Below are 144,179 nucleotides of genomic sequence, written 5' to 3'. Positions count from 1 at the left end.
CAATATCCTTCCCCATGGAGTAACATCACAAACTTACTAATGATTCAGGTCAACTCTTAACAGATCTAGGACAATTTCGCCGTCTAGTGGGACTACTTAAATACGTTACTATCGCATGGCGCAACATTACTTATATTTTGCACATCTTGAGCCAGTTCATGCACAAACGACAAACACCTCACCTTGAAGCAACTCACCATGTTTTACGTTATTTAAAACACACACCCGTGCAAGGAATTTTACTTTCTTCCACTAACAACCTACAAGTATCTGCATTTTCTTATTCTAATTGGGCGAATTGCTTGAAGACCCAGCGCTCCACCACTGGATACATAACTTTTCTTGGCAACAGTCCTATATCATGGCGCACTAAGAAGCAAAAGTCCATATCTTGCTCTTCTGCAAAAGCAAAATACCGCTTCATGGCTATCACTGCTTGTGAGTTCACTTGGCTTAAGTATCTTCTTCTCTATTTGGGCATACGACACTCACAATCTCCTCTATTGTGATAACCAAGCAGCACTGCACATTTCAAAAAACCTCGTCTTCATGAAAGAACAAAACATATCAAGTTAGACTGCCACCTCGTTAGGGAGAAAATTCAAAATGGCCTTCTCAAAACAACCTATCTCTCCACTAAGAATCAACTTGCAGATATTTTCACCAAGGCTCGTGGATGGGACCAATTTCATTGTTGCACAAGCTGGGTGTATCCTTCTTCCACAATTCAGCTTCAAGGGAAGTATTGAAAATTTTGTACAGCTTACCTTTCTAGTTTGTAGAGACCTTCCTAGTTTGTAGAGATTGACTAGACCATATTTGTAAGTGTTGATTACCTTCTAGTTTATAGAGATTTTTTAATCACCATCCCTACAATCAAGGGTTATTGTTGTATATTATTATATATACCTCTATGTCAATAGAGAAACACACCAATTTCATATCTTTTTCTCCAATTATGAATGTTACCAAAATAAATAGTATTTTTGCCTATAGGCTTGCCACTGTCCTATTTTTTTGGACGGTGGCAAAAATTGAACTGCCATGGACATACTATATCCGTTGTGGTTCCGCCACAAATATAGTAGGTCCGTGGTTGATGTCCATTGTGGGGTAAAAATACTATTTACTTTACCTACGAGCGTTGGAAATTATATATATATATATATATATATATATATAAAGATTACACTTTTCAAAACCAATATCAGATTTTTAGGACATATGATACATCATGGCACCATTATTCCAATAGATAGATCTATAGCTTTTGCTGATAAATTTCCTAATAAGATTCTTGATAAAACTGAATTACAAAGGTTTTTAGGATGCCTCAATTATGTCAGTGATTTCTATCCTAACCTTGCTTTGGATTCTAAACCATTATATGATAGACTCAAGAAGAATCCTCCTCCTTGGTCTGACATTCATACTCAAGCAATAAAGGTAATAAAGAGTAAGGTAAAAACCCTTGAATGCCTTTCTCTTCCTCATCCCACTGCTTTCAAAATAATAGAATGAACTATCATAAAAGGGTAGTAAGAGTTGAAAACATCATTCATTATTTTTTGAAATTCTGATGGTGCATTTTTTAATCCAAAAGGCATTACATTTCATTCGTATTGTCCAAAGGGAACATTGAATGCAGTTTTGTATTTATCTTGTTCCTGGATCTGGATTTGCCAGTATCCTGATTTCATATCAAATTTTGAAAATATGCAAGCCTGAGCAACTCTGTCTAATAAATCTTTTTTATTCGGTATTGGATATCTAATCCATTGTAATACTTCTTAATCCTATCAATGGGGTTAAGACCAGAGAGTACTATGAAGCAATTCTAATGGAAACAGGATCCATCTCTGTTGTCCATTATTTCCAACAAAATACCAGAATCATAGCCTATTCAAAGGTACAAATAAAAAAGCTCCTTCCTTACACTGAGTGGGGTTCTAATCCCGCACATGGGAAGAAATTACAAAATTATGAATTTTCTTACAAATATTTCAAATACGCTGAGTACATAGAAGCTTGGCATAAATTTTTCTACTACCAAAACCCCAACAATACTCATAGCTGGTATTTACAGTTCCGGCTACCAATTTTCGAAAGATTCCCCACTTGGTTTCACAACTGGTTTTTTGTGTGGGGATCAACTGCTATGATTTTACCTCCTGCTTTCAAGGAGTTGCAGGAACAATTTATACAATACAATAATACCAATAATATAGTTGACACTCACCTTTACTTCATGGCTTTATACCAAATCCCTTGGATCATGAAATGGGATTATACCATCTCCCCTAATACTTCAAATGATTATACTTACATCCCTCGTTTGGGAAAGACCATCTCTGTCAAATGGTGGGATATCTTCCAAATGGATCTCACTCAAGCTACCCCAAAGAGAATACCTCCTGAATCACCTATATACCAGAAAGACCTAAATACTCCAAACACTTCATTTGACTTTCCTACTTATTTGAGAAACATGCTTCAAACCAACCCTCATGCTTCCAAGGACGAACTTGAAAAACAAATGAAAGAGATATTTGCTGAAGCAGGAAGAAAACCCACATCTTCCGACGAAACAGTTCAGTCCTCTCCACTACACACCAATAGGTATCTTCAGCTCAGTCAAAAGGATCCAGAAGAAACAGATCCAGACGAAACAGATCCAGAAGAAGACGATCCGGACGAGTTTAGCCAGAGACCATAATCATCACCTTGCAACAAGAAAGATAACATGGGTCCTACCACCAAAGAATGACACTCATTGTAATAAGGCCAAAAGAGCCGAAATAGTTTACTTTACTTTTTACTTTACCTTTATTTTACTTTTTACAGCATCCTCCTATGCTCATATTGTCCACTAGCACTCTTGTCATCTACCACCGAGCACTTTTGTCATATACCACCGACACCTCCTCTTGTCGTATTCGCAGACATCTGGGCCCCTCTCTTTTGTCCATATGCACCAAAGATTCCTTTCTCTTTGTCCACATATGCAATCCACATACTCTCTCTTTTCCTTTTTTGTCCTATGCAAAACAGTTGCCAGCTATCTTCTTTTATTACCAATGGCCGACAAGATCATTTGCTGGATTTGTCCTCTAGCCAGCTGCTTTCCTCCACCGACAAAGCTATCCACCTCACTTGTTGTCCTCTTCTAACCAAAGGAATCTCCTCCGACTCCTATAAGAAGGAAGTACCTCCTTCATTCAAAGCAGGGCCTCACTCCTCTCCTCTTCCAGAGCCAAACCCTTCCTTCAACCTACCCGAAGCCTTCAACCTACCCGAAGCCTTCAATCTACCTGAAGCCTCTCAACCTTACCTGAAGCCTCTCAACCTTACCTGAAGCCTTCAACCTTACCTGAAGTTTCTCAACCTTACCTGAAGCCTCTCAACCTTACCTGAAGCCTTCAACCTTACCTGAAGTCTCTCAACCTTACCTGAAGCCTTGACCAACCTCGCAACCTTTACCCGATAACCGCTGAGTCTCTCTCTCTGAAGTCCCTAAGTCTTTAACCAAACTCTGCTACCGACCTCAGACCTCAGATCACCTGTAACCTCAGACCACCTGTAACCTCAGACCATCTGTAACCTCAGACCACCTGAACCTCTGCTCTGCACCTGTACACCTGAACCTCTGCACCTCTGCTCTGCACCTGTACACCTGAACCTCTGCACCTCTGCTCTGCACCTGTACACCTCTGATCTACACCTGCATCCGAACTCTGCAACTATTCCCATTCACAGCTATCATTGCCCTCATAGCTGGACCAGGTTCTCTCTTTCCTCACTCTTAATGTGTGATTGCAATATCAATAATTTGCCTTCTTACTGTCCTCACCACTGGAAACTCTTTTCCAGTTACTGTATATGTACCCAGTAAGTCTTATGCTCCCTTTCTCGTTTATGCACTTCTAAGTTTTATTTCTTGCTTTCCTGTTTTTATTTCCTCTGTAATATTTCCTTGTAATCTTCCCTGTACATGATAATAAGATGCTAGTGTGATTTTCTAGAAAATCTTCTATGCAATTTAAAATTTTATTTAATATTAAAATAGGTAATATTAGTTATGCTCAGTGGATTGTAATTGACATATCGATAATTCCTTTCATAGGAATCATACTATTCTGCTTAAATTACTACAGAATTTTACAATCATTAATCCAATATAACAGCTTGCTGTTTACTTATTTATTATAACTCTGTTATCCGCAATAGTCGAATCTCCATAGACTTAAACCTAAAAGCAATCAATCAAAATAGATAAAACCTAATCAAAAGACAGTGCTGTAGATCCTGGCGCAAAGTGGTATCAGAGCCATACAGTGATACACTGTCTGACAAATTATAACAGTAAGAACTATTCCACAGTGGAACTGTGCAAACAGTTATAACTGTCGAATTTGTACAACTGTTCTTCTTACCTCATAAGTAAGATAAAGAGACATTTTACTATAAGAAATTAAGTGAGATTGACCACTAAGAAAGTTGGTCCGAGAGTTAAGACAAGAGACAAGTGAACGCCGATGCGAAAAGTACCGCCAAGGCCAGGAGAGCCGCTTAGGGAAAAAAGCTAAGGCCACTGAATGTCCAGATTGTCATTATCCGCAACCTACGGATGGCAAATCTCATAAGAAATCTTACTAGTAAAACTGTACCTTCATCTTCCAAACTTAGAGTCAAAAATAAAGAACAGATAATCATAAATGATATTGAGGAAAATATACAAAATTGGAATATTCCCAAGGTACCAATACATGATGTTTATAACAAAGGATCATTCAAACTTAAGATGGGTTATGCCATCAAGACTGTAGAAGAAAGTCTATCAGTCACACAAAATCAAGAAGACTTTCACCTACTCTCTAAAAAAGTAATAGAAAAACATAGAGAAAATAATTACAAATACCTACACATTGGTCTAATCCAAATAGCCGTGAAACCCTTAACCCGACCAGGGTTAAACACTTCTGTGCTTGTATGCCTAAGAGATACAAGACACAATATTTTCACAGACTCTCTACTAGGCATGGTAGAATCCAGCCTCTGTAGCGGGCCAATATATTTTAACTGTTTTCCTAATTTTTCTGTTTCTTTAACAGATCCCAATATCTTAGATATATTAACAATAAATCTTAAAACACATGGTTTTAATATGATCCATGGATCACAAAATCTTGCCATAGTCTATAGAATATACTATAAGGTTATGAATACATTAAGTCCCAATACTTTGAAACTTGATCAAAAAGATCAAACAATTTTGTTCCAAACAAATATAGAAAAATCTAATATAATAGTCCCAAAAACTATAAAATGGTCAGATATAATTCTACCTCAATCATAGGCATTACAAAATGCCAATCAGCCAAGAGAAATTCCTCAACAGTATATTCCCAATCATATCATAGAACATACAGATGGAAATGTAGAAATACAATTCCAAAATACAAATTCACAAACACAGGATGATATTGATATCAACAGAAAGAGAAATAATAAGCAAAAGATACCAAGTAGAAAATCAATTTCTCATACCCCAAATGTTATTATATTACCTTCTCCTCCAAGTCATATTCATCCATCTTCATCCAATAATCAAATAAGTTCAGATATACAATTTCAAGGAACACATAGAACCAGAGATAATATTGTAATCCCAACATATACATCATCTCATCCTACAACTTCTAATACTGAACCAAGTATAGAAGAATTACATGACTTTCAAGTTTGTACATTACAACTTGAAGAAGAAGATCCTACTCAATATTCAGAAGAATATATAGCATCCTATCTAGCCGCCAAGCTAGAAAGGAAACAAAGGAAAATCAATAAAGCTTTTATTAAAAAAGATTATTTATCAGAAGAAAATAAAAATATTAGAGAATGGTATTTGCAAAGGTTTCAACCACCTAGATTAATGGAATTTACTTTATTTAATGGTTTATAGTTTATTACTAATCTAGGAACTCCTCTTTCTTTTTCAGCATTTTTGTTAACATAAAAAGCTGCACAGCTCCAAGGTGAAGAACTTGGTCTAATGAGTTTTCTCTGTAGGAGTTCTGCTATTTCTTTTTTACACATTTCCAATAAAACAGTATTCATTTGTATTGGTCTAGCTTTCGTAGGGATTTGACTTTCAGTGAAAGTTGGTTCATATGGCAAACTGATACTATGTTTTTTCCTATCCCAAAAAGCATTAGGATGTTCGCTACATATTGAGGTTTCTATTTGCTTTTGTATTGATTGAATCTTTTGTTGGATTGAAGGCATTTGTAACTGCTCTTCAATTACTTTGTATTTAATTTCTTGTTTAAGAGTGCAAAGAAATTTTTCTTTGCTTTGTAATTGGCTTTTGACATTATTTAATTCTTTTAGTTTTGGTTTATGTATGAAATTGAACTGTATTGGAATATTTTGAATTGTTGATGAAATTCCTTTTTCATCAATAGTTAGACTATTTCGGCTCTTTTGGCCTTATTACAATGAGTGTCCTTCTTTGGTGGTAGGACCCATGTTATCTTTCTTGTTGCAAGGTGATGATTATGGTCTCTAGCTAAACTCGTCCGGATCGTCTTCTTCTGGATCTGTTTCGTCTGGATCTGTTTCTTCTGGATCCTTTTGACTGAGCTGAAGATACCTATTGGTGTGTAGTGGAGAGGACTGAACTGTTTCGTCGGAAGATGTGGGTTTTCTTCCTGCTTCAGCAAATATCTCTTTCATTTGTTTTTCAAGTTCGTCCTTGGAAGCATGAGGGTTGGTTTGAAGCATGTTTCTCAAATAAGTAGGAAAGTCAAATGAAGTGTTTGGAGTATTTAGGTCTTTCTGGTATATAGGTGATTCAGGAGGTATTCTCTTTGGGGTAGCTTTAGTGAGATTCATTTGGAGGATATCCCACCATTTGACAGAGATGGTCTTTCCCAAACGAGGGATGTAAGTATAATCATTTGAAGTATTAGTGGAGATGGTATAATCCCATTTCATGATCCAAGGGATTTGGTATAAAGCCATGAAGTAAAGGTGAGTGTCAACTGTATTATTGGTATTATTGTATTGTATAAATTGTTCCTGCAACTCCTTGAAAGCAAGAGGTAAAATCATAGCAGTTGATCCCCACACAAAAAACCAGTTTTGAAACCAAGTGGGGAATCTTTCGAAAATTGGTAGCCGGAACTGTAAATACCAGCTATGAGTATTGTTGGGGTTTTGGTAGTAGAAAAATTTATGCCAAGCTTCTATGTACTCAGCGTATTTGAAATATTTGTAAGAAAATTCAGAATTTTGTAATTTCTTCCCATGTGCGGGATTAGAACCTCACTCAGTGTAAGGAAGGAGCTTTTTTATTTGTACCTTTGAATAAGCTATGATTCTGGTATTTTGTTGGAAATAATGGACAACAGAGATGGATCCTGTTTCCATTAGAATTGCTTCATACCACTTTGCGCCAGGATCTACAGCACTGTCTTTTGATTAGGTTTTATCTATTTTGATTGATTGCTTTTAGGTTTAAGTCTATGGAGATTCGACTATTGCGGATAACAGAGTTATAATAAATAAGTAAACAGCAAGCTGTTATATTGGATTAATGATTGTAAAATTCTGTAGTAATTTAAGCAGAATAGTATGATTCCTATGAAAGGAATTATCGATATGTCAATTACAATCCACTGAGCATAACTAATATTACCTATTTTAATATTAAATAAAATTTTAAATTGCATAGAAGATTTTCTAGAAAATCACACTAGCATCTTATTATCATGTACAGGGAAGATTACAAGGAAATATTACAGAGGAAATAAAAACAGGAAAGCAAGAAATAAAACTTAGAAATGCATAAACGAGAAAGGGAGCATAAGACTTACTGGGTACATATACAGTAACTGGAAAAGAGTTTCCAGTGGTGAGGACAGTAAGAAGGCAAATTATTGATATTGCAATCACACATTAAGAGTGAGGAAAGAGAGAACCTGGTCCAGCTATGAGGGCAATGATAGCTGTGAATGGGAATAGTTGCAGAGTTCGGATGCAGGTGTAGATCAGAGGTGTACAGGTGCAGAGCAGAGGTGCAGAGGTTCAGGTGTACAGGTGTAGAGCAGAGGTGCAGAGGTTCAGGTGTACAGGTGCAGAGCAGAGGTTCAGGTGGTCTGAGGTTACAGATGGTCTGAGGTTACAGGTGGTCTGAGGTTACAGGTGATCTGAGGTCTGAGGTCGGTAGCAGAGTTTGGTTAAAGACTTAGGGACTTCAGAGAGAGAGACTCAGCGGTTATCGGGTAAAGGTTGCGAGGTTGGTCAAGGCTTCAGGTAAGGTTGAGAGACTTCAGGTAAGGTTGAAGGCTTCAGGTAAGGTTGAGAGGCTTCAGGTAAGGTTGAGAAACTTCAGGTAAGGTTGAAGGCTTCGGGTAGGTTGAAGGCTTCGGGTAGGTTGAAGGAAGGGTTTGGCTCTGGAATCAGAAATAGTACAATTGAAAGGAAGAATTCAAATATTAGAATTACAACAAATGTCTCAACAAGATTCTGAGACAGATGAAATAGAATTCAATGATTTGATCACAGATAACCCAATAGAAACTACTGGTCTCATAGAGACTAGTGAAATACCAACAGTACCAATTCCTTCAGTTAATTTAATAAATAAAATAATTTGTTCTTTTGTATCTACTTGTTGTTTGAGTATACCACCAAGTCCTTTATCGGAGGCATCACATTCTATTATTTTGAAAGCAGTGGGATGAGGAAGAGAAAGGCATTCAAGGGTTTTTACCTTACTCTTTATTACCTTTATTGCTTGAGTATGAATGTCAGACCAAGGAAGAGGATTCTTCTTGAGTCTATCATATAATGGTTTAGAATCCAAAGCAAGGTTAGGATAGAAATCACTGACATAATTGAGGCATCCTAAAAACCTTTGTAATTCAGTTTTATCAAGAATCTTATTAGGAAATTTATCAGCAAAAGCTATAGATCTATCTATTGGAATAATGGTGCCATGATGTATCATATGTCCCAAAAATCTGATATTGGTTTTGAAAAGTGTAATCTTTTTGGCAGAAACCACTAAGCCTGCTTGGCTAACAGCATGGATAAATGTATTTATGTGTTTAATGTGTTGATCGATTGATTCAGAGAATATTAAGACATCATCAATATAAACTATCATAAAAGGGTAGTAAGAGTTGAAAACATCATTCATTATTTTTTGAAATTCTGATGGTGCATTTTTTAATCCAAAAGGCATTACATTCCATTCGTATTGTCCAAAAGGAACATTGAATGCAGTTTTGTATTTATCTTGTTCCTGGATCTGGATTTGCCAGTATCCTGATTTCATATCAAATTTTGAAAATATGCAAGCCTGAGCAACTCTGTCTAATAAATCTTTTTTATTCGGTATTGGATATCTAATCCATTGTAATACTTTATTTAATGGTTTATAGTTTATTACTAATCTAGGAACTCCTCTTTCTTTTTCAGCATTTTTGTTAACATAAAAAGCTGCACAGCTCCAAGGTGAAGAACTTGGTCTAATGAGTTTTCTCTGTAGGAGTTCTGCTATTTCTTTTTTAAACATTTCCAATAAAACAGTAAGTGTCTATGGGACCAGTAGTTTCTATTGGGTTATCTGTGATCAAATCATTGAATTCTATTTCATCTGTCTCAGAATCTTGTTGAGACATTTGTTGTAATTCTAATATTTGAATTCTTCCTTTCAATTGTACTATTTCTGATTTTATTTCTTTGATCTCTTTTTTGAGATCAGATATTGTAGGTTCTTTTTGAGAAGTATGTTGATCGCTTACTCTTTTGATAATAGCAGAGAAATTATATGTGCAGAAGGCTTAGCTCTCTGTACTGATATGAAATTAAAAAGGCAAATAGATAAACAAAAGCTCACCAAGAAAAAAGAACTTGGAGACTTTTGTGAGCAATTTGGCTATTACCTAGATAGAAAGAATATGCCTGACTACGTCAAAAAGAAAAAGAAAAAATACAAAAAAGAGAAATATATTAAAACCAAAAAGAAGAATAAGGATAAGGAGTATTATAAAAAATCAAAAAGAAAATTAATCAATAAATTTTCTCCAAATACAAAGAAAAAGAGAAAACTCCCAGTATGCTATAAGTGTGGTAAAGTAGGACATTATAAACACCAATGTAAATTAAAAAAGAAAATAGATTCATTAAATCTAGATGATTCAATTAAAGCAAAATTAAAAAGTATAATATCATATGATTCTTCCTCCTCTACTTCTAGTAGTTCTTATACTGAAGAAATAGATAGTAATGATCTTGATTTCATAGGCTCAGATAATTCTTCTACCAATACTGAGACTACTACAGAATCATCAGAAGATTGTAGTTGTCCTTTACCTCAGCATAATGTTCACACACTCACACAGGAAGATAATTTTATACTAGACATTATAGATAAAATAACTGATCCTGAGGAAAAAAGAGCTATCATCACCCAATTTTTTTCCTATCCCAAAAAGCATTAGGATGTTCGCTACATATTGAGGTTTCTATTTGCTTTTGTATTGAATGAATCTTTTGTTGGATTGAAGGCATTTGTAACTGCTCTTCAATTACTTTGTATTTAATTTCTTGTTTAAGAGTGCAAAGAAATTTTTCTTTGCTTTGTAATTGGCTTTTGACATTATTTAATTCTTTTAGTTTTGGTTTATGTATGAAATTGAACTGTATTGGAATATTTTGAATTGTTGATGAAATTCCTTTTTCATCAATAGTTAGAGGATAAAGCAATGTTAGGAATGGAACTCCTAGAATTACTGATTGGCTTAATCCCTTAACCATGATAAATGGTGTATCAATACATTGGTGATTATTACATACAGAGGCATTGGATAATTTATATTTATTATTATTCCATTGTGTTTTTTGCGAAGTCTTTCTTTGACTTTTTCTGCAAATAGATATGGAAGACCAGCTATGAATTTTTCCTTCCAATGGTCTAGCTGGCAATCTTCACGTATTAAAAGCCTTGAAAAGAATACATCTTTATACCATTTATAATGAGAAAGGGTAGGACAGCGTAAATTAGATAGCAAGTCTTCTGATCTTGCTGCAAGTAATGAAGTACTGCCTACAAAATGTAAGGTGATTGTGTATATCAAGGTATTAACAGCATCACTTTCTGTATATATAACTTCCTGGTTTTGTTCATTTCTTCCAGTCCATTGTCTAGTATTGTTTAAAATCCTTTGTTTGGTGTCATCATCCACATAGAAATCCCACCATCCTCTTAACCATCCTGTGAATTCATTTACTATTGCTTTGGCAACTTCTTGATCATGGTTGCCTGCCATTTTATTTGCAGAGGCATACATAGTCATATGTCTCATGACATCTAGTATTTTTAATTCAGATAAACCATCTATCTGCCAATTGACTATAGATCTTCCAGAATAAGATACTGCCTGTTGTATTGAATCTTCTTCCATTTGAATGTCAACAGGAGTAGGTCTCTTATGATAGGGTAAGGCTGTTATGGGTTTCCAGTATTTCCCATAAGCTATTTTATTGATGGTATCCATTAGAGGTGTAGTATCCATAAATGCTTTTTCCTGATTTTGGATTGTATCCTCTATTATGGGTTCTTCCTCTGTGAGTATCATAGTTTCATGCTCAGGTATGACAGCTTTACCTTTGTCAGATGACTCAGGTATTTGAGAAGTGATAGTAGATGGAGGAATATGGATTTGAGGTGAAGGTACTCCTTTCAGATCTAGTTGGGATAGTTTGGAGATTAATTGATCCATAAGGGATTTGTTATTTTCTCCAATGTGGAATTTATTCTTATTTAACTCAGGAGGTGGTTTAAATAATACTGACTTAGGTATGGGAGATACCATAGGTAGTTCCTTGGATACTATTCTTTCTATTCTTTCAGTTTGCTTTCCAAGGGATTGTAGATATAGGTTTGTATAATTATTTTGTTCTACAATATGGGGTATATACTCTTGTTTTTTATTGATCTCTTTAGGTATAGCTTTATATGGTGTGGCCACTATATCGTAGAATGATGAAGAGTGTACAGGCTCATTTTTCTTTGGAATGCCTGCTTTAAGTATAATGCTTTTTTCCGGTGGATGGATACTAGCAGTTGTAGTTCCATCAGTACTTATATAGGTTTTTTCTTCTATGGTTTGAATTTTTTGAATTTTATCAAACGAGGGAATAGTAATATTCTTTTCTAAACATAGATCTTTTAGCCAATGAAAAAATCCTATATTTAAACTTTCTTTGTGTAAGAACTTATTATATTTTTTATGTAGTAATTCCATTAATCTAGGTGGTTGAAACCTTTGCAAATACCATTCTCTAATATTTTTATTTTCTTCTGATAAATAATCTTTTTTAATAAAAGCTTTATTGATTTTCCTTTGTTTCCTTTCTAGCTTGGCGGCTAGATAGGATGCTATATATTCTTCTGAATATTGAGTAGGATCTTCTTCTTCAAGTTGTAATGTACAAACTTGAAAGTCATGTAATTCTTCTATACTTGGTTCAGTATTAGAAGTTGTAGGATGAGATGATGTATATGTTGGGATTACAATATTATCTCTGGTTCTATGTGTTCCTTGAAATTGTATATCTGAACTTATTTGATTATTGGATGAAGATGGATGAATATGACTTGGAGGAGAAGGTAATATAATAACATTTGGGGTATGAGAAATTGATTTTCTACTTGGTATCTTTTGCTTATTATTTCTCTTTCTGTTGATATTAATATCATCCTGTGTTTGTGAATTTGTATTTTGGAATTGTATTTCTACATTTCCATCTGTATGTTCTATGATATGATTGGGAATATACTGTTGAGGAATTCTCTTGGCTGATTGGCATTTTGTAATGCCCATGATTGAGGTAGAATTATATCTGACCATTTTATAGTTTTTGGGACTATCATATTAGATTTTTCTATATTTGTTTGGAACAAAATTGTTTGATCTTTTTGATCAAGTTTCAAAGTATTGGGACTTAATGTATTCATAACCTTATAGTATATTCTATAGACTATGGCAAGATTTTGTGATCCATGGATCATATTAAAACCATGTGTTTTAAGATTTATTGTTAATATATCTAAGATATTGGGATCTGTTAAAGAAACAGAAAAATTAGGAAAACAGTTAAAATATATTGGCCCGCTACAGAGGCTGGATTCTACCATGCCTAGTAGAGAGTCTGTGAAAATATTGTGTCTTGTATCTCTTAGGCATACAAGCACAGAAGTGTTTAACCCTGGTCGGGTTAAGGGTTTCACGGCTATTTGGATTAGACCAATGTGTAGGTATTTGGAATTATTTTCTCTATGTTTTTCTATTACTTTTTTAGAGAGTAGGTGAAAGTCTTCTTGATTTTGTGTGACTGATAGACTTTCTTCTACAGTCTTGATGGCATAACCCATCTTAAGTTTGAATGATCCTTTGTTATAAACATCATGTATTGGTACCTTGGGAATATTCCAATTTTGTATATTTTCCTCAATATCATTTATGATTATCTGTTCTTTATTTTTGACTCTAAGTTTGGAAGATGAAGGTACAGTTTTACTAGTAAGATTTCTTATGAGATTTGCCATCCGTAGGTTGCGGATAATGACAATCTGGACATTCAGTGGCCTTAGCTTTTTTCTCTAAGCGGCTCTCCTGGCCTTGGCGGTACTTTTCGCATCGGCGTTCACTTGTCTCTTGTCTTAACTCTCGGACCAACTTTCTTAGTGGTCAATCTCACTTAATTTCTTATAGTAAAATGTCTCTTTATCTTACTTATGAGGTAAGAAGAACAGTTGTACAAATTCGACAGTTATAACTGTTTGCACAGTTCCACTGTGGAATAGTTCTTACTGTTATAATTTGTCAGACAGTGTATCACTGTATGGCTCTGATACCACTTTGCGCCAGGATCTACAGCACTGTCTTTTGATTAGGTTTTATCTATTTTGATTGATTGCTTTTAGGTTTAAGTCTATGGAGATTCGACTATTGCGGATAACAGAGTTATAATAAATAAGTAAACAGCAAGCTGTTATATTGGATTAATGATTGTAAAATTCTGTAGTAATTTAAGCAGAATAGTATGATTCCTATGAAAGGAATTATCGATATGTCAATTACAATCCACTGAGCATAACTAATATTACCTATTTTAATATTAAATAAAATTTTAAATTGCATAGAAGATTTTCTAGAAAATCACACTAGCATCTTATTATCATGTACAGGGAAGATTACAAGGAAATATTACAGAGGAAATAAAAACAGGAAAGCAAGAAATAAAACTTAGAAATGCATAAACGAGAAAGGGAGCATAAGACTTACTGGGTACATATACAGTAACTGGAAAAGAGTTTCCAGTGGTGAGGACAGTAAGAAGGCAAATTATTGATATTGCAATCACACATTAAGAGTGAGGAAAGAGAGAACCTGGTCCAGCTATGAGGGCAATGATAGCTGTGAATGGGAATAGTTGCAGAGTTCGGATGCAGGTGTAGATCAGAGGTGTACAGGTGCAGAGCAGAGGTGCAGAGGTTCAGGTGTACAGGTGCAGAGCAGAGGTGCAGAGGTTCAGGTGTACAGGTGCAGAGCAGAGGTTCAGGTGGTCTGAGGTTACAGATGGTCTGAGGTTACAGGTGGTCTGAGGTTACAGGTGATCTGAGGTCTGAGGTCGGTAGCAGAGTTTGGTTAAAGACTTAGGGACTTCAGAGAGAGAGACTCAGCGGTTATCGGGTAAAGGTTGCGAGGTTGGTCAAGGCTTCAGGTAAGGTTGAGAGACTTCAGGTAAGGTTGAAGGCTTCAGGTAAGGTTGAGAGGCTTCAGGTAAGGTTGAGAAACTTCAGGTAAGGTTGAAGGCTTCAGGTAAGGTTGAGAGGCTTCAGGTAAGGTTGAAGGCTTCGGGTAGGTTGAAGGCTTCGGGTAGGTTGAAGGAAGGGTTTGGCTCTGGAAGAGGAGAGGAGTGAGGCCCTGCTTTGAATGAAGGAGGTACTTCTTTCTTATAGGAGTCGGAGGAGATTCCTTTGGTTAGAAGAGGACAACAAGTGAGGTGGATAGCTTTGTCGGTGGAGGAAAGCAGCTGGCAAGAGGACAAATCCAGCAAATGATCTTGTCGGCCATTGGTAATAAAAGAAGATAGCTGGCAACTGTTTTGCATAGGACAAAAAAGGAAAAGAGAGAGCATATGTGGATTGCATATGTGGACAAAGAGAAAGGAATCTTTGGTGCATATGGACAAAAGAGAGGGGCCCAGATGTCTGCGAATACGACAAGAGGAGGTGTCGGTGGTATATGACAAAAGTGCTCGGTGGTAGATGACAAGAGTGCTAGTGGACAACATGAGCATAGGAGGATGCTGTAAAAAGTAAAATAAAGGTAAAGTAAAAAGTAAAGTAAACTATTTCGGCTCTTTTGGCCTTATTACAATGAGTGTCCTTCTTTGGTGGTAGGACCCATGTTATCTTTCTTGTTGCAAGGTGATGATTATGGTCTCTGGCTAAACTCGTCCGGATCGTCTTCTTCTGGATCTGTTTCGTCTGGATCTGTTTCTTCTGGATCCTTTTGACTGAGCTGAAGATACCTATTGGTGTGTAGTGGAGAGGACTGAACTGTTTCGTCGGAAGATGTGGGTTTTCTTCCTGCTTCAGCAAATATCTCTTTCATTTGTTTTTCAAGTTCGTCCTTGGAAGCATGAGGGTTGGTTTGAAGCATGTTTCTCAAATAAGTAGGAAAGTCAAATGAAGTGTTTGGAGTATTTAGGTCTTTCTGGTATATAGGTGATTCAGGAGGTATTCTCTTTGGGGTAGCTTTAGTGAGATCCATTTGGAAGATATCCCACCATTTGACAGAGATGGTCTTTCCCAAACGAGGGATGTAAGTATAATCATTTGAAGTATTAGGGGAGATGCTATAATCCCATTTCATGATCCAAGGGATTTGGTATAAAGCCATGAAGTAAAGGTGAGTGTCAACTGTATTATTGGTATTCTTGTATTGTATAAATTGTTCCTGCAACTCCTTGAAAGCAGGAGGTAAAATCATAGCAGTTGATCCCCACACAAAAAACCAGTTTTGAAACCAAGTGGGGAATCTTTCGAAAATTGGTAGCCGGAACTGTAAATACCAGCTATGAGTATTGTTGGGGTTTTGGTAGTAGAAAAATTTATGCCAAGCTTCTATGTACTCAGCGTATTTGAAATATTTGTAAGAAAATTCAGAATTTTGTAATTTCTTCCCATGTGCGGGATTAGAACCCCACTCAGTGTAAGGAAGGAGCTTTTTTATTTGTACCTTTGAATAGGCTATGATTCTGGTATTTTGTTGGAAATAATGGACAACAGAGATGGATCCTGTTTCCATTAGAATTGCTTCATAGTACTCTCTGGTCTTAACCCCATTGATAGGATTAAGATGATTTAATAGATATAATGGTGCGAGCTTGCTTGGGTCCATGTGAACCTGCTGATGCTCTATGGAAATATCTATTAGAAAGGCTCTTTCAATGTATTCAGATCTGGGAGTATTGGTAGGAAAAGTGGACTTGGATTGGGCAGGTGAAAAAGTAGGAGTTGAAGTACGAGCCTCTGGGTATGTTATTTGATGTACTGGTGATTGAGATGGTGAACGAATATTCAGGGGTAAGGGTTCCCCTTCATATGGGACTAAAGAATTCATGGGTTGTTTTCCCCGGCGAGTATTGCCTCGGGAGCCCATATTTAAGGATGAAAGATCCTTATCAGAGTGATCCTATTCTTTATACCATTTATAATGAGAAAGGGTAGGACAGCGTAAATTAGATAGCAAGTCTTCTGATCTTGCTGTAAGTAATGAAGTACTGCCTACAAAATGTAAGGTGATTGTGTATATCAAGGTATTAACAGCATCACTTTCTGTATATATAACTTCCTGGTTTTGTTCATTTCTTCCAGTCCATTGTCTAGTATTGTTTAAAATCCTTTGTTTGGTGTCATCATCCACATAGAAATCCCACCATCCTCTTAACCATCCTGTGAATCCATTTACTATTGCTTTGGCAACTTCTTGATCATGGTTGCCTGCCATTTTATTTGCAGAGGCATACATAGTCATATGTCTCATGACATCTAGTATTTTTAATTCAGATAAACCATCTATCTGCCAATTGACTATAGATCTTCCAGAATAAGATACTGCCTGTTGTATTGAATCTTCTTCCATTTGAATGTCAACAGGAGTAGGTCTCTTATGATAGGGTAAGGCTGTTATGGGTTTCCAGTATTTCCCATAAGCTATTTTATTGATGGTATCCATTAGAGGTGTAGTATCCATAAATGCTTTTTCCTGATTTTGGATTGTATCCTCTATTATGGGTTCTTCCTCTGTGAGCATCATAGTTTCATGCTCAGGTATGACAGCTTTACCTTTGTCAGATGACTCAGGTATTTGAGAAGTGATAGTAGATGGAGGAATATGGATTTGAGGTGAAGGTACTCCTTTCAGATCTAGTTGGGATAGTTTGGAGATTAATTGATCCATATGGGATTTGTTATTTTCTCCAATGTGGAATTTATTCTTATTTAACTCAGGAGGTGGTTTAAATAATACTGACTTAGGTATGGGAGATACCATAGGTAGTTCCTTGGATACTATTCTTTCTATTCTTTCAGTTTGCTTTCCAAGGGATTGTAGATATAGGTTTGTATAATTATTTTGTTCTACAATATGGGGTATATACTCTTGTTTTTTATTGATCTCTTTAGGTATAGCTTTATATGGTGTGGCCACTATATCGTAGAATGATGAAGAGTGTACAGGCTCATTTTTCTTTGGAATGCCTGCTTTAAGTATAATGCTTTTTTCCGGTGGATGGATACTAGCAGTTGTAGTTCCATCAGTACTTATATAGGTTTTTTCTTCTATGGTTTGAATTTTTTGAATTTTATCAAACGAGGGAATAGTAATATTCTTTTCTAAACATAGATCTTTTAGCCAATGAAAAAATCCTATATTTAATCTTTCTTTGTGTAAGAACTTATTATAATTTTTATATAGTAATTCCATTAATCTAGGTGGTTGAAACCTTTGCAAATACCATTCTCTAATATTTTTATTTTCTTCTGATAAATAATCTTTTTTAATAAAAGCTTTATTGATTTTCCTTTGTTTCCTTTCTAGCTTGGCGGCTAGATAGGATGCTATATATTCTTCTGAATATTGAGTAGGATCTTCTTCTTCAAGTTGTAATGTACAAACTTGAAAGTCATGTAATTCTTCTATACTTGGTTCAGTATTAGAAGTTGTAGGATGAGATGATGTATATGTTGGGATTACAATATTATCTCTGGTTCTATGTGTTCCTTGAAATTGTATATCTGAACGTATTTGATTATTGGATGAAGATGGATGAATATGACTTGGAGGAGAAGGTAATATAATAACATTTGGGGTATGAGAAATTGATTTTCTACTTGGTATCTTTTGCTTATTATTTCTCTTTCTGTTGATATCAATATCATCCTGTGTTTGTGAATTTGTATTTTGGAATTGTATTTCTACATTTCCATCTGTATGTTCTATGATATGATTGGGAATATACTGTTGAGGAATTTCTCTTGGCTGATTGGCATTTTGTAATGCCCATGATTGAGGTAGAATTATATCTGACCATTTTATAGTTTTTGGGACTATCATATTAGATTTTTCTATATTTGTTTGGAACAAAATTGTTTGATCTTTTTGATCAAGTTTCAAAGTATTGGGACTTAATGTATTCATAACCTTATAGTATATTCTATAGACTATGGCAAGATTTTGTGATCCATGGATCATATTAAAACCATGTGTTTTAAGATTTATTGTTAATATATCTAAGATATTGGGATCTGTTAAAGAAACAGAAAAATTAGGAAAACAGTTAAAATATATTGGCCCGCTACAGAGGCTGGATTCTACCATGCCTAGTAGAGAGTCTGTGAAAATATTGTGTCTTGTATCTCTTAGGCATACAAGCACAGAAGTGTTTAACCCTGGTCGGGTTAAGGGTTTCACGGCTATTTGGATTAGACCAATGTGTAGGTATTTGTAATTATTTTCTCTATGTTTTTCTATTACTTTTTTAGAGAGTAGGTGAAAGTCTTCTTGATTTTGTGTGACTGATAGACTTTCTTCTACAGTCTTGATGGCATAACCCATCTTAAGTTTGAATGATCCTTTGTTATAAACATCATGTATTGGTACCTTGGGAATATTCCAATTTTGTATATTTTCCTCAATATCATTTATGATTATCTGTTCTTTATTTTTGACTCTAAGTTTGGAAGATGAAGGTACAGTTTTACTAGTAAGATTTCTTATGAGATTTGCCATCCGTAGGTTGCGGATAATGACAATCTGGACATTCAGTGGCCTTAGCTTTTTTCCCTAAGCGGCTCTCCTGGCCTTGGCGGTACTTTTCGCATCGGCGTTCACTTGTCTCTTGTCTTAACTCTCGGACCAACTTTCTTAGTGGTCAATCTCACTTAATTTCTTATAGTAAAATGTCTCTTTATCTTACTTATGAGGTAAGAAGAACAGTTGTACAAATTCGACAGTTATAACAGTTTGCACAGTTCCACTGTGGAATAGTTCTTACTGTTATAATTTGTCAGACAGTGTATCACTGTATGGCTCTGATACCACTTTGCGCCAGGATCTACAGCACTGTCTTTTGATTAGGTTTTATCTATTTTTATTGATTGCTTTTAGGTTTAAGTCTATGGAGATTCGACTATTGCGGATAACAGAGTTATAATAAATAAGTAAACAGCAAGCTGTTATATTGGATTAATGATTGTAAAATTCTGTAGTAATTTAAGCAGAATAGTATGATTCCTATGAAAGGAATTATCGATATGTCAATTACAATCCACTAAGCATAACTAATATTACCTATTTTAATATTAAATAAAATTTTAAATTGCATAGAAGATTTTCTAGAAAATCACACTAGCATCTTATTATCATGTACATGGAAGATTACAAGGAAATATTACAGAGGAAATAAAAACAGGAAAGCAAGAAATAAAACTTAGAAATGCATAAACGAGAAAGGGAGCATAAGACTTATTGGGTACATATACAGTAACTGGAAAAGAGTTTCCAGTGGACAGTAAGAAGGCAAATTATTGATATTGCAATCACACATTAAGAGTGAGGAAAGAGAGAACCTGGTCCAGCTATGAGGGCAATGATAGCTGTGAATGGGAATAGTTGCAGAGTTCGGATGCAGGTGTAGATCAGAGGTGTACAGGTGCAGAGCAGAGGTGCAGAGGTTCAGGTGTACATGTGCAGAGCAGAGGTGCAGAGGTTCAGGTGTACAGGTGCAGAGCAGAGGTTCAGGTGGTCTGAGGTTACAGATGGTCTGAGGTTACAGGTGGTCTGAGGTTACAGGTGATCTGAGGTCTGAGGTCGGTAGCAGAGTTTGGTTAAAGACTTAGGGACTTCAGAGAGAGAGACTCAGCGGTTATCGGGTAAAGGTTGCGAGGTTGGTCAAGGCTTCAGGTAAGGTTGAGAGACTTCAGGTAAGGTTGAAGGCTTCAGGTAAGGTTGAGAGGCTTCAGGTAAGGTTGAGAAACTTCAGGTAAGGTTGAAGGCTTCAGGTAAGGTTGAGAGGCTTCAGGTAAGGTTGAGAGGCTTCAGGTAGATTGAAGGCTTCGGGTAGGTTGAAGGCTTCGGGTAGGTTGAAGGAAGGGTTTGGCTCTGGAAGAGGAGAGGAGTGAGGCCCTGCTTTGAATGAATGAGGTACTTCCTTCTTATAGGAGTCGGAGGAGATTCCTTTGGTTAGAAGAGGACAACAAGTGAGGTGGATAGCTTTGTCGGTGGAGGAAAGCAGCTGGCAAGAGGACAAATCCAGCAAATGATCTTGTCGGCCATTGGTAATAAAAGAAGATAGCTGGCAACTGTTTTGCATAGGACAAAAAAGGAAAAGAGAGAGCATATGTGGATTGCATATGTGGACAAAGAGAAAGGAATCTTTGGTGCATATGGACAAAAGAGAGGGGCCCAGATGTCTGCGAATACGACAAGAGGAGGTGTCGGTGGTATATGACAAAAGTGCTCGGTGGTAGATGACAAGAGTGCTAGTGGACAACATTAGCATAGGAGGATGCTGTAAAAAGTAAAATAAAGGTAAAGTAAAAAGTAAATTTAATAAATAAAATAATTGTACAAAAATGGTTTGTCCAAGTCAAAATCATTGTTGCTAAAAATTATAGTTTTGAAACATCAGCCCTTATAGATTCAGGAGCCGATCTCAATTGCATAAACGAAGGACTTGTACCTTCCAAATATTTTGACAAAACTACTCAAATATTAAATACAGCAGATGGTAGTAGGTTATTTATTAAATATAGATTATCCAATGCCTCTGTATGTAATAATCACCAATGTATTGATACACCATTTATCATGGTTAAGGGATTAAGCCAATCAGTAATTCTAGGAGTTCCATTCCTAACATTGCTTTATCCTCTAACTATTGATGAAAAAGGAATTTCATCAATAATTCAAAATATTCCAATACAGTTCAATTTCATACATAAACCAAAACTAAAAGAATTAAATAATGTCCAAAGCCAATTACAAGGCAAAGAAAAATTTCTTTGCACTCTTAAACAAGAAATTAAATACAAAGTAATTGAAGAGCAGTTACAAATGCCTTCAATCCAACAAAAGATTCAATCAATACAAAAGCAAATAGAAACCTCAATATGTAGCGAACATCCTAATGCTTTTTGGGATAGGAAAAAACATAGTATCAGTTTGCCATATGAACCAACTTTCACTGAAAGTCAAATCCCTACGAAAGCTAGACCAATACAAATGAATACTGTTTTATTGGAAATGTGTAAAAAAGAAATAGCAGAACTCCTACAGAGAAAACTCATTAGACCAAGTTCTTCACCTTGGAGCTGTGCAGCTTTTTATGTTAACAAAAATGCTGAAAAAGAAAGAGGAGTTCCTAGATTAGTAATAAACTATAAACCATTAAATAAAGTATAGATATCCAATACCGAATAAAAAAGATTTATTAGACAGAGTTGCTCAGGCTTGCATATTTTCAAAATTTGATATGAAATCAGGATACTGGCAAATCCAGATCCAGGAACAAGATAAATACAAAACTGCATTCAATGTTCCCTTTGGACAATACGAATGAAATGTAATGCCTTTTGGATTAAAAAATGCACCATCAGAATTTCAAAAAATAATGAATGATGTTTTCAACTCTTACTACCCTTTTATGATAGTTTATATTGATGATGTCTTAATATTCTCTGAATCAATCGATCAACACATTAAACACATAAATACATTTATCCATGCTGTTAGCCAAGCAGGCTTAGTGGTTTCTGCCAAAAAGATTACACTTTTCAAAACCAATATCAGATTTTTAGGACATATGATACATCATGGCACCATTATTCCAATAGATAGATCTATAGCTTTTGCTGATAAATTTCCTAATAAGATTCTTGATAAAACTGAATTACAAAGGTTTTTAGGATGCCTCAATTATGTCAGTGATTTCTATCCTAACCTTGCTTTGGATTCTAAACCATTATATGATAGACTCAAGAAGAATCCTCCTCCTTGGTCTGACATTCATACTCAAGCAATAAAGGTAATAAAGAGTAAGGTAAAAACCCTTGAATGCCTTTCTCTTCCTCATCCCACTGCTTTCAAAATAATAGAATGTGATGCCTCCGATAAAGGACTTGGTGGTATACTCAAACAACAAGTAGATACAAAAGAACAATTACTACGATATACTTCAAAGGCTTGGAATTCTACCCAATTAAATTACTCAATGGTGAAAAAAGAGTTATTAGCCATCGTTCATTGTGTTACAAAATTCCAAAGTGATATTTTAAATCAACCTTTTCTTATACGCACAGACTGCAAAGCAGCCAAAGATATTTTGCAAAAAGATGTTAAAAATTTGATTTCTAAACAAATATTTGCTAGATGGCAGGCCATCCTTTCTGCCTTTGATTTCTCCATTGAACATCTTCCCGGGTCTTCCAATTTTTTACCCGATTTTCTAACCCGAGATATTGGTAGAAGAATTATCTGAGCCTATGAAATCAAGATCATTACTATCTATTTCTTCAGTATAAGAACTACTAGAAGTAGAGGAGGAAGAATCATATGATATTATACTTTTTAATTTTGCTTTAATTGAATCATCTAGATTTAATGAATCTATTTTCTTTTTTAATTTACATTGGTGTTTATAATGTCCTACTTTACCACACTTATAGCATACTGGGAGTTTTCTCTTTTTCTTTGTATTTGGACCCAACATATACATCATCTCATCCTACAACTTCTAATACTGAACCAAGTATAGAAGAATTACATGACTTTCAAGTTTGTACATTACAACTTGAAGAAGAAGATCCTACAAAATATTCAGAAGAATATATAGCATCCTATCTAGCCGCCAAGCTAGAAAGGAAACAAAGGAAAATCAATAAAGCTTTTATTAAAAAAGATTATTTATCAGAAGAAAATAAAAATATTAGAGAATGGTATTTGCAAAGGTTTCAACCACCTAGATTAATGGAATTACTACATAAAAAATATAATAAGTTCTTCACAAAGAAAGATTAAATATAGGATTTTTTCATTGGCTAAAAGATCTATGTTTAGAAAAGAATATTACTATTCCCTCGTTTGATAAAATTCAAAAAATTCAAACCATAGAAGAAAAAACCTATATAAGTACTGATGGAACTACAACTGCTAGTATCCATCCACAGGAAAAAAGCAATACCTGAGTCATCTGACAAAGGTAAAGCTGTCATACCTGAGCATGAAACTATGATGCTCACAGAGGAAGAACCCATAATAGAGGATACAATCCAAAATCAGGAAAAAGCATTTATGGATACTACACCTCTAATGGATACCATCAATAAAATAGCTTATGGGAAATACTGGAAACCCATAACAGCCTTACCCTATCATAAGAGACCTACTCCTGTTGACATTCAAATGGAAGAAGATTCAATACAACAGGCAGTATCTTATTCTGGAAGATCTATAGTCAATTGGCAGATAGATGGTTTATCTGAATTAAAAATACTAGATGTCATGAGACATATGACTATGTATGCCTCTGCAAATAAAATGGCAGGCAACCATGATCAAGAAGTTGCCAAAGCAATAGTAAATGGATTCACAGGATGGTTAAGAGGATGGTGGGATTTCTATGTGGATGATGACACCAAACAAAGGATTTTAAACAATACTAGACAATGGACTGGAAGAAATGAACAAAACCAGGAAGTTATATATACAGAAAGTGATGTTGTTAATACCTTGATATACACAATCACCTTACATTTTGTAGGCAGTACTTCATTACTTGCAGCAAGATCAGAAGACTTGCTATCTAATTTACGCTGTCCTACCCTTTCTCATTATAAATGGTATAAAGAAAGGATATAATAAATAACAGAAAATATGCTCATTAGGATGTTCGCTACATATTGAGGTTTCTATTTGCTTTTGTATTGATTGAATCTTTTGTTGGATTGAAGGCATTTGTAACTGCTCTTCAATTACTTTGTATTTAATTTCTTGTTTAAGAGTGCAAAGAAATTTTTCTTTGCCTTGTAATTGGCTTTTGACATTATTTAATTCTTTTAGTTTTGGTTTATGTATGAAATTGAACTGTATTGGAATATTTTGAATTGTTGATGAAATTCCTTTTTCATCAATAGTTAGAGGATAAAGGAATGTTAGGAATGGAACTCCTAGAATTACTGATTGGCTTAATCCCTTAACCATGATAAATGGTGTATCAATACATTGGTGATTATTACATACAGAGGAAGATAATTTTATACTAGACATTATAGATAAAATAACTGATCCTGAGGAAAAAAGAGCTATCATCACCCAATTTATCAATATTACCAAAAATAAATCAAAATCACCTATTATCAAAAATCCAGATGAATATAATTTCTCTGCTATTATCAAAAGAGTAAGCGATCAACATACTTCTCAAAAAGAACCTACAATATCTGATCTCAAAAAAGAGATCAAAGAAATAAAATCAGAAATAGTACAATTGAAAGGAAGAATTCAAATATTAGAATTACAACAAATGTCTCAACAAGATTCTGAGACAGATGAAATAGAATTCAATGATTTGATCACAGATAACCCAATAGAAACTACTGGTCCCATAGAGACTAGTGAAATACCAACAGTACCAATTCCTTCAGTTAATTTAATAAATAAAATAATTGTACAAAAATGGTTTGTCCAAGTCAAAATCATTGTTGAATCTCCAAACTATCCCAACTAGATCTGAAAGGAGTACCTTCACCTCAAATCCATATTCCTCCATCTACTATCACTTCTCAAATACCTTAGTCATCTGACAAAGGTAAAGCTGTCATACCTGAGCATGAAACTATGATGCTCATAGAGGAAGAACCCATAATAGAGGATACAATCCAAAATCAGGAAAAAGCATTTATGGATACTACACCTCTAATGGATACCATCAATAAAATAGCTTATGGGAAATACTGGAAACCCATAACAGCCTTACCCTATCATAAGAGACCTACTCCTGTTGACATTCAAATGGAAGAAGATTCAATACAACAGGCAGTATCTTATTCTGGAAGATCTATAGTCAATTGGCAGATAGATGGTTTATCTGAATTAAAAATACTAGATGTCATGAGACATATGACTATGTATGCCTCTGCAAATAAAATGGCAGGCAACCATGATCAAGAAGTTGCCAAAGCAATAGTAAATGGATTCACAGGATGGTTAAGAGGATGGTGGGATTTCTATGTGGATGATGACACCAAACAAAGGATTTTAAACAATACTAGACAATGGACTGGAAGAAATGAACAAAACCAGGGAATTGGTACTGTTGGTATTTCACTAGTCTCTATGGGACCAGTAGTTTCTATTGGGTTATCTGTGATCAAATCATTGAATTCTATTTCATCTGTCTCAGAATCTTGTTGAGACATTTGTTGTAATTCTAATATTTGAATTCTTCCTTTCAATTGTACTATTTCTTATTTTATTTCTTTGATCTCTTTTTTGAGATCAGATATTGTAGGTTCTTTTTGAGAAGTATGTTGATCGCTTACTCTTTTGATAATAGCAGAGAAATTATATTCATCTGGATTTTTGATAATAGGTGATTTTGATTTATTTTTGGTAATATTGATAAATTGGGTGATGATAGCTCTTTTTTCCTCAGGATCAGTTATTTTATCTATAATGTCTAGTATAAAATTATCTTCCTGTGTAAGTGTGTGAACATTATGCTGAGGTAAAGGACAACTACAATCTTCTGATGATTCTGTAGTAGTCTCAGTATTGGTAGAAGAATTATCTGAGCCTATGAAATCAAGATTATTACTATCTATTTCTTCAGTATAAGAACTACTAGAAGTAGAGGAGGAAGAATCATATGATATTATACTTTTTAATTTTGCTTTAATTGAATCATCTAGATTTCTCTGCTATTTTCACAAGAGTAAGCGATCAACATACTTCTCAAAAAGAACCTACAATATCTGATCTCAAAAAAGAGATCAAAGAAATAAAATCAGAAATAGTACAATTGAAAGGAAGAATTCAAATATTAGAATTACAACAAATGTCTCAACAAGATTCTGAGACAGATGAAATAGAATTCAATGATTTGATCACAGATAACCCAATAGAAACTACTGGTCCCATAGAGACTAGTGAAATACCAACAGTACCAATTCCTTCAGTTAATTTAATAAATAAAATAATTGTACAAAAATGGTTTGTCTAAGTCAAAATCATTGTTGCTAAAAATTATAGTTTTGAAACATCAGCCCTTATAGATTCAGGAGCCGATCTCAATTGCATAAACGAAGGACTTGTACCTTCCAAATATTTTGACAAAACTACTCAAATATTAAATACAGCAGATGGTAGTAGGTTATTTATTAAATATAAATTATCCAATGCCTCTGTATGTAATAATCACCAATGTATTGATACACCATTTATCATGGTTAAGGGATTAAGCCAATCAGTAATTCTAGGAGTTCCATTCCTAACATTGCTTTATCCTCTAACTATTGATGAAAAAGGAATTTCATCAACAATTCAAAATATTCCAATACAGTTCAATTTCATACATAAACCAAAACTAAAAGAATTAAATAATGTCAATTACAAGGCAAAGAAAAATTTCTTTGCACTCTTAAACAAGAAATTAAATACAAAGTAATTGAAGAGCAGTTACAAATGCCTTCAATCCAACAAAAGATTCAATCAATACAAAAGCAAATAGAAACCTCAATATGTAGCGAACATCCTAATGCTTTTTGGGATAGGAAAAAACATAGTATCAGTTTGCCATATGAACCAACTTTCACTGAAAGTCAAATCCCTACGAAAGCTAGACCAATACAAATGAATACTGTTTTATTGGAAATGTGTAAAAAAGAAATAGCAGAACTCCTACAGAGAAAACTCATTAGACCAAGTTCTTCACCTTGGAGCTGTGCAGCTTTTTATGTTAACAAAAATGCTGAAAAAGAAAGAGGAGTTCCTAGATTAGTAATAAACTATAAACCATTAAATAAAGTATTACAATGGATTAGATATCCAATACCGAATAAAAAAGATTTATTAGACAGAGTTGCTCAGGCTTGCATATTTTCAAAATTTGATATGAAATCAGGATACTTGCAAATCCAGATCCAGGAACAAGATAAATACAAAACTGCATTCAATGTTCCTTTTGGACAATACGAATGGAATGTAATGCCTTTTGGATTAAAAAATGCACCATCAGAATTTCAAAAAATAATGAATGATGTTTTCAACTCTTACTACCCTTTTATGATAGTTTATATTGATGATGTCTTAATATTCTCTGAATCAATCGATCAACACATTAAACACATAAATACATTTATCCATGCTGTTAGCCAAGCAGGCTTAGTGGTTTCTGCCAAAAAGATTACACTTTTCAAAACCAATATCAGATTTTTAGGACATATGATACATCATGGCACCATTATTCCAATAGATAGATCTATAGCTTTTGCTGATAAATTTCCTAATAAGATTCTTGATAAAACTGAATTACAAAGGTTTTTAGGATGCCTCAATTATGTCAGTGATTTCTATCCTAACCTTGCTTTGGATTCTAAACCATTATATGATAGACTCAAGAAGAATCCTCCTCCTTGGTCTGACATTCATACTCAAGCAATAAAGGTAATAAAGAGTAAGGTAAAAACCCTTGAATGCCTTTCTCTTCCTCATCCCACTGCTTTCAAAATAATAGAATGTGATGCCTCCGATAAAGGACTTGGTGGTATACTCAAACAACAAGTAGATACAAAAGAACAATTACTACGATATACTTCAAAGGCTTGGAATTCTACCCAATTAAATTACTCAATGGTGAAAAAAGAGTTATTAGCCATTGTTCATTGTGTTACAAAATTCCAAAGTGATATTTTAAATCAACCTTTTCTTATACGCACAGACTGCAAAGCAGCCAAAGATATTTTGCAAAAAGATGTTAAAAATTTGATTTCTAAACAAATATTTGCTAGATGGCAGGCCATCCTTTCTGCCTTTGATTTCTCCATTGAACATCTTCCCGGGTCTTCCAATTCTTTACCCGATTTTCTAACCCGAGAATTTTTGCAGGGGGGGCAACACTGACGCCAACGACGAATCACCACTTTCACTTGCACTTCAATTGTTCAAAGATAATCACTCTGATAAGGATCTTTCATCCTTAAATATGGGCTCCCGAGGCAATACTCGCCGGGGAAAACAACCCATGAATTCTTTAGTCCCATATGAAGGGGAACCCTTACCCCTGAATATTCGTTCACCATCTCAATCACCAGTACATCAAATAACATACCCAGAGGCTCGTACTTCAACTCCTACTTTTTCACCTGCCCAATCCAAGTCCACTTTTCCTACCAATACTCCCAGATCTGAATACATTGAAAGAGCCTTTCTAATAGATATTTCCATAGAGCATCAGCAGGTTCACATGGACCCAAGCAAGCTCGCACCATTATATCTATTAAATCATCTTAATCCTATCAATGGGGTTAAGACCAGAGAGTACTATGAAGCAATTCTAATGGAAACAGGATCCATCTCTGTTGTCCATTATTTCCAACAAAATACCAGAATCATAGCCTATTCAAAGGTACAAATAAAAAAGCTCCTTCCTTACACTGAGTGGGGTTCTAATCCCGCACATGGGAAGAAATTACAAAATTCTGAATTTTCTTACAAATATTTCAAATACGCTGAGTACATAGAAGCTTGGCATAAATTTTTCTACTACCAAAACCCCAACAATACTCATAGCTGGTATTTACAGTTCCGGCTACCAATTTTCGAAAGATTCCCCACTTGGTTTCAAAACTGGTTTTTTGTGTGGGGATCAACTGCTATGATTTTACCTCCTGCTTTCAAGGAGTTGCAGGAACAATTTATACAATACAACAATACCAATAATACAGTTGACACTCACCTTTACTTCATGGCTTTATACCAAATCCCTTGGATCATGAAATGGGATTATACCATCTCCCCTAATACTTCAAATGATTATACTTACATCCCTCGTTTGGGAAAGACCATCTCTGTCAAATGGTGGGATATCTTCCAAATGGATCTCACTAAAGCTACCCCAAAGAGAATACCTCCTGAATCACCTATATACCAGAAAGACCTAAATACTCCAAACACTTCATTTGACTTTCCTACTTATTTGAGAAACATGCTTCAAACCAACCCTCATGCTTCCAAGGACGAACTTGAAAAACAAATGAAAGAGATATTTGCTGAAGCAGGAAGAAAACCCACATCTTCCGACGAAACAGTTCAGTCCTCTCCACTACACACCAATAGGTATCTTCAGCTCAGTCAAAAGGATCCAGAAGAAACAGATCCAGACGAAACAGATCCAGAAGAAGACGATCCGGACGAGTTTAGCCAGAGACCATAATCATCACCTTGCAACAAGAAAGATAACATGGGTCCTACCACCAAAGGAGGACACTCATTGTAATAAGGCCAAAAGAGCCGAAATAGTTTACTTTACTTTTTACTTTACCTTTATTTTACTTTTTACAGCATCCTCCTATGCTCATGTTGTCCACTAGCACTCTTGTCATCTACCACCGAGCACTTTTGTTATATACCACCGACACCTCCTCTTGTCGTATTCGCAGACATCTGGGCCCCTCTCTTTTGTCCATATGCACCAAAGATTCCTTTCTCTTTGTCCACATATGCAATCCACATATGCTCTCTCTTTTCCTTTTTTGTCCTATGCAAAACAGTTGCCAGCTATCTTCTTTTATTACCAATGGCCGACAAGATCATTTGCTGGATTTGTCCTCTTGCCAGCTGCTTTCCTCCACCGACAAAGCCATCCACCTCACTTGTTGTCCTCTTCTAACCAAAAGAATCTCCATAGACTTAAACCTAAAAGCAATCAATCAAAATAGATAAAACCTAATCAAAAGACAGTGCTGTAGATCCTGGCGCAAAGTGGTATCAGAGCCATACAGTGATACACTGTCTGACAAATTATAACAGTAAGAACTATTCCACAGTGGAACTGTGCAAACAGTTATAACTGTCGAATTTGTACAACTGTTCTTCTTACCTCATAAGTAAGATAAAGAGACATTTTACTATAAGAAATTAAGTGAGATTGACCACTAAGAAAGTTGGTCCGAGAGTTAAGACAAGAGACAAGTGAACGCCGATGCGAAAAGTACCGCCAAGGCCAGGAGAGCCGCTTAGGGAAAAAAGCTAAGGCCACTGAATGTCCAGATTGTCATTATCCGCAACCTACGGATGGCAAATCTCATAAGAAATCTTACTAGTAAAACTGTACCTTCATCTTCCAAACTTAGAGTCAAAAATAAAGAACAGATAATCATAAATGATATTGAGGAAAATATACAAAATTGGAATATTCCCAAGGTACCAATACATGATGTTTATAACAAAGGATCATTCAAACTTAAGATGGGTTATGCCATCAAGACTGTAGAAGAAAGTCTATCAGTCACACAAAATCAAGAAGACTTTCACCTACTCTCTAAAAAAGTAATAGAAAACATAGAGAAAATAATTACAAATACCTACACATTGGTCTAATCCAAATAGCCGTGAAACCCTTAACCCGACCAGGGTTAAACACTTCTGTGCTTGTATGCCTAAGAGATACAAGACACAATATTTTCACAGACTCTCTACTAGGCATGGTAGAATCCAGCCTCTGTAGCGGGCCAATATATTTTAACTGTTTTCCTAATTTTTCTGTTTCTTTAACAGATCCCAATATCTTAGATATATTAACAATAAATCTTAAAACACATGGTTTTAATATGATCCATGGATCACAAAATCTTGCCATAGTCTATAGAATATACTATAAGGTTATGAATACATTAAGTCCCAATACTTTGAAACTTGATCAAAAAGATCAAACAATTTTGTTCCAAACAAATATAGAAAAATCTAATATAATAGTCCCAAAAACTATAAAATGGTCAGATATAATTCTACCTCAATCATAGGCATTACAAAATGCCATTCAGCCAAGAGAAATTCCTCAACAGTATATTCCCAATCATATCATAGAACATACAGATGGAAATGTAGAAATACAATTCCAAAATACAAATTCACAAACACAGGATGATATTGATATCAACAGAAAGAGAAATAATAAGCAAAAGATACCAAGTAGAAAATCAATTTCTCATACCCCAAATGTTATTATATTACCTTCTCCTCCAAGTCATATTCATCCATCTTCATCCAATAATCAAATAAGTTCAGATATACAATTTCAAGGAACACATAGAACCAGAGATAATATTGTAATCCCAACATATACATCATCTCATCCTACAACTTCTAATACTGAACCAAGTATAGAAGAATTACATGACTTTCAAGTTTGTACATTACAACTTGAAGAAGAAGATCCTACTCAATATTCAGAAGAATATATAGCATCCTATCTAGCCGCCAAGCTAGAAAGGAAACAAAGGAAAATCAATAAAGCTTTTATTAAAAAAGATTATTTATCAGAAGAAAATAAAAATATTAGAGAATGGTATTTGCAAAGGTTTCAACCACCTAGATTAATGGAATTACTACATAAAAAATATAATAAGTTCTTACACAAAGAAAGATTAAATATAGGATTTTTTCATTGGCTAAAAGATCTATGTTTAGAAAAGAATATTACTATTCCCTCGTTTGATAAAATTCAAAAAATTCAAACCATAGAAGAAAAAACCTATATAAGTACTGATGGAACTACAACTGCTAGTATCCATCCACCGGAAAAAAGCATTATACTTAAAGCAGGCATTCCAAAGAAAAATGAGCATGTACACTCTTCATCATTCTACGATATAGTGGCCACACCATATAAAGCTATACCTAAAGAGATCAATAAAAAACAAGAGTATATACCCCATATTGTAGAACAAAATAATTATACAAACCTATATCTACAATCCCTTGGAAAGCAAACTGAAAGAATAGAAAGAATAGTATCCAAGGAACTACCTATGGTATCTCCCATACCTAAGTCAGTATTATTTAAACCACCTCCTGAGTTAAATAAGAATAAATTCCACATTGGAGAAAATAACAAATCCCTTATGGATCAATTAATCTCCAAACTATCCCAACTAGATCTGAAAGGAGTACCTTCACCTCAAATCCATATTCCTCCATCTACTATCACTTCTCAAATACCTGAGTCATCTGACAAAGGTAAAGCTGTCATACCTGAGCATGAAACTATGATGCTCACAGAGGAAGAACCCATAATAGAGGATACAATCCAAAATCAGGAAAAAGCATTTATGGATACTACACCTCTAATGGATACCATCAATAAAATAGCTTATGGGAAATACTGGAAACCCATAACAGCCTTACCCTATCATAAGAGACCTACTCCTGTTGACATTCAAATGGAAGAAGATTCAATACAACAGGCAGTATCTTATTCTGGAAGATCTATAGTCAATTGGCAGATAGATGGTTTATCTGAATTAAAAATACTAGATGTCATGAGACATATGACTATGTATGCCTCTGCAAATAAAATGGCAGGCAACCATGATCAAGAAGTTGCCAAAGCAATAGTAAATGGATTCACAGGATGGTTAAGAGGATGGTGGGATTTCTATGTGGATGATGACACCAAACAAAGGATTTTAAACAATACTAGACAATGGACTGGAAGAAATGAACAAAACCAGGAAGTTATATATACAGAAAGTGATGCTGTTAATACCTTGATATACACAATCACCTTACATTTTGTAGGCAGTACTTCATTACTTGCAGCAAGATCAGAAGACTTGCTATCTAATTTACGCTGTCCTACCCTTTCTCATTATAAATGGTATAAAGAAAGGATATAATAAATAACAGAAAATATGCTCATTAGGATGTTCGCTACATATTGAGGTTTCTATTTGCTTTTGTATTGATTGAATCTTTTGTTGGATTGAAGGCATTTGTAACTGCTCTTCAATTACTTTGTATTTAATTTCTTGTTTAAGAGTGCAAAGAAATTTTTCTTTGCCTTGTAATTGGCTTTTGACATTATTTAATTCTTTTAGTTTTGGTTTATGTATGAAATTGAACTGTATTGGAATATTTTGAATTGTTGATGAAATTCCTTTTTCATCAATAGTTAGAGGATAAAGGAATGTTAGGAATGGAACTCCTAGAATTACTGATTGGCTTAATCCCTTAACCATGATAAATGGTGTATCAATACATTGGTGATTATTACATACAGAGGAAGATAATTTTATACTAGACATTATAGATAAAATAACTGATCCTGAGGAAAAAAGAGCTATCATCACCCAATTTATCAATATTACCAAAAATAAATCAAAATCACCTATTATCAAAAATCCAGATGAATATAATTTCTCTGCTATTATCAAAAGAGTAAGCGATCAACATACTTCTCAAAAAGAACCTACAATATCTGATCTCAAAAAAGAGATCAAAGAAATAAAATCAGAAATAGTACAATTGAAAGGAAGAATTCAAATATTAGAATTACAACAAATGTCTCAACAAGATTCTGAGACAGATGAAATAGAATTCAATGATTTGATCACAGATAACCCAATAGAAACTACTGGTCCCATAGAGACTAGTGAAATACCAACAGTACCAATTCCTTCAGTTAATTTAATAAATAAAATAATTGTACAAAAATGGTTTGTCCAAGTCAAAATCATTGTTGAATCTCCAAACTATCCCAACTAGATCTGAAAGGAGTACCTTCACCTCAAATCCATATTCCTCCATCTACTATCACTTCTCAAATACCTTAGTCATCTGACAAAGGTAAAGCTGTCATACCTGAGCATGAAACTATGATGCTCACAGAGGAAGAACCCATAATAGAGGATACAATCCAAAATCAGGAAAAAGCATTTATGGATACTACACCTCTAATGGATACCATCAATAAAATAGCTTATGGGAAATACTGGAAACCCATAACAGCCTTACCCTATCATAAGAGACCTACTCCTGTTGACATTCAAATGGAAGAAGATTCAATACAACAGGCAGTATCTTATTCTGGAAGATCTATAGTCAATTGGCAGATAGATGGTTTATCTGAATTAAAAATACTAGATGTCATGAGACATATGACTATGTATGCCTCTGCAAATAAAATGGCAGGCAACCATGATCAAGAAGTTGCCAAAGCAATAGTAAATGGATTCACAGGATGGTTAAGAGGATGGTGGGATTTCTATGTGGATGATGACACCAAACAAAGGATTTTAAACAATACTAGACAATGGACTGGAAGAAATGAACAAAACCAGGGAATTGGTACTGTTGGTATTTCACTAGTCTCTATGGGACCAGTAGTTTCTATTGGGTTATCTGTGATCAAATCATTGAATTCTATTTCATCTGTCTCAGAATCTTGTTGAGACATTTGTTGTAATTCTAATATTTGAATTCTTCCTTTCAATTGTACTATTTCTTATTTTATTTCTTTGATCTCTTTTTTGAGATCAGATATTGTAGGTTCTTTTTGAGAAGTATGTTGATCGCTTACTCTTTTGATAATAGCAGAGAAATTATATTCATCTGGATTTTTGATAATAGGTGATTTTGATTTATTTTTGGTAATATTGATAAATTGGGTGATGATAGCTCTTTTTTCCTCAGGATCAGTTATTTTATCTATAATGTCTAGTATAAAATTATCTTCCTGTGTAAGTGTGTGAACATTATGCTGAGGTAAAGGACAACTACAATCTTCTGATGATTCTGTAGTAGTCTCAGTATTGGTAGAAGAATTATCTGAGCCTATGAAATCAAGATTATTACTATCTATTTCTTCAGTATAAGAACTACTAGAAGTAGAGGAGGAAGAATCATATGATATTATACTTTTTAATTTTGCTTTAATTGAATCATCTAGATTTCTCTGCTATTTTCACAAGAGTAAGCGATCAACATACTTCTCAAAAAGAACCTACAATATCTGATCTCAAAAAAGAGATCAAAGAAATAAAATCAGAAATAGTACAATTGAAAGGAAGAATTCAAATATTAGAATTACAACAAATGTCTCAACAAGATTCTGAGACAGATGAAATAGAATTCAATGATTTGATCACAGATAACCCAATAGAAACTACTGGTCCCATAGAGACTAGTGAAATACCAACAGTACCAATTCCTTCAGTTAATTTAATAAATAAAATAATTGTACAAAAATGGTTTGTCCAAGTCAAAATCATTGTTGCTAAAAATTATAGTTTTGAAACATCAGCCCTTATAGATTCAGGAGCCGATCTCAATTGCATAAACGAAGGACTTGTACCTTCCAAATATTTTGACAAAACTACTCAAATATTAAATACAGCAGATGGTAGTAGGTTATTTATTAAATATAAATTATCCAATGCCTCTGTATGTAATAATCACCAATGTATTGATACACCATTTATCATGGTTAAGGGATTAAGCCAATCAGTAATTCTAGGAGTTCCATTCCTAACATTGCTTTATCCTCTAACTATTGATGAAAAAGGAATTTCATCAACAATTCAAAATATTCCAATACAGTTCAATTTCATACATAAACCAAAACTAAAAGAATTAAATAATGTCAATTACAAGGCAAAGAAAAATTTCTTTGCACTCTTAAACAAGAAATTAAATACAAAGTAATTGAAGAGCAGTTACAAATGCCTTCAATCCAACAAAAGATTCAATCAATACAAAAGCAAATAGAAACCTCAATATGTAGCGAACATCCTAATGCTTTTTGGGATAGGAAAAAACATAGTATCAGTTTGCCATATGAACCAACTTTCACTGAAAGTCAAATCCCTACGAAAGCTAGACCAATACAAATGAATACTGTTTTATTGGAAATGTGTAAAAAAGAAATAGCAGAACTCCTACAGAGAAAACTCATTAGACCAAGTTCTTCACCTTGGAGCTGTGCAGCTTTTTATGTTAACAAAAATGCTGAAAAAGAAAGAGGAGTTCCTAGATTAGTAATAAACTATAAACCATTAAATAAAGTATTACAATGGATTAGATATCCAATACCGAATAAAAAAGATTTATTAGACAGAGTTGCTCAGGCTTGCATATTTTCAAAATTTGATATGAAATCAGGATACTGGCAAATCCAGATCCAGGAACAAGATAAATACAAAACTGCATTCAATGTTCCTTTTGGACAATACGAATGGAATGTAATGCCTTTTGGATTAAAAAATGCACCATCAGAATTTCAAAAAATAATGAATGATGTTTTCAACTCTTACTACCCTTTTATGATAGTTTATATTGATGATGTCTTAATATTCTCTGAATCAATCGATCAACACATTAAACACATAAATACATTTATCCATGCTGTTAGCCAAGCAGGCTTAGTGGTTTCTGCCAAAAAGATTACACTTTTCAAAACCAATATCAGATTTTTAGGACATATGATACATCATGGCACCATTATTCCAATAGATAGATCTATAGCTTTTGCTGATAAATTTCCTAATAAGATTCTTGATAAAACTGAATTACAAAGGTTTTTAGGATGCCTCAATTATGTCAGTGATTTCTATCCTAACCTTGCTTTGGATTCTAAATCATTATATGATAGACTCAAGAAGAATCCTCCTCCTTGGTCTGACATTCATACTCAAGCAATAAAGGTAATAAAGAGTAAGGTAAAAACCCTTGAATGCCTTTCTCTTCCTCATCCCACTGCTTTCAAAATAATAGAATGTGATGCCTCCGATAAAGAACTTGGTGGTATACTCAAACAACAAGTAGATACAAAAGAACAATTACTACGATATACTTCAAAGGCTTGGAATTCTACCCAATTAAATTACTCAATGGTGAAAAAAGAGTTATTAGCCATTGTTCATTGTGTTACAAAATTCCAAAGTGATATTTTAAATCAACCTTTTCTTATACGCACAGACTGCAAAGCAGCCAAAGATATTTTGCAAAAAGATGTTAAAAATTTGATTTCTAAACAAATATTTGCTAGATGGCAGGCCATCCTTTCTGCCTTTGATTTCTCCATTGAACATCTTCCCGGGTCTTCCAATTCTTTACCCGATTTTCTAACCCGAGAATTTTTGCAGGGGGGGCAACACTGACGCCAACGACGAATCACCACTTTCACTTGCACTTCAATTGTTCAAAGATAATCACTCTGATAAGGATCTTTCATCCTTAAATATGGGCTCCCGAGGCAATACTCGCCGGGGAAAACAACCCATGAATTCTTTAGTCCCATATGAAGGGGAACCCTTACCCCTGAATATTCGTTCACCATCTCAATCACCAGTACATCAAATAACATACCCAGAGGCTCGTACTTCAACTCCTACTTTTTCACCTGCCCAATCCAAGTCCACTTTTCCTACCAATACTCCCAGATCTGAATACATTGAAAGAGCCTTTCTAATAGATATTTCCATAGAGCATCAGCAGGTTCACATGGACCCAAGCAAGCTCGCACCATTATATCTATTAAATCATCTTAATCCTATCAATGGGGTTAAGACCAGAGAGTACTATGAAGCAATTCTAATGGAAACAGGATCCATCTCTGTTGTCCATTATTTCCAACAAAATACCAGAATCATAGCCTATTCAAAGGTACAAATAAAAAAGCTCCTTCCTTACACTGAGTGGGGTTCTAATCCCGCACATGGGAAGAAATTACAAAATTCTGAATTTTCTTACAAATATTTCAAATACGCTGAGTACATAGAAGCTTGGCATAAATTTTTCTACTACCAAAACCCCAACAATACTCATAGCTGGTATTTACAGTTCCGGCTACCAATTTTCGAAAGATTCCTCACTTGGTTTCAAAACTGGTTTTTTGTGTGGGGATCAACTGCTATGATTTTACCTCCTGCTTTCAAGGAGTTGCAGGAACAATTTATACAATACAACAATACCAATAATACAGTTGACACTCACCTTTACTTCATGGCTTTATACCAAATCCCTTGGATCATGAAATGGGATTATACCATCTCCCCTAATACTTCAAATGATTATACTTACATCCCTCGTTTGGGAAAGACCATCTCTGTCAAATGGTGGGATATCTTCCAAATGGATCTCACTAAAGCTACCCCAAAGAGAATACCTCCTGAATCACCTATATACCAGAAAGACCTAAATACTCCAAACACTTCATTTGACTTTCCTACTTATTTGAGAAACATGCTTCAAACCAACCCTCATGCTTCCAAGGACGAACTTGAAAAACAAATGAAAGAGATATTTGCTGAAGCAGGAAGAAAACCCACATCTTCCGACGAAACAGTTCAGTCCTCTCCACTACACACCAATAGGTATCTTCAGCTCAGTCAAAAGGATCCAGAAGAAACAGATCCAGACGAAACAGATCCAGAAGAAGACGATCCGGACGAGTTTAGCCAGAGACCATAATCATCACCTTGCAACAAGAAAGATAACATGGGTCCTACCACCAAAGAAGGACACTCATTGTAATAAGGCCAAAAGAGCCGAAATAGTTTACTTTACTTTTTACTTTACCTTTATTTTACTTTTTACAGCATCCTCCTATGCTCATGTTGTCCACTAGCACTCTTGTCATCTACCACCGAGCACTTTTGTTATATACCACCGACACCTCCTCTTGTCGTATTCGCAGACATCTGGGCCCCTCTCTTTTGTCCATATGCACCAAAGATTCCTTTCTCTTTGTCCACATATGCAATCCACATATGCTCTCTCTTTTCCTTTTTTGTCCTATGCAAAACAGTTGCCAGCTATCTTCTTTTATTACCAATGGCCGACAATATCATTTGCTGGATTTGTCCTCTTGCCAGCTGCTTTCCTCCACCGACAAAGCCATCCACCTCACTTGTTGTCCTCTTCTAACCAAAAGAATCTCCATAGACTTAAACCTAAAAGCAATCAATCAAAATAGATAAAACCTAATCAAAAGACAGTGCTGTAGATCCTGGCGCAAAGTGGTATCAGAGCCATACAGTGATACACTGTCTGACAAATTATAACAGTAAGAACTATTCCACAGTGGAACTGTACAAACAGTTATAACTGTCGAATTTGTACAACTGTTCTTCTTACCTCATAAGTAAGATAAAGAGACATTTTACTATAAGAAATTAAGTGAGATTGACCACTAAGAAAGTTGGTCCGAGAGTTAAGACAAGAGACAAGTGAACGCCGATGCGAAAAGTACCGCCAAGGCCAGGAGAGCCGCTTAGGGAAAAAAGCTAAGGCCACTGAATGTCCAGATTGTCATTATCCGCAACCTACGGATGGCAAATCTCATAAGAAATCTTACTAGTAAAACTGTACCTTCATCTTCCAAACTTAGAGTCAAAAATAAAGAACAGATAATCATAAATGATATTGAGGAAAATATACAAAATTGGAATATTCCCAAGGTACCAATACATGATGTTTATAACAAAGGATCATTCAAACTTAAGATGGGTTATGCCATCAAGACTGTAGAAGAAAGTCTATCAGTCACACAAAATCAAGAAGACTTTCACCTACTCTCTAAAAAAGTAATAGAAAAACATAGAGAAAATAATTACAAATACCTACACATTGGTCTAATCCAAATAGCCGTGAAACCCTTAACCCGACCAGGGTTAAACACTTCTGTGCTTGTATGCCTAAGAGATACAAGACACAATATTTTCACAGACTCTCTACTAGGCATGGTAGAATCCAGCCTCTGTAGCGGGCCAATATATTTTAACTGTTTTCCTAATTTTTCTGTTTCTTTAACAGATCCCAATATCTTAGATATATTAACAATAAATCTTAAAACACATGGTTTTAATATGATCCATGGATCACAAAATCTTGCCATAGTCTATAGAATATACTATAAGGTTATGAATACATTAAGTCCCAATACTTTGAAACTTGATCAAAAAGATCAAACAATTTTGTTCCAAACAAATATAGAAAAATCTAATATAATAGTCCCAAAAACTATAAAATGGTCAGATATAATTCTACCTCAATCATAGGCATTACAAAATGCCATTCAGCCAAGAGAAATTCCTCAACAGTATATTCCCAATCATATCATAGAACATACAGATGGAAATGTAGAAATACAATTCCAAAATACAAATTCACAAACACAGGATGATATTGATATCAACAGAAAGAGAAATAATAAGCAAAAGATACCAAGTAGAAAATCAATTTCTCATACCCCAAATGTTATTATATTACCTTCTCCTCCAAGTCATATTCATCCATCTTCATCCAATAATCAAATAAGTTCAGATATACAATTTCAAGGAACACATAGAACCAGAGATAATATTGTAATCCCAACATATACATCATCTCATCCTACAACTTCTAATACTGAACCAAGTATAGAAGAATTACATGACTTTCAAGTTTGTACATTACAACTTGAAGAAGAAGATCCTACTCAATATTCAGAAGAATATATAGCATCCTATCTAGCCGCCAAGCTAGAAAGGAAACAAAGGAAAATCAATAAAGCTTTTATTAAAAAAGATTATTTATCAGAAGAAAATAAAAATATTAGAGAATGGTATTTGCAAAGGTTTCAACCACCTAGATTAATGGAATTACTACATAAAAAATATAATAAGTTCTTACACAAAGAAAGATTAAATATAGGATTTTTTCATTGGCTAAAAGATCTATGTTTAGAAAAGAATATTACTATTCCCTCGTTTGATAAAATTCAAAAAATTCAAACCATAGAAGAAAAAACCTATATAAGTACTGATGGAACTACAACTGCTAGTATCCATCCACCGGAAAAAATCATTATACTTAAAGCAGGCATTCCAAAGAAAAATGAGCCTGTACACTCTTCATCATTCTACGATATAGTGGCCACACCATATAAAGCTATACCTAAAGAGATCAATAAAAAACCAGAGTATATACCCCATATTGTAGAACAAAATAATTATACAAACCTATATCTACAATCCCTTGGAAAGCAAACTGAAAGAATAGAAAGAATAGTATCCAAGGAACTACCTATGGTATCTCCCATACCTAAGTCAGTATTATTTAAACCACCTCCTGAGTTAAATAAGAATAAATTCCACATTGGAGAAAATAACAAATCCCTTATGGATCAATTAATCTCCAAACTATCCCAACTAGATCTGAAAGGAGTACCTTCACCTCAAATCCATATTCCTCCATCTACTATCACTTCTCAAATACCTGAGTCATCTGACAAAGGTAAAGCTGTCATACCTGAGCATGAAACTATGATGCTCACAGAGGAAGAACCCATAATAGAGGATACAATCCAAAATCAGGAAAAAGCATTTATGGATACTACACCTCTAATGGATACCATCAATAAAATAGCTTATGGGAAATACTGGAAACCCATAACAGCCTTACCCTATCATAAGAGACCTACTCCTGTTGACATTCAAATGGAAGAAGATTCAATACAACAGGCAGTATCTTATTCTGGAAGATCTATAGTCAATTGGCAGATAGATGGTTTATCTGAATTAAAAATACTAGATGTCATGAGACATATGACTATGTATGCCTCTGCAAATAAAATGGCAGGCAACCATGATCAAGAAGTTGCCAAAGCAATAGTAAATGGATTCACAGGATGGTTAAGAGGATGGTGGGATTTCTATGTGGATGATGACACCAAACAAAGGATTTTAAACAATACTAGACAATGGACTGGAAGAAATGAACAAAACCAGGAAGTTATATATACAGAAAGTGATGCTGTTAATACCTTGATATACACAATCACCTTACATTTTGTAGGCAGTACTTCATTACTTGCAGCAAGATCAGAAGACTTGCTATCTAATTTACGCTGTCCTACCCTTTCTCATTATAAATGGTATAAAGATGTATTCTTTTCAAGGCTTTTAATACGTGAAGATTGCCAGCTAGACCATTGGAAGGAAAAATTCATAGCTGGTCTTCCATATCTATTTGCAGAAAAAGTCAAAGAAAGACTTCGCAAAAAACACAATGGAATAATAATATATTCATCATATACACTCGGAGAACTCTCCGCAGAAATATGTGCAGAAGGCTTAGCTCTCTGTACTGATATGAAATTAAAAAGGCAAATCGATAAACAAAAGCTCACCAAGAAAAAAGAACTTGGAGACTTTTGTGAGCAATTTGGCTATTACCTAGATAGAAAGAATATGCCTGACTACGTCAAAAAGAAAAAGAAAAAATACAAAAAAGAGAAATATATTAAAACCAAAAAGAAGAATAAGGATAAGGAGTATTATAAAAAATCAAAAAGAAAATTAATCAATAAATTTTCTCCAAATACAAAGAAAAAGAGAAAACTCCCAGTATGCTATAAGTGTGGTAAAGTAGGACATTATAAACACCAATGTAAATTAAAAAAGAAAATAGATTCATTAAATCTAGATGATTCAATTAAAGCAAAATTAAAAAGTATAATATCATATGATTCTTCCTCCTCTACTTCTAGTAGTTCTTATACTGAAGAAATAGATAGTAATGATCTTGATTTCATAGGCTCAGATAATTCTTCTACCAATACTGAGACTACTACAGAATCATCAGAAGATTGTAGTTGTCCTTTACCTCAGCATAATGTTCACACACTTACACAGGAAGATAATTTTATACTAGACATTATAGATAAAATAACTGATCCTGAGGAAAAAAGAGCTATCATCACCCAATTTATCAATATTACCAAAGAACCTACAATATCTGATCTCAAAAAAGAGATCAAAGAAATAAAATCAGAAATAGTACAATTGAAAGGAAGAATTCAAATATTAGAATTACAACAAATGTCTCAACAAGATTCTGAGACAGATGAAATAGAATTCAATGATTTGATCACAGATAACCCAATAGAAACTACTGGTCTCATAGAGACTAGTGAAATACCAACAGTACCAATTCCTTCAGTTAATTTAATAAATAAAATAATTGTACAAAAATGGTTTGTCCGAGTCAAAATCATTGTTGCTAAAAATTATAGTTTTGAAACATCAGCCCTTATAGATTCAGGAGCCGATCTCAATTGCATAAATAAAGGACTTGTACCTTCCAAATATTTTGACAAAACTACTCAAATATTAAATACAGCAGATGGTAGTAGGTTATATATATATATATATATATATATATATATATATATATATATATATATATATATATATATATATATATATCCCTGATAAATTTTCAACTGGGAAAAGCGGAGATGTGAGCTTGGGTACATGCATGTGAACACATTTTTGTTTTTAGCACAAAATTGTTGACATGCATGTGAAATTATGGTTGGGGCCATTGAATCCTCGTTTCATGCCTTGTCTATTTTCCTCTCGTGTGCACGGGTGGTATGATTATACTATTATTTTATATATTTTTTTGTATTTATGCTTGCTTCCTCAATTAAGCTCAAGAGTTAATTCATCTTTGGTATTGACAATGTAGCGAATCCTAGTTTTTATTTATTTCATATCTATTCAACTATCATTGTCGACACTCTTGGACTTCTCTTTACATCTTCTCTTATGCATGGAATTTTTTAACTTTTTTTCTCTCATGCTTCTCTCTCTCATTCTTATACTCTTTCGTATCCTTTGAGGGTTTGGACAGTCTTTGTCATTGTGTCTATAGAAGAAGAGGAAGAAGAGGAAGAGGGGACAAGTAGTATATATATATATGTCCATGGCCACCGAAAGTTATGTATAGCCAATAATTGGTGTCTCATGACAACTTGCATGATGATATAGGGCAGGGCAGGGCAGGGCTGGGCTGCATTCAAACCTGGACTGTATATATGGTTGTTGACAAGGAGCCCAAAACCAAATGAGGTGACCCACATCACTCCTGTGGTGCTCCCATACCCAAGTGGCATACCACTATCCAATCATATATTTCTCTCTCACTTCACAAATAACATCTCCCTCTCTCTAAAATAGCATCTCTCTCTCCCTCTCCATTCTACTTTTCGATCATGTCTTGTCTCTCCCTCTCCATTCTACTTTTCGATCATGTCTTGTCTCTCCCTTCACAAGTAACGTCTCTTGTATATTTGTCTCTCACTTCACAAATAACATCTCTCTCTCTCTCCATAACATTCTCCAAACCTGTCCCTCACTTCACAAATAACCTCTTTCTCTCTCTTATATGTCTCTCACTTCACAAATAACATCTCTCTCTAACGTCACCACTCTTATCTGTCTCTCACCTCACAAATAACATCTCCCTCTCTCCATAACATCTATCTTGTGCCTCATTTCAAAAATAACCTCTCTTAAATTCTCTCTCAGCTCACAAATAACATCTCTCTCCTGGTCCCTCACGTCAAAAATAACCTCTCTCTTAAATTGCCTCTCACTTCACTGTCTCTCTCGCTCCATCCTAGTTGTAGAGCGTGTGCATTTATGCTTGTTTAACCACATACAAGCCTTACGTCGACTATTCATCACTGTAGCTTCTCGAAAGAAAGCAGAGAGACGGTGATGCTTGTGTTGCATAAGGGTGGTTGAGAGACTCCTCCTTGTCCTCATGGGAGCCAACTCATCGTATTCACATGTGGATGGGGATTCTCCTACAAACTCAAACACTACTGCTTCTAATTTATTACATCTGAAATATCCCCCCTTCTTTTTACAAGTTATTTTACTGCACTATTTTGGTCATTTCTAATAAAATATAGTTCACACCTTAAAAAAAAACTTGCGGTGAATTACGTGATTAATTAAAGGAAAAGGTTTATATAAGGTTACAACCTTTTCTTTTATTTTCGTTTCGTTTCGTTTCTTTTTTTCTTTTTTTTTTTTTGAGAGAAAGTTTAAAGATATTATTAACCTAGAACGAGATTGCAGAATCCAAAATAAGGGTTTCAGAGATGGTAGAACTTTTTTTATATAAGGTTACATCCTTATGCAATTGAGGTAAGTCGCGCCTTATAAATCCTACATAAAATATTGTTTTGGCATTGAAAAACCTTTCAATTGATCATTTCGACCTCACCTCAAAAAAAATTAATTTAGGATCGAAGATTTTTATTAGTTCATTCATTGGCTCAATCTGTAGTATTTTGGAAATTTTAAATTTTTTAGGGATAAAAATAGATTTCAAGCCATCATAAGGTCTTCGACATCGGAACGAAATCTCTAAGTCAATTTGAGAGGTATTCCTTATTTTTACAGTATAAGGAGGCAATCTTATACAAACCTCACCCTTAATTAAAAAGTAAGTTGTTTATGTGCTTTCACATGCATTATTTTTATATGCACCTGTAATTTATATTTTTGGAGACATTTAGCTATTTATTTTTGTCTAGAGAATTCGGAATGAGCCAACAATAATATTATAAATTAATTATAAAAGTCCAACCGTTTTTGTGAGCCTTACATATCCTTTTCAATCCCAACAATCCGATTTTGATGACATTCCTCAGATTAATCTCGACTATCCAATTTTAAGCAGACAATAGAAATGAGCTGAAACCAAAATTTCATGTTAATTATGGTTTGACAGATGCAATGAGTGCCTAACATTGTTCTCGGCTCAAAATCACTAAGTGTTGTATCTTTGATCCGATAGGTATGAGTCTCATGGGGCATGTTATTTTTGTGTGTGAAAATATGTAGGGCATCTTTGAAATTGTATACTATAAGATCATTCGTTCTTTAAAGAGGTCACAATTGCTACTAACTATTAAATGTCAAATTGTATGGCTTCGGAGGTGTAATAAAGTTTTGAGTTCTTAAAACAAATTTCTTGAGTCCAGTCAATAGCACATTTACAGCAACCCTATTTGAAATCTGAAAGTGATTATGACGTCCTTGAAAAGTTTATATATAGCCGAAGCTCTAAACAATCAAATTTGAGCCTACCTCAAAAATTTCACTATAAGATGTTGTTTTGATGCCCAAATGTCGTCAAATTGATCATCTCAGCATCAAGATGCATGGACATGAGAAAAAAATGGATTTTAAGTTTTGGAAATAATGTATTTTATAACACAATTTTGGACTGTCAATTTTCAAGATTTTCATAAATCTATCGATCTACACTATTTTGAAGCTGTAAATTTTATAAATAAATATGAAAATATATTTTTAAGGCTATCACAAAGATTTCCAATAATGAAACCACATTTCTCGATACTATTTGAAGGTAGGCTCTAATTTGATTGTTTAGAGCCTTGGCTCATTACAAAAAGGATGCAGTTTGTATAAAGCCTAGCCTCTAAATAATCAATTAGAGCCCACCTTCAAATAGTGTCGCGAAAAAATGTTTCAATACTGGAAATCTTTGTGATAGTCTTAAAATATATTTTCATCTTTAATTATAAAATTTAAAGCTTCAAAAATAGTGTAGATCAAGTAGATCTATGAAAACTTAAAAATCTTGAAAATTTATATTCCAAAAATACGTTACAAGATGCACTATATCCAAAACATGAATCCAATTTTTTCTCATGTCCATGCATCAATTTGAAGATATTTGGGCATCAAAACCTCTTTTTAAAAAAAATTTGATGTGGGTTCTAATTTGATTGTTTAGAGCCTCGGCTCTATATAAACTTCTTCCTTTTTTAAAAAAGATTGTAAACAATGAAACAATTTGGTTTGATATAAGTTGGTCAAAATTATTTATAATTATTTAATGTAAAATTTGATAGCTTAAATATATCATAAAGTTCAAAAAAAAAAATTTTATAGTTCGAACTTACTCAAAAAAAATGATTGCCTCCCCTAATATCACATCGTCAACATTAATGTTACTAAAAATAAGTAATCTGGCTTTTTTTTTTATTAAATTATATATTTTCCTTTATTAAATGTGGGCATGCTAGGGTGAGAAAAGAGAAGTAAAATGTCAAAAAATTGAAACCCTTTGCCGACACGGGGAGCCATCGGTAGCGATAGTATCTCAGCCTACCTATCAGCACGAGCCAGGTGGCAACGACAACTTCTTAATTATATGATAGTGATAGTATATGGGCCCCTCTCACAATAGGATTTTGTCTCTCTCTCCCTCCCTCCTTCTGTACGTCTAATTCCTTACATCACCCTAGTCATAACCCTAATTTTCTCACAGTAACGGCAAGGACAATGCTCAACGGCCAGTTATATGTTCCCATCGGTTAGGCTTTAAGGCCATTGCCTCTCGGGCAGCCAAATATTTTTTTTTTTTTTTTTTTTTTTTTTTTCCTGAGAAAAAGGACATACCCCCCCTCACCTTCTATTTTTATTTATAATCTCAAATATCCTCTTAGTCCTACAAATATCCCATGTAAGTGCTCAAGTTAAACAAAATAAGACATTTTACGCCCTCCTTATTTTTTTTATCATCCAAGTTACAAAATTTATCCTTCTTTTTTTTAATAACTTCATCATAGATGTTGAGTTTATGATGCCATTTTTAACTTGTGAGGTTCATGAGATGAGAAAGAAATTGTATTAAGGAAAGTTGCTAGAGAGAGGGAAGAAGACGTCCACATATAAGAAAGAAATGAAAGAGAATGAGAACTATTCTTGGATTTAGATAACAGTGTAATTAAGAAAAACAAAGTAAATTCTATAATTTGAAAAATGAAAAAGGAAATACCATGGCGAAATGCTTCTTTTTTTTTTAACTTTGGGGTTCCACATGATATTTACAAGACCCGAGAGTTATTTAATATTATAATTTGTGTGAGAAATTTCTGTCTTTTCCCCTTTTTAATATAAAATTATTAAAAATAATGAGATATTAAATTGGAGGGCTTAGAATGAGTTATGCATTTTGATAAGTTCATTTTGTAAACTTTGAGTCTAATCAATGACACTCTTATAACCACCCAATTTGAAATCAGAGAGACAATAATAATTGTGATCTCCTTGTACCAAAAATAAATAATATCTTCATGTACTTTTCTAAATAAATAATATCAACAAGTCCAGCCTAGCCCAACACCATTAATAGGGCTAGAGCCGCCAGACTGGGTCACCTAGCCTAGGGGTAGTGCTAACCTATGCAAAGGCTCTTTTGGCCATGTCCATGTCCTCCTCGCTTGGCAGCATTGGCGCGACTCAGGCACATCACATTTGTCACCCTAAAATTAGGGTTAGCAATGAGGCCAGGTAACTCAATAAAACTAACTCGTAGGCTACAAAATGTGACGGGAGGAGCAAGCCACCACGGGTTGAGAACCAATCTGTATCTAGGCCACAATTGACCGGTCACTTCTGACACTTTACTCCTTAATTTTTAAATTTTTGTTTTAGTGTAGTAGGCCCAACCTGGCCTGGCATGGGCCTCTTCTTACTGGCTGAACTCAAGCCAGCCCCACAGGGATGAAGCCTAGGGCCATAGACCAACCCAGGATCGTTGCCCACCCTTAAATTTAAATGGAAAGGTATATAATGAGACCATTTACTTTTGGTAGAAGATGATCACAATCAATCATGACTATTGGATGTAAAATTGGGTAGATGCATTTACTTCATTGAACAAGCTTAAAGTTTAAAAGAATTTTTTTCAAATTTTGTGACACACCCAAGTTATTAGATTTCATATGAGATGGTTGTAAATAATTGTAACATCCAAATGCTAAAGATAAAAGGTCTCAAACCCCAATTTAAATATGCCTTGCATTTCGCTACTACAATGTCAATAAAATGTGGAGTTAAATGATAGTCATTAATCACTTGAACGATTCCTTTTTTATGAGAAAATTAAAGGATGAGAATCTAAAGAATAAATCCAAGGTGTTGGTAAAATATGTTGCCCAATTTTTTTTTTCCCTTTTTTTTTTCTCTTGAACTATTGAAGAAAGCGTTGACATTTTCATCGAAAAGTGGGAAGAGATGATCAGTGTCCAACGAGGTAGGCCCAAATTCTGACCAAATTTGGTAAAAAACACAACATGCACTCGACGAAATTTTCACAAAAATGGAAAGACAAAATGTTTTTCTCTTTTAAAATTTTTTCATTTTTTTTTTGGCCTTTTTCATTTTTATTTTTTAACTTGTCCCCATCAATGTGACTCCCCCCTAGGTGACGAGCACATCAACTCTGTAAGTGCCCTCTCCCCACAACCACATGTTCCTTGAAAAAGAAGCGACGCTCTCTCTCTCTCTCTCTAAATGAGAAATTCTATTGTTGATTTCTCTCTCTAGATGAGTGGTTCCACTCTCTCTAAATTTGGGTGATTCCATTGTTCATCTCTCTCTCTCCTACCCACAAATGGTAAGACTAAAATCAAGTTTTCCCTTTCCTCTCTCTCTAAATCAGAGATTCTACTCTCTCCAAATATAAGAGATTCCAATTTTAATCTCTCTCTCTCTTCCACAAATGGTGCGGACTAAATCGATTTTTTCTAAGCCCTTTTAACTCACTCTCTCTCTCAAAATGACTGAATCTACTCTCTCTCTCTCTAAATTTGAGTGATCCCATTCTCTCTCTTCCCATAAATGTTAAAGACTAAACTCTCTCTCTTCCCCTAAATGGTAAAAGACTAAACTGAAGTTTTTCAACTCTCCCCCTCTCTCTCCTCTGTATCTGTCTCTCAAAGACGTATATGTACCTGCATGATAGGTATTTGGAACAGTTTCCATGGTGTCAAGGGGGGAGAGAGAGATGAATCACTGTGATGGCAGTTGGGACATGAGGAGGAGGGGAGAAGAGGAAGAAGGCAGGGTCACACACCAGGGGAGCTTTGGTCACTCGTACTTGGTTCCATCCATGTATTCAAAGATAGAACACCTTCTTTCCTTATTTTTGCTTTCTTTATATTGAATTTCATGTTTCTATCTTCGAATTTTCCACAAATCTAAGCAAGGCAATTCATTGTTCTTATAGCTTTTTTTCCTAATTTTGTTTGTAATTTGAGGTGAATGATAGTGATCATCACCATTTTTCACTGCTCTTTTTCTGTTTCAGATCGGATTATCATGTTGCCGAGCTAACGTGGGAGAACGGGCATCTCGCAATGCACGGGCTAGAGTCCGTGCGTCCAGTGAAGCTGAAATCGAAGCCATTGTGGACTCGAACAGGGAGTGATATGCTCGAGTCGGTGGTGCAACAGGCAGCTCAAGTGGCTCAAGCAAATGAGCCTAGGGTGAGCCCTAATGAACCCATGTCTTGGCTTCCCCATTGTGCCCCGAAAAAAGCAATCGAGCCCCAAGCTGCACATAAGGGCGGATTGGTCCAAACCATTGACAGGATTCCTGTGAACATGTCATCTGTGGTGGCGTCCACAAGCGGTATCTGCGGAAATTCGGAGGGCTCGTTGAGAGATAGAGAGAAGAGTACGCCAGGGTTTGTAGCGGAGGGGGCGTCGGAGGGGGCGTGCACCACAGTAGACGACAATGGCAGCGGGAGCTTCGGGCGCGACATCGAGACCACTTGGATGACATGGGCCTCGCTCGAGTCTCCTAGTAGCACCGGAAAGGCCGATTGCTCGTCCAAGTGCAAGCGGCGCTCACAGGCAGAAAAGGTCTCTCTCTCTCTCTCTCTCTCTCTCTCTCTCTCTCTCTCTCTCTCTCTCTCTCTCTCTCTCTCTCTCTCAATGTTTGTGTTTGTGTTTTCTTGCTTGCTTTTAGGGTTTTGGGAGCTTTTGTGTGTGTATGATTTCTTGCTTAGGGCTTTTGTGTGCATTTGTGTGTTTGTGTTCATTTTCTGGCTTGTTGTTAGGCTTTTTGTGTGTGTGTGTTTTTTCTTTTAAATTATACATCAAACATCTAGCCGTCTATTATAGTTTGATGTATAATTTATGTGTCTAGTGCTCACAGTTGTCTGAATTTTATTAAGAACAAATGACATAATAACAAAGTTATGTAGTGTCAACTCACTCTCAGTCATGTATCAAACTCTAATAGACGGCTAGATGTTTTTAGATATATTAATTATATTTATGGGGAGACACATACAAAATCCACCATATACACATTAGCATTAATTATATAAATATACATTACATTTGTGTATTTCATGTGTGTTAGGATGATGAAGTCGAAAACAAAACAGACACTGGACGTTCTCAATCGACTAAAAGAAGTCGATCAGCAACAGTTCATAATCAGTCAGAGAGGGTAATTCAATCCTATGCTTTTTTATGTCAAAACTTCCTTTTCAAAGAATGGATGACTAAAAATGCACCTAAAGTTGCCGGGAAATTCATTTTTCGACAAGGGGTAAATTTTCCCGGTTGTGACTGGCATCAACGATTTGAACTAACATAAGAGAAGCCATGAATGATACAGAGGCGAAGGGATAGAATCAATGAAAGGATGAAAGCTCTACAAAAGCTCGTACCTAATGCTAGCAAGGTCTCTCTCTCTCTCTCTCTCTCTCTCCTACGAGTAAAAATATCCAAACTATTGTTGCCAGTCAAATGCTTCCCTACACGGGAAAGTATCACCTAACAAGACCATTTATTTTTTAGAACGTTACATTTTTTTTTTTTTTAGCACGTTACAATTTTTTTCAGCCATTAGATGTGAAATTTAACATATTAAAATGTATCATAGCTTTTGATGAAATTTGTTTTGGATTTTGTGCTCAATGAGTATACATCATTACCTATCTGATTTTACATTCTACAATTAACAATGATTATGACTTCCTCATATCCAAAATAAATAGTCTCGTCATATACACTTCTCAATTTAAAGTCAAAGATATTACTCTTTATTTTTACTGTAGTCACCTGCAAAACAATATATCTTACAAATACCTAAATTGCCTCAATACATGGTTAAGAACCTAAACAAGCAAGGCATTTAGTAATTTGACTGGCCTAAGTGGCTCAACCAAATGAGTGGTTATTAATACACTCTGAAATTACTAAAATTTCTTGCTTTTTTTGGGGGCCAATTTAGGTATTTCTATGATATTTTTGATGAAGCATATAAGTAAAATGAAAATTAAAAATTGAACTTTTTAATGTTAATTGCAATGTTTTGAGTGAGGGTTTTGATCTCTTTAGTGACTTTCGCCAATTGAAAAGTAACTGCTTGTGCACAACAGGTGACTGTCTCATTGTGTACAATCCATTTCTCAATCTTATCTTTTTAAAGTAGGAATATTGCATCTTTACCCTCTAAGTCTTTTTTTATTTCTTTTTTTTTTTTTTTTCTGATACAAGTCATTTTTACTCACATCTCAATTGTTTTCTAGACGGATAAAGCGTCCATGCTCGACGAGGTGATAGAGTATTTGAAGCAATTGCAAGCACAAGTGCAGATGATAAACCTTAGGAGCATGCCACACATGATGATGCCTATGGCCATGCCCTTGACTCAAGCCATGTTTGGACATCATGGTGGAATGGCCATGCCAAGTTTAGGCATGGCCATGTCAGTCATGGATGCATGCGCAAGTGGTGCCCATCCTACACCCCTCATCCACCCAGCAACGGCAAGCTTCATGCCGCCTGCATTACTGGCGACACATGCAATGCCTGCTTGTGTGAGCCCAGAGCCAAGCTCGAGTGTCCCAAAGGTCATGCAGGATCCTTACTCAGCTTTTCTAGCACAGGTACTAGGAACTAAATTCCATTATTAATCTAATGAATTTGAATAAATAGCTGAGAAAATATCATTAAATAGGATAAAAACCCCTCCTATCATTAAGGATTTAAAAGATCCTAACTAACATTATAACATATACTTTTAAATTTTTATTTCACTCAAATACCTCGTCCACAAATATCTCCAAAATTTTCCAAATCGCTCATGTTCAAGTAGGAAACAAGCAACTTGAACAAGCACAAGCATTTTACTAGAGGATACTCCGATCATTTGGTTAGGGTCATATACAAGAATGCCCTTATTTATTCTTAATCTCAAACCTGAATAGAGGCAATTTGAAAAAAATTTAAAGATATTTTATGAGTAAGTAATAAAGTGAAATAAAAAATGAGGAAGCATCCTCTAATTTTAAATGAGATGCTTTGACTTGCTTGATGTGATTTTGTAAGGACTTATATATATATATATATATATATATAATACGTTAGGGTGCTCACACTATAAACTAATCTATAAAATTTGGACACTTATATACTCTTGTTGTGTACATGGAGCTTTTTAGTAAGGGTATTTTTATCATTATAAAATGTATGATATCATCTACATGAAGTCTAACATCACTCACCTGGAATATTAAATCCCACTAGTGTACTCGATGTGGGGATGTCACACCCTTCCTAATGATAAAAAATTACCCTTATTAAAAACATGTCCTACATACAAAACAAGGGTATATAAGTGTCCAAAATTTGTTGAGTACAATTATAAATTGCTCTATAGTATGAGTACCCTAACATAACCCATATATATATATATATATATATATATATATATATATATATATATATATATATATATATATATATGATATTCTAAACTTCACAACCCATCGAATTATGAAGGTTCAAAAAAAAGATAGTTGTGAAGGGTGGATTTATTAATTTTGTAGTCTATTTTTCAAAAAAACTTAATTTTGTAGGGCAATTTTGTAAATATTACTACAAGACAAAGGATACTTTTGTCATCTCCATGAGGGGTAAAATTGAAAATTGAAGTGGGTCTAGATCTGGTACCCCTTCAAAATTCAAGCTAGATCTAACCCGATCTCCAACTCAAACTCGGACTCGACACACTACAGATACACATTATTTGGGTCCTAGTCAAGCCCAGAGCCATCCATGCCAAGGTCGACCCAACCCATTTGCCCTTTTACAAAATTAAGAACGGTTTGTCTCCTTTCTCTCCATCTCTCTCTCTCTCTCTCATATGTGTTTTTAATGTTTGTTGCATAGAGCATGAACATGGACCTTTACAATAAGATGGCTGCATTCTACCAGCAAATGCAACAGCCGACGCACGTGAAGCACCCCGCACACGTGAATACAAAGCCAGAATGAAGGAAGTGTTATGTAAATTGTAAAGTTACAGGTTAAGGCTGTGTAAAGTGATGAGCTGAAAACTGGGAAAAATAACCATGTATCAATCTAAATATTGCATTATAATGTAGTGAGATATCAATAATTAATACGGATCTCTCTACCCCCCTCTCTCTCTCTATCTCTTATCAATCTAAACACTTTGGGGGATTGTATACAATGAGCTTATCAATCTAAATACTTTGTGGGGTTTATACAATGAGACTATTTATTTTTATTACAAAGAGATCACAATCATTCATACTCATCAGATGTCAAATTGGATGGCTTGGGCTAGTCACGAAGTTCGTAAAAAAAAAAATTGAACTTTGAATCTTTAAAATGATACTCTTACAATCACCCAATTTGAAATCCAATGGACAAGAATGATTGTGACCTCTTTGTACAAAAAATAAATGGTTTCTTTATATAATTTCTCGTACTTTGGCTCAAATATTTCTCTTATCAATCTAAATACTTTAGCTCAAATACTATGTAATTTTTATTGCAACAAACAGGTTACAAGAACAATATAAAATGTCAAAAAGTGAACAAATCTACCAATCAGAAGTAACCACAAGTTGTGACCAATAGACATCCATTTTTACGAGGTCTTCAGCTTCTAGGTCGGTTTCCCTTATACAAATGAGTAAAAATGACCATCACAAACCCCACCAACTGTTGTATCTGCAGCCAGAAAGATTTGAGTTATAGAGTATTATATTTCTATATATCAAAAATGTGTACAGGGCCCTTAATTTATAGGGTTACAAAGCAGTGTATTGTTACAAAGAGAAACGTATGGAATCGATAGCCTTCATAATATGAGTACACATAATAGAAAAGGAAATACTGTACAAAATCAATATATACAAGTTACTATAATTTCACACTCCCCCTCAAACTCGAGATGGTTTGGTATAAATCATGGAGAGTTTGGAGAGAAATTGAGAGAATTGAGGTGCAGTATGTATTTTGGTGCAGAAGTTAGCAAGTTGCTCAGAAGAGGCAATATATGGAAGAGAGATTGTGTCTACCAAAAATTATTGCCGAACAAGGTGGCAATCACCTTCAATATGCTTGGTGCATTCATGAAACTCTGGATTTTTAGAAATGTCAATGGCACTCTTGTTGTCACAGTAAAGTATTGAGGGAGTGGTAACAATAACGCTCATATTAGCAAGCAACCATCAAAGCCAAACAATTCCAGTTGCAATTTGCGTCATTGTCTTATATTATGCTTATATTGTAGATTGAGAAATACGTTTTTGCTTACTACTTTTTCAAGATAAAAGAGAGTCACAAAAGAAATATACATGATCCTGTAGTTGATTTACAGTCACTTAGGTTCCCTGCAAAATATGAGTTTCGGTATGCCAGAAGTTCAAGTGAGGAAGAAGAAGAGGAAAAAAAAGCCTGGTGTCAAGTATCCCTGATATAACAAAGAATACATAAGATTGCATCTAAGTGAATAGATCAAGGAGCACTCAAGTATTGGCTAACCAGATGCACAGTATAAGCCATATCTTGGTGAGAAATTGTCACATATATCAATGTCCCAACCAATTGACCGTAAAATGTTGGGTCTGGGAGTAGTTCATTATCTATTGCATGAATTTTGTTATTCAATTCATTAGGAGTATCAACTCTCTTAGTACTTGGGAGACAACTTTTGAGGCATACTTGTGTTGAGATAACAAATAGCCACGAGGAGAATAAACAACTTCTAGGCCAAGAAAATAGCACAAGAATCCTAAGTCCTTCATTTTAAATATTTGATTGATTTTTTGTTTAATCTTATGAATGGTACCCTTATAATCACCAGAATTATCATGTCATCCACATAGAGTAACATAAGTGCTCAACCACTAGAAGTATCAGGCACAAATAGGGGTGGATCATGATGGCATTGCTGAAATCTAGCTGATACAACCGCATTACAAAAATTTTTAGACCAAGCACGAGGTGCTTGTTTGAGTCTATACATACCATATTCTGAGAATCTGTAGCCCTAGGACATTGCTTCATATATATTTCCTTGTCAAGATCACCATTAAGAAATGAATTTTTGACATATAGCTTATATAAAGGCGATTATTAGATAAATGCAACAAAATAAGTGCTAGAACAGTTGTCATTTCAGCTACTAGGCAAAAGTTTCGGCAAAGTCAATTCCATATTGTTGATTGTATCATTTTATGGCCAAAGTTTATATCATTCAATACTGTCATCTACTTTTGTTTTGATTTTATAGATCCATCGACAACCAATGGCATTCTTTCCTTTTGAAAAAAGGACCAGGTCCCAAGCATGCATTCGATCAAGGGAATCCATTTTGTATGTCATTACTTGCTGCCACTCCATCTGATTAGCAGCTTCTTTATAGGCTTATGACTCACAATAAGAATGAATGTAGGGAAGAAAGGCTTGATACCAAGGTAAGTGGGTTTCATAGTCAACAAATCAGGAAGGTATGACACAAACAAGTGTACTATGGCGCACAATAGGTGTATGTGCACGATTAGCAAGTAAGTACTGGGATTTGTAGTAGCACCTGAATGATCTTCCTCCAGACAATTTGTTTCAAAGATAAAATCCGATGACTGAGATGCCAAAGGTGATGAATCATTACCAAAAAAATGAATAAGAAAAGAAAAACTGGAAGAAGAATTGGTAAAAGTGGATGTCGAGTAAAAAGGGATGTGTTCAAATAATACAACATGTCTAGATACTCGAAGTCACTTGGTTTCTGGATCATAGCACCTATGCCTTTTTTAAATTCACCATACCCTAGAAAATAACATTTCATAGCTTTGACCGATAATTTGTCTCGCTCATATGCAGGCAACAAAACAAAGCAAGTACAACCAAAAACACGAAGAGTAGAGTAGTCAGAGGGGGTGAAAAAAAAGTTACTCAAAAGGTGAGTACCTAAATAAAACAAAAGAAGGCATAATGTTTATTAGGTGGATAGTGGTGCAAATTGCTTTAGCCCAAAATGACTTTGGAACAAAGCTAGAAAAAGAATAGCCCTTGTGGTTTCTAAAATATGGTGATTTTTACGTTCAGCAATACCGATCAGCGCAGGAGTATAAGGGCAAGATTTTTTTATGTTGAATATTTCTATCTAAAAAGAAATTTTGAAGCATCTCACTAATGTACTCCCTGGCTAAATCTGAGCACGAAGTTTTAATTTCGATAGAAAATTGAATTTCAACATAGGAGTAAAATTTGGTAAAAATATCAAAAAGTTCAGTGTGAATATTCATAAAAAACATTCATGTATATCGAGTGTGACCATTAATAAAAGTAATAAAATATCGTGAACCCCCTTTTGAAGAAATAGGAGCAAGCCCCATACATCAGTATGTACAAGATCAAATTTAGAAGTGGAAATTGTATTATTGTAATTAAATGTCCAAGCATGAGAGTTTGCAAGCTTAAAAGTTCACAATGTTTGATATCAACAGACACTTTATTAGTTATAGGACCACAAACACCACAAGACAATAGAAATTGTAACCTAGAAGCAAAAACATGACCAAGACGTTGATATCATAAGGCAGTAGCATCAAGAGCAGATATGTCACTAACAGATGGAGGTGTTATCAAATGAAGGTAATCCATGAAGTACAGGTCACTAGTTTTATGCCCAATCCCAATCAATTTTCTTGGTCGCTGATCCTACACATAACAACTAGAGGGAGAGAAAATAACATTACAATTGGATCGAGTAATAAAGTAGATTCATGGTGACAGATGGAACATGATAAATACCATAAATGTGTAATTTACCAGATGGATCAGAAGTGGTGGTAATAAAGCCAACCTTAGATATTTTCATAATGTCCCCATCAGCAGTTTGAATAGTATCATAAAAACGTTTATAATCAACTAGCGTAGACTCATTGGAAGTCATGTAGCGAGAGACACCTGAGTTTATAAACCAAGAAGCATAAATATTGTTACATGCAATGGATGTGTTAGATTAAGAATGAAGTCGGGATTGAGAGCATAAACTGTAACTGCTTAATGGTAAGAGTTATTGAAGACAAAGCAATGGCAGCAAATATGGAAGATTGATCATGAATGCATCTTTTGGATGGCTTGACTCTGCACAACTGCAATAATAGGTTTCTTCTTCTTCTTTAGGTATGTGAATTTCATATGCCCCAGTTCCTTACAGTAAATGCATTTAACAGAGGACATATCCTTGCAAGGTATATAAGAAGAACTATGTTTAGGGTCTTTGTGTTCCAAAGTTTGAGTTGCAGCAAAACATAATTTTCCCATTGGAACAATACTAAGAGACTTGATCTTAGTCTCTTTTGCAATTAACTTTGAAAGAGTGCGAGTGAGAGTAGGAAGAGTAGCCATGTGAAGCATGGGATTCTTGATACTTTCAAATGCAAGTTGAAGTGCCATCAAGAACTCAATAACTCTGAATTTATTTCTTGATATTTCAACAATCTTTACACTGGGCCCAACAAGGATTTCAGGTTCTATAAGGGTTAGGGCATCCCAACGCATGTTCATGATAGAATAAAAAGCTTGAATGGACTGGTCACCTTGGTGGAGTGAACGAAGTTCCTGTACTAATTGATACTTCCTTGCTTAGATAGTTTGATGATAGATTTCTTCTAGAAAAAACCATTCCTCTCTGGCATTCTGAAAAGTACTTAAATGACTTCAATATTACTAGCTGTAGACCCCATCAACTTGGCCATTATCCTATCATTATTCACTCTCCATTCAACTAGCTTTTCTGGTAGGGGTGGAAATGGACCTGGAACCCGACATGGGACCAGGCAGGTAAACCCGACACGGGTCTGAGTATGGGTCCAACATTTGGACCTGCAGGTCGGGTCTGGGTCCGGGTCCAAAACTTAGACATGAACACTATTCGGGTCTAGGTCCAGGTTCAATTGGACCCAACTCGTACCCATATACTGTTGGAAATAAAATACTTTCAGCCCTATTCGTTTGGATGTATTAAGGATCATATACAATAAGAATTCGTAGTCATCTTTAGCATTAAACGACAAATGAGACGGCTTGAAATGTAATGACATGTGATTGTGATCTTGTTGCCAATAATATGGGTATATGATACTAAAAAATGGAAAAAAAGTAAAAAGCTCAGAGTAATGGTGGCAATGGACCCAACCAGACCAGGGACCCGACAGGTCGGGTCTAGATCCAAAACCTGGACCCAAATACATTTGGGTCTGGGTCCGGGTCCAGCTGGACCGGACCCATACCTAACCCATTGCCACCCCTATTTTCTAGATCTTGTGGTTTCTATCGAGTTCCATCTATATATCTTAAGAGACATTTTCCATGAATCATATTTTTCATAAAGAGACTTTAAAAGTGTAGTTATTTCTTTTGAATTTAACAAGCACAAACTGAAGATTATGACTTTTCCATTACAGAGAAACCAGTATAACAATGATTGATACATACAACAAGATAGATGCAAAATTATGCAAAAAATGGTCCATCACTTGTTAAGTTTTCAAGGTGGTCCCTCAAGCTTTTGTAATAACAGTAATTTTACATGCAAAGTACCTTTTCATAAAGGAAAAGTTTTACTTTTGAAAAAGCTCATTGTACGAGTCTTTTGCCTTCAGTGATAGACGGGGTGAAAAAAAGGCAGTCAAGAGAGAGGAGAGACTCACAAAGAGACAGCATCTTGATGCAAAGAAATATACAGAGAGACAAAAAGACTCACAAAGAGACACAGCATCTTGATGCAAAGAAATATATAGAGAGACAAAAAGACTCACATATAACCCAAAGAGAGAATGGGATAGTGAGAAAGCAGAAAACAGATCGGGAAAACTTAAATCTGAACAGCTGATCTCAGTCATATTCAACAAAAGTACTTCTGAGCTTTTAGATGGCAGTTACGTGGCTCACAAATCTGAAAATAAGTGACTTCATATGGTGGTTTCAACTCCCGGGGTCTAGATGTCGATTTTAAAGGTGGTTTCCCGAGGTTCAAATGGCGGCATTGGTTGATTTCAAATAGTGGTTTCAACTCCTGAGGTCTAGATGTCGATTTTAAAGGTGGTTTCCTGAGGTCTAGATGTCGATTTTAAAGGTGGTTTTGGCAGTTTTCAAATGGCGGTTTCTCATATAGTGAGTTTAGTGGTTTTTCAATAGTGAATGGTTTTTGGGTTTGTACGGCGGTTTTGGTGTTGTAGGGTGGTTTCGCGGTACTTTCAAGGTGATTTTGGTATTGCAAGAAGGCTTTAGGGTGGTTTCCAAATTGCAGGTTGGTTTCAGTGTTGCAGGACGGTTTCAAAGAGTGGAATTTGCATAGCCGTTTTTGACAAGGTGGTCTTGCAAGCGGTACTCAAATAACCTTCCAAATTACCTATCTAACCTTTAAACCAAATAAATTTAAATGATCAACTATCTCTGTATGATTGTTTGGAAATATGACATAGATTCCCAGTTTTTGAAATTCCCACATCCAAATCCTCTTTATAAATCCTCTTAATATAAAGACAATTAAAGAACAAGTAATCACCATTTTCTTCATCCTCTTTACAAATCATGGAAATAGCTCTTCTTGGTTTTCTTCATCCTCCTTACAAATCATGGAAATAGCTCTTCTTTGATCATTTCATCGCATTCTTTCATAGAAAATTAACGAATATAATGATTTTACTGTAAAAATCTTCTCTTTCTATCTCTCATATGATGTCATCGTCAACCTCGGAATCTACAAACACCGATCTTTTAGTTCCATCAGTGGCTGCTCCATCTTCACTAGCGCAACATCTGACACTCTATTGTGTCTACAAAACTATAATCCAATGAGTTTCAAATCCCCTTCGTAATACCACTTCACTAATTTTTGTATTAAATGTTGTTCACAACATTGAATAGGTCCGGATTGTTCCCTCCTATGCATTTTTGCAACCAAAACCTAATATGATCACCTTTACCTACTATTCATCAAATATATCTCTAGTATACAGTCACAATTTCAAATTCCTTTCCACATCGATGAAGTTCTCATGCCTCCTCTCCCTCCTATTAAAGATTGATTTCTATCCAACCTATATTTGGTAACAAGGACTTATCTCCACAGTTGTTGGGTACTTCTCCACCAATACTTAGCCAAAAGCATTCGATTTACAAACTTTGAGGATGGAATTTTCAAACCTCCTTTCTTTTTTTTAAGATGCAAATTTTTACCTAACTCACAAAATGGAACTTTCTTTCTTTATGGATCTCCATAAAAATTTCCTTATAACCGATTATTGCGAAATTAGTTTAGGTAAGTTTAGTTGTTTAATCTATTCCAATTAAAGATGTGAAAAATGCACAATTGATTACGAGAGAGAGAGTGAGTGTGTGTGTGTTTGAAGTGAGGATAGTAGAGCCATAAGTCAAGTGAGATTTGATATCCATCATAGTGAAAGAGAGAGAGAGAGAGAGAGAGGCACTGACTGGGTAGAAATTAGGTGGGTGTAATATCTTATCCTTAAAAGATTGAATCAACGGAGAACCGACACCAAAAGTATTGAAAGTGACCTCCAAGACCACAAACCACTCACTAATTTGCTCCATTCGAAATGGGGACCATAGGAGGGACCATAGAGGGTTCCCTTATTATACAGGCCATGACTTTTCACAATCAACAAATGCTGATAGGACCATATAACTGGTTCACTAGTGCCTTTGGTTGCCCAAAGGACATGCCAAAATTGTCAAAGATATTGTCTAGGCCCCCTTTTATTTCCTTTAAAGAGATAGAGATTGAGAGAGAAAGGAGGGGGAGGGGGAGGAGATAAACAATTACTTCAGTAATTAATTGTAGGGCATGGATCACCATCCACCAAATTCAAGAAACAGTCAAGTGTTCCATTGGATTTTTAAAATTGAAAATTGAAGTAAGTATTGATGATGCTTAACCTCTCTCTACTCTCTAGATATGGATAGAACATTCTATAAGCTGTCCCAGATTGTACCATGAGGACCGCATTGGTAGAGGTAACTGGTGAATTTTTTAAGAATTTTTTATGTGCCAACATTAGGCGCCCCCCTTCTTAAATGGCTACAGCATAAAAGATATATGCTTTCCCTTTTATCCAGCCATTCAATTTAGATCAAGTGAGCCAGACACCGTTTGATTTAGATTTGACGCCGTAAAATATTTTATTTTTAGTCTTTTTTCTACAAATTGAGTGAATATGAAATTTGGTATGTATCATCTTCTCAATGGAGTGCATCAAAAAAATGTTAAAAAAAAAAAAACTTCCATAAAATATAATGACCAAAATACCCTTGAAGCTTTCAGGCGTATTTTAGTCATTTTATTTTATTGGTAATACTTTTTTATATTTTTTACATTTTAGAGTTAGAGAGGAGTGGACACCCAAAATTTGGTGTCAAAATATTTTTAAAAAAAATTAAAAATAAAATAATGTAGATACGTGACATTGTGATTGGAGTCATCTCAGCCATCCATTCAAAATGAACGGTTGGATAAGGGGAAGCATATAAGTCTTATGCACTATGGAAAGCATAGAAAACTTGCCCGATACATAATGCGTCTTGTCCATATCTGTCATATTGAATATGAGATGTTTGACATATACCATTATGTAAGCATCGTAGCTCAAAGTCACTTTTCTCAAAAGCCGTTTTAACACCCATTCTCCAAGCCTCAAATAACTTTTTTTTTTTATTTTTAGGCACATTTGGTATGTGAAAGAACCCGCCGTGTTATTCATTAGGTTGTGGAAGTCTTTTCACACCAATTGGTCCCATATTTTTTGTACCAATTTGCAGCCAATTAAAGTGAAAAACTCCCACACCTAATCACATAGATGAGATCTTTCATGTAAAAATACACATACAAAACTTGTTAATGGGTCCAGTTGGGGGTCCTAAATGTAGCCAAATCTGACGTCAATGAGTTAAACCGGATCGGGATGTACATAAAATATATATATATATATATATATATATATATATATATATATATATATGGGAAATGACCTTGTCCGTTCATCACACACCGATGGCCATCGAGATACGGGCAAAGTGCCCTGCTAAGCCGGTTACCCTTTCTTTTGTTGTGAACACCTTTTCTCTCTCTTGAAAACATGCTTCTCTCTCTAACCCTGCTCGCTCTTCTCACATGATTTCGAGTGCTGAAGTGCTCGCAGGCTGCCAAAATAGGCAGAAAGGTGGGATATTGGCCTTATCCTCTTCATTTGATCTCTCTCTCTCTAAAATAAATCTGGCGTCGTTCTCTTAATTGGACTAGGGTCTCTCTCTCTAAAATAAATCTGACTTCGCTCTCTTAAGGTTTTTTTTTTTTTGGACTTGGGAGTAAAGTGTGTGAATAGCCTGAGGTATTTGGGATTGAAGATTGAGGTAGAGAGATGTGAGATATCCTCTCAAGCTGATGATCTCTTTCTATTTCGGATAACTAGATTAGTATCCATAACTAGCTCGATGATCTCTCTTACTTCCTCTTCCTTTGAATTTTCTCACTAGACCATTAATTAAAAAGCTCAAAGCCTCCAAATAAAAAGCCTTTTTCTTGTTAACACGGTCCTTGAATCGTTATTGTGCAAACCCTAATCATCTATTTCATAGAAAAAATGCTGAGAAATCTATCTCGCAACCACCCTTGTGCCCCATTTATGCAATTTCTCCATTTTTCAGTAACAAGTCAGTAACAAATTAAATAATGACATTGGCCTTTTTCCCCCATCCCTTGCATATTTGCATGCACTTAAAGAGCATTGAAGTAATCTACAGGACTATGGATTCGAACTCATCTATCTGGTAAGTGGTTTGCTCCACCATTTTAACTCAACCATAAGAGATAATAAGGTCATGTAAGAACTTCCGTGATTTGATATAAGGACTATCCTTCTGGTTTTTAGTAAAATTTCAATTTCAGATAAAAATTGGGCTTTGGCAAGCTGCCTAATCGCTAGGTCCATCAAATACCGATCCCTAACTACACCTGCTAGCTCAAGAGTTGAGTTAAAGATCTCAATGATTTGATCAGGGTTGCTCAAACGGCGAAGCTTCGATTTTGTCGAGTTGAAAGTTAGGGTTTGGGGATTATTAGATTGAGAAACCAGAGTCCAGTAATGGTGAGCATACACAATAGCTCAGTGTTTGGGGAAGAAAGTTCACTTTTAACTACGTTGCAGAGAGGGAGAGAGAAAGAGAGAGATTGCACAGATTTTAACTTTGGAAAATTGTTTCTTTACCATTTCAATCGATTGGTTTTTATTTGTTTATCGGGTGGGTAATCAATTCATACGTCATTGAGATCTATAAAGAGATTTGACAGTGAATGAGGAGGGTCCTGTACAGCCCATATGTGTGAAGGGGCTTATAGGATCGTTACTATACGGTGATTGAGGAGGGTCCTATGCAGCCCATATGTGTGAAGGGGCTCATAAACTTTCAAAGTTCATCGTACGGTTACGATTGTCTAGAGTGTTTCATTTTTCATTTTTTTTCTACTAATTGGAATGACTTAAAATTTGGCGTCTGTGCTCATAAAAAATAGACGAATCTAAAGAAAATATAAAAAAAGTAATTCACAAAAAATAAATTGATCAAAATACCTCCGAAACATTTTAGGGGTATTTTGGTGAATTGTTTTCATGTAAAATATTTTTTTGATATTTTTCATAGATTCGCCTATTTTTTATGAACACACACTCCATATAGGGAAAAGATCTTGTCAGCCCAAGGGCGTACTGCTACAGTAAATTCCAATGTCTCAGATTGAATCTGGGCCGATTTGAAGATCCTGAATGTCCGATAGTGTTTGAATTTTACTTTTTTTTCTAAAAAATAGATTAATCTGAAATTTAAAGTGTGTGTACATAAAAAATAGGTGAATCTTTAAAAAATATAAAAAAATATTTTACATGAAAAAATTGATCAAAATACCCTTGTAAAACTTTGGGGGTATTTTGGTCAATTTATTTTTCACTGACTATTTTTTATATATTTTTATTAGGTGCGCCTTGATGAGTAGCATACACACCTAAATTTTCAAGTGATTTAGATTTATAAAAAATAAAATAAATTCAAATACGAAAAGAGGTCGTGACCATCAGATCGGCCCAGATTCAATATGGGTCATTGGCGTTTACTGTAGCTGCCAACTAGTGGGCGTACAGAATCCACTCCCATATATATATATATATATATATATATATATATATATATATATATATATATATATATATATATATATATATATATATATATATATGATAAAAGATCTTGTCAGCCTCTTAGCAGATGAAATAATGTAAGCCCAACGGCCCAGATTAAATGTGAATCGATCTTATGGTCGCGATTGTATTTCGTATTTAAATTTTAATATTCTTTTACAAATCCAATTTATTTGAAATCTGGAGTGTCCACTCTTTTCATCAAGACAAACCTAATAAAAATATTCATAAAAAATAAATTGACCTAAATACCCTTTTAACTTTTTGTAGTATTTTGGTCAATTTATTTTTTACAAATTATTTTTAAAAAAAACTATCAAGTGCACTTATTTTTCAAGAGTAGATGTTCAAAATTTCAAGTAAATTGAATTTGTTAAAAAAATTAAAATTTAAATACGAAATGCAATAATGACTATTGAATATGTCGAAATATTATATATATATATATATATATATATATATATATATATATATATATATAGGAAAAGATGTTGTGCGCCCAAGTGCGTACTGCTACAGTAAACGCGTATGGCCCAGATTGAATATGGGCCAATCTGATGACCACGAATGTCCGATAGTATTTGAATTTTATTTTTTTTCTACAAATTTAAATCACTTGAAATGTTAGGCATGTGTTCTTCAAAAATATGCAAATCTATGAATTATATCAAAAAAAACTTTTACATGAAATAAATTGACCAAAATACCCCTGAAAAGTTTCGTGGGGTATTTTGGTCATTTTTTTCACGAATTATTTTTTTTATATTTTTATTAGGTGCGCTTTGATAAGAAGAACACACGTTTAAAATTTAAAGTGATTTGGATTTGAAAAAAAAAAAAAGTTAAAATCGGACACAAAATGACCCAGATTCAATCTGGGCCATTCGCGTATGGGCGTACAGCAGTGACTCCCTATATATATATATATATATGGCAATGATTTCATGCAACGGTTGTATAGTAATATGAGGCAACAACCTTCAAAAACCATGTTTGTAGCATTTGTATAACCCCAAAAATTGCACATACCCTCTATTCATCCCAGTAGTCAATTGCCAAAATAAAAAATTGAATTTTCACCGTAGATATGGTTAAAATGAGTCCCTTCTAACAATGAATCTAGACCATCTATTTGATCAATTTCAAGATCTAGGCCTTTACAAACTCAAAACCATTTTTTTTCTTTTTCAACAATGTTCATCTAATGATAACAAAGCTATCTAAAACTTTTGAAAAGAGAAAAAATCCGTCTAAAGCCTAGATATAAGCACCTTAATAAAATGGACGGCTTATGTTGATTGGGAAAAAATAACACTTTCTAGGGTGCATTTTTAAAGTTGTTTTTTTGTGATTGTTCAATTAAATGAAAAGATAATATAATTAAAAGTTGGGACCAAACAAATGGCACTGACATAGTTTTTGAAGGTTGTTGCATTATATTGCTATACAACCGTTGCATGAAATTATTCTCATATATATATATATATATATATATATATATATATATATATATATATATATATATATATATATATATATAGTTGTAATATCTACTCGAGTAGGAAAAAAGCAAATTGGAACTTTTATTCAATGAACAATTAATATATATATATATATATATATATATATATATATATATATATAGCAATGATTTCATGCAACAGTTGTATAGTAATATGATGCAACAACCTTCAAAAACCATGTTTGTAGCATTTTTATAACCCCAAAAATTGCACATATCCTCTCTTCATCCCAATAGTCAATTGCCAAAAAAAAAAAATTGAATTTTCACCATAGATATGGTTAAAATGAGTCTCCTCTAACAATGAATCTAGACCATCCATTTGGTCAATTTCAAGATCTAAGCCTTTACGAACTCAAAACCATTTTTTTTATTTTTCAACAATGTTCATCTAATTATAACAAAGCTATCTCACACTTTTGAAAAGAGAAAAAATCCTTCTAAGGCCTAGATCTAAGCACCTTAATAAAATGGATTGATTGGGCAAAAATAACACTTTCTAAGGTGCATTTTCAAATTTGTTTTCTTTTTGTGATTGTTCAATGAAAAGAAAAGATAATATAATAAAAAATTGGGACCAAACAATTGGCACTGACATAGTTTTTGAAGGTTGTTGCATTATATTGCTATACAGCCGTTGCATGAAATTATTCTCATATATATCTATATAATAGTTGTAATATCTACTCGAGTAGGAAAAAAGCAAACTGGCATTTTTATTCAATGAACAATTAATATATATATGGCAATGATTGCATGCAACAATTGTATAGTAATATGATGCAACAACATTCAAAAACCATGTTTGTAGCATTTGTATAACCCCAAAAATTACACATATTCTCCCTTCATCCCAATAGTCAATTGCCAAAAAGAAAAAATTGAATTTTCACCATAGATATATTTAAAATGAGTCCCCTCTAATAATGAATCTAGACCATCCATTTGGTCAATTTCAAGATCTAGACCTTTACGAACTCAAAACTATTTTTTTTCTTTTTCAACAATGTTCATCTAATTATAACAAAGCTATCTCAAACTTTTGAAAAGAGAAAGAATCCTTCTAAAGCCTAGATCTAAGCACCTTAATAAAATGGACGACTTATTTTGATTCGGCAAAACAACACTTTCTAAGGTGCGTTTTCAATTTTCTTTTCTTTTTTTGTGATTGTGCAATGAAATGAAAATAGAATACAGTTAAAAATTGGGATCAAACAAATGGCACTGATATAGTTTTTGAAGGTTGTTGCATTATATTACTATACAACCGTTGTATGAAATTATTCCCATATATATATAGTTGTAGTATCTACTCTAGTAGAAAAAAAGCAAACCTGACACTTTTATTTAATGAACAACTAATACAAGATTTATTGATAGAATTTAGCATATGTATATTATTTGTTAAGGAATCAGAAGGAAACAAAGCATCTAATTTATTTACATTCGGATGACCATGTCTGCATATGCCATTGTTTATTAGGAAAAGAATAATTAGAATTAGAAGGAGCCAAAAAAAAAAAAAGAGAATCACGGCCTAGCTTCTTAAACTCCAAGGTAAGCAGACGACCAATTCTACACCCCTCCTTTTCACTGTGCCAGTGGGAACGATTGTGACCTCCATGTACAAAAGATAAATGATCTCTTTGTAAACAATCCCTCAAAGAAATACCTATGAGGTGATGACTTTATATCGACGATCAAACAATATCTAACATCAAATCCTTCCAAATTTCTCGCCATTTGACTTTATTGAGACTACATAACTCTAATGCTATGTGCTGTTTATTTTCAAATTCAAATTCCAATTTTGCTTCGAGATTGTAGTATGTTATTGGGATTGCATACCATGAGACGCTTTATCTTTGTTACAAAGAGGTCACAATTACTTTTAGTCATTGGATGCCAAATTGTTGGGGTGTCAGAAGTTCAAGAAATTTTTTGGTTTGAACTTTGATCTAGTCAATGACACTCTTACAACCACCAAATTAAAATCCAAAAGAAAAGAGTTTTTGTGACCTTATACCAAAAGTAAATAGTATCTTTGTATATTTTTCTTATGCATGTTGTACATCCAATTATATTGAATTGGAGATGCCTCAATGATTAGAATCGTTTTTGAGTCAAATATTGCTTGATAGAAATGCGAGAAGAGGGATAAAAACAGAAAAGTAAAAAATAGGAGTAGACACTTTTATAATATCAGATAGTTTGCGAAAGTTTTGAGCGAGGTATAATGAGAAGACTTAAAATTTCATAAAAAATTGGCTTTACCAGGCAAAGCCAATTTATATTGCCTTTGATAATAAATTGTATTATCAAAGTTATAATGGCAATTGCAACATGTGATAAAATAAAAAGGGAAAGGTTTCTATGTTTCCCCTACAACATAGAAGTTCTATCCTCTCCCTACCATCCAGCCGTCCAATTTTGATCAAGAGAGCCACTCACCGTTTGATCTTAGATCAGACGTCTCAAAATATTTTATTTTTAGTTTTTTTTATAGAAATTGTATGAATATGAAATTTGGTACATGTCATATTCTCTTTGAATCGCACCTATAAAAAATATTAAAAATAATTTTTCGATAAAATATAATGAACAAAATACCCCTTGAAATTTTTATGGGTATTTTGGCAATTTTATTTTATTGAAAATATTTTTTTTATATTTTTTGTTAGTGCAAGTTTAATAGAGGAACCGACATCTAAAATTTGGTTTCAAAATAGTTTATAGAAAAAACATTAAAAATAAAATAATGTAGAGACGTGATATTGTGATTAGGACAATCTTAACCTTCCATTCAAAATGGACGGTTGGGGAGGATAAAACGTAAAAAGCTTGCCCCAATAAAAATAAGTTAAATTTTTCCATGCCAGTTGCCACTAAAGTAAGAGAGGGAAGTGTGGGACAACTTCCCATGAATTATCCATCAAGGCCTTGCTTCCTTTAACACAAATGCCTGCCTGTTCTAGTCAGGGGTGGTTAGCTAAGATTATGGCGACATGCGCCCCATGTTTCTCAACTATTCACACTTATTCCACACAAGGGATGCAAGATGATGTCTCTTTCAAATTTTTAATTTTTTGCATTGTCAAACAATGTCTTTTCCTTCTCTTCCTAGATTCTCCCCCTTTTTTATAATCCTCTTGCCTTTTGACAATATAATATAGGGCCGGGCAAATGACTGGAAGTGATAGGTTGGGTTTGTGTCTGGTTCATTCTAGATCTTGTATAGATATATACTTCTTCTACAACATCAAATTTATATACTTTTCTTTATTCAACCGTTCATTTTGAATGGAGGGTTAAGATTGTCTCAATCACAATGTCACATCTCTACATTATAGTTTTATTTTTATTTTTATAAACTATTTTGATATAAAATTTTGTAGGTCCAATCTTCTATTAAACTTGCACTAGCGAAAAATATAAAAATAATATTTCTAATAAAATAAAATGACCAAAATACCTTTTTAAGTTTTAAGGGGTATTTTGGTTATTATATTTTTATCGAAAAATTATTTTTAATATTTTTTATAAGTATACCCCAATGAGAAGATGACACATACCAAATTTCATATTCATACAAATTGTATACAAAATTAAAAGCAAAATACTTTGAGACATCGGATCTAAGATCAAAGGGTCAGTGGCTCTCTTCATCAAAATTGGACGGCTAAATGGTAGGGGAAGCATAGATCTTCTATGCTATAGGGAAATACAATAGTTGTATAGTAATATGACGCAACCATACTTCTAAAAAACATGTTATGGCCATTTACTTGATCCAAATTTTGAAATATATGCTCTCTTTTTTCTAATGGACAATCACAAAAAAGAAAATTTTGAAAACACAACCTAGAAAGTATTTTTTAGCCCAATTAACATAGGCCATTCATTTTGGTGAGATGCTTAGATCTAGGCCTTAGAAGGATTTTTTTCATTTCCAATTTTTTTGTATAGCTTTATTATCATTAGATGAACAATATTTAAAAAAAAATTGATTTTAAGTTTATAAAGGCTAAGATCTTGAAATTCACCAAATGAATGGTCTTAATTCATTTTTTGAAGAGACTCATTTTGACCATATCTAGATTTTGGGTCATACAAATACCATAAACATGGCTTTCTAGAAGTGTCATTGCATTATATTATGATGCAACAGTTGCATGAAATAACTGCCCTATATATATATATATATATATAAAACTCTTCCCAACGGCTATAGGCAAAAATGAACAATGATTTCGCCTACCCTCATCACCATCCAAATTTCATCGCATGATCACAGTTGTCCCTAGTATTTTATTTTTCATTTTTTTTTCTACAAATTAAATTACTTAAAATTTGGAACGTGTGTACATCATAGTGAGAGGCACCTAATAAAAATATAAAAAAATAATTTATAAAATATAAATTGACCAAAATACCTTCGAAAATTTATACGAGTATTTTGATTAATTTATATTTTACGAATTATTTTTTTATATTTTTATTAGATGCGCCTCACTAAGATGTACATACACTCCAAATTTCAAATCATTCCGATTGATAAAAAAAATAAAAAATTAAAACACTAGCAGACAATAATGACTGTGCGATGAAGTTTGGATAGTGATGAAGATGGCGAAATAACTATTTATTTTCTCCTATATACGTTTTGTAGTATCTTCTATATATATATATATATATATATAAGGTGTGGTTTCAATAAAGTTGCAACCTTAAATAATCCAATTAAGGAGCACCTCCAATATATAAAAGGTGTGGTTTCAATAAGGTTGCAACCTTAAATAATCCAATTAAGGAGCACCTCCAAATTTTATTATAACATATAATTTTGGTGTAAAAACTTCTTAAGATTATCTAAAAATGTCTTTTTATATCTAATTATAAAATTTTAAACTCCAAAAATAGTTAAAATAATGTAGATCTATAAACAAGTGAAAATATTGAAAATGGACGGTCTAGATAATTTATTGCAAGATGCACTATTTTTGGGACTCAAAATCTTTTTTTGTTACACATTCATACATCTCGATGTCGAGATGATCAAATAGATGGTCTTTCAACATTAAAACAACCTTTTTCGATAGATTTTTGAGGTGCATCTGTAATTCTACATTTTAAGGTTGCAATCTTAGATAAATTTTTCCCATATATAAATATAAGAAAACATTATGCAACGGCGAAAATGAACAATGATTTCTCCTACCATCATAACCGTTCAAATTTCATCGTGCGGTCACGATTATTTGGTAGTATTTCATTTTTCATTGTTTTTCTACAAATCGAAATAACTTGAAATTTGGAGGGTATGTACATCTTACTGATGCGCATCCAATAAAAATATAAAAATAATAATTTGTAAAAATAAATTGACTAAAATACCTCAAAACGTTTTGGGGCTATTTTGGTTTTTTTTTCTTGTAAAATATTTTTTTGATATTTCATATTTTTGATGTACACATGCTCCAAATTTCAAATCATTCCAATTTGTTGAAAAACAATGAAAAATGAAACACTTTGATGAGGGTAGGCGAAATCACTGTTCATTTTCACCTATAGGCGTTTTTGTAGTATCTTCTATATATAGAAAAAAATGAAAAATAAAACACTACCGGACAACTATGACCGTGCGATAAAGTTTGGATAGTGATGAGGATAGACAAAATCACAGTTCATTTTCGCCTATAGGCGTTTTGTAGTATCTTCTATATAATACCCCCAAAAATTTGGAGCGTGTGTACATCTTAGTGAGTCACACCTAATAAAAATATAAAAAACATAATTCGCAAAATATAAATTTATCAAAATACCCCCAAAAATTTACTGGGGTATTTTGATCAATTTATATTTTGTGAATAAATTTTTTCATATTTTTATTAGATGCATCTCACTAAGATGTACATATGCTCCAAATTTCAGATCATTCCGTTTAGTAAAAAAAAAAAAATTGAAAAACTATCGGACAACTGTGACCGTACGATGAAGTTTGGATGGTAAAGAGGGTAGGTAAAATCACTGTTCATTTTTGCCTATAGGCATTTTGTAGTATCTTATATATATATATATATATATATATATATATATATATATATGGGAAAAGATCATATGCGCCTAGGTGTGTACTGCTACAGTAAACCCCCACGACCCAGATTGAATATGGGCCGATCTAACGATCACGGATGTTAGATAGTGTTTGAATTTTAATTTATTTTTTACAAATCCAAATCACTTAAAATTTTAGGTGTGTGTTCTTCAAAATTAAGCGAATCTATGAAAAAATATCAAAAAAAAACTACATGAAATAAATTGACCAAAATACCTCCTAAAAATTTCGGGAGGGGTATTTTGATCAATTTGTTTTTGTAAATTATCTTTTTTATATTTTTATTAGGTACATCTCGATGAAAAGAACACACGCCTAAAATTTCAAGCGATTTAGATTTGTAGAAAAAAAAAATTAAAATTCAAACACTATCAAAAATCTGTGAGAATCGATCACAATATGGCCCAGATTCATTCTGAGCCATTCATGTATGGGCGTATGGACGTACAGATGTGACTCCATATATATAAGAGAGAGAGAGAGAGAGAGGGGCCGTCAAATGTAAAAATCTAGCAATTAAGCACGGTCACTGTTTTCGACAAATCACTCAGCACAGTCAATGTACACTCGTAATTATCAATTTTTACATTAGACAACTAGTGGTAATTGTTACTTTCTTATAAGAAAGATAAACAATTATGCATTATATGCATAAAATGATTTCCAGCTCCTACATGAACATACTGCCTATTTAGTCCATCAAGTAAATACCACATTTTTAGCCAAGAGTGTGTATAGTGTTCAAGGAAATTTTTGTGAACTTCGAATGCGGTCAATGCAAACTCTTGAACTAATAAATTTCAGATCTAATAAATCGAGGTAATTGTTACCCTTTTTGTGAGAATGTTAAACAGTCTTATTGTGTAAATTGTGTGAAATGATTTCTAGCTCCTCCAAGAACATTCTGCTACTTGCTCCCTCAAGTAAATGCTACAAATTTTTAGAACCCAAATCTAAATCTGAGGATATAACCTATGACCGTAGGGAGTAACCTCATAAAAATAAGGGTGCAGTTTGAATACGGTTGCATCCGTAAGTGTAGAGGTAAAATGTACCTTTAAATTTTATCATGGTATATAATTTTGATATAAAATGTTCTTAGGATTGTCTCAAAATCTATTTTTATATCTAATTATAAAATTTTAAATTTTAAAAATGGTTAAAATCAAGTAGATCTATAAACATATGAAAGTCTTGAAAATAGACGGTGTAGATAATATATTGTAAAATACATTACTTATGAGACTTAAAATCTTTTTATTTTTCATAGTCATACATCTCGATGTCAAGATGATCAATCATTTCAACATTAAAACTACATTTTCCGATGGATTTTTGAGGGGCATCCGTAGTTCTACATTAAAAGGTAGCATTCTTACAAACTTTTTCCAAAAAATAATACTGATAAACAACATCTATAACAGATGCAACAACAATAATAATCTCAAATTGAATATCTTGTGTGCATAAAAAAAATTGAAATATTCAAAACTGAACAATAACCGCCCAATTGTTAGAGAGTAAGATGTCAATGTTCAAGAACTCGAACTATTTTCTTAAAATAATGTATTTCTTTGGATCCCAAACTTTCATATCACTGCTCAAGAGAGTTAAAAGTACAGTGCTATACACTAGCATATAAGAGAAGAAAAGTATTTTATGCATTAAGGTACATAGTTATTGTTTTACATTCTCTGACACCAAAAACCAAAATAAATGGCACAAAAAAATTTAGCAAAAATATATCTGAACACCCTATTTTAGGTAACCATTTCCCCATAGACCTAGGGTTTAAAAAACTTTCTAACTGTATGGGCTTTTTAAAATATATATATCTAACCCCCTAGACTCAATTTACCCCTTTTGACTGATAGTTTTTAACCCAAACAAAAACTAAAAAAACACCTCTATATACATATATACTAAACCTCTCTCTATGCATCTTTGTTTCTCTCTCTATAAGGTCTCGGGAGAGAGAGATTTAGTAGACATAGAGGGTGTCTTTCAGTTTTTGTTTGGGTAAAAACCGATAAGTCAAAATGAGTAAATTGGATCCAAAGGATTAGAAGATAATTTTTTTAATCTATGCCACCGTAAAGCTTGTAAAACTCTAGGTCTATAGAGGTATACAGAGATATTTTCCTATAAATTATTTAAAAAAACATTTTTCAATCTTACAAAAAAAAATCTAGATTCACAATCACTATGATTGAGATTATCAACCCCAAAAATTTTGGATCCAAAATCCATCTAGATAGATTTTGGAAGGAATACGCATGTAAATAGATGAGTTGGATGACTCACTAAAACCACACACACCCACAAATATAATTATACTGACTTGTCCACTTTCCCAAGTTCTATTTTCTCATACACACATACAAATGCCATATATACTGATTTGTTCATTTATGTGTTCACTCCCTAAAGACCAATCTTTTGAAAGACTATTAAAAACTTTAAAAAATGCCCATCATGACTTGGACTTGAAAAACTCTAGCCATCATCACAGATGCCTAAAAGCTAAAATGGCAGCAATCTCATTGCCTCTCCAAAGTGGAAAGATACTCAAAATGATATTTATCATTTTCTTAGGTTGTCTTATACCACACTTCACAAGCTTACTGGTGCATGTTAGTACCAAAATGAATGCCTACACAAAATGTTAATGAACCAAATGATTAAAATCCACAACTAAGCAATGCAATAACAGGAGCACGCTTCACTTATATAACAAAGGAAAGAAGTGAATCAGATGGATCTTCTACACTACACTACAACAATATCCCCTGGATTAGAGACTGAACTCAAAATTAAAAAAAGTAATACAATGGAGAAGTTTTCCGTGAATTTCTGTATATAATTAAGCTCGAAAACGCATAGACTATAAAATTAAAAAATGCCTATAGTATCAACAACCATATAGCTTGTAATATGCAACTGCAAACAGTGCATATGTATCCACCACTTATAAGAGATTTTCCAGCTTGATTGAATATATATAATTGCTCCTTGTCCTCAGGTAAGTTCTTTGAAGCACTTTCAAGGGCATTTTCTTTGAATATATGATGCACCATGCTCCTCGAACCTGCCCCAACAATATCATGTAATGAGAATAAACAAAAATTGGAAAAAGAAAGAAGATGCATGATCTGTACTAGTCAGACTCACTCTGATTTGGAGAACCACATCTGCTGGAAGGAACCAAGGGAGGCCAGAATACTCCCTCCAATCCACACACTGCAATTTTATCAGGAACACAAGCAAACCAACATCAGCAATTCATACCTGCCCACCCTACAAAATAACAAATGGTCTATTGCAACAGAAGGAAAGAGATGCAAAGAAGAAACTAGACCTGAATCTCCTTTCAGTAGCATTCCCACTTGCTAGCACCTTTACTCTTGCAGCTTGAGGCGCTTCCTGTAAAATTTAACAGAGCCATGCGATGAACATGCACGAGAGAGAGTGCATATGCGAGTTTGGGCACACATGCATGTGTGTGTGAGCATCCGTGAGAGAGAGAGAGAGAGCCAATAAGACAAGCTCTTTAAATCACTGAACGTTCTTAAATCATCAAAATAGGGTCTTGCAATTACTCGTACATGTATGAATTGGTTTCATGACAAAAACCAAATATTATTTTTAAAATAAACTTTGGTATCTAGAAAGACAATCTGATAACATAACAGAATGGAATACATTGGAGATTGGTTACAAGGTAGAGACAATTAAGGACCACGCCTTTCACAATTAAGAAAACTAAAAGAATTACACACAAAAGAATTAGTTGCTCAGCATGTCTTTACCTCCATTAGGTCCTTCTCAAGCCGCTCCTTCATTTGCTGCATCGAGGCTGTACCTCCAGCAAGCTGTTCAAAATAAAAAGTACGGTCAAAATCATAGGTCGCCCTAAATAAAATCAATAGTTGCATCCACGATAAGTCTAAATATGCTAAACATTACTTGAAATTAATACATCAAGTGGGCAGGGGCAAACTAATACATGTTTCTTTGTGTATCAGAAAGAATCCAAAGCCAATACCATTAAGCCCTTGAATATGTCAAGGTCCTTACATAAAATATAAAAAACATAAGAAAGGTGTACAAGACTAAGATATGGCCGACGGTCTTCAGATGCTAATACAGCTATGCAAATGATGGTTAAAATGCTTTCGTATGAAAATGGCTAATTGTATTTTAGATGACAAAGCAAGGAAAAGAGAGCAATTGACTGTAATGGAAAGACACTTTATGCCACTGAAGTAACACCCAATACTTTTTACATGGCACACCAGCTCAATTCTACCCTGACTGAAGCTTACCATATCCAAAGAATACAAGCAATTAATAATAACAAAAAACAAACCTGGAAAGTAAGAAAAATTCTTACCAAAATACTGCTGAATAGCTCCCTGCGAATGTCCACGTCACATTTATTTATGCTTTCGATAACCTAGAGATATTGGGAGCATCCGTTAGTGTTTAACTGCTAAGAAAAGCAGAGATATATGTGGCCAAAAACCATACTGAAATTAGATCTGGTGTGGCACAACCCTTGCTGAAGAAATGGGATATTACCATTTGTGGAAGACCGCGACTTGGAGTAGAATGGTCAAATTTGTCCATCCCAGGAATTGTCTATAGAGAAAATATGAAAACAAAGAAAGGAAACATCAATGATCCATTCAATACAGTTGAAATTTTATATGTACAATGTGCATTCAATTTGTAATGTCACCCATCAATGACAATCATACCAAGCAACCAAAACACAATTACAATATTGTTTATTGTAATAAGATTAGTTAATTAGTTTCTTATCTATTTTTTGATATCTAAAAGAAATGTTAATTTGAAAGCAGGGACTCCAAAATCCACTACCAAAATTTTGAGTGTATTACCATTGAATTTACATTTAGAAATTAAAATGGGTCTCATTCAGAATTTAAAGAAAATGGCACGAAAATAAGATGCACAATACAATTACAAATCATAAGAACACAGAGGACCATGACATTCAAGCATATAAAAATAAACACTAATAAACTAGAATGGCGTGGTTGGCAGAACAGGTTTCAGTCGAAATCCTGTCCGCCTTTCATTTCTTTCTTTTTTTCTATATTCTACCCTGTAACTTTCTCAAAATGAAATGACAGAATGAGACTATAAAGCATAGAATTTGATTGCTAAATCCAAAAAACTAAGCTGAAAAATTACCTACATGGATTAAGGATGGATTAAACAGAATTCCTGGAATCTTGAATCTGTCAGCCCCAATTTCTATCGTCCTGTCATGAACAAAAATAAAAGAATGCAAGCTTAAGAAAGAATCCTTAGACAAAGGAATACAGCAGTAACTGAAAATCCACATTAACAAAAACAACAAAACAGCAAGGATCATCCCAGTTACCATCAGGGTTTAAAAAGTTGGAAGAAGCCCAGGGCATCTGCCTGCCTCAAGGCGCCGCAGCAGGCCACCTTTTTATACATTGGTTATTACATCAGATTTGGAATTTTGGAGCTTCAAAGAAATTTGATCTTTAAGCCTATTTTTGGATTCTTCACACACCAAAGAAATTAGGATCTGAGATATTTCAAATTCAAACTTACTATTCATCCAAAGAGCTCGGATCTCCTAGATCCATACTTGACAATCAAATCTGGTTTTGGACTTTTGATATGGGTTGTTTGAGGAAGTTTTGACAAGGATTCGAGGGATTGATCCACACCAAGTGCGAAGATCGGTGATCGGCCTCAAAATTTTGGGTGAATTGCATTTTTTTTAATATGAATTCATATATTTGAATTATTTTTTTACCAAACCAAGTATAATTATATATACTTAATTTTGTATTTATGTTTTCAATATTGTATTATACAATGTTGTTTGGTAGTAAATCGCTTTCTCATATTATATAAAATTTTCAGCAATTAACATCAATTTTCCATCATTTTATCGATCTTTTCCATTTTTATTTTACCATTTTTTTATTTCAATTTTTAAAGATTTTTAAGACTTCTTTTGGATTTTGTCCCATTTTGTTGGGTTCTTTTGGGCCTTTAGCCTAGGCTGGACTCAACAGAATCAATTCGGACTCGCCCAAAATACTCGGCTCGGCAAGGGCCCGAATACCTTGCCCGAGCCACGGAATTTAACATTGGGTTATTATCAAATGATAAAACAGCCTCAAAAGAAAAAATATTAGTAGTCACTGACCATAGGTAATGACATAGAAAGGACATAACTTTCGCAATATGCTTCATGCCAATTCAACCTCATGTCAAAAGATGAAAGGAAAAAGATTACGACTCACTGTCCATCTGGAAGCTCATAAGATGTCGTCGGAATGTTAGCATATGCAGTTTCTGCAAAATGAGTATCCTTCCAAATTCAGCATTCTTAAAAAAAAAGATTCAGCATTCCTAAAACAGAAAAAAACAAATACAAACAAGACGTAGCCTACAAATAGCAACATATGAAATCAGGTAACAAACTTTCCTATTATCCTTTCTAGACTAATAAAAGAATTGCATCGAGCAGATATCAACCTAAAAATTATTTATTATTACAAAATTCTGTGTGATTAATGCTGTGCTCATCAACATACAAATCTTCTTCAGCCATAGGCCGCTGAGATTGGAAATTACTGAAGAGAACAAAAACTATCATAGAATGATTGAATAATCATGGTTTGGAATCTATAATAAAAACATCATTGATTTCCATTCATAAAAGCTTATGATATAAAGAGGAATGTTTACAAGAATTGGAAACGCATTCTAATAATATTGAGAGGATTTTTTTTTTTTTTGAGAATGAATATGGAGAAGAATATTAACAAGAACTAGGATTAAAATCTGATACGGCATTCTTATGCATCCCAAAGGACCATCATGCAAACTACCAAAAGAAAGATCATGTATAAACTTGTGGTTGCTGATGCTAAGAAAGTACCTTACTATCAATGGGATATGAAAAGAAGCCAAATTCTCATGAAGCTCTCTGCATGGTACATGATGAGTCCAATAACCAATGGAAAGGGTCAAGCTTAAAGAAGTCGATATCAAATAGTCCCTGCTTAGCAAACATTATCGATTGGACCTAGCAATTAATTTTTACAACTAAGCCATCAAGTCTCCTGGAATATAAAGAAGTCAAACTGAGAAAACTAGAATCACCTGGGTTTAGGATAGGTCAATTCATGAAAGCAGACCACAGTAAGCACCTTCCCAAGTACTGCTAACTAACCGAAAGCCTGGGTTTATAGGAGGGTATGCGATAAGCAACATGCTGCTCTCAGCTGAGTTAAACTCGTCAGTCCATGTAATAATTTTGTGCATCAACCTTACTGAAAACTCGCCATAATAATCTGGTCCTTAAATGGAGTCTATCCTCCAGTTTGGGTGGGAAGAAGGTTTTGAGCAGCAGTTGCAAATTTCGGAAAGCCTGGATCGCATTCTTAGACATGGGGTCCATATTGTGTAGTGGCCTGAGCCTTCTAGACCTCTTATATTATTTCATGCCTAATGGACAAAGCAAATATACCTGGCAAAACTTAATCAAGGGGATCTGTCCCAATCCAGGTGTCTAGCCAAAACCAAGTATTTTGGCCATTGCTAATATTGTTTTCCTTATATTATTCATAAAAACAGGCACATAGTAGTTATTGATTCCTTTCTAGACCCCAGAGAGGCTACATGTGGTTGTATGCTCTTCCACAAGACCTCCTTCCACTTTCTTGCCATAGCCTTCACCAGTTATTTTCACATATGTTCCTTGCAACCAAAACCTCCACTATAATACCTCCACTACAATTAACCCCAATCCGCCTCAACCCCAATCCGCCTTATAATTAGGGCTTGATTCAATAGTACTCAACAACCTTAACCCCAATCCACCTTTGCTTTTCACCTTGCAACCTGGGCCCACATAACGATATGGTATATCTCTTCTCTACTGTTCTATCCAACAAAAGATTCCTCATCAATCTCTCTATGTCATTTGCTACTACGGCTGGAATGGCAAAGAAGTAGACTGATAAGGGTGATCCATATTGCCATTGATAAGAATCCTACCTTCCATAGATCAAATTTTCTCAAAGAAATAGAGTCATAACATGGAAAAGAGTGTCAGAAAAACCAACCCCAATATTGGCCTTTCAGACACAGTACATTTGTACACCAATACATAATAGGGAAAGTGGGATTTTGAGTAAAATTAAAATACTTCTATAGTGAAATTTGAACAAGAAAGATTAACAAGAAGTATTTAAGTTTCTAAAGTGTAGTATTATATCCCTTGATATGACAACACATGCCATAAATCATATACACATGTGTCCATGTTACATAGGTTCCTCTGAAACCAACCCATGAACTCAACTCACACTGGTTTCTATGAACTTCCCAAGCATAAGAGTAACACCAGTGTTTTAAAATGCGGGATGCGGACCTGATGCGGTGGGGGGCCAATGCGGCGATATGGCTCAATGCAGCCCAGATGAGGGTGCATCGCGATGATGCGGTCAATAAATGTAAAAAAATTTTAAAAAATTTTAAAAAATAAGTTAATGCATAGAAAAAAATATGAAGGTGATATATGTGATAGTAGGTATTTTAGTTTAATGATTAACTTCAAAACTATTAGTTGTCATAGATTTTTTATCCATTTATCCACCCATATAAGTATTTCCACAGAGCAAGCATATCACACAATTTCTATCTTTGGGATTTTTTAGTTTAGCATATTTCCAAGCCGGATCCTTATTACTAGAAGATTGGGAAGAAGACATTGCCCCAAAAATATGAATAATAGTAATATTGTACAAGAAGGAAACAAAATTTACCGACTCTGTGAAGTACTGCTCGATTTCTTTACGACTTCTGAAACCCCCAATTTTTTATCACAAATTCACCCTAACATCTTCAAATTAACAATCAAAGGCATCCAATGAACACCCAAGTATCAAACAACCGCCAAATCGAAGATTTTGATGAAAAAAAAAATCCGCCTAAATTTTTTTTTACCTCAATTTGATGCAAAAAAAGCCACAAAAGTGGCTGAAAATCTTCGTTTAGGGCCCCTAATACCCCCCCAAACAGTTTACCTAACATTTGGATGGTCAAAAAGACCATTTTGCCCCTCCCCAAGGGGCAAAACAGAAAAAAATTCGGCGGATACTGTAGCAGTGGGATGCGGCTACGATGCGGCCTGATGCAGCCACATCTGTCAAAAGCGTATATGCACCTGCTTCTGATGCGGATGCGAGCGCATCCCGTATGATGCGGCCGCATTTTAAAACACTGAGTAACACCAAACACTTATTTGGCAAGCTACCAAACCCACAGCCAATTCAATTCTCCTTTAGTTCATGATCAAGGACGAAAACACCCATAAGTGTCCCCTTATCAATGTCCACCCTAGGACCTGTGCACACCTGAAACCATCTAAGGAATAGCCACAATTTCTCCATTTGCATTGTGGTAGCATCACAAAACATTAGGGGGTCATCCGCAAATTCTATTTGGGAGGCCACATGAGCATTAGGAGACACCTAAAACCCCAAAATTAGATTTGCCTCATATACTCCATGAAGCATACTATTAAAAGCCTAGGCAACATTCGAAAATAAAAAGGGATATTGGGGGCTTCCCTGTCTATTTCGTCTAGAGCTACTGAAGAAACGTTTTCACAATCCTTTAACAAGAATAGAGAGATAGACATTGGAAAGGCTTTGACACCATCTTGAGAGTCAACTACCTGTTGTCGATCTTCATCCATCAGAAGACAAAAATTCGCAGCCAGTGGTACAATAACTTGAAGGACAGGTCACATAATTCGGATTTCTGAACCCAGTGACCAGTACAGCAAGTGCATGTCCAAAATTTATCAAGAAACATTTTCATAGCCATTGCCCGCCATTAAAGCTTTATTTAATGGTCCTAAAATTGGTTGAACTACCAGGAATCCAGAAATTCACATAAAAAACAATTGCAATTTTAAGGAAGTAGTCATTTTTTTTTATTGATCGGAGGAACTACTACTCATTGTGCTTGTAAGAAGCATAGCAATTTATGCATATAAATTTGTGCTTCAACAAAAGGCATCAAAATTTGATGTTCCATCAACAACCATTTGCAGAACTACTAATTGAATTCTAAAGCGTGACAGCCTCTAGCATCTTCAAAAGTCCATCTTGACAAACATCTCATCCATCTCAACAACCTTTGCAAAAAACAAATATTTCGAACTCCCATAATCACCATAACTATCCAGACAAGTTCCAGAACATAAACTACAACAATAAAAAGCTTTCATGAGGGCCAGAATATGCTTAGTGAAAATAAATCATAAATGATGAGAGGAGGCCAAAAGTATACCGGAAGGGGATGATTAGTTTCGCACAAAATAATAAACATCATGCATCACGCACGCATGCACACGCACACGCACATACACACGCAAAAAGACAGACAGATTCGGCCAGAAAATGCCCACAATGTTCACAAAAACTATCTGCAGTGTATAAAGTCGGACAACCAGAGAAAGAGAGAGAGAGTCGGCCGGAAAATGCCCGCAAAGATCACATAAAAAAGATCAGCAGTGGATAAATTCGGAGAGAGAGAGTAGGCCAGAAAATGCCAACAAAGATCACATAAACAAGATCTGCATTGGATAAAGCTGGACAAAGAAATCACTGACAAATTTTTTTTAGGCCCCCGTGAAAGCTATTTTAGCATCCATTTGAAAACAGCGACATGAAACAACATTACCCTTACCTTGATATAGAGACAACCCATATTGCTGGTATAAACAAAGAAAACTCCAAATGATATATATAAAAACAAATTAGTTCATGACATGGGAATCAATTGTACCATCAAATGCTGTGTCTGGTGCTCGGCATACAGCCTCTTTAATGTCGCTAGCAATTACCCTCTGAAATGAGAAATGAGAAAGTTACAAGAGGCACAGAACATGCCTATAGAATGTCAATTCACAATAAAGGAGACTACACTGTTTAGAAATCAGGCACCTGACAGTACAGCTTGTAGCTTTCTGTTGTATTAGAAAAATCAAGGTCCACAGTCTGGAATTAAAAAAGGAAGAACATGTCATGTCACAACTAAATATTAATGAAAAGTATCAAAATCAAAGTTGTTTCGACAAGACCAGACCTGCTGATCAGAACCGGAAACCATTGGACATTCCAATCTGGTTGGACCCCCCAAGACCAGAATGTCCACAAACATGTGAACCAGGCAATCCCGATCCAGAATGTAAAAGGGCCCTTGTCTTTTTTGTTTTTTCTGCCATTTTAGCAGTTTTTTTTTTCTTTTTGTCATTTGAAATAATGAGGCACATTTTGGTAAATGAAAGCATTCGAGTGGGTTTTAAGATTTGAAAACATTTTCTTAGAGTATGATTGGTAACTACTTATTATCCTAATATTATCAAATGATATAAGATTTATAATAATCATGATCTTTTTAGTTCCTAAATCACGTTTGATTGACCAAAATCTTCTCCTCGAAAATTAGGATAAGTTCTTATTATCTGAATCCCATGTAATTCAAGTCGGACTTAAATTTTGTGGGATTTGATTTCACAGACGGCGCTAATATCTAACAGAATGGATTGCTTTCCTTTTGCCTGCCTTGCCACTCTACTTTGACCAATGAGACAGAGAGAGAGGTAGTTTGTGCCTCGCAGCTCACTGAGCTCCTCTTTCACACCATCCTTAGAACTTTCACCCCCTTCCTTTGATCGCCTTACGCTGTCCTTTAACCAATGAGAGCGAGAGAGAAAGTTGTGCGTCACAGCTCCTTTTTCATACCAGCCTTAGGGCTTCATCCCCCATTTCTTCTGTTTTTTCGACTGTAGCTTCCATGGCGCCCTATAAGCTATTGTCGTTGGTTAGGGTTTTTATATTGGGCTCCAGAGCATGCTCAAACTTCTAGCAGAGACGACCGTTGTCCATTTACCGGCGACACCCGATATTTTCCTGTGACAATTGCAGGGAATTATCAAGGAAATTCCAGTATTGTTGGATGAGAATTGCAGATTTTATTGGCTAGGATAGTAGGTTTGTTAAGGAAAGAATTTTAATGATTTTAGGGGAGTTTTACCCATTTTCCCACCAGAATCACTGGTTTTCTAGCGATTTGCATTGATTTCTGTTGAGTTTCATAAGATTTCCTGGAGAAAATAGTGGTGTTTTCTGGCAAGCCTTGATGTTTTATCCAGCGAAAATCAAGTATCAGAGAAGAGTGCAACATTTTCCGGCAAAGTTGCATCTTTTCTAGGAACATTAATAGTTTTCCAACGAAGCTGTGGTGTAGGTTTTCAGGTAAAATTGCACCCCTTTCCACTTTAATTGCTGCTTTTCAGGCGAGAATCATAGTTTTTACTGTAACTAGCTAAGCTTTTCTAACGAATTGCAACTTCTATGTTGGAGTCACTAGTTTATGGGCAAAGTTGCCTTCCAAGAATAACCAGGAAAGATAAGGATGTTGGAGTCACTAGTTTTCGGGCAAAGTTGCTTTATGAGAATAACTAGGAAAGATAAGGATAGTCAGGTCCAGGTTTTCAGGAAAAATTCTGAATTAGGAGGAGGCAGTAAACAGACACAAAAAAAAGAAAATATAAGGATAATATGAGATCCAGAAATATGGAAGGCTAACAAAGCTTTTATTCAAATTTTCAAATTTTGAATATTTAAATCATGAATATCAATCATAGCCTTAGAGAGAAAATATATTCAGATTTTCTCTCTCTCAATCTCACTAACCCAAAAAACCCCTAGAATTTGGGCAAACTTCTGGCGACTTTCCTTGCAGGTCACTCAATTCAAAAATTTCAAACCCTAAGTAAGTCTATTTGATTTATTCTTTGTTTTATTTGTTATAAATTTGAAAGAGAAATAGAAAACTGAATATATTTTTATTTTTTAACGCTTTTGCAATGAGCTGTCTCATGCATTCATTCTAACCTCTTTTTTGGGTATAATAGTTCAATGTTGTAGGTATTTGACTTTAATATTAATAGAGGTATTTGCCTTCAATACTAATAGTTCATTTCCATAGTTATTGCTTGATGGGTTATTGGAGACTTTGGAGTGCATCATGAGATATGGACAAACGATGTGATATAATTTTATTTTCATTCCTAATATTTTTCTGAAGTTTTCTTATTTTTCTATGTTTCTGGATTTCCCATGATTTCTCTAATTTTTCAATTGTTTATTTTCTATTTTCTATATTTGTAGGCCCAAGAGGACATGATTGGAAGTAGTGAGAAAACATATGGGGACTTATGACCTCATTGAGGGTATTGCCCTTGATAGAGTAGAAAGACAGACCAAGATTCATGTAACCGACCCCAAATAATTAGGAAAAGACTCTAATGATGATGATAATGATTTTTCCAATTTTCTTTACTTTTCTATTTTATGATCAGACTGCTAGTGAATGGGTCGGGTCCAGCCCGGTGCCCTCATCAATTCAAATGCCAGTCCAGTCTCAATGACATTACTCAAAATTAAGCAATCCCGCAAGAAAAATAACAATTTGACATAAATATTGTGCTATTTCAATCCAAAGTAAACTCAGTAGATAGTATGCATGATAGGTGGAAAAAAGGACGCCCATAAAAAATAGTGCAAGCACAAATGAATGTTCAGATATCAATTCAAATATTGTTGAACCAAGAGAAAGACATAGAAGCCACCGACATGAGGGATAAAAAAGAAAGGATTCACATGTTTTCAAGATGATATAGTAAAAACAACTAGAAGTAGCTCATACCCATGCGTCATTTATCTCCAGATCCACAACCATGCACCTTCTCAAATAAAAATCAAGCTCTCCCATATCGGCATGTAACCAGCAAATGTAGTTCATATTCTCCCCAAGTTGAAAAAAAACTCCATGAAACAGATGTTAGATGTTTGGGTCCATGATTTTGCAGGTTGTATTAATAAGTAATCATGCCTATGGTTGCCAGACAGGTCAAGGTGCAGATCTGAAGCAAAGCCAAGAAACGCGGAACAACACAACATGGGGATCTCCCTTCAACTCTAATCCAGGATGCATAAGCATCTTGTCCACACACCATTCCATGCATTACAAAACCCAAAGGTTGGCCAAGCATGGGAACCAGATTTACAGAATTTCTATTTTGCACCAAACAATGACACAAAGTCTAACCCCAGTCCATGCCTAACCCTAAACCAGATGCACCCTTAACTGTACCTTATATAGCACAGTTCTGTGGTGATTGCCCAACTCAGTAGCCCCCATCCATGTTTAACATGACCACCCTTACCCTCCACAACACTCAAAGCACAAAGCACAGGCCTGTAATACTCTTGCCTAAACTGAAAGAGCCACTCCAGTGCAAAAGGAAAGCAACAAAAATATGAAATAAAAACATGGTGGAAGAAAATAAAACTGCTACTGATAACAAGATAAAACATAATTAACTAAAGACTATGGCTGATGCAGAAAATCCCACCTGAAATTCTCCTGGTCGTATCTCCTTTCTTTTAAAAGAGTATCTAGGTTTTAGCTGCAACACAAAACAATGTCACCAATCCAAAGATTATGATAGCTCTACAGTAGACAAAATTAAGGAAGCAACAATTTGTAAATGCTGATAAAGTGACCCACCACAATGCCTTTGCTTTCCAAGCATTTCTTCATGCAATCTGTTAGAAATTCCCCTCCAATAGGAGATGATGCCACAGCCTATAAAAGAAAAAGAGAACTCAAAAGAGTATAAAATGCTAAGGCAGATTAACAAACTGAATCCTGCCACCACTCTCAAACATACAACTTAAGAAAAAACTAAAATAAAAATAAGCAGCTACTAATATGTTGTTTGGAAGTTGAAAAAAGGTAATTACCACCAAAGAAAGGCACTCAACGAACTGATATATCCAACTTAGAATTTATGTATAACGTTTAGGCGATCAAATTGATGGAGGGCGAAAAAAAACTTATTTTTTATTTTTATTCGATTTTAAAATATGTATATTATAGTTTTAGTTTTAGAGTTTAATTCTAGGGTTTTTTTAGTTTTTTTGGGATTCTAGGGTTTATATTTACTTCATAAATACCATGCACAAGTATTATTCTCAAGTACTGTTCACGAGAACTGCTCACAGGGGTAAAACTGTCATTATGAATTTAAGTTTAAGTTAGTATATACAAGTCAGTATATTATTTGTTCAGACACTTTTTCTACTTGAGGTGCGTGAGACCTTGAGGGGGTCATAATTCCACATAATTTTTAGAAATTGAAAAAAAAATAAAAACTTAGGCTTTTGGAACCCTAGCTTGGGGCATGGAGAAGAAACCCTAGGTTTTTTTGAATTATGGGCTTTATTTATTGCTGATTTTTTTGTTCTTCAATTTTGAAAGATGCATCTATGGTGTGTTCTAGAGCTAAGTCCGGCAAATTCAACTAGGTTACATGGCTAAATTGATGTAATTTCAACAAATTTATGCAATTAAAAATACTCACCGGCATAAAATGACTCTTTCCTCAAGGGTTTCTCAGTTCTAATGCACAATCATTGTGTTTTGATTAGTGTAGTAACACCCAAGTCCTGAGATCATGATTATAATATTCGAGTTGAAGAATGTTGCTGAACTAACGCGAATTTCATCTTAGGACACTTCAAAACTCGAGGATGAGTTTTCTCCAACCAAGGGAGAATGATGGAGGGAAAAAATATTCTTATTTTTTATTTTTATTCAATTTTAAAGGATATATATTATAGTTTTAGTATTAAGATTTTATTTTTTTGAGAGAAATGAGTTTTAAGGTTCACTTCTAGGGTTTTTTAGTTTTATTTTTAGAGTTTTTATTTTTTTTATTTACTCCATAAGTACTATTCACAAGTACTATTCACGAGTATTGATCACAGAGGTAAACTATCATTACAAATTTTAAGTTTAAGTTAAGATATATGGGTCAATGTATTATTTGTTTGGACACGTTTTGTACTTGAAACATTAAATTATAATATATAAGAGGTGTGTGGGGCCTTAAGGGAGTCATAATTCTACATGATTTTTAGAAATTGAAAAAGATAAAAGCTTAGGCTTTTGAACTCTAGCTTGGGGCATGGAGAAGAAACCCTAGGTTTCTTTGAATTATGCATGTGTTTGGCTTTGTTTCTTGCTGATTTTATTGTTTTTCAATTTTACTGCAACACAAATGCATGGATGTGAACAAGTCAACAAACCTTTTGAAGAACATAGCCATCATGTACAGCAGCAACTGTAGTAGAACCTCCGCCACTGATTAACCAATGCAACTTCTGTTAGTTAGGGTAACAGACAACCAATTTTAAAACTTATAATTATCACAAATAAAAGCCTTTGTGTGTATAAGACTCCAAATATCACAATGATGGAAAGAAATATGAGATTCCACATCTTATCTGAACAGGACACATATCTATGGGGAATGCATTGTCAAACAAAGTGAGTGAAATTGTCTAAAATTATTCATTTATGATCAATTTATATAAATAGAATCAGAAGTGGATCACAAGACAAAACCCTGATAATATATCCAGAACTACTGAATGACTAGTACTTCTTATATACAATATATAACGCACATAGAAACATATTTCAACCTCAGAAAATGACATTAGAAAATCATCTAGGAAGATCAATCATGATTTGCTCAGAAAAGAACTTTTGACTGGCCAAGGTCATGACCTTCAGTGATCATGTCCTCAAAATTAGTCCATATGAGACAGATACAATGCCAATTGTGAAATGCATACGCATATAATGGTAGTCAGTTTCAATACAACTCACTTAGCGCTATCGTGAAATGCAACACTTTGAAGCAATTTGTGTGGTGACAATGTTATCTCCACAATTGAATGGGGACATGCAGTGACCATATATAGCAATATGGCTAATGCCAAATCCTTCAATGAACAAAGAAATCAGATTAATCTGGTTTGTATCCATGCATATGAGCATGCGCACACACATTTTTTAGACACAATTAGCATAGTTACCGGAATCTCTCCAACGGCCTCATGATTCCGGTTCCAAAACCCAATTCCATGTTTCCATTAAGGAATCTGCACAGAAACCGTTTTTCGGAACCAAGGACACTCGATTCCTTAATTTCGGAATCTCGATTCAACACATCTTTCGAAACCATTTTTCAGATCTAAAGAAACTCAATTCCTTAATTTCAAAATCACGATTCAACAAATCTTTAGAAACCATTTATTGGAACCAAGGAAACTCGATTCTTTAATTTCATAATCTTGATCCAACACATCTTTAGAAACTTGAACCAATTAATTGGGTGTAGATGTTCTCAAATATATCGAATCTGGATTCCAGCGAAGATTAAATCTTGATTCAAAAATAAATAAATTCAAAGTATCAAAACAAAAACCAATACAATTTATGATCGTTGTGCACTTCCTAAAGGAAATTGGAGTAGAAATCTTCCTTCAAATGCTTCTAGGGGTTGCAATGTTTCATTAATTTACTTGTGTCATCCTAGACGGCCTTTACTTTAAATTTAAAATATAACTAGTAAATACAACACATACAATTAAAAGTGAAACCATGGCGTAGACCTAATCCTATTTTGTCTTTATAATAATGAAGTCAAAATCACAATTTAGAAATACTTATCTTTTGTATATAATTGCCGTAAGTTCAATAGCAAACACAATCACTTCAAAATTTGGGAAACCTTCTAATAAGAGACATCCAATATAGGTTCTGAAGTTGATAAGCCTCAAGATGTGCTTGGGGCTTCCTTCTCAATAAAAATGAAATCTCGATTCCTGGTAGGGGTTCTCGAACACATTCCATATTCCATATTATTCTAAATCTCGATCTCAAACTGGCATGGATCTTTGATCCATATACTTCAGAAACTTGATTCCAAATATGTTAGAATCATGATTCGAAACAGCAACATATTTATGTTCCACATATGTCAGAAACTCGATTCCGCATATTAATGAATCTTGACTCTTGGAGTGTCGATTCTAGGGGGATGGAAATTTCAATCCAAGGAGGATGGAATTTTGATTCCATATGTGGATGAAACTTATATCTATTTCGGTTGAAACACGATTCTTAAAAACTAGGAATCTCGTTCCCAACGATTTCTATTGTACGGATAACGATTCCTAAGATATGAATCTTCTAGCCAGCCGTGATTGTAGTTCCTAAAACGATTTGGGTTCCCATGCGTTTCGAACAACTATGATAATTAGCCATGGGCTTCTATCATAAAATTCAAATTTACTTCTTTTTTCTTTGTGTTTTTTTTTTTTTTTGAATTTGCAAGGATATCACAGCAGTCATTCACCATGTTGTGTGTTAAGGTAGATGTGTGAATGGCTGTCGATGCATTTGGCTTTCATGAGAATGGGTATATCCTATATGGGCATGTAATCTATGGCAAACAAAAGTTCTTCACCCTAATTTAAATGAAAAATAACTTCAGGAAGAAGCCTCCAGAAAAATGCATTCTACATAATCAACATGCAGATAATATAGTATATAGTAAGGGAACATCCACAAAGCCAGAAATGGTAAATAAGTGAAAGTAATACGCATCAAAATCACAATCACATGGTACACAAAATGGTCAAAAGAAGTGCACATGATAAATAGGTAACATATCTGCTAACACCCAATTCACCAGCAAATGCTTACAAGCATGATAGCAACCACTGAATGGAAAAGAAATAAGAATCTAGGAGCACTTTGAGACTTGCCAATCTACAACTAATGAGGTTGCACGCCCAGAAGCAAATGATGTAAGCACCTGGCATCGATCCAATGATAAGATAAAGGTCAAGTGAAAAGCAAAAACAAGTAGTCAGTAACACAAACATATAATAAGCATGATAACAACTTATAAAACCAAGATGAATACTGAGGAATAACATACAGCATTTTTGGCCAAAAACAGAGCAGGAACATTGTATTTCTCAAACATGAGCTCCGCTGTCCTGTAATATTCACCAAAATAATTATCAGAATTCATCCAGGCTACAAACAAGAAGAAACACATATTGCATTCTATACAGAAAGGACAACAATAACTAGAGTGCACTTCATCCAGCCAAGAAACTCCGATATTCACGTGCTAGATACAAAAAAACAAGAATCACAACATTCCCAGGAAATAGAGCCTATGCTGGCCGAGCAAAACACTAGAAAAAGAACACACTGAACATCTAAATGACCCCTTCCCATAATTGAAGGTCCAATCCAAAAATGAAAAACTTAAAGTTTTCCATTAAAAAGAACAATAAAATTACAGTCTTGCTTTAAAACCCACAAGTGGAAAAGTAATCATAATCAAGGAGATTATACCGCACACAGGCAGTCCACAAAGGAATTCACCATTTGTTGCACAATGGAGATCAGCTATAATTATGGATGATCGACGTTTGCTTGGTATGGTGAATCTCCACCCTTCATTGTCACAGACAATGGATGTCCCCATGGGGTGCCACATACCATGCACCTTTCATCTCAAAGGATATAAATTCATAAATATATTCATATAAGCTTGAGAAACATTCATTTGTGTAGGCATACCATAAAGTTATGCATACATATATGTACATTAAAAAGTCAACCAATTTTGGTCTTGCAAGCACATAGCTTAAGTACAATGCCTAGTGCACAATGTGCGCAAATAAAAAGTGCAAAAAATAACATAAATTACAACAAGTATATTTCATTAGTATCAGATCACCTTTCTCTTTGCTGTTGAGGATTAGAAGATGGTTCTGCCAGTAACATAGGATGCTCTTTAGGATCAATCAGCAGGCATTGCCTGGCACAGAAAACAGAGAAAAAGTATACTTCTTAGGGAGAACCTAAACAGAAAAAACTAAAAAACCTATTTTAAATTTGAGAAAATTAAGAACTTCACAAATTGGAAACCAAATAAAAGTTAACATAAATTGATTCTGGATGCAAGACATTAGCAGCATAAAATAATATAGACCCCTTCAAGGAGCAGGGACTAAATCTAGCTAAGGTAGTAATTGCAAATCTAATTTCTCACATCATGAGCATAAAAATGATGACCAACCAAAACCTCTAGCAAAATTTGAAATCAGCGAACACCATGAGCATGAAAACCATATAAGCCTCAGTTAAGAGACAAGGAAAATAACAAATTTGTAAAAATCACCAATAATTTAGAGCAATCAATTACCGAAAGGCATGGTCCCATATGTTGTCTACCATGTCCCAATCCACAACTAGTCCATCTTTTATAGGTGAAAGCACCTGCACCAAATATTAAGATGTTAAGAACGGCAAATCTTTTAAATTATCAGACGACAACAAAAAAGAAAACCATCGTAAAACATTACAATCATTTCGAGAAATCTGTCTAACCTCCATATAGTCCCGACGATATCCAAGGGCTTGAGAACCCACATACAATTTACGCTTTGTCTTAGCTTTATCAGAATCTATAGTCTTGATACCATTTTTTGCTTCAGAAACAGATTGAGATTCCTTTTCAATCCCAACTGCATCATCCAACCCCGATTGTTCGATGGACCCAACAACCTTAAATAAAGATCAAGTCGCTTGTATCAATACAATTTATGCAACAATATTTTTTTATAATACTATCATGCAACAATGCTTTGACAATAATCAAAGACTTGGGGAAGTCAACCTGAAAAACCAAGGTAAGATTCCATTGTCAAGCCCATTGACAAAAGATAATTGGCAGCAATGATATCATCAACATTCTTCATAAATGTTAATGACGGACTTAAATAGATCATATTGCAAGAAGGAAACGGCAACAAAAGGATTGAAGAACAAAAAAAGCAAAAACAGAAGGCCAGAGTAGGTCCCCATGAGCACTAGTGCCACTTCTCCAGCAAAACTCACTGATGTAATCTTCAATCAACCCCAAATTACTACTATACCACTCTTAAAATTTTGCAACAAACCAAATGATACAGCCCTCAACTGTATAACCAGGTCAATTATCTCTATCGCTAGATGATGTCCCCTATGTACTTGCCGTCCCTTAGATATCTTTTCAGCCAATCCTCATTGCCTTATTGGTATACTGACCCTGATGCAACAAATCACATGACTAACAGCCTTGGTGTGTTCTCATCAATGTTCCGGATCAAGGTTGAAATAAGATAACATTAGAGATAGTTGGCCTCTCCCTACTTCCCATAACAAAAATCAACTGCTTAAATTTTAGTTTTTTTTCAATCTTCTTTCATACCTGATTTTTTTTTTTAATCTTCTTTTGCACACATAATAAACTATCATATTGAGATTAAGGCCACACAAAAAAAACGACCAAGAAAAACAACAATGACCAAGAAATAGCTTACACCAATATTGTTACTATTATTAGATACATACAGATGGAAAAACTGCCTTGGGAGCATCTTCACCAGCATAACCTGCTTTGCACGTATGAGATCCCAAGTCCAACACTATGGCCGAGACTTCATCTACATAAAGTCAAACCAACATAGCTAAATAATATGATAGTGAAGGAATCCATTCATTTGAATTTTAAACTATCAGAATTACCAAGAAAATGAGATACAAAAGAACTCGATATTACCATGATGTATGTCTAACGATCTATACCGACTAAAAAATATGAAGCAATCAAAACCAAAATGCATCACTCTTTGTAACTACGCACACGTCGTTGGAAAACACAGACAGTTTATCTAAGACTCGGACCACTACTCTCACAAAGAGGTTTAAAAGAAATGTATCGAGTTTGAATAATCATATCCTCGAGTAGTGCTTTTACAAGAAGAAAACTATACCACATCCGATGTGATAACAAACAACACTTCAGAGGATCTTATGCAAGCACCAGACCAGTAAAAGGCTCATCAAAAGAACCTTTCATAAAAGAGAGAAAATCACTTGCACTCTTGGAGAAATCTTCCACTCAAAAAGAAAATTCTTCTACTCGTCGGGGCCGTTTTAAATTCCTGGAACAAGGTTATCAGGAAATGGTTTTTTGAGAGAGATTGCTTATTTCCGCCGTTTGGATACAAAATCCAGGATGGAAATTTTTTTTCTGCCTGAAATTGTTTTCTCTATTTTGAGTCCAATTGCTTTTCTACCACAAGCTAAAGTTTTAGTTTCCACATCAGACTTCCTTGCAGAGCCAAACAAAAATAATAATAATAATAATAACAATAATAATAATAAAACCAGTGTATAGCTAGTGGGGGCCTGGAGAATAAAGGGCAATCTCTTCTTTTTTTAAACTGAATAAAGGGGCAATCTCTTCACATCTCTCTCTCTCTCTCTCTCTCTCTCTCTCTCTCTCTCTCTCTCTCTCTCTCTTTGTTCGTAGAAATCTGTTTCCACTTCCATCTTGCTCTAGCCATTTCTTTCTCCCTCTATCTCTACCATGTTTTCCTCTCTAGAGATTCAATGTGTTTAAACCCTTTTCATGGTAGAAATGTATCTTCCAGCCCCAAGGTGCATCCAGATGCTATCCGAACAGCAAAAACCCATTTTATAAGAAATGTTGTTCGCAAGAAATATATTTCACAGGAAATAGTTTTTTTCGGACTAGTTTTTCAAGGGATCCAAATGGGGCCTTAGAGTCTTCTATCAAATGAATCATAGTATTCCGAGCACACAATTTACTAGTACTCTCAAAACACAACGGCAATGGACCTTTATTGCAAAATGAACACCCAAAACAAATGGAAAAGACCAAATAAGCCTTTCGGGGAAAACAAACTGCCACCACAGCTTGCTAGAGCGTCTCATACTTTCAAAATTCATTGGCATACAAAATGACTTGCAGATAATAAAAAGGATACTACTCAAATTGCAAAGCATGGAGAGTTATATAAAAAGTGCATTTATAAATGTCAAAATCATCTACGAAGAAACGCTTGCCAATACTTAAAAGTACTTGATATCAATACAATAATTATTGGCAGTTAAGGTGACGAACTGACAGGTCATGAGTATTGTTAGATTCATTCCCATGTGGGCTCTTTTGCATGAGATGTTATACACAAAATTATAAAAGCATTCAATAAGCATCACAACAGCAAAAAAATGCAAAACAGAGGTGTTTCAGTCAAATTATTGCTTCAAGTTATAAGTTCTTGGTCAAACTTAAAATATGTTAGAGCACACTGCACTACAAAATTCTCCCATCCCCTCATGTGATTTTGCTTGTGCAAAATTGCAAATGATCACTAGCACATGGTAATGAGACTCACCACCACCATACATGATGCTTGAGCTTCAGAGAATTACGAGATGTTATAAACAATATGTTTCCAGTTTGAAATTCCTGCAATACTAGACATGGATACAATAATGAGTACGTTGACTTATACGCCAAATTACAAGAAACATAATTCATTGCAAATAATAGGGAAAATACAAAAACAACTTTACAACTAAAAAGTTTGATAGTAATCATGGACGGATACGAGTAGGCAATTATCTCTAAGGGTTTAAGAATAACACCATGAGCCAAACGTGTCCCTATCAGAAGAGAAGACCATTTTGAGTAAGACTAACAGAGAACCAAAACAAAATTACAAGATGTGGGAAGCACAAAAAATTCTTGAAAAAGTAAGAGTTAAAAAGGATGTAAAGTTTATTACGAAGAACAAAAGACCTTTCTCAATAATAAAAGCCAAGTGCAATTTTATAGAAAATAAAATTATATTCTCTAGTGACAAAAAGGAAAAGCTGCCTTCTCAATTCTCAGAGGCAACTGAACGAAATCATCCAGCAGCATCAACTGAATTATTACAAGATTAACAACAAACTCATTTTTAGTAAGTTTTAAACTAGTGTCAGTTCATTACCGGTAATTTGAAAAAACAAATAATAATAAAATTATAGAATGAACTAAAAGGTATAGAGCAATTGTTATTCACAATCCTTCTTTTTCTTTTCCTTTTTTTTATTATAGAAAGTAATATTAAATAGTCAATATTAACTAAAATAAAAATTTCACAAAAGTATTACAAATAACAAAGAGCATATAACCCTAAAACCCAATTTTTCTCACAACTTTGGAAGTTAAAAAATAATAAAAAAAAAAAAAAATATATATATATATATATAAAACCAACATAATTTTGTCGAACTTTAACCAATTACAAACCAGTTTTCACTGTAAGGATACAATTATTGTGGTCCACTTTTTTAAAACTAAGGCACTACTTTTGCCCTGGTTTTCCATTGTAAGGTTTTTATCATGTAAATTTACAGCAAAGCCATAAGTACTTCATACAGGAGAACCGTTGTTTAGAGGGCACTAATATTTATAAAGGTTAGGGTTAAAAGACATAGTAAATCCTCTCTCTCATAAAGAAATTAATGAAGAAAAAGGGGACAAACCACTTACAGTGAGCAGGAGTTCAATACTCTCCAAGAACCAAATACGAGCCCCTCTCTCTCTCTCTAAGAATGACTGCAAAGAATCCGTTGTAGCGAAGCAAGGCTTTTCATTACTTTCTCTCTCTCTCTCTCTCAAACTTCTTTCTCATGTGTCGCGCTCTTCCTGCTTTGAAAAACGCCGGGGGCGGGAATGGGGTTGAGGTCGTAAGTCCGATCAGGGAATTGGTCTCTCCGTTCTTGTTATGCGCATGAAAACTAAGGTTTTAAAAATCAAACAAAAAAAATAAATAAATAAATGCCGGGTTGGCGCAGAATCGTAAATTGGTGTCTCTGTTTCTGTGATGCGCATGAAAACTAAGATTTTAAAAATCAATTCGGTGGTCGGGATAATCTTCACTCATATTCGTGTTGGATCGGTGAGTCGGCGCGTCATATCGGAGGTTGAGCATATTAATATGTCGAATGAGCAAATTTTGTCTCAATAAATTTTAAAAAAATCACTATAAATCTATTAAAAATAATGATCTTTTATTTTCTATAAAAAATTAAAAATATTGCATTATATATTTTTATTACTTTATAAAATTTTAAAAAAATCACTATAAATCTCTAAAAATAGTGTTTTTTTTAAAAGTGATGCATTATGAATTTTCGTTACTTCATAAAAATAGGTGAATACAGAGACGTTTTCATGTCTAGATGTTTGTTAAACATTCATCCAAATCATTGAAAAAATACTTATAATAATCAAGGATAAAAACATAAAGTCCAATCTAAATGTTTGTTAACCATTCATCCAAATCATTGAAAAAATGCTTATAATAATCAAGGATAGAAATATAAAGTCCAAAATATCAAGTACTGCAACCCAAAAACAACCTAATACCTAAACTAAAGGTGGTTTCGTTCTTGCTCGTCATCGCACTGATGCATCTCATCAAATTCTATCGACAATTCATTGAGCCAATTCATTTACGCCTTAGAATCTTTGGTGCTGACCTGACTCTACCCAGTTAATTAATTATGTATCATGAACATACATTTTTATTACATTAAAATTTTGACAATAAAATTGACAAATACAAGTTTTCTTTGCATGATAATTATACATTCATGAGATAGAATTGATTATAATTATAAGAAAAAAAAATTACTCTTATACCGAGAGAAACAAGAACATATACTTGTCAAAATCGCTAGTTTTATTCAGTAAAATATTTTACTCATAAATTATATATCAAAAACATACGTACATTTTATGTATCAAAAATTTTTTAATTATGTATCAAGATTCAAAAAATTACATTTTAGTGCATTCAACAAATTGACAATAAAATTAAAAAATGCAAGTTTTTTTACAATAAATTTATAAATTCATGACATAGAATTCAATCTCATTACAATAAAATCGAAAAAAAAGGTATTCTTATATTGCGTGTATCAAAAATAATTATTTGTCAAAATTCTTAATTTAAATCAAGAAATTAATTTAAAAGTAATTACTCAAAAACCTAAATTGGATTTCAAACCACGAAGCATTTAAAAAAAATCCTTTAAAAGCAAAAAACAAAACGAAAATTCATGATTCTGGATCTGAGAATTGAGAATATTAAGATCAAAATGCATATCTAAATTGGATCTGAATTGAGTTATAATGACCGGAAATCAAGGTTTTCAAGAATCGACAACCAAACCTTGCTTAATCACACGACTAAGCACATCATCTGAAGATCACCATTATAGCACATCATCTGAAGATCACCATTATCTTAAAAACCCCTTTGATTTCATTCAAAATGGTGCCAAAAATCTCCTAAAATCAATAGATTGGCGAAAAAACCATAACCCATGAACTGCACTTCGCAAAAGGAATCGATATTTTGAAAAATCGAACAGTTATTGTTGCTTAATCACGCAAAATTCCTACAACATCTGGTCAAGAACACGATGAAGAACAAAACCCCTTCGATATCAACAAAAAAGCAATCCAAAATCGATCGTAATCGCAAGAATGACGAAGGTTTTATTTTGTCAACTGTTTTTAAAAAAAAAAATTGGAATTCGAAAATCGAGGAACTATTGTTGCTAAATCACAAAAAAGGCTACAACATTGGTCAAGATCACGATGAAGAACAAAACCATCTGACATCAGCAAAAAATTAGTCCAAAATCGATTGTAATCGAAACAATGGCAGAGTTTTTTTTTCCGTCAACAGTTTTTGAAAAAAATGCACCGGAAATCGATTTTGTGATATCCAAACGGTGAAAGATTCGTTTATAGTAAAAAACAAGGCTGCAAAATGATTAAATATGATCAATAATTCACTGCTAAAGCCTGCAAATGGCAATAATTCATCAAAAAAATGAAACTCGTGATGGTTTTTCTTCTTTCACTGTTCATGCGGGTGAACTCGGCGATTAACTGTGCAGAGTCGCCGTGTCATCCCACTAATTTTACAGTGGAATAGCCGAATACCCTTTCGGTAAAATTGGAATGGTTTAACCAATGGTTTAAAAAACGGATGGTGATCCGGATCGGGCTTTCAAAAAACCTATTCGGATCGAAGAATCGGCTATCCGGATCGAAAATCGGATGAATCGGTCAGAATAAAGCTTAAAAAATATCCGAAAAAATTATTAAAATTCATTATAAATATTATTTTTTAAAAATTCAATAAGAAATGAGGGTACTCCATTAAGAATTTTCATGTTTTTGAATGAATATGCGAATATTGATATGTTCTTTTCCTGCATGAACCGCCATTCAGCATTTAATTTACATCACACAAAAGGATAAACATATAATTATCATGGAATAAGTATATCAACATACATAGACTGCAATAAAGCATAAAATTAAGAACATACGATCTAAAAATAAAATGATAGACGAAGTTTTTGTTCTTCTTGGTCACGCTGGTGCTATTGATTGAATTCGTTTGACAATTCATTGATTCGATCTAAGAACGAATCATCGATATTAGCGGGCGTCTGACTATTCACAAATCCCTGAGTGTTAGTGTTTGTTGTGTTCCCAATCCAAAATCCCCGAAGCTTGTCTATCCTTTATGCTCACCTGCGCTGTCGTGCTCATCCCTACACTGTTGCTGTTGGGACTCGATATGTGAATAATATGGCTGGGATAGAGTGGCCTCAGTTTTGTATTAAAAATATAATAACATGCATTTTTTTGCATAAATAATCCATCAACATACAATTTTTTCAACAAAAACTTTAACAATAAAAATTTAAAATATGGTTTAATACCTCATGATAATTAAAACCTTGGCACGATTTTCACATCTTTTCGGAAAATCATCATTTTTCAAAAAATTCGATCATGGAAAAATAAAAAAAAAAAATTACAGCAAACTCAAACAATAAAAATTAAAAATTGGGTTTAATACATCATGATAATCAAAACTTTATCACGATTTTCACATCTTTTCGGAAAATCATCATTTTTCAAAAAATTCGATCATGGATAAAAATAAATAAATAAAAAAGTACAGCAAATTTTCAAAAAATTCGATCATGGATTAAAAAAAAAATTTAACAAATTTTCAAAAAGTTCGATCATGGATTAAAAAAAAAAAATCACAAATTTTCAAAAAATTTGATCATGGATCACAAAAAAAAATTCGATCATGGATTTAAAAAAAAAATCACAAATTTTCAAAAAATTCAATCATGGATTACAAAAAATTCGATCATGGATTACAAAAAATTCGATCATGGATTACAAAAAATTCTATCATGGATTACAAAAAATTCGATCATGGATTACAAAAAATTCGATCATAGATTACAAAAAATTCGATCATGGATTACATAAAATTCGATCATGGATTACATAAAATTCAATCATGGATTACAAAAAAATATATATATATATAAAAACAAAAAATTCGATCGTGGATTACAAGAACAGAAAAAAACAATTCGATCATGGATTACAAAAAATTCAATCATGGGTTACAAAAAAAAAAAACAAACAAAAAATTCGATCATGGATTACAAGAAAAAAAAACAAACATTTCGATCATGGATTGCAAAAAAGTCGATCATGGATTACAGAAAATTCTATCATGGATTACAAAAAATTCGATCATGGATTACATAAAATTCGATCATGGATTACAAAAAAAACAACAAAAAAAAACAAAAAATTCGATCGTGGATTACAAAAAAAGAAAAAAACAATTAGATCATGGATTACAAAAAATTCAATCATGGATTACAAAAAACTCTATCATGGGTTACATAAAAAACAAAAAACAAAAAATTCGATCATGGATTACAAAAAAAAAACAAACATTTCGATCATGGATTACAAAAAAAAAAACAAACATTTCGATCATGGATTACAAAACATTCGATCATGGATTACAAAAAATTCTATCATGGGTTACAAAAATAAAAAATAAAAAATAAAATTCAATCATGGATTACAAGAAAAAAAAACAAACATTTCAATCATGGATTGCAAAAAATTCGATCATGGATTACAAAAAATTCTATCATGGGTTACAAAAAAAAAAAAAAAATTATGTTCTTCACAGAGCCGTTTTACATAAGCGATTTTAACTAAAAAATCCACCTCTAAATGAATAAATTACATCGAATTGAGTATATTTTCTGATAAACAACAATATAAGGAATCAAAACCCTAAATTTTTAACACATTATTTCTAATATATCATGAAAACAAAATCAAAAGGCGGAAAAAAAAAAAAACAGTGGAATTTTGGTTCCGCAGACATCTCAGTGTTCATCTCAAATTTCATGCTGTAATTGACCAGATTACGTAAAATTGAAAATTTTAAATCATACTAGACACAATAAAGATTAAAAACCCTAATTATTGAACTCATTATGTTCAAAATATGCCGTGAAATAAATCAAATGGCGGAAAAAAAAACAAACCCAAACTTCTTACCTGATTTTGTGAACCGAAGCCTTCAATCTCCAAAAAACTCTATTTTTCTCGACGATTATCACAAATTAGTAACAAAATGTTTTGATTCACAGCTTTACGATCACAATGCCTACAAATTTTAAAAGATTCAAGCCCTATTTGGCATGAAACTTTCAGAAAAGGCGGAAACCCTAAACACCAAATTTTTCGTGATCCAAAAACACCAAATTTTTCAACCATTTAATCCTTGAAAAAGCTGAATAAAGCTGTTTACAGCCTGCAAATTAGATCACATGCCAAAAAAAATAAGAAAAATGATCAAAAAATGACAAATTTCAAAGAATCCCATGAAGAACACTGTGCAACCCGTGTTCTTTACGGACTCGCCGATTCCGCACAGTGACTCGGCTAGTCACTGTGCAGAATCGTCCGGTTCTCTCTAGAACCGGACGATTTCCGATTTTTTAGGCGATCCGGTCCCCTTTTCGCGATTTCCGAGTCCGGTTCGACTCGACGTTTTTTAAAACACTGATTTGGGTACATTGTAATATACTATCTAAACTACCATTTCACGCTAAAGTATTTCAAATCCACAAGATTGGTACATGTTTTCCATCTTCAAATTCTAAGTCAGTATTAAAAATTGAATTTCGAGCCATCATGGAAATTTTTTTATACCTAAAGTGTTCTTTATATAAAAATTTGAGATGAGGCTTTACTTTATTTTCAAAAAGCCTATGCCTCATAAAAACTATATAGTGACTCAAAAGATGGTACAAATCTTGTCAATTTGTGAATACCTATTTTTAGGGTAAAATGGACGATCTTGATAATGTGTGGTAATATGCATTACTTCTATGACTTGAAATCCATTTTCTTTTTCACAACATAATTCTCAAGGCCAAGATGATTGATTGCAAATTTCAACGAGTCTTGAGCTGAAGATTTACTTATTTTATTATGGTTGCAGCCATATAAAAAGATTTCCTTTTTCAAATGCGTGGAATGTATAAAAAAGATGCAGTCTCTATAAGGACTAGGACTCATAAAGAAATGTCTAGAAAACAATTCAGGCACAGGAATTCCCTAGCATGAGTCTAAAATATATATCCATTAACTCAAAAAATGTACAACTCCTATTGTATCTATGAGCACTTGAAAATATCCACTACTTATCATGAAATTTGTAACTCAAAAAATGTACAACTCCTATGTATCTATGAGCACTTGAAAATGAACAGTCTAGATAATGTATTACAATAAAAAATACTTTTTAAGCCTCAAAATCGTACTTTTTTTCACACCATAATGGCCAAGGTTGAGATTATCGATTTAAAAGGTTTCTCGAGGTTGGAACTATAATTTTCAATAAGTTTTGATGTTGATGTGAGGCTTTGTTTTTTTCATAAAGCCTTGGCTTTTTTTTCTATGAACACTCCTTGGAATTATCGATCCCTAAAGAGATTGGAATAGTAAAATCGAAAAAATGATTGTTTGTTTAGGCTTTTGTTTTAGAGAAATTTATGCGCATAGAATTTGTCAAAGTTTATTTTGCTATTTTTCAGATTTTTGTTAAAGCGATCAAATTGCCCATATTTCGAATCTTCAATATTCAGAAATAAAAATTTTAGTAATAGAATTGAAAATTTAAAATTTAAAATTTCGGGTCTTGAAATTTTGAATATTAAAAACACATCAGATTTTCAACTTTCATTTTTATTTTATTTTTGGAATTTTTGGATTTTGAAAATCTTAAATTGTGAATGTCCCCCTTTGATCCCAGATAGCAATTGTTGTGGTACCCAAAAAAAAATGGATTTTCAAAATTCAAAAATATTGGAATTTTTGGATGTTGAGTCCAAAATTCTCCGATCACGAATCTTTAAAAACTAGATAACGAGGAATGTCTATTCTGTAAGATTATCCCAAGAGAGAGTTTGAATATGCAATATTTGGATGTCTACATAAAGAGATGGAAGAGTAATGGGGAAATTAATATATGTCCAAGAACTCGGTAGTGAAACTTGAAAAATGAAAAAATATACTTATTTAAGGATAAATTAGTAAAAAGAAGAAAAATAGAACTCTCAACATGAGGTCAATGTTATGTAGAATGAGGTTAATGTTATGTAGAATAAGATAGGCTGAATTTATTAAAAAAGTGGGAAAAAAAGTTTTAGAAGAAATTAGAGGGAAAAGAAAATTTGATAAAAAAATTTGGTGATGAAGTTATAAAGAAACTGGAGGAAAAAAAAATTTGATAAGAAAACTATTGGTGAAACAAATTTTCTTTTTGGAAATTTTTAATGGAAAAGAGTCCATGCCCAATTGGCAGGGCCTAGGGGAGATTTTCTATGGTCGGAAAAAAAAAAAAATATTGATCATCAATGGGGAGCAAGAATGGTGTTTTGTATTTTTTAGTTTAGATTTTTGAAAGAGAGACAGATGGGAACAACAGAGAACCATTAGGGCTTCCTTTGTGGTCAAGAGGGATCATTGTATAGAGAGAGGGTTTTGTAGAACTGAGACTAGTGAAACCTACCTTTAAGGTTTTAGCTTGAGAAGAGGAGAAGAATCTTCCAATGGAGCTTCAATGGCTGAAATCCATTGATTTTAATGAGATTGTCCCACTCTCGCACTAGAATCATCTTTGATCGCTAGCAGGCCATTGCTAAAATGTAAGCCACACAATAAAAATCTCAGACCCCCAATAGCTCCCAAACCATAAACGCCATTGCTCTTGTCTCTGCAAATTCCAGGAATTTACACACTAGAGAGAGAGAGAGAGAGGGAGCGAGAATGGGAGGAGGGAGGGGGTATAGATTCGAGTTGTAAATTCCAGAAATTTGCTCACTTTTTTCAATTCTTATATCTCTTTTCCTGTTCTTTTTTCTTTTTCGTTTTGGTGGGTTTGTTGTTCAAAACTTCATGCCCTTTCTCTTCCTCTCTGACTCTGGCACAATCAAGTTGCCATTGCAAATGTCAAATGAAGAGAGAAATAATTCTTAAACGTTAAAGTCACATGTTGCTTTATTATTTTGACTCTTCTAAGTAAAATATCAAGAAACCCCAGATCCAAGGGCTGATAGGGTGGATCCTATATAGCATCCCTTAAAAATACATCTTAGATAAGCATTGTAAATATTTGGGGCTCTTCATTTGTTGAATAGGGTAAGGTTGTAACAACTCTACTCATTTTTAGCTTCTTGTTTTGGCCACCAACTGCTCCCAAAAAGTGTTGCATGAATCTATAGGGTTTTTCTAAAGTAATACATAGGAAAAATACGATTATTTATTTGTTCACATGGTATCAGAACAATTTCTGTATGTATTTGTTTTCTTCTCTAGAAAGAAGAGCACTCTCGACATATGCGGTCGTTGCAGCACTTGTTATGTGGAGTTTTGGACTAGATCATGGAGCACCATGTTGTTCGTGGTTTTCGAAGGTTTTTTTTTTTCTATTGAGGTTGGTCTTTCTTGATCGCTTCTACTTAGTCTTTCTTAATCACTTTTACTTAGTAAGATCTTTAAGGTGTTTTGTTTCTTTTGGGTTTGGTCTCTTTCTTTTGAGAAATTTGGTATTTTATTCTCGCTAGTTTTCAGTCCGTCCAACACTTAGGTTTTTGACTTGTGGGTTCTCTTTGGGGGTTTATGTCTCGAGTTTTCAATCCATCATTCTCTTTGGATTCTCTTTACTTTGTTCTTTCTCTCATTGACATATTGGGTTGGGTTTTTGGGCATTTCTTCACTACAATCTTCGTGGTCTCTGTCTCTCTCTCTATTTTAGTGTGGCTGCTGGGCTACTCTCGTATAATACTTGCTCTTTGGTATAATCTCTCTGTGTGAGCGTGCGCTAGTTTTTTGGGTGGCTGCTAAGCTACTCTCATACAGGAGCTCTCATTGGGATACCTATACTAGTTTGTGATTGCTTATTGTGTACAATTGCTCTCTCTTGTGGGTCTTGGTTAGTGCTAGTTTTATGTACTAGCTTGTGGTGCCAGTTTGCTAGTTGGAGTTGCTAGTTCGTTGTGCACACTAGTACTTTGGATCTTGAAATTTTTTCTTCATATAAAACTAGAGATTAGTCTAACTATGGTTTTTTGGTTTGCTGGTTCTTGCTGAGTGCATCCTGGTTCGTGGTGCTTTTCAATGCATGTTTTATGCTTGACGATGTGGTTATTGTTTGGTTCCAATGGTTGTGGTTTCTTTTCGTTTCCTATATTGACAGGTAAAGGTCTTATTTCCCTTTCGCTTTATTATCTTGAGTAAAATTAAAAGTTTGCGAGATATCTGATGACGCTCTTCGATTAAGTTTTGGGGATTGGTTGTTTCCCAGTATTGTTTGTGACCACAAATGGATTCCTATATTCTAGCTGTCAAGCTTAATAGCCAAAACTATTATCAGTGGGTCTTTTATCTACGAATTTTTTTAGAATGACGAAAATTATGAGGTTACATTGATAGTTCTGTTGTTCAACTGTCAAATGGAGTTGTTGATTCCAAATGGACAACCAATAATACAAAAGTTAAGACACTGATCATGGAATCAGTTGAAACCTCTATTGGCCTCAATGTGAGCCCTTTGCACACAACAAAGGCTATGTAGGAATACCTGAAGTATGTATATAAGCATTATAATGAGGCAAGAATGTATCAACTTGTGTAGAAATTAACTCCCTGAATCAATGATCATAAAATATTTAAGAATTTTAGTCTGCAATGATGTTGATCTGGAATGAAATATATATGATAGTTGTTGAAATTCCTGCAGGCGCTATGGATACAATTCTCAAACTTAGGAATCGATCATGCTCTAGTCATTTTTTAATGAAACTACGGTATGAGTTTGAGCATGTGCGAGCTGCTATTCTTAATCGAAAATGTAGCTATGATATTGATAAATTTCTTCTAGAACTACTTGCATAAGCGACTTGCTTACAGTCAATTTCAATCCGTGGTGATTACTTCAGAGATTTTACTCTTTTGGTTACTCAAATAAAGGAAAAGGACGGGAGATGAGCAAAGTTCAGTGTTATCACTATCAAGAGATAGTACACTTGGCTAGTAATTACAAGAAGAAAAATGTCTGCAATACTGCAAGGAGACTGGACACTTGATCATAGAGTGCAAAAAGCAGCTCCAAATAAGTAGCAACCTCCTAAAGCATGTGCTGCAGTCATGACCACTTCATATACGGCCTCCATTACTCCTACCTACTCAACCTTTTGTTGTGCCTGCACTTCCATCCATCATCTCTCAAAGTCAATCAGCTTCTTTTACATCCGAATTTCTTCAACAACTTATACAAGCTCTCCATATTTCTGGTTTTGGTAAAACTGATTTATAAACTTCTTGAGTAATAGATTCTTGTACTTCTAATCACATGACGGGCAACTTTATATCTTTAAAACAAATTGTTCCATATAAGGGTACCCATAGTGTTCATATTGCTAATGGGCAATCACTTCCTGTAGAAAATATTGGTTCATTGCTCATTAAACCCCCCTAACTCTCCTCCTTTATTTCTTTCAAATGTTCTATATGTACATAGTCTATCAGGCAATTTAATTTCTATTGGTCAACTCGTCAAACAAAATTGTATCCTCACTTTCCACTTTTGATTGCTTGATATATGACCTCCGGATCGGGAAAGTGATTGAGAAAGGTTGTAAGAAAGGAGAACTCTTTGTCTTGGACTTTAGAACTGACTCATTATTTACTCAGTGTCTTTTTGCTCTTTCTGTCTCTGAAATAAATTATACAAATAAACTTTGGAGCCTCTGAAATTATCATCATAATTTGAATTTGCCTTATTATTTAATTCAGGTGCGTTATTTAATAAAATTGATACCAAGATTGTGCTAGATAAATCATGTGAAGATGGTATTCATGTCAAAGCTGTATCATTACCTTTCAGTTCAAGTGAGAGTCATGTCATTTGTGCCTTTGATTTAATTCATAGTGATGTATGGGGACCAACACCAGTTATTTCATTAACTGAAAAATATTATTTTATTTATTTTATAGATGATTAGTCTAGATATTTTTGGATATACTTTTTGCAACGAAAGTCTAAGGTTTTAAAGGTGTATAGGGAATTTCATTCAATGGTGATCACCCAATTCAGCAAGAGGATGAAAATTCTACGCATAGACTCAGAGGGAGAATATATATCAAAGGAATTTCATTATTTCTTAGCTAAAAAAGGCAGTTTTACTTCAATGAAATTATCTTCATACACCACAACATAATGGTGTTGCAGAAAGAAAGAACATACACATTCAATAAACAACTCGGGCACTTCTTCTTCATACAAATATACCTAAAGTCTTTACTTCGAATTTTCGAATGCACATGCTTTGTTATCTTACCTTCGATTGATAGATATAAGCTAGATGCAAGGTCAGTCAAATGCATGTTTCTTGGATATGGGGAGATATAAAAATAATATTGTGGTTATGATTGGGAAGCTAAAAATTTGAGAATATCCAAAAATGTGATCTTTTTAAAAAATGTTTCATATTTTCCCCAAAACTTGTTTTCACCTCAATCACTAGCTCATCATCCACTACTTCCATCTTGTCTTTATTTCTTAACCCTTTGCAAACGTTTGAACAACAGATGAGAGTTTCCCTGATTTTGCCTTCACTACCACCGTCGAAAACAGGTACTCTACCTACTCCACCTCATCCCCTTTCCACATTGGCTTTACAATGCTCCATTCGAGTTCTTAAACTACTTGTTCACCTTTCTTTACTTTCAACACTAGAAATACTTTTCATTCCTAGGTCTCATAAACATTAGATAGTGCATAGTAGAGCTAAGCAATGCAGACATAAATTAAAGCAATTAGAAGCTAACCACTATTGGGATTGGTCTCACTTTCCAAAGGTCATACTCTGATTTATAGTAAATGGATTTATACTGTCAAACTTAGGTCGAATGACACATTGGATAGATATAAAACTAGACTTGTCTCAAAAGGTTATAATCAGGAGTATGACCTCGACTACGATGAGACTTTTGCACCATTTGCTAAAATGACCACTATCCGAACTTTGATTGTTGTTGTTGTTAAATGAAATTGGGATATATTCCATATGGACGTCAAAAATGCCTTTCTACATGGGGATCTATCTAAAACTGTGTATATGAGAATGCCACCCGAGTACCCTACTTCATCTACTCAGATGGTGTGTAACTTACAAAAAGCAATCTATGGGTTGAAGTAAGCACCTCGAGCATGATTTGCAAAGCTAAAGAATACTCTTCAAGCCGCAAAATACCATCAAAATGATAATAACTACTCCTTGTTTAGTTCATCTTCTTCGAATGCCAGTGCCTTTGTCTTGATTTATGTCGATGTTATCTTAATTACAGGATATGATCATCATGACATACATGTTTTGAAAAAAGTTCTCCAAAGTTCTTTCCTAATGAAGGACTTGGGTCACATTACATATTTTTTAGGACTTAAAATCTCCAGATTACCGGAAGGAAATCAATCTCTATCCTTAACCTTAAGAGCATATTTTAATGCTGATTTTGCAGGTTGTCCAGATATACGTCGTTCCACTACCGACTATTGTGTCTTTCTTGGGGCATACCTGATTTCATGGAAATCCAAAATCAACCAATCGTGTCAAAGACTTATATTGAATCAGAATATCAGGCTATGTCTTCTGCATGTGGTGAAATAATCTGGCCTAACTACTTGCAAATTATGGTGTTATTTTGAATTCTCCAACCCCATTATTTTGTGACAATCAAAACACAATAAATTTTGATGGCAACCTAGTTTTTTGTAAACGAACTAAGCATATTGATATAAATTACCATTTTGTTCGGGAAAAGTTTGAACGGGAAAATCACACTACCTCATGGTCCTTCCTATAATCATATTGTTGATATTTTCACTAAGTCATTGACTAGAGGGTGCCATGATAATTTGATGATTAAACAGATGTTGGTACATACACATCAATTTGAGGGGGAGTGTTAGAAAATACATTGTAGATAAGCATTGTAAATATTTGGGTATCTTTATTTGTTGAATAGGATAAAGTTGTAACAACTCTACTAATCTTTAGTTCCTTGTTTGTAGCCTCCAATCCATACATACTCGTCCAAAAAGTGTTGTACAAATATATGGAGTTTTGCCAAAGTAATATACAAGAAAGATATGATTATTTTTTTGTTGACACCAGCTGTGTGTGAGGGATTTATTCGATCATTTCCCTAATAGAAATTATCAAAATTGAGAAGAATATAAAAATGCTAAGCAAATTCTAATTAAGGCTAAACTTAAGGATATGATAATCTATACAGTAAATTAGGAACAAGAAAAGGTAAAACAGACGTCGTCAAATTTGTAAATATGAGAGAGAAAAAGTTTAGAGATCTAGACCATATTACATTAAGAGCGAGGAATGATGAAGAGATCAACAAAATGTGAGTAGTTATTTTAATAAATTATTAAATGACTAATACAATGGAAACACAGTGGTAGAAGGATCTGTTAGCATAAATGAAGGTGGAGGTCATGGATACATTTTTAGGACTGGAATATCAAAAGTGCAAGAAGCATTGAAGATGATGAAGATAGTATAGACTTTAGGACCAGATGATATCCTGATAAAGGTTTAGAAGTGCATGGGGGAGATCGGCATTGACTGGCCGACCAAGTTATTTAAGAAGGTGTTAAAAATAAAGAAAATGTTAGACAAATAAAGGAAAAAATATTATGGTACCTATTTACAAGAATAAATGAGACATGCAAAACTATGCGAACTATCAATGGATCAAACTTATGAGCCATACTATAAAGCTGTGGGAGATGGTGATTGGGCAACGACTGATGGATAAAACAAATATATTAGAAAACTAATTCGATTTTATGCCAGGGTGGTCAACAATTAAGGCTATTTTCCTACTAAAGCAACTGATTGAGAAATTTAGGGCAAAGGGAAAAGACCTCCATATGGTCTTTATTGATATAGAGAAACCTTGTGACAGAGAACCTCATGATTTATTTAAATGGGTGATGGAAAATAAAGAAGTCTCAATGTACTATATCAACTAGGTGAGAGATATGTATGAGGAAGCGCTAACTAATGTGCAAACAACTAGCAGAGAGGTGAACGCATTTTCAGTGAGAATTGATCTACATCAAGGGTCAGCATTGAGCTCATACATCTTAATCTTAATTATAACTGACTTAACTAGGCACCTACAAAATGAGGTACATTGGTGTATGTTATTCACAGAGGACATAGTTTTAATCAATGAGACCCGAAGATGTGATAACATAAATTTAGAACTTTAGAGGGATGCTCTAAAATCTGAAGGATTAAAATTTAGCCAGATTAAGATATAATATATGCAATCCAAGTTTAATAATAACAGAGTAGAGACAAGGAACTAATTAAAATTGATGGCCAAAAAATACCAAAAAGAAAGCACTTTTGATATCTTGGATTACTAATCCAGGAAAATTGAGAAATTGAAGAAGATGTGGCACATAAAATTAGAGCTGGGTGGACGAGGTGGAGATGTGCAACTGGAGTTTTATGTGATCGTTACATGCCAATAAAGCTAACATGGAAGTTCTATGAGACAACTGTGAGACAAACTATGCTTTATAGGATAGAATGTTGGGCAGTCAAGAAACAACATACTTATAAGATGAATGTAGTTGAGATGAGGATGTTGAGATGGATGAGTGGCAAGACAGAATATAATTTGAAATGAGTACATTCAGGAGAACTTAAGCGTGGCTCCAATAGGTAATAAGATGAAAGAAAGTAAACTTAGTTGGAGTGATCATGTACAGTGCAAACCCAATACGACACTAGTTGGGAGGTGCAAGTTGTTTTAAGTAAAAAGTTCAAAAAGGGCTAAGGATATACCAAAAAGACATAGTTGGAAGCAATGGTTTAAAAAACGGATCGGTGACCTTGATCGGGTACCTCAAAAACCGATCCGGATGGGCGAATCGACGATCCGGATCGGGAATCGGCTGAATTGGTCGGATTAAAGCTTCAAAAAAATCCAAAAAAATTATTAAAATTCATTATAAATGTTGTTTTTTAGGAATCCAATAAAAAATTAAGGTACTACATTATTAACTTTCAATTTTTTTTATCAATTTGTGAATATTGAGATGTTCTTTCCCTGTATAAACTTATTTTAACTATTAAATTTACATCACATAAAAGAAAAATCATAGAATTATCATGGATAAAATATACAATTATATATGGACTATTATAAAGAGTAGACTAATCAATGAAAGAATGGCCATTAAAATCTCGTTTTGGCAAAAAACCCTAACCCGCTAAAAAAACCCAAACTATTACAGCCTAACTAACTATAATCCAAAATTATTACAACCTCACTAATTATAATATTATATACTGAAATTATAATTATTAGTTTAATTTGATAATTATTTTATTAGACAAATAATAACAATTAAAAATATTTTATAATATTATCTAATTTAAAATGTATTATTGACAACTGTAATAAAAATAGTACATTACATGATTTATAATGTAAAAATTTATAAATAAAATAAAAGATTTGGTTGTCAATATAAAAATTAATAAAATGCATAAAATTTTTGGAAATAACACTTCAATTTTTCAAAAATTTATTTTTTTAGGTTTCTATAATAAATTTAGTAAAAAAGATTGTTAGTAGAAAGATAGAGATTTCAAATATAATAAAATTTTTATTTTTATTTTTTTTATACTTTTCATATTATTTACAAAAATAATTATACCACTATATACAACAAAAATTAACTATTATATAAAAAATTAACTTTTTTATTTTTTATTTTTTTATGTTTTTTATATTATTTACAAAAATATTTATATTTATACCAACCACTATATACACAACAACATTATTTATATTTACACCAACCACTATATATACAATAAAAATACAACACATGCTCAAGGGGATTCGAAAACAACAAAAATATTTATACCAACCACTATATACACAACAAAAATACAACACATACCAAGGGGATTCAAATGCAACCCATGCCCAAGGGGGTGCCCAAGGGGATTTGACCTTGGGACCTCAAGTAAAAAAATCAAAGTCATAACCATTTAACTACATGTGATTATAAGTTGCTGATTAATAGACTATATTTACATTTTGTTTTCATTTAATGATGTTTGAGAATTATCCCACATCGAAAGATGGGTATTCAACTTTGGTATATAAATACCTATGCAATATGAACTATAAAATGTGTGTAAAAATATTAGGGCAATACGTACGCACGTGTGAGTGTGTGGGGCACGTTGGCACGTGCGCTTAGACACATGTGTGTACGCGTGAGTTGCGGGGGGTACGGTCGCACGTGCACTTTGACACGCGTGAGTTGCAAGGGGTACGGTCGCACGTGCACTTGGACACACGTGAGTGCGTGGGGCACGCTCGTACGTGCACTTGGACACACGTGAGTGCATGGGGCACGCTCGCACGTGCGCTTTGACACACTTGTGCACGTGTTAGTGTGTGTGGGGCACACTCGTACGTGCGCTTGGATACACGTGTGCACGTGTGAGTGTGCATGGGGCACGCTCGCACGAGCGTGTCATGCGTTTTCGTGTGCTTGGACACACGTGAGTGCATGGGGCACGCTCGCACGTGCGCTTGGACACACGTGAGTGCGTGGGGCACGCTCGCACGTGTGTGAACCGGGCTGAATCGAATGGGAACCGGCGGTTCCACTCTAGAACCGGGCGGTTCCCGGTTTTTGTTTGGAACCGGCACGGGCACGCATGTTTCGGAGTCGAACCGGGCGAGTCCGATTCGACTCGCCTTTTTTTAAAACACTGGTTGGAAGTAATGAGAAATGTAAAGCTACTTACGGCCACACTGAAGATATGGGTCTTGATAGAACAAATGGCATATCAAGTGTAGCCGAACCCAAATAGTTAGAAAGGGCTATGATGATGATGATGACCTATGTCACGAGCATGGCCAGGGTAAGCATCTAGGATTAGGCTAGACCATTCACATTGGACCAGACAATGCCTTACCACTAGGCTTGGATTTCAAGCCCAAGCCCATCTACATGCTAAATTTTGGAACCCGGATTGGTGGGGTAGATCATTCAGCCCACATATCCATATCGAATTGCTAGAGCAACATCTATATCGGCTTGAATAAGTCTAAATAGGTAATCCAAATAATATTAAAAAATAAATAAAGCAAAATAACAATAAAAAAAGGGTATATGAGACGGGGATTTATGTGGACCTAATGAAATATCAGGTAAACTTAAAAAAAGTAAAAAATATGCAAGGAAGGGTTTGGAGGAACAAGTACATAACTCATATTATCTCTGATCTAGTTCGGTCCCAACCAATTTTCTATTCAGACTGATAGTCCGGATCAATAATCATTGAATTCTAAAACATTGTAGTCACTGGTAAAAAGTTGACCTCTCTCTCATTCATCAGTCATCGCCCTTCAAGTTTATGTCTCGTTATTTCTCTCATTACATGGAAATGGTTTGATAGGGACCATCCCTATCAAAATAAGTAACGCCTTACTTTATAACTCATCGGAAACTATAGTTCAAGCTTTAAAAAACCTTTAGATCGATCATTTTGGCTTGAACATTATCGTTGTGAAAAAAATAGGATTTCAAGCTCTAAAAAAATGGTTATTATAACAAATTGTCTAGAACGTTAGTTTCGCCCTAAAAATAAGTGTTCATAGATCCGCAAGATCGATACCATTCTTTGAGTTTTGAATTTCATTGTTGGTATTAGAAATTAATGTTAGAGCTATCATGAAGATTTCCGTTGCTGAAATGAACTTTTTGAATGAAGATTTAAGGTGAGGTTTATTTTGTTTTCATAAAGCCTAGGACTCATAAAAACTTAATCTTCACTATATGTCATTCTCTCTCATTATATGCCCCCTTATGTGCCCTACCTTAGTAGTTGCTCTCTCTCCCATTATTCCCTCTTATGCTCTGCCTTGTAAAGCAGCTCTCTCTCTCTCTCATCCCCTCCGTACCCTCACTTGCCAAGTAGTTCTTTTCCGTATTCGTAAAATCGAATTGGAATGGTTAATCGGATATAGGTACGGAAGTGGTTTAATGGGCGTAATCAATAAACCGGCCGATTCAACCGTTCTAATCGGACAAGTCCCGGGCGGTAAAAAAAGTTTTAAAAAAATAAAAAAGATACAAAAAAAAATCTACTAAAATATGAAAAACATATAAAGAATGATTAAAACAAAACACATTCAAATGAAGTTGAAAATTTATGAAAAAAACAGATTTTCACAAATCGTTTTTTGAATTAAAGTGAGTATTAATGACCAAAATACTTTTTAATCTTTACCATAATGTAAATAATATTAAAAAATTCATTACAAAATGAATTCTTTATTTTTAATTTTTTTAAAAATATCGGTTGATCACTAAAACTACCCAAAATTGGAACACCCGGCGGTTAGTGGTTAGATCACCCTGTTTTTTCAACAGTGGTTCTTTCTCTTCATTTTTCTCGTTCTTTCTCCATCTCTTGTAAAATTCTTTCCTATGTCCTCACTTGCCTAGGTTCAGGCTGGGCCAGGCCACTAGGGTCTGGGCTAAGAAATGTGGCCTAAGAGTTGGGCTCGGCAAACACAATTCAAGGGTAGGGCCAGGCTTGGCCCCGGCTCGGTCGAGCCCTCCTTTTTTTTTTTCATTTAGCTTGGCCTAGCGATAAAGCTAGAGCCAAACTTGGGTAAGGGTGACAATGGGTCAGGTTGGGTCTATGTCCTGCCAAACTCAGACTCAAATCCAAAAAACATTATGGAACCTAGACCTGGACTTGACCAGATTTGAAGTTATCGGACCCGAACCTGGACCCGACCCAAAAAACAAAAAGTTATATTAAATATATACATGTATCATTTAAAAGAAAGAGTTTATATAAAGTTGCAACCTGAAAAATGTATAATTAAATATGCTCCTCAAAAATCCATCGAAAAAGGTTGTTTTAATGTTGAAAAATGATCACCTCGATATCGCGATATATGAATATGAAAAAGAATAAAGATTTTGAGTAACAAAAATAGTGCATCTTGCAACACATTATCGAGACCGTCCATTTTTAAGATTTTCATATGTTTATAGATCTAGTTGATTTTAACCATTTTTGGATTTTAAAATTTTATAATTATATATGAAAATAGATTTTCAGATATCCTAAGAATTTGTTATACCAAAACTACATGTTAAGATAAAATTTGGAGGTGCGCTTTAATTAGATTGTTTAAACTTGAAACCTTATGGAAACCGCATCCTTTTTTAAATATTATAATTAAAAATATAGTTATGTTTATTAAATATTAATATTAAATATATATATATTAAATATTATTCATATAATAACACTATTCGGGTCGGATCCACATGAACCCGTTCCAATATTTGGACTCATACCTACCTCGCCTGGTCTAATTCTTGGATCCATACTCGGACCTAGGTCGGGTCTGGGTCCATTGCCACCCCTATTTTAAGGACCTGATCAAGGCCAAGAGTGTCCCAGCCCACGCCCGCCCGTGGCTAGGTTGCTCTCTCTCATTCCCCTTTCGCTCTCACTTGTCACAAGCTTCTCTCCCTCACATCCAAGTTGCTCTCTCTCACGTGTCCTTGATATTTATCTTTCCTGCACGCAACCCAATCATACTTAAAGTTCTCTCTCTCTACCCAAATATCTTTCATCGTTCACTCTCTCTCCATCCATGGACGACAAGACATAGGTGGGGTGGGCGAATATGCCAAACGTTCATTTGACATCAAATCCTCTCTCTCTAAACTTTCTTTTGACATGAAATCCTCTCTCTCTCTCTAAACTTTCTCTTGACATGAAATCCTCTCTCTCTCTAGACTCTCATTTGACATGAAATCCTCTCTCTCTCTCTAAACTTTCTCTTGACATGAAATCCTCTCTCTCTCTAGACTTTCATTTGACATGAAATCCTCTCTCTCTCTCTAAACTTTATTTTGACGTGAAATCCTCTATCTCTCTCTAAACGTTATTTTGGAATGAAATCCTCTCTCTCTCTCTCTAAAATTTCATTTGACATGAAATCCTCTTTCTTTAGGAAAGAAGGTATTGAAATGAAATCTTCTCTCTCTAGAAAAAGTCTTGAAATGAAATCTTCTCTCTCTAGAAAAGAAGTCTTGAAATGAAACCTTCTATCTAGAAAGAAGTCTTGAAATGAAATATTCTCTCTCTAGGTCTGAGTGTGTAAGACTCGAAGGCCAAAGAAGAGGCCCGCAAGGGCGAGGCGAAGGAAAATATCTGCCCTGCGCCGGCTTTTGACCACCCACGGTGGAAAGTAGCTCTGAAGAGACCCGATAGACCCCATTTCATTCCTGGTCTAACCGCTCTTTATCTCTAAACTTGCTCTCTCCAGAGTCACTGCATTTCTCTCTCTCTCTCTCATGGTAAGAACCCCTTCCCTCACTTGTCCTACCTTCTGTGGTGGTGGTTCGATATGCGTGTTACCTGGTTTTGATTTCCCCGTTTCGTTGAGCTTGTTGAGTTGCTTTTTGGGTTGAATTTTTGGCATTCTTTCATGGGTTTTTTGTGATTCTTGTTTTTGGGTTGATTGGAAATTGTTGTTGGGTTTTGGATCTGCTCTTTTTCCGATGTGGGTTCTTCACAGAACTCTTTTTCTCTCTCTCCTTATGGGTTCTGAAAAGACGTGGTGATGATTATTGTTCTCATTTGATGATGGGTTGTTGAAATTTTAGATCATCATCGTCATTATTACTGTTAACTAGTGATCACCGGGTTTGATGCATGGTTTTGTTTATTATAATTAGAATAGTGTGATTAGTGCACAGGGGATTGATCCCATGAATTTTTGGTCCACAAATGATACAGAGCTAAACTTTCATCCTTGATATTATGAAAGTTATAATCAGATATTTTGGTCCTTAGAACTGTTATGTTTATGTTGCTGCCTTCTGTCTTAATTCATTTTCGTAATGTGTCTTATTGGTTCCATAAGAAAGAAAAGGGAAAGTCCAGTGTTTCCATTTGAATTTGCAATAGGTTAGCTCATTTCTACAGACTCTGCAACTGATATAGAGAAATGTCTGTATCCTAAAACCTCATCTAAGAATATGCTCACTAGTTGAAATGGTTAGGTCTATGAAGCCTCTGTTGGTTGAATCCATTTTTGGGGTTTGTATGTGTTAAAAACTTAAATTTCTATTTTATTTGCTTTTCAAATTTGGGAAGTAAATAGAAGTCCCATTTTGAGCGGAGACGGTTGACCACCTTATGCTTTCTTGTTTGCTTGAGGTATTTGGAAGAGCTTTCTCTTAGCTTTATTTCATATTTCTTGGGTGATGCTTCACTCCATCTCTCCATCTCATTTGTGTCAGGTGGTTGTTTATATGTGTGTGTGTATGGGGTGTGGGGTGGGGGAGTGATTTCATGAAACGATTATATAGTAATATAATGAAACAATCATCAAAAACCATGTTAGATCCGTTTGTTTAACTCCAATTTTTAAATATACTCTCTTTTCATTCTAGTGAACAATAAAAATAAATAAAATTTGAAAAAACACCCTAGAAAGTGTTTTTTAGCCTAATTGATGTAAGCCGTCCATTTAAGTGAGATACTTAGAACTAGTCCTTAGAAAGTTTTTTCCTTTTCAATTTTTTTTCGATAACTTTATTGTCATTAGATTAACAATGTTGAAAAAGGAAAAATTGATTTGGAATTCGTAAAGGCCTAGATCTTGAAATTCACCAAATGGATGGTCTAGTTTATTGTTGGAGGGTGTGTATTTTGACCATATCTATGGTGCAAATCGAATTTTAATTTTTTTATTATTGATTATTGAGACAAAGAGAGTGTGTGTGCAAAATTTGGGCTCATTTAAATACCATAAACATGGTTTTCTAGAAGTGTAGTTTCTTTATATTACAATGACGTAGTGACATGAAATCACTCCCCTATCTCTGTGTATGTGTGTGTGTGTGTGTGTGTGTGTGTTGTAAATGTGTTGAGTTGTTGGTTCGCCCTTTCTTTCTTATTGTTTGCTTATGGTATTAGATATATTCCCTCTTCTAGCCTCCTATGGCATGTAGAGAGAGGAACAACACAATCTTCAAAGGCAGTTGAGCTCTCATTTCTTTTATGTTTTGCTGATTTCTCATCAACCATTGTTTTTTATTGTTTGGATTTCATTTACACTCCATCAATAATGAACTAAATCATCACATCATGAAAAAAGGGCACTGATTTTTTCTGTTTGAGCAACGGTTAGAGAATCCAAAATGTACTGATATGTTGAGTTCTCACCTATTTGCAGGTATCAGACTTATATGCCTTTTTTAGGATTGGTTTGGTTCACGATTGCACAGTTAGAGCCCCAAACTGTTAGTTGTATTTCGATCCGGGTGTCCTATTGGAGATACTCCCTCATGTAATCACTTCAAATTTGAGTTGGGATGGAACTCATTTAGAAATCCATGACCCATCAGGGTTGGAGGAATCCTAATAGCCAATAGATTAGGATGGCTTGTGTAGCTTTATCAGATCCTGTTGGTGTCTTTGTCCAAACGGAGGCTAAAGCTCTGGCCTCCGGGACTGTTCAATCTTCCCTTGGTTAGTCTTCAACCAGTGCTTTCCGGACTGAACCAGAGGTCAAATTGATAAGGGGCCTAGTATTGTCTGAACTGCTCAACCTGTGATCCAACCAGTTGGATAGGTTTAAAGAAGAATGACGTAAAATAATGAAAATAGGGAAAAGATTAAAGACATATATTCAACCTGTCTGACCGGCTGGTTTAGACCAGTTTGACTAATTCCGTTACTAAGGTGGGGCTTGATGGACAATCCTTATGCTTGGAGTTAGTTTGACAAAATGGGGGAGATCATAAGGATAAGGAGGGATGGATATTTTTCAGCTTCCTTCATCTGTCTCTTGATCCCAACTCCCTCTCTGATTCCCTGGGCTTTGAGACTGTTCTGAGATATTCTTTCGTGATTGGACTATCCCATTGTCCTTCCCTGATTGGTTGTGTGCAATTAAGGCCCGTGGCACTGTAATTTTGCACCCAGTGCAACTGGAATACTATATGTATAAGAATGCTCACAAAACCTTGTGTTTCTATTCTTAGTCACCAGTTAAATTGTTATTTCGTGGTTTGAATGATCAATATTGTAGTTTTGGTCTAGCCATAAAAAGAAAATTGTTGTACTTGTGAGCTAGACACTGTTAGCTTGTTAGTGTTTTATTACAAATTATTGTTTATACTTTCTATTCTTCTTATGTATCAGACCTTGCATTTGTATATGATTTGGGTGTTGCCAACATTGTTATAAATATATTTTTACTTCTAATTCGTGAGATTTGAGCATTATTTTCTTAAGTTATTTTCTGCATAATTAGAAAGTTGATAATCATGTTATATTTCCCCAGAGAACAATGGCAGGTCATAGAGCCCTAAAAGGTTCCTACTATTTGACCTTGATCTGGGGAATATATGATATTAAGAAATGAGTGTTTTATTAGGAAATGGGTGTTATTTATGCAAGAATATGACATATTAGGATATATTTGTGCATATACATCCTAATAGTGACATATTAGGAAGTATATGTACTTGTGAGATCCAGATTCGAAAAATAGACATGGTTTAGTACTCAAGCATTACCCTCCATCAAGTCTATGTTTAATTTCAAATATGTTGTGTGCTTGGCAAATCTTTAAACAGAATTTTTTTGAAGTATTTGAAAAACGCAAAAGAATTAATGGGTGTTTGCTGTGGCAATCACGTGCATTTTATGTGTATTATTGTTGTGATATAAAATAATGTAGTGATCATGTAAACAAATTAATGTATTGGTAATTATTTGTATTTTTTTGTCACTCTGGTAATGCCAGAGGGACATTGTCTGTAGGTTATTCATCTAAATTATGTGATGCTTGTTGTCAAGAATATTTTGTCTCTCTTCTCTCCCAATATGATACTAATTATTATCAAAAATGTTTTTCTCCAATACAACTTGTCTAACAGAAAGGGATCGGCATTTGCCACATTTAATTTTGTACGTGGATATGCATGCGTGCATGTGCACATGTGTTTGAATATAATTCTTATGAATGAATCAACACATTTGGTCCAATTTTGTACAGTTTTTATTGTAAGCTATGGAAAACCAAAGAAAGAGTATTCGGTTAATTCTCTAGTTATAAAAATCTTAGTATTTGAAATTTACTGACTTGGTTTTCATATCATCAAATGAAACATTGATTCCATTTCAAACGAATTGGGAAAGCAAAACGTAGGAAATCAAGAATGTAGTTTTTTAAAGCATCATAATACATGGTCCATTTTTGAATGTTGCTTGTATTCTCTTCCTACCTTGAGATTATATTAGTTGCTCATATTGTCATATGACTTGGTCCTTGGAATTTCTATAATTGGCATTCCTTCTCCTGTACGTCCATGTCGTACCCCTTCCCTATTACTTGGGTATTCTAGTTTGGCTGGACATACTTTTTTTTATTGGAACCATCCAAAACCTTCAACCTGATTTACTCTGCTCTCATGCGTTTAATTCACAACTCCAATCTTGATGAAATTTCAAAAAAAAGAAAAAAAAAAAAAATTCTCTGAGTGCTTTCATTCTCCTTTTACTAAATAACATCGATGCAATTTGGTAGCTACTCCTTTGTGCATTGGCATCTATGGATCCCAGGAATGGATGGTGGATTAATTTTGAGGTAAGATATACCGTAGCTCTGTTGGATTGCATTATACTGACCGTTTATAATACGTTTGATCATTCTTTAAGGATATTAAGGCTCAGTTAGAATATAAGAGGTGGATATATTTTTTGCGGTCTGTTGTTGGTTTTAAGAAATATCATGACGGTTAGTGATTTGAAGTTTAAACGAAGTGGGTGAAATAGTTATTCTCGAAATAAATGAGTACTATTTTTGTATGAGACCTTTGATCTGAATAACCGGACACCTTTTACAGGCTTAACTTGAACTAGTTTGCGACCAGTGGCATAAAATGAGGTGTGGGAAAGAAAATGATACTCATTTGGAGCTTCTTATAGATGAAACTTTTGACTTCATTATTTTTAATGGTGCTTCAAAAGAGGAAATTGGAAGCAATTTGTATGCCATGGCCATCTTTTCATAGAACCTCTTAGGAAAAGAAACTCAATTCAACATTAGAAAAAAGACCTGACATCATACAATCTCTTTGCAATGTTGGGGTTGACCAATTTTGATTAAGCTCAATCAGGAAAACGTTTTATTCATTTTAGGCTCCAAAACAGTGATCAAAGTGGACTGTGCATGGACTAGCCAGCCGTTCATTGTTGGTATGATCAGGGCCAAACATGTACTGGCTAGCAAGTGAGCTATTGTAGCAATGGATGACACTATTCCTAGTTCAACTCATCAAGTGGGGGAGAGATTGAGAGAGTAAGTAGTTGGGAAGGACCTCTAGGAGGTTGCAAATTCTTAACTCTTCATTTTGCTCATTGAGTCCATTTCCAATTCTAGTGCAGACCTAGTAGCTTGGAGCTAGGGTTTAGCAAAGAAGAAGATAGGGACGATCCAAACGTAGAGAAAGATTAAAAAGCCAGAGATAAAAGGAGCACATGGTACTCTAGGGTTTTGAATAAAGTTCATAACATGATCCATCATTATGCTTGAGTACATCCTTTTTATAAGAAAACCTTAAACAAGACTTAATCCGACCATCCATCTAATCTAATAATGGCCATTTGTTATAAAATGAAGATATAAAAGAATAGAAAAATTACTACTTATGCCTCTAAATAAATTAAATGACTCAATAAATAAATAAAAGACCTAAAAGGACACATTCAATAGCTATTGTGCCCTTCTGTTGTTCCTCTTGTGAACTTTAAGCTTATCTCTCTTAAATACAGTATTCTGGGCTGCATCAAATGCTCATATTTTCAACCCTTTCAACATCTTGTGATGACTTTTCATTTCAATTCAGTCTTTCACAGTATTTTCTTAGATAATATGAGTTTTTAATTGACACAGCAACATTTTATTTGTTTCTTAATATTATTAGTACTTTTATTTTCCCATAATTGGTTTCTTATTTTTTGAGTGTGGGTAGCTTGTCATTGGTTCTTTTTTTTATATATATTTATAAACTCTTTCATATTTTACATAATTGATATGTTGCAGACTGATTATTTCGTGCATGTGCATCTAGGCGCACACACATAGAGGGAGGCAGGCAATGAGAATTTGAGGTTGAAACTAAACGTTTACAATTGAATTTTTTAAAAATTTTTGAATAAATTATATATGATTGATCTACCCAAAAAAATTATATATGATTGGTTTTGATATGTTTACCTAACCATAGTGTTTACGCTTATGGTTTTGTAGCTTCATCTGAATTATGAATCTAACTTGGCAAATTCCCTTGAATAGTGTTTATTTTGTAACAAGTTTCTTGCCTCAGGTTGGTGACCGGTGTCCACACCCACAACCCCCTCAAGATACCCAACAATAACCAACAGTCTCCATCTTCTCTCACCTGCCTACCAATGCCTTAAGGGAACAACCTATATCTTATTATCGTTTCAATAGATGGTAAAAACAGGAGTTGGGCCAAAAAAATGCTCGTGAAGCAGTTTCGATGCCTCCACTCCTCGACCTGTATATGCACGAGTGGCCACCTTAGCGAGACTGTCATGTTCCTCGTGTTCCAACACCTTAATTGGAACCCACGTCTCATTGCCACCATTTCTTGTGTATGCAAATGGTTTGAAGATGTGGCGAGGCGGGTCCTGTGGCGTGAATTTTGCCGGGCTCGTGCCCCTAAAATGACCATCGACCTACAATCGAGCGGGACCCACAGTGTTGATGGTAGTTGGAAGGCTCTTGGAAAACTCCTCATCTATTGCTCGGGTTGTCGACAAGGTGGGCTTGTCAAAACCGCTTCAATTCCTGGTCACTTTGTGTATAGAACAAGATTTTCAAGGACTTCAGGTAAGAGCTTCTTATTACCCCAATGTCGAAGCGATGTGCTCTATGTATCAGACCCATGCGAGCATTTAGACCAGGGAGAAGAAGGGGACGTGGGATTCTTTCGGGGGGTATTTAAGTCATTTGGGGGGTCAAAGGTGAGGAAGATGCTTATAGAGAAGCAAGCAGAGCTTCACCCAAAGGAGGTGTGCCCTTATTGTAAGGCCAAAGTGTGGAGTATGCTGCAAGCAAAGATGATCCCAAGGAGTGCGTGCACCAGACTTGGAGCATATGAGGATTGCATCGAGTATTTCGTGTGTCTCAATGGGCATTTGGTCGGCGTGTGCACTCTCTTGCCTCTCTCTGACTCAGAAGAGGCGTCGGACTTGGAGTGATGGATGATGCATCCATTATCAAGGTACTCTCATCTTTCTACATGTATGTATGATAGGCATCTTCATCATCATTACCATGATAGGCATATGCGTCCACTATGTTTCGTTATATCTTGCATGGGTTGTGAAGAATGGCAGATTGTTGGTTTCATAATCAAGCCAGAGCCATGGGTTTCTCACGGCTTTGGCTTGATTGATTATGGTGTTGACTATTGCAACACGTCTCATGATCAATTCTTACACTTTTCCTCCCCAAAAGACAATACAACAACAAAGAGAACAAATGAGGGCGAGCGGATACCAGGATGGGTACATTCAGTTGAGTTAGTTAAATTGTCCTATACGAATGATGATAGCCAACATGGCCACCACCACCACCACCACAATCATCATATGTGTGAAAAGTGTTTGGCGCTGGCCCGGCCTTATCAGAACCCCATGTGGCCTCCCCAGGGATCCACCAGAATGATAGACTGAGGACCCAAAATTTTACACATCCCTCCCCTTGACTTCCAAGATCAATATCCGGAAACAAATATTGGATTCAAAGCCCTAAAAATGCTCCATCATGAGTGCTGTATCAACATCTTCATGAGTACTGTATCAACATCTGATCTCGACTATCCATTTCAATGGATACTAGATGGATCAGATTTCCACCATTTTAGGAGCTCCAAACGCAGTTCTTCAGGGCAACAATCGATTTGCAGATGTCTTGGAGGTTTCTGGGTCCTGAATCAATGAAAAAGATGGATTTTTAGGGTTGGCAGTGCAGTGTTTAGGTGTGCCCAGGGCGGTGCCAAAACCTGAGCCTCATATGTGGTCACTGCCATTGGTTATCTTACATGGGTTTCATTGGTGGTGGATTTTGGATGGGTTAAAATGAGTATTAATAGGGGCTGCAAAGGCATGGATTTGTATAATGATCTTTGTCCTCAAAGATCAGCATCTTTTGTTTTTTTGAGGAAAACTGTGTCCTCAAATATCAACATCACCATTGTTTTTATAATAGTAGGGTTTCAAAACGTTTTTTTCATTATTTCTTCTTTTATCAACTTATCATTGGGTTTCAATTTTAATATCCAGATTGAGATTGGACGGGGTGTTGGACTGTGGTTTCAAGGAACCATTGGGTAAGGAATGAGCATTAACTGGGTGTGGAGGATTATTTGGAATGACATGGCTGCATCACCTACCTGTCTTTCAAACCATCTTTTTTGAAGTTGTTATTAATACCAGTCTTTTGAACTGTCTTGATTTAAGATTGATCTGTCTGATATTTGATGTAGTTATAGGTTTCGAATGGCCACATGGTTATCACAGTGAGATGGTTTTGTGAATTTAATATATGGGAAAGTATACAATAACAGTTTTTACTGTCGTTACAAGAAGGTGAAAATCACTCCTAGCCATCAGATGTGAAATTGGGTGACTTAGGGCATACATTAACCGTGCTCGAAGTCTTAGAAAATTTATGATTTTGTGGGAAGGAATGACACACCCCAGTCATCGGATTTTACATGTAATGGCTTGGGGTGTTCATGATGTTTGCTTATGAAATGTACTTGTCTTATTGAGTACAACCCCTTTATAATATTCTTGTTCTTTTATAATTGTTGCTTTTATCTATAAGTTTTGAAATTTTCAATTTGTACTGGTATAAATAAAATTAATAAGTCTGATTCATGGCATGAGTCATTTTCTTGTTTCCATTTTGTCTATCCATGTTCCCATGGAAAAGCAATTTAAGGAGATGAATATAAGTTATGCTAACGTAAGTACTTAACAGTATTTGGTTAGGGTAAAGTTTAACTGAGGTCCTATTCAAATGTGGTCCCTTTCCAGAAGTCCATCTCAGAGATGGATTTAGGATCCGGAATATATTGTAAATCACTATCTATGCATTTCCTCTTTAGAGCCTTGATGTTGCAGCCCAAAAATAATGCAGATCTGATGATTTGCGAAGAATTTAAATGAATGGCGATGAATGGTCTGAAAGCAAAGTTTAAAGTAGTTTATTTTTACACTTCCAAAAAAACAAAAAAAAGTAGTTTATTTTTAATGTTCAAAATCTATTTTTTCCGTATTCATGATCGTGGTAGTCGAGTTTATAAATCCATAAAAGTTTTTAGCTTCATAATCCATCTCTAAATGGATTTTTGCAGGATATTGCATTTGAAAAGGTGTGTAGGCTGACCCCAATTTAGTTAAGAGGTTGTGATCATCATCACACACCAAAACCCCTTTCTTTTAGTTAAGAGGTTGTAATCATCATCACACACCAAAACCCCTTTCTTTTAGTTAAGAGGTTGTGATCATCATCATCATCATCCAAGCTTTATCCCAATTAATTGGGGTCAACTACATGAATCATGTACCTCCATTCGTATAGGTTCAAGATTCATGATAAGATGTGACTAAGTTTTACATTAGCTGCTTAACTAATGTATCCCACCTCCAATACCCGGATTTGGGACGGGTTAAGGGAAAGTTTAAGATCCTCACCCTTCTTAGATCAAGTTAAGAGGTTGTGATAATTATCCAAAAAATAAAATAAAAATACACCGAAAAAGTACTCCGTTTTTCATGTCAAGTGTGAAATCTAGAAAAGGATTGTTTGTTCCAAACCCATGAAACTAGAAGCTATAGTTTCTTTAACAGGTTCTCCATGTAGAAGATTGGCCTGCTTACTCACTGATATGCAGTTGATCAGTTTTCATGGATTTTGATTCATGTTTTTGACCATTCACAGGCTTGAATGGAGTGTTGTTGCTTCAAAAGGTTCTATTACTGATTTTGGACCTCACATTTGGAGTGAGATTGCCTTTCTTTTCAAGAGATGGGATCTGTCTATTCTCGTTCTCTGGAATGGTCATGGATCAGTTTTCTCATGAACACTGTACAGATTCAAATGAAAAGGCTTATGCCACTCTTCATTAATGGGTATGTTTATTCGTTTTCAAGTAGAAATACCGCATACATTTATGCACTTTGTGGCACTTTTATACAATGTTTTGCTCTAGATTCTATGAAATCAGTTCCTTTATCGATGAGATGGTTCAGTTGAGTTGCCAAGCCAGAAGAATTATTTTGGGGTTTTGAATTTTTAGAAATTTTTTCCCATCTTGGTTTTTGTCCTTTCTTTTTTTCTTTGTTGAGATGGTTTAGTTGAGTTGTAATGCCTGATGAATTATTTTGGGTTTTGAATTTTTAGAAACTTTCTTCTATCTTGGTTTTTGTCCTTTTTTCTTTTCTTCTGAATTCTTCTTATTTGTTCTTTGATTTTTTTTGTTGTTCTTTTCTTTCTTTCTTTCTTTTCCTTTGAATTCTTGGAATCTGTTATTCTAGTTTGGTTTTTGTTCTTTTCTTTCAAGGTTTCCATCTTGGCTGTAGGATTGAAACTCAAAAGTGGTCTCTCTCTCTCTCTCTCTCTCTCTCAAAAAGAATTGATGTGGTTTGGGCCAGCTTATTGGAACAGCATTAGTGTTGTAATTCTTTTATGGAAAAAGTTTATATAAGGTTGCAAAACCCTTTGATTGACCATCTCAAAAATCTATCAGAAAAGATAGTTTTAATGTTGAAAAACCCTTTGATTGATTATCTCGACATTGAGATGCATACCATGAAAAATAAAAAGAATTTAAGTCCAAGAAATAGTACATTTTACAACATATTATCTACACTGTCCATTTTCAAGATTTTCATATGTTTATAGATCTACTTGATTTTAACCATTTTTAAAATTTAAAATTTTATAATTAGATATGAAAATAGATTTTGAGATAATCTTAAGAACATTTTACATTAAAATTATATGATAAAATTTGAAAGTGCACCATACCTCTACAGCTACCGATGCATCCTTGTACCAACTGCATCCTTCTTTTATTCACTTTTGTTGTTAATATACACCACTGACAAGCTTCCGAGGACCACAACACTAATAACCACTGCCTGCCTATCAGCTTTAATGGATACACTCAAACTATAATTTTGACCCTCCATTATAAAGATCCATGCAAACCATGGAGGAGAGAGAGAGATGGTGATTTCTGTTAGAAGCATCGACATGCTGACCGACTCCGACCTGTCGACCTTATCTTATTGGCCTTGTCTTTGGTCTTGGTCTCTTCGCTGAGCATCTTCGCTTCAACATAGATCCTCACCTCTTTGGCATTCTTTTCAATCCTTTCCATGTCTCTGTTGTACTCGCCTGTGGCCTTGTTGCTTTTCGCTTCAAGCTGCCTCTGCAACTCCCGGAAACCGATCAATGCTTGCTGTTTAGAACCCGAATCTTCAAATATTGATATGCAGAGACTACAAACGAGGAGAGAGAGAGAGAGAGAGCATTTCTTGCTTGCAAATCAGGACCAAACCAGAGGCAGCTCTTCTCACCAAAAGTGGTTTGAGAATTTTTCTATGAATTCTCTTGAATTTGAAATATTTGAAAATGCTCCCTTGTGAAAAACATTTAAAGAAGCCACAGTTTATGGAAAAATTGATTACAGTGCATGGTCAAGAGAAACCTTCAATTTTAAGAATTTCTCTTTCTAAGTATTATCTCCCTATAGTACCAAACTTAAAAAAAAAAAAAAAAAAAAAGGCAGAAAGAAAAGAAAGAGACTCAAAATGAAAAAATTGTGAAAAAAAGGAGGAAAACCTGATTTTCATGTAATCTATCATATGCCTTCTCTTTCTTCCTCTTCTCCCAGTCTTTGATTACCGACACGTCCATATCGTACCTAAAAGTTTTTTGAATCTCATCGTAATAAGAAAGAGCAAAATTCTCAAAAGCTTGATAAACATATAAAATAAAGTAAAATACCGCTTTTTTATTTTTTCCATTCGAGCCTTCTCCCAAGCATCAGCCTTTGCTCCCGCCTTGACAGACACTGGTTTCACTCTCCCTGTCGTATTTTTACGCTCCGGTTTCATTAAGACTGCGGGTTTTAAGGAAACTGAGGGGTCAGGCACGCTTGAATCTGTCTTTCCAAGCTTGGTGTCTTGCTGCTGGTTGCCGGAAATCGTCGGTTTTCGATCTTTCTCGGTGAAAATTGGAGCCTTTCGAGCAGTTGGGTCTGTTTGGAGAGTGATATTTTCTAGCGTTTTACGATCACTTTGAGGTTCTGGTTTTCTCCCTGAAACATCACCTGCATTGTTCATAGTGCATGAACAAGTCGAGTTTTTAATCATCATCGTTCCTGATGTTGGTATTGTTCTATGGTGACTGATGTCTGCTTTTCTTTTTTTCTCTTTGAGAAATATCATTATTATGGGAAAATCAATGATGCAGTTAAATCAATCAATTCAATTTTTACCAATAAAATAATTGCTTTTTTTTAAAAGATCCCTCGAGGTACTTCTTCAGCTATTTTGTTAAAAGAGTAATGATCTTATAGGATGTTCTCTCACCCATGTGTGTAGGACTCCAAAGATCACTATTAAAGTTGACACGGACCTCTAAAAAAGTTATTACATAGGTGTAGAGTTTGACTTTTCTATAGATCCATGTCAAATTTTATAGTGATTTTTTTGGGTCCTACACACATAAATGCAGGAAGGTCTTATACGATCATTTCTCTGGTTAAAAATACTTAAATTGTTCCTACTTCAGGCCTATAATCCTAAATAAACAAGGCCAATTTGATAATTTGACTCAATTAAGTGTCCCTAGCTAAATGTACTAGTTTAGGATTTTTATATTGATACTCGATTATTTAAAAAGTGGGGTTGTATGTTGTTTTGCTGAGGCGGCCTATGTAGGCCGAATTATCATAATGCCATCACTTAATTAGGGTTTTAAATTCGAAATAGGGACAATTTGGTCTTTTTGATAAAATTATTGAAGAGGTACCCAGTGGAATATATTTCTGAAAAACCAACCCCTTGTTAGTAAAAATGGTTGTTTTAACTATCTCATGTATTTTATGAGATGGTTTGACCATTTATATTAATATATTTTTTTTTTTTACCTATTAAAAAAATAAAATGTATACGATCATTTACTTTTGATGCAAAGAGGTCACAATTCTAATGAACTTTTAGATTTGAAATCAGGTGGCGGAAGATATGTCATTGTTTAGGCACAAAATCCAAAATAAAATTTCTCTAATGTTGTGATATATTTTTATCTATTGGATTTCACATCCAATGGTTAAAAGTGATTGTCATCTCCTTGTATAAAAAATTAACGGTCTTATAGTATACAATCTCTTAAAAAAATCGAGTGTAGGGACATTTTTTGCAAAAGAAAAGCACTTCATTTGTTCATAAAAAATTATTCGATGTTTAGCATTTAGATGTAATAGATAAATGCATAATAATAAGTAGCGTAACAACAAGAATATGGTAGAAAATTTTAGATTTTATTTCCCTTTTCTATTTTTATCATTGGAATTTGGACATATGAATGCTAGGAATTAAAATGAAAAAACACCACTATCGCGTTAAAATGAGAAATGCGAACTTTGGTCACTGTTATCGAGTTTTTCTGTTCCTTTTCTAGAATTTCTTAAATTGTTCTAATACAAATTAGTCAATAAACTTGATCATAAAAATAGTTTTTTTTCCTACACATTATTATAAGAATAAAATTGTTATACATTTTTTAAAGGAATTGAATACAAAGAGACTATTTATCTTTTATATATGGAGGTCACATTTATTTTTGTCTCTTAAATTTCAAAATGGGTGAATCTACACCAAGTTTAAATTTGATGGAGAAAGTCATTTCTTCTAAACCCCACCAAAAAATGCAAATTTATGCACCAAAAACCTTATGTCGTTCTAAAAATCTATCTTTTTTCTTGATTATAAAATCTAAAGCTATGGAAAGGTTGCAGATATGATGGATTTGTAAATATTTGAAAATGGACAGCCTAGAAAATGTGGTTAGATGCATTATTTTTAAGACTTGACGTTATTTTTTAGATTCGTGAAATTCGAGGTTGAAATGATCTATCTGAGGGCTTTTTGGAACTACACTTTATGATGATTTATTTTTCATTGTACAGCCTATGCCGTAGTTTGTTAAAAAAAATGGGGAAATTTATCAAATTACCCTTGAGAAGTTTACAATTTAACACTTGATCGATATCTTTTTATTTAATTTCAAAATGACCATGAAAAAACATGTGGCATTGAATTGAAATAGTTCCAAAAGCACAAATTGCTAAATAGGTAATTTGATATAGGTATTCAATAAATGGATGGTTGTTCGAGCGTCTTTGAAAAGACACAAAGTTCTAAAAAAAATTAAATTATCGGGATTAATTAACTCACCCAAGCCATCCAATTTGACATTTAATGAGTGAAAATAATTATGTCACCATATATAAAAGATAAATGGTCTCTTTGTAGATAATCCCTTCCAAAAAAAACCTATGCTTCATCAAGGTGCCTATATTATTTAACTGGGTGTGGTTTCTATAGGGTTGCAACCTTAAATAATCCAATTAAGGTGCACCTCCAAATTTTATTATAACATGTAATTTTGGTTAAAAAAATTATTAGGATTATCCCAAAATCTATTTTCATATCTAATTAAAAAAATTTAAACTCCAAAAATAGTTAAAATTAATTAGATCTATAAATGTATAAAAATCTTGAAAATGCATAGTTTAGATATCGTGTTGCAAGATGCACTATTTTTAGGACTCCAAATCTTTTCTTTTTGCATGTTTATGCATCTCGATGTCGAAATGATCAATTAGAGAGTTTCTCAACATTAAAATAACCTTTTTCTATGGATTTTTTAGGTGCATATTTAATTCTACATTTTAAGGTTGCAACCTTATATAAACTTTTTCCTATTTAATATTTTACCAATATATAACTATTCCAACTCTAGATTGTACGTTTTTCATGGTTATTTTGAAATTAAATCACATTAAAATGTTAAATTATTCATCTGTCAAGAATAATTTGATAAATTTTTATTTTTAAATAATAAATTCTAAGCCCCCCTCATGTGGAAACGGGGAAGTACTCAACAAAGAAAACTCCAAAATCTTGAACGAAATATTGAAAGAAAATACATTCTTCGCCTGAAATGTTTCTAATTGCACCCAAAATTTGCCGAAATGTAAAACAGCTGAAATTTCCTGAAAAATATACTGCAATGGTTACCTGTGGGTGTCGTAAATCCCTCGTCCTTCTTGCTCTTGGTGGGTATAAAACGGGCGTCCTTTCTCTCACTAAACCTTCTCTTCACCTGAGATTCTGATTCTTCGAGAGTTGTAATGGCGTATGCTACGGCTGCCATGACTGTTTCAGGCTCGCTGATTTCATTCGAATCGAAGGAACTCATTAGGCCAGAGAGCTGCCTTCTCCACCAGCTTTTCTCTCTCTTCTCTGCAAAACCAGAAGAACCCAACAAACCCAACTGTGAGAGAAAAGAGGGGGACAGGAATAAGACTAAATTCAGAGATGACAAATACACCAAGAAGAGAAAGAGAGAGAGAGAAGAGAGAGAATCAGAACAAATTCACAGACGAGACAGCCACCCATAAAGTGAAGGGGGGGAGACATGGGAGAGAATTTAGTTACAGTTGTAAGGGTATTATGATCATTTCTCAAAGTTGTTTTTTTTTAAAAAAATAAAAGCTTGTTGTTTTTCTGATTTTCTCCTAGATAAATAGTGTTTCATGAGCCAAGAGTTTCCTGGAGAAAATGGGGGGTTCTAAATAATGTAAAAGGAAACTAATTAAAAAAATTGGATTCTTTCCATGTTAAGAGAAAATTAAAACAAGTTAAAAGAACCCAAAAATAAAAATTATGCTATAAATCAATAAGAAGAACATTCATGGCTATATACCTTTGAAAGATGGAACCTTTTGAACAGGTAGCCTATGCTCCTTAACTGGTTCTTCCTCTTCCCCAAAAAATGCAATTCTACATAATAATCACAAAATTCCCACAATAAGGAACATAGATCAATACACACATAAATATATATATATATATATATATTCAATTTTATGTGAGATTTTATTATTATTATTATTATTATTATTATTAATTTGAGCATCTAGATGAGATTTCCATGTGTGCAAATTTTGAGCTCCATTGTATCCCTGCTTGTCTTATAATATAAATTTATTAGCATGTAAACATGGGCTTTCATCTCATTTTCCTTTGATCTTGGCTCACAATCACCCAAATCAGATGTGAAATCGAAAGGCTGGTGGTATACCTCCGACCTTAGTTGAAGTTTGAGATGATTATTGACAGATTTTGTGCAAAACAAAAACACTGCTGACTATTTAATTTCACGCCTGACAACAGCCAAAGGTGTCTGTGACGTTTGTGTATGAAAAACAACCGCTGCAATGTATACAATCCCTGTCGATGAAATCTAAAGGGATATGTATATTTACATGTATATATGTATATGTCTACATAGGAGATACCTTAGTCGCTTAGCTATGTTCTCCATTTGATGAAATTGAGATGAAAGAAATTGGAAGTGTATGCAAGATGTTTATGGAGAAATGACATTGGGGGATGGTGGTTTTGATGTTGGATTTTTAGGGTTTCTTCTATGATGTGAAGGGGAGGCAAGAAAGCTTAGATATGCTTTCATGGAGGATGTGGTTTTGGATCACAATGCAAAGGGGTGAAGATAAGCATTGCTTGTTCTTCTTCTTCAAGGCTTTGAGTTTGCAAAGGAATCTCTTATGAAAGTCTTAACTTTCAGTTGTTGTCTTGCTTTTAGATAGAAAAAGGGGGAGGGGCCTTGGATGTGTTGGTTTTAGAAAAGAGAAGTGGGACTCGGTAGAAGTTTTGGATTCTAACATTTATGTGGAAGTTTTTGGTATAGCTACTTTAAGAAACGATCCAGCACAGTGTGCTCCCAATGGATCATATTGTATTCTTACACCACTTAGTATGAGACTTACTATTTAGAAGTATTTTTCCTTATCTAAAATTTTGAAATCTAATTATAGTTCAAAAAACATACATATATCATTGTACTCATCAAATTTGGATACTTCTATACCCTTGTTTTGTACATAGAGTTTTTTTTACTAAAATTATTTTTGGTCATTATGAGAGGTGTGAAGTTACCTATATAGGGTGTGACATCACCCATATGGAGCACTAAATGACACTAATATGCTCCATGTGGGTAATATCATACCCTATATGAATGACGTACAATAATAGATTACTCCATAATGTGAGCACCCTAATATATATATATATATATATATATATATATATATATATATATATATATATATATATATATATAGAGAGAGAGAGAGAGAGAGAGAGAGAGAGAGAGAGAGAGAGAGAGGTTATGCTTAGTGATGCTTAGAATTATTAAGAGCATCGCATTTTGAAGGCATAGAACCCTCTAGTGAGGTTCTTCATAAAGAGAGATTATTCTCTGGGTATCAAAACAAAAAAGCATTGAAGTGAATTAAAGTGATTGCTTTATGCCAAATAACCAAGAGAAAGAGGATTATTACTTTAAAAAAAAAAAAAATAGTATTGATAAGATGGCAACTAAAGTCCACTTCAGATAATTAATTAATGAGATTATATAATATAAGATGGTCTAAGAAGGGTGATGACTTTAAACTTTCCTTAACCCATCTCATGACCTTAAATTTTTTTTCTTCATGTCCATTCATCTCAAAGTCAAGATGATCAGTTGGAGGGTTATCCTATGCCGGAACACTGTCCACTAGAGGATTTTTTAGATGCACCTTACTTCAACAGTATAAGGTTTCAACCTTATATAAACTTTTTTCAATAAAAAATGATATAAAGGGAAAATTAGAATTTTAAGGAGGATTTTTAAATAACAAGAATTTGGGGGATACGTTCGTAATTTTTTTTCTAGTGCCAAAACTCAATCTTCCGACAGGATTGGGACATACATCTTACTTTGATAAGACGTATATAAAAATTTAAAAAGGATCCGATCATATGTAGAAATGCGAGCCTATTAATAAATCTATTTTTGAGATGGATTTTAAGACTTAATTTTCAAGGACATGGAATCTCTAACATGGAGATCATGAATATGAAAAAATAAATAAATTTTAAAAACTAAAAATAATAATTCTAGTAAGAAAACATTTGGACCGTTAGTTTCTATTGTTTTTAGATGGAAAACCTACTTGCATCCATCTTTAAGATGGATGCTTTATACTTTTAGGACCACATATGTAGAAATGCGATCCAGCCCACATGAAACAATTTTCCATTAACAAATGGGTAGCAACTTGTGTAAAGTGCACCATTTTAATACAGAAAATAAAACTGAAAACCTGCAAGCGTTAGGAATGTTATAAGTCTTGCGATCCAAATTGAAGGATTTAAATATGAACGACACATAGTGCTTGAATTTCCTTTTGAAAAAGATGTGGACTATGGTACACCTCAAAATTTACATGCATATGCATCTTCTCTCAGCCTCCAAAGAAAAATAAAAAATACATACACTCCAAAAATATTGAACAAACTTCGTCCATTGTTATTAGCCCTCTAGCTCCCTCTCTTTCAGGGGTGGCGATCGGTTAGGTCAGGTCCGGGACCGGACCCGGACCCAAAGTCACAAGAACCAGACCCGGACCCAAAGTCACAAGACCTAGACCCGAAAATAAAATATGGGACCCGGACCCAGACCCAGACCCGACCCAAAAATTAAAATATATATGCATTTAAATATATTGAACTATTTTTCATAAATTAGGACCAGAAAATATGTGTTGGACTTGGACCCGGACCCAATTGGACCTGGACCCAAATGGTGTTTGGGTCCAAGATTTGGACCCATACCCTGACCTGTGTCAGGTCTACCCTTCAAGTCCCAAGTTGGGCCCTGGTCCATTGCCACCCAGACCTTTACACTCAATAGTGCTAACAACGCCCTTTGAAACTTAATTTCTAAGATTATAGAAAAACATTTATATAGGGGTGCAACCTACTAAAGGTTGAAGTAATCTATGCCGTCTATCTTTTTTTTTTTATTATTTATTTTTATAATGTTTCGTAATTTTATTAATCAGTAAAGACTACAAACAGATCAAAAGAGAATAACATCCAAAATAACCAACTCCTGCATCCCCCCCCCCCCCCCCCCCCTCTCTTGGCTAAGGCATCAGCTATCTCATTCCCTTCTATATAGACATGTTGGAAGGTAACTGACATATCTCAGGTCAAATCCATAACTTCCAGCCATGTGGATCTAAGCTTCTACGGTGGTTTAGAAACCCCATTACACCATTCACCACATTCAACTACACAACTCTCTTGCAATCCCCGCTCTTTAAAAAAATTCAACCCTTGGACCATAGCCAATATCTTGGCTTCATTTACTGTTTTGACACTTCGGACCTGCAAAACAAAAAATACATACACCAAGATTGTTCCTTACCAAACCCCCAACTAGTGTTGGTCTCGAATTACTTATCAAACTCCAGTTACAATTTAGTTTGAGGCTACCCAAAGTAGGCACATTTTATCGCCCTTTATGTCGCACTTTAATCATCGTCTATAATATCAAACGTCTAACATTAATCTCCATATCTACCTTAGATACCCCTAAATCCTTCCTTGGTAACCGAGAATTAGCTCCACATCGATGTTGTAATCTCTTCTTTACCCAACCACTTTCAAAAACCGACCCCTTAAAAACACATCGATTCCTCTCCAACCAAATCTCCCACAACACCGCAACCTTTCCTATATGAGAAATATGCAAACCCACTTTAAGAGTTCGTCAAAGGACATCTGATCTATGATATTAGTATGACTACAAGGTAGATGGTCAATAACAACAAGCTAATAAAAAAATCAACACCATATATCATGAGTGAATGGACAATGTAAGAAGATGTGATCACCATCTCATCACTTTGTTTACATAAAATGTATACATTTATAATGATCCTACCTCTCTTAATAAGCTTGTCAACAGTCAAACATTTTCTTTGAGACAACATCCAAAGAAAAATCTTAACTTTAAGTGGAACTTTCCATGCACAAATTCTCCACAATGAATTTTGGTTCCACCGAATCCTAATATGGAATAACAAACTGTATGCTGATTTCACAGAAATGCCATCCGTCTCAGCCTCCCACACCATCTCATTATGGAATCCTCGATGCAACTTAACATTTTACAGCAGTTGAAGTAACTTAGACATTTGTTGGATAAAATCATCGCTCATCCTATTATAAACACAAGTAATATTTCACATCCCCCTCTCCCTTTAACACGAAATCACTGACTTTAGCCAAAGGGTTAGCAACTGCACTAAAAGTCAATGGGAATGAATACCTGAGTTGTGCCTCTCCTATTTGCTTCCCATATCAGAATGAGGTTTTTTGCATCATACATTTTCATATCATCGAATGAGACCTAGCATTTCGGCTAGAAGCCAACCACAAATTAAACCTATCTTCATCATATTTGAACCTGATAACCTCTTTCCATAACGCCCATTCACCATTCATCACTTCCACCACCATTTTGACAATAATGCTTGATTTGCATATTTAACTCTCCTAACACCCAGACCCCCTTCAAAAACTAGAGTCCACACTCTGTCCCAACTCACCAAATGTTATTTCTTCATAAATTCACATGATCCCCATAGAAAACATCTCATCAAATTTTCAATTGCCTTAGACACTAAAGTTGACATTAAAAGTAGAGACATTTGAAACACAGATAAATTAGAGAGAGAAGACTTAATTAGTATTGTCCTACCCCGAAATGATAAGTTTTTTGACATCCAAAGGTCAAGCTTCGAATGCATCATCTCCAAAGCAGGATCTCATACCTTAGAAAACTATAGTCAGAAAATAGGTAGTCTCAAATATCTCACAGGAAAAACTTCAACTTTACATCCAAAATATTAGCTAGCTGATGTACAATACCACTCTCACACGCTACACCTATAATTGATGTCATACCAAAATTCACCTTCAACCCCAGCCTCACTTCACAACACAACAACATCCTTCTAATATTTAAAATATGATCCACAGAAGCATTACAAAATAACAAAGTGTCATATGCATACTATAAATGTGAGATCTGCTGACTATCTTCAGAAATTTTAAACTCCTTAAAACGACCCATTTTCACCATATTCATTAAACAACGACTGAAAGCCTCGCTCATTATTGTGAACAGAAATGGAGACAATGGATCACCTTGTTTCAGTCCGCTTTAAAGAATCTTTTAGGCTTCCATCCACAATAATCGAAAAATGAGCACTATCAATACACCCCCTAATCCAAAGACACTATCTCCCCCCAAAGCCCATGCATTTTAACACTTCTAACAACACTTCCCAATCCACTCGACCATAGGCCTTTTCCAAATCCAATTTAATCAAGCTGCCTGGCTCCCCCTTAAGTTTCCTAGAGTGTATGCATTCATGTGCAATCAAGACCCCATCAGTAATAATACGACATTGAATAAAAGCTAATTGAGAGCCTAAAATAACTTTATTTAGGACTCTCTTTAATCTTTCAGCTATTAATTTTGCAATAATCTTATACATGTTAGTTAAAAGGCTAATTGGTCGAATATTAGACATTCCTAATATAGAGCCACTCTTCGAGATCAACGCACCATAGGTAGAATTAATCGATATGTTTAGCACTCCCATCTCAAGAAACTCATTAACTATCATCATTAAGTCCATCTTCACCACACTCCAAAAAGTTTGAAAAAATCTAAGAGGGAAACTATCTAGACCTAGAGCCTTATCACCAGACATTGCAAACATTGCAAACTTAACCTCATCTTTTGTAGCCCATCACTCCAGAGAGGCAGCCTCCTCCAACGTCAATCTTTGAAGATTCAATCCTTTCAATGAAGGATTTAGTGCCATGTCTTGAGTAAATAGTTGTTGAAAATGGTTTACAAATTTCATCTCCCACGCACTCCTATCACCATCCAAAACCCCTTCAAATTGAATAGCTGAAATATCATTTTGCCGTCTCCTAGAGTTCGCAATTGCATGAAAGTTTTTCGTGTTCAAATCTTCTTTTTTCAGCCACCTTACCCTTGATATTTGACGCCAATATATTTCTTATGTTCTCAAATTTCCATGAGGAGACCTAAGAAGCACAATTTTCTCTTCACGAAGGACACATGTCAAATTGCCTCCATTCTGAATCCGAGTTTCAATACTCTCCAGATCTAGCAAAGTTTGTGTATCCTATTTTCGATGTGAAAATTATTTTCTTTTTTCCATTGTATCAATTTATGTTTGATACTTATGAGCTTCTTATGCACCCTGTACCTATACCAACCCGCAATAATTAAATTTTGCCAAGTTTGTTTGATAATCTCCACAACATCTTTCTCTTCAAGCCAAATAAGGTCAAAACAAAAAAGCCGAGGACCAAGTTGAGAATTATCAGTATATAAGCACAACAAAACATGATCAAAGGACAGTTTGGTAAAAGCCACTACCCAAGCCAAAGGATAATGTTGCTCCCATTCATTAAAGACCAGTAATCTATCAATCTTACTTTGAATTATATTATCAGTGTTATTATTTGACTAGGTATAGTTTACTCTATTAATAGGTAGATCAAGCAATTGATGTCTCTTAATAAACTGATTAAATAGCTGCATAGATTGATTAAGAGAAGATACAATCGATATTTTTGAAGGCCATTTAATCATATTGAAATCGCCACCAATAACAACAGACAATTACGTTTCAAATATAATATTGGATAAAACATTAAAAAAATCTTCTTTGAAATCATTGGCATTTGGGCTACACACATTTAAGCACGTCAACTAAAACCATCCGCTAGATTTTTCAAAATCAACATTATCATCCTTTCAGTCAAAAGAGAATCCAAAAGTTGGAAACAAGTAGCCCACAAGAACCAAAGACCATCAGATGCACACACCAAAAATCCATACCTACAAAAGCCACTGGCCTTATACCCCAAATATGTCTAACAGATCTAACTGTCGTACTTGGCAGTTTAGTTTCCTGCAACATCAAAACTTTAGATTTTAGAGACCTGATAAGGAGCAGAACTTCACGTTTTCTTCTCGCCCCACCAAGCCCACGAACATTCCAATTATAGACCTTCATTAATATGTGAAGATGAACCTTTCTTGGGCACACCAGGAACATCTTCAGAGCTAGAAGAGGATGAGCTTGAATCAGGGATTGCAATCATCTCTTTACCACGCTCGTCAACAACTACACTCGACACTTTTAGTATAGGTTCACGCCTAGCCACCAACCTAAGTGAAAATCGAGTGGGGGTTGCTAAAGGACCCCTCTCAGAATTCTCACTTTTCCTGTTAGCCACCCTAGACTTCATTTACCTTGCCTTAGTTATCTCCTTGACCACCTCAAGCACCCTAGCCATAGGCACATTGAGGTCCATCTCGATATCCTCACAACATTGCAGCAATCTCCTTCGGCTTGTCCTCAACCACCCTAATACGAGCCTCAAGAGACTCATTGATCTCCCCCTCTTCAACCATCTCACCTTCCTCCATGTGATCATCTTGATCACCTAAAATCCCCTCATGCAACCCCTCCCCATTATCACCAAAGCTCACTTCATCTCCTATATCATTCTCAATTATCTTACCCACAACCACACCCTCATCCTTGGCAAGATCTAGAAACCCCCCAACTGGTTCATGAACCCCTACCTCCTCCAACTCAACAGTCACAATATTCAGGGCTAAGTTAACATGATTTTCAATCTTCTCATCTAACTCGCTACCTTCCACCTCGGAGGAGAAGGTGAAGGACTCAGTGGCCGCAATCACCTGCAGCGACTCAATGTCAGCCCCGATACCCCGATCCAACACCGCTATTGGAAGCCCTTGTTCTTTCAGCGGCAACCTCAACCCTCGAGACAATCTCTTATGGGCAGCCTTACGGAATGGCAGGTAACGATGCTTTATGATCCTCTGCCACACAACTGCAAGAGCCAAGGCAATGTCTTTATGGAGTCTAAACAAGAAAAGAAGTACAACCACCACTTCCTCAAGAGAGAAAGCAACACTCACAACTCTTCCTAACAGAGCTTTTGTAATTGAAGCCCCCACCTTTGCCAAAGTAAGGTCCCCCTTAAACCTATTGAGAAGTGCACCGCCATAACCCCATCCAACACCATTATCTAATGGATAACCGTTCATCTCTACCAAATAGGCATGGTTGATAGGGACAAACAAATCTCCTATGCAAATCTCATTACCCAAAGGCTGCCCTTGTACTTTTCCATAGTTACCCTCACAATTCGTACTCTTGTCTTTATCAATAAAAGCAACCTTTCTAATCACTTCCTTGAAACTCGTAGAGCCCACCTCCTTACTTTGAATACCCCCTCGTCAACCCTATTCAAATTTATAAAACCGTCACCCTTTATACCATGCTTAACTTTAGGAACCCAAATCTTTTTACCCTTTGTAACTGAGTTCGTATTTGAATTATCGTTAGGCCTACTCACACGTGGACGACCACTGTTCCTCTTAAGATTTGATACCATTGTTCTCTGCAACTCCACACTTTTCCCTTCTGTCGCTACAAACTTTCCTTTATCCACATTCCATCTTTTTCTTCTAATTGTCTGCCATTCTGATTCCATCTTTGAATGAGTAACATCTTCATTTATCCCAACATGCTCAGGAATAACATGTTTAAGATCATTCCTCAGCCATGGATGAATAGTTAATATCTTTACCCAATGGTGACAATGAGTTCCTCTTAATCCTCAACTAAGCATAAGACATATCTCCATTATTAAGACCCGTCTAATCCATATTACAAACTTACCATAGGTATTCCCAAGCTTTTGAAAAACATCGAAGTTCCAAGTATGCAAAGGGATACTAAACAATTTGATCCAGCAAAGATCTTTACGAACTAAAGAAGAATGAATCAAAGAGCTCCATACTCTAACAGTTAGAAGCTTACTTCGAACCTGGCGCATTGCTTTCCAAATATCCTCTGATGAAGCTAAAATGAAGATACATCAGTTGTCCTCAATTTTCCTCACGACATGTTCATAGGACAGGTTCCAAGCCCTTTTAGCTCAATTTTCTAAGCTAAATATGTCTTTAGATGGTGGTGAAAAAGACCCCACCGCCATCATGGAAGCTTTTTCTAAAAGTATCGGAAATCTCATTTTTCTCTAACATGATATGTAGATGATCCAAACGCTTATTGAATCTCCCATTATCTTCATCCTAATCTCCTCAACTCCTACAACTATGATCACCATCCTTGAAGCAAGGATAAGAAGTGTAGAAAAAATCCAATCTATGTTGTTTATCTTATTTAGAAAATATATTATCTCAAAGATATTTCAACTTTTTGATTGTATCTTAAAAAGAAAAGGTTTATGAAAGGTTGACACCCTAAAATGTAGAATTAAGATTTAGCTCTTAAATCCTTCGGAAAAAGTTGTTTTGATATTAGAAAAACATCTAATTGATCATCTTAGCATCGTGATATATAGACATAAAAAAATAAGATATTTGAAGTCTTAAAAATAGTACATCTTGCAACACATTATCTGGACCATCCATTTTCAAGATGTTCATAGTTTGTAGATCTCCTTAATTTGAACTATTTTTAAAATTATAAAATATTATAATTAGAGATAAAAATATATTATTTTGCTATCTTAAGAATTTTCAATACCAAAATTGCATCTCAAAATGTACCAAAATTGCATCTTATAACAATGTTTAGAGGTGCACCCTATTTTGATGGTTTAAAGTTACAATCTTAACACACCTATATTAAAAAGGACGAGGTTTCTGTCAACCTTATACTATTGAAGTAAGGAGTGCCTCAAAACTATGCCGAAAATGCAGATTCGGTGCCCCAAAGCTTTGCAATGATATGGAAATCTATTGTTTCTTCAATTTATGAAATTTAAA

The 144,179-nt window shown here is 34.5% G+C and overlaps 4 protein-coding genes across 27 annotated transcripts; 2 read left to right on the top strand and 2 right to left on the bottom strand.

The window, feature by feature from the left end:
• Window positions 1-49,849: 49,849 nt before the first annotated feature.
• On the top strand, window positions 49,850-54,751 carry LOC18427923 (transcription factor UNE10). The gene is made up of 7 exons (XM_006836968.4): window positions 49,850-49,913; window positions 50,262-50,410; window positions 50,607-51,162; window positions 51,668-51,757; window positions 51,929-51,994; window positions 52,845-53,204; window positions 54,490-54,751. The coding sequence occupies exons 1-7, from the start codon at window positions 49,911-49,913 to the stop codon at window positions 54,592-54,594; spliced, it is 1,329 nt and encodes a 442-aa protein (XP_006837031.4). The 5' UTR covers window positions 49,850-49,910; the 3' UTR covers window positions 54,595-54,751.
• Window positions 54,752-76,191: 21,440 nt separating this feature from the next.
• Window positions 76,192-105,824, bottom strand: LOC18427932 (actin-related protein 4). Of its 19 annotated transcripts, none has more exons than XR_016043111.1 (23): window positions 105,379-105,824; window positions 97,926-98,173; window positions 96,781-96,862; window positions 94,928-95,019; window positions 93,923-94,099; window positions 93,738-93,811; window positions 93,270-93,350; window positions 92,454-92,514; window positions 92,278-92,327; window positions 89,746-89,800; window positions 88,163-88,240; window positions 88,008-88,061; window positions 85,199-85,497; window positions 84,529-84,582; window positions 84,371-84,431; window positions 79,807-79,858; window positions 78,714-78,780; window positions 78,071-78,130; window positions 77,883-77,945; window positions 77,299-77,361; window positions 76,848-76,912; window positions 76,661-76,729; window positions 76,192-76,577 (listed from the first exon to the last, which is right to left on the bottom strand). XR_016043111.1 is itself a non-coding variant. In XM_020663486.2 (22 exons), the coding sequence occupies exons 3-22, from the start codon at window positions 96,791-96,793 to the stop codon at window positions 76,532-76,534; spliced, it is 1,335 nt and encodes a 444-aa protein (XP_020519145.1). In that variant the 5' UTR covers window positions 96,794-96,862; window positions 97,926-98,173; window positions 105,379-105,824; the 3' UTR covers window positions 76,192-76,531. The 19 variants fall into 19 exon arrangements, 10 of the variants coding, with proteins under 10 accessions (XP_020519145.1, XP_088706178.1, XP_020519143.1 ...); XR_016043110.1 differs by lacking the exon at window positions 105,379-105,824 and adding an exon at window positions 99,613-100,404; XR_016043105.1 differs by lacking the exon at window positions 85,199-85,497 and having other exon boundaries at window positions 78,710-78,780.
• Window positions 105,825-118,293: 12,469 nt separating this feature from the next.
• On the top strand, window positions 118,294-128,319 carry EDL2 (EID1-like 2). 5 transcript variants are annotated; one of them, XR_016043103.1, is made up of 5 exons: window positions 118,294-118,320; window positions 122,568-122,627; window positions 124,086-124,153; window positions 124,369-125,292; window positions 128,022-128,319. XR_016043103.1 is itself a non-coding variant. In XM_006836970.4 (3 exons), exon 2 carries the CDS (start codon window positions 124,526-124,528, stop codon window positions 125,267-125,269), a length of 744 nt encoding a protein of 247 aa, XP_006837033.1. In that variant the 5' UTR covers window positions 118,294-118,320; window positions 124,369-124,525; the 3' UTR covers window positions 125,270-125,292; window positions 128,022-128,159. The 5 variants fall into 5 exon arrangements, 3 of the variants coding, with proteins under 3 accessions (XP_006837033.1, XP_011621072.1, XP_088706176.1); XR_016043104.1 differs by lacking the exon at window positions 124,086-124,153; XM_006836970.4 differs by lacking the exons at window positions 122,568-122,627; window positions 124,086-124,153 and having other exon boundaries at window positions 128,022-128,159.
• Window positions 128,320-129,132: 813 nt separating this feature from the next.
• Window positions 129,133-135,040, bottom strand: LOC18427927 (uncharacterized). Of its 2 annotated transcripts, none has more exons than XM_020663472.2 (6): window positions 134,680-135,040; window positions 134,085-134,161; window positions 133,397-133,621; window positions 130,095-130,419; window positions 129,930-130,011; window positions 129,133-129,546 (listed from the first exon to the last, which is right to left on the bottom strand). In XM_020663472.2, exons 1-6 carry the CDS (start codon window positions 134,703-134,705, stop codon window positions 129,325-129,327), a joined length of 957 nt encoding a protein of 318 aa, XP_020519131.2. In that variant the 5' UTR covers window positions 134,706-135,040; the 3' UTR covers window positions 129,133-129,324. The 2 variants fall into 2 exon arrangements, with proteins under 2 accessions (XP_020519131.2, XP_011621073.3); XM_011622771.3 differs by having other exon boundaries at window positions 129,133-129,516.
• Window positions 135,041-144,179: the final 9,139 nt, after the last annotated feature.

The sequence above is a fragment of the Amborella trichopoda genome, chromosome 10, assembly GCF_054954075.1.
Source record: "Amborella trichopoda isolate Santa Cruz 75 chromosome 10, AtrichopodaSantaCruz75HAP2 v2.0, whole genome shotgun sequence".
NCBI lineage: Eukaryota > Viridiplantae > Streptophyta > Magnoliopsida > Amborellales > Amborellaceae > Amborella > Amborella trichopoda.
This window is presented reverse-complemented; position numbering and strand designations above follow the sequence as displayed.

Bases quoted from the DNA above. Each gene is read 5' to 3' on its own strand.
- LOC18427932 (XM_020663486.2), bottom strand. The intron at 78,781-79,806 runs GTGAGTCGTAAT...TGTTCATGACAG, and splicing joins TATGAGCTTCCAGATGGACA to GACGATAGAAATTGGGGCTG. The intron at 78,131-78,713 runs GTAGGTAATTTT...TTTTCTCTATAG, and splicing joins TTAATCCATCCTTAATCCAT to ACAATTCCTGGGATGGACAA.
- EDL2 (XM_006836970.4), top strand. From the start codon at position 124,526: ATGCTCGTGAAGCAGTTTCGATGCCTCCACTCCTCGACCTGTATATGC.
- LOC18427923 (XM_006836968.4), top strand. The intron at 50,411-50,606 runs GTATTCAAAGAT...TTTCTGTTTCAG, and splicing joins TCGTACTTGGTTCCATCCAT to ATCGGATTATCATGTTGCCG. The intron at 51,163-51,667 runs GTCTCTCTCTCT...CATGTGTGTTAG, and splicing joins GGCGCTCACAGGCAGAAAAG to GATGATGAAGTCGAAAACAA.
- LOC18427927 (XM_020663472.2), bottom strand. From the start codon at position 134,705: ATGGAGAACATAGCTAAGCGACTAAG. The intron at 133,622-134,084 runs GTATATAGCCAT...CTGGTTTTGCAG, and splicing joins AAAGGTTCCATCTTTCAAAG to AGAAGAGAGAGAAAAGCTGG. The intron at 130,012-130,094 runs GTATTTTACTTT...AAAAACTTTTAG, and splicing joins ATGGAAAAAATAAAAAAGCG to GTACGATATGGACGTGTCGG.